Below are 144,179 nucleotides of genomic sequence, written 5' to 3'. Positions count from 1 at the left end.
GAATACTGGAGTGGGTTGCCATTTCCTTCTCCAGGGGAATCTTCCCTACACAAGAATCAAACCCACATCTCCTGTGACTCCTGCACTGGCAGGCAGGTTCTTTACCACTGAGCCACCTGGGAACCCATATGTAATATATAAATGAATATATATATATATATATTCATTAAATTGTACACTTAAAATTTAATGTAAAATTCATTAAACTGTATACTTAAAGTGGGTGAATTTTATGGCATATGTTATATCACAATAAAGCTGTTTTATAGATACATCAAAAAAATGACAACCTAGAGGGATGTGATGGGGAGGGAGAAGGTAGGGGGAAGTTCAAAAGGGATATATGTATACCTATGACTGATTCATGTTGAGGTTTGATAGAAATCAACAAAATTCTGTAAAGCAACCATCCTTTAATAAAAAAATAAATCAATTAAAAAAAGAATCAGACAAAAGATTAAAAGAAAAAAAATGAGAAATAAAAAATAAAAACAAATTAAAAAAACCCCTAAATACCTCCAGACAATTCTAATATGTATCCAGGTTGACAACCAATGGTCTATAATGCTCTCATCTTTCTTAAAACAGTCTAGTAGAGATCTTTGAGACTGTGTCGATATTAAAATGTTATCGAGATTTTCTTTATTATAAAGCACTCAGCTAGATCTATTCTTTATTTAAGATTTTTTGGATATGGACCATTTTTTATGACTTTATTGACTTTGTTACAATATTGCTTCTGTTTTACATTTTGATTTCTGGCTGTGAGACATGTGGGATCTTAGCACCCCACAACCAGTGATGGAACCCTCACCCCCTATATTATAGAAGGTGAAGTCTTAACCAGTGGATCACCAGGGAAGTCCCCTAGATCTGTTCTTAATCAAAAGTGCCACTAGTCAGCTGGAGATACATGCTGACTGCATAGAAAACCAAGAATTCTATGAAAGTTAAGAGCTGCCAACAGGCAGAGGTTTATTATTTCAATTACCCTGAATCCTGAAGCTTATCTTTCAAAGTATGAAAATACAACAATGTGCTATCTTCCATACAGTTTGCAGCACTATTACAATTATTTTATTACATGAGTGATCACAAAAAATTATCCTTCTCAAAAGATGACAGAAAACACTGAAACTTTTTTTTTAACCAACCAGCAGTGATTTTAAAAGAGAGCTCCTCTCCTAACCACTGTATTGGCTGTTAATAAGTACTGATGGTAGACAAAAGCCCACCTACAAGTCTGAATCACTAGCTCGAACTTCTGTTGTTTCCCTCATTTGAGGGACTTGCCTGATGAGCAGACCTTGCAAAAGCAAGAGCAAACATGACATCCATGCAGAAAAGACAGCTGATAAAAGAAGTATCTAATTAAGGAGAAGAAAGACATGGAAAATGGAAACTCACAAACCTTACAAAGAGAAAATAACATCCTAAATCCAAATGGCAAATAGAATACTGCTAAGAATAAGACGTCTGATAAAATAACACAAAAATTAATCAAAAAGCCATTTCCGGTCTAGGTTGTACTGATATGCTAACATATCTAAGACATGTTTTGCCTTTCCTCCTGTGTATTCTGAATCCATCCTAGTAAGAGTTAAAAATGAACCATTTTGCCATTTCCGTCTCTCTAGTAAGCAAAAAACATCAGAAGGAATAGGGCTTTTGTTTTAGTGGCTGAATATTTTAATTTCTACTTGAAGTAGAAAATATCAAAATTCTATCATATTTCCAAAAATCAGACATAGATAAAAAAAGTAAGGTCACTGTATATAAGAAGAGAGAAATGGCTGAATTGGAAAATGGATTTTATTGTTCATGTAGTGATTTCCAATGTTAGTTCTGACATGTCCTAAATGAAGATTGCTGTACTGAAGCATTTATTCTAATGATCCAAAGCAACCCTCTGGAAATCTTTATAAATAAGCCAAGATATAATTTTTGTCAGATGTTTATAGCAGCTTTATTTCATAATTGCCAAAACATGGAAGCAAACAAGATATCCCTCAGTCAGTAAATGGATAAACTGTGGTCCATATGATGTAAATTTGATAGTATATTTTTGGAATTATTACAGCAAAACCTTAACATTAGTAAATGCTTATATGTATGGACAATGTTCACAGTGTTCCAATCACTTTACGTATTAATCCAACTCGTATAAAAACCAAAAATTAATATATTTTCTAACCTCAAAATGACCGAGAATGATTGAGTAACTTGCCCAAAGAATCAAGACTAAGTAATATTCTGAATTCAAACTCGGGCATCTCAAATTATGATTACTGTAGAGTAAGTATGCAAATATTGTAAACCTCAAAATCCCTTTTCTGTTTTGTTTTTTGTTGATGTAAAATCGAATTTAGTAAAGACAAACTCTTTTTGACACTGTTAAACCCAGTTCTATATTCAGAGGCTGCATTGTAGAGATTTGAGAAGGCAGAGGAAGAAAACACTGTCATTTTGCTAGCTAGCTTGCCTCTACTAACTCCCAAAACTAATCGTTAGATATGTAGTCACTTTGCTTTAGACAGATCTCTAATTATCACAAGGAGTTTCACAGAATTCTAAAATAATTGTAATTTGAATTTTAAACACTTAAAATACTTATGTGTCATATAGCTTTTGGGGACAGAAAGGGGTTTTATGCTACCAACTCAAAACTTGGAGGTTCCAGCCCATTCAAAATGCCAGAAATAATCATTACAGAATTTCAGGCTGAAATTAACCAAGAGCAACATATCTTCTCATTGATTCAATAGAACACTTTGAGAGAATCAAATCCAGGTTTCCATTTAGTGTATAAATCTCTTTTAAAAAATTTAATACAGAAGTGTATATAGCTAAATCAAAGTCCCTTGACAAGAAGCTTAAATGGAGTGCACTGTTTAGTCAGTGTTCATTCACTCTGATGGGATCTTTATTTGATATGTATTTAGCCAACCACTTTAAAACTGCTAATATCAAAATGGTGAATTTACCATGCATGACAACAGTCAACCAGGGAATGTTTATTACTCTCTGCTAATAGCAACATCACTTGAAAGGATAGAAACAAACTTCATTCAAAATTTTTCAGGATAAAATGCTGTGTTAATCTGATACTAATTCTCTTACACTTAAGAGTATATTACACAGGCTGTGTACAGGTTCAAAATATTTAAATTTACAGTGACCTCTTTAGCCTTGTCTTTTTCTTGAATTATACGTCCATAAACTGCTGCACTCAATATGCCACCAAATATGGAAAACTCAGCAGTGGCCACAGGACTGGAAAAGGTCAGTTTTCATTCCAGTCCCAAAGAAAGGCAATGCCAAAGAATGCTCAAACTACTGCACAATTGCACTCATATCACACGCTAGGAAAGTAATGCTCAAAATTCTCCTAGCCAGGCTTCAGCAATATGTGAACCGTGAACTTCTTGATGTTCAAGCTGGTTTTAGAAAAGGCAGAGGAACCAGAGATCAAATTGCCAACATCCGCTGGGTCATGGAAAAAGCAAGAGAGTTCCAGAAAAACATCTATTTCTGCTTTATTGACTATGCCAAAGCCTTTGACTGTGTGGATCACAATCAACTGTGGAAAATTCTGAAAGAGATGGGAATACCAGACCACCTGACCTGCCTCTTGAGAAATTTGTATGCAGGTCAGGAAGCCACAGTTAGAACTGGACATGGAACAACAGACTGGTTCCAAATAGGAAAAGGAGTTCGTCAAGGCTGTATATTGTCACCCTGCTTATTTAACTTATATGCAAAGTACATCATGAGAAACGCTGGACTGAAAGAAACACAAGCTGGACTCAAGATTGTCAGGAGAAATATCAATAACCTCAGATGTGCAGATGACACCACCCTTATGGGAGAAAGTGAAGAGGAACTCAAAAGCCTCTTGATGAAAGTGAAAGTGGAGAGTGAAAAAGTTGGCTTAAAGCTCAACATTCAGAAAACGAAGATCATGGCATCCAGTCCCATCACCTCATGGGAAATAGATGGGAAAACAGTGGAAACAGTGTCAGACTTTTTCTGGGCTCCAAAATCACTGCAGATGGTGACTGCAGCCATGAAATTAAAAGACGCTTACTCCTTGGAAGGAAAGTTATGACCAACCTAGATAGCATATTCAAAAGCAGAGACATTACTTTGCCAACAAAGGTTCGTCTAGTCAAGGCTATGGTTTTTCCTGTGGTCATGTATGGATGTGAGAGTTGGACTGTGAAGAAGGCCGAGCACCGAAGAATTGATGCTTTTGAACTGTGGTGTTTGAGAAGGCTCTTGAGAGTCCCTTGGACTGCAAGGAGATCCAACCAGTCCATTCTGAAGGAGATCAGCCCTGGGATTTCTTTGGAAGGAATGATGCTAAAGCTGAAACTCCAGTACTTTGGCCACCTCATGCGAAGAATTGACTCATTGGAAAAGACTCTGATGCTGGGAGGGATTAGGGGCAGGAGGAGAAGGGGATGACAGAGGATGAGATGGCTGGATGGCATCCCTGACTCGATGGACATGAGTCTGGGTGAACTCCGGGAGTTGGTGATTGACAGGGAGGCCTGGCGTGCTGTGATTTATGGGGTTGCAAAGAGTCGGACACGACTGAGTGACTGAACTGAACTGAACTGATACCATCATAAAGAACATACTGTAGATTGAAATATATTTGTATATTGAAATATGTCAAAGTAAGTTGAAGACTGAAATAATCACATCACAGGACTTCTGGCTTCAGCAGTGACATGTAAACAACATGGAAGCTGTCACCCCTGCCCTCACAACAACAACAATGATGAAGAAACTGAAAAACTATCACTTTTCTTGGACACCTCAGCGAACTGAAAAATCTGGAGAGAGAGATGGATCCAGAGAGTCACAGCTGGGTTCTGTTCCCCTACACTAGAAATTGCTGAAGACATAAACTGGTAGGTATCTAACGATGAAGCAGCGTGCTGGAAGCTGACTATTGATTAGCATGACAATGAGAAAAATGGGGGGAAAAAATCTTAGAGAATGCCACATATTTTTGTGGGTTTCATCTCCAGAAACACCCATCCTCAAGTTCTCACCAGCAGCAAAGAGCAGAGAAATACACCCTCATGTCTCTGGCAAGGGGAGCAGGCATGCTAATTGCTTCAAGTGTGTTCAAGTTTTTGTGACCCCATGGACTGTAACCCGCCAGGCAGCTCTGTCCATGGGATTCTCCAGGTAAGAATACTGGACTGAGTTGCCATACCCTTCTCCAGGGGATCTTCCCAACCCAGGGATGAAACCCACTTCTTCTATGTCTTCTGCATTGGCAGGCAGGTTCTTTACAACTAGCCCATCTGGAAAGCCCAGCAAAGGGAGGGGTAGGGTAAACATTCTGGAATAATCCAAGTGTGTTCTCCATAACAAAGGTCTATACTCCAGATACTAGAGCTGTATCCTAAATAGGGGAAAGGCATTTCCCCAGTTCCAGACTCCTCTCAGCTTCCTGCCTCACCTATGGAGGGGACACGGAAATAAACACAGAAATAAGTGGATTAGAGAGCATTCCCCTCCCTCATCTTTCACTCCAGCACTAACAGGGCTTCAGTGTAATGACTGCAGATCAAAGCTAAAAGAGCTGTAGACACAAACTCTCTTGAAGTAACAATTATTAAGAAAGGACAACAGAAGACAAAAACAAGGACAGTAGGGGATTTGAAGCCCCCAGAATCTACAACTACAGAAAAAGTTAAAAAGAGCCCAACTTCTAGCCAGATTAACATAAACGTTCACCATGTCCAGACGTTTTTCACAATGAATACAACTAAATATTTAAAGATGAATGTTGCCACTGCTACGAAATCTCTTCTGGAACAGGGGAAGGAAAACTCCCAACTATTTTCATGAGAACTAACATTACCATAATACCAAAATCAGTTAAACATATTACAAGAAAGAAAAACTACAGACTGATAGCTCTCATGAACATAAGTGTAATATATGTACAATGAAATATTAAGATTGTTTATCCAACATTGTGCAAAAAGAATTATATACCACAAAGAAGTACGAATTATTTCTGCCAAGTAAGGCTATTTCACCTTCCAAAAATATATCAGTGTAAATTCTCACATCTACAAGCTAAGGAAGAAAAATTATATATTAATCAATACACTAAAAGGATTTAACCAAATCTAATATCCATTTAAGAAAAAAATATCTCCTTATGACCTCATTTATACATGGAATCTAAAAAAACAAAACAAAGAAGCAAATTAGAAATTATTTTTAATTGAATGGAAATAAAAATATAGCATATCAGAATGCAGAGAATGCCACTAAAGAAGTTAAGAGAAAATTTAAACTTAAATGCCTGTCTGAAAAGAAAAGAGTTTCCAAATGTCCTCAGCTTCTATCTTAAGAAATTACAAATACAAGAGGAAATTAAGTCCATAGTAAGCAGGAGAAATAATAAAGATCAAGAAATCAATGAAGAAGAAAACAACAAAAGAAACAGTAGAAAAAGTCAATGTAACTCAACTCTAGTTCTTTAATAAGATGAATAAAATCAATTTCTAGCCAAACTTATCAGGAAAAATGAGAGCAGACAAAAATGCTTATTGTCAGAATTGAAAGAGATAACATCACTATAGATTGTACACAGATTAAAAGAAAATATTAGCAACCATTGTGTGACATTTAATTCAACGACTTAAATTAAGTGAAAAAAATTCCTAAAAAGGGATATAACACCAAAGCTCATTCAAAAGGAAATAAATAGATGAACAGATATGTATTTATTAAACAAATTGAATTTGTAGTTTAAAATCTTCCCACACAGAAAAGCTCAGGACGGGGTGGCTTTAATGGAAAATTTTACCAAATATTTAAAAAGAAGTAAAACCAACATGTGTGGTACTCTTAAATCAGTTACAAAAATAAATCAATGGAATAGAATAGAGACCATAAATAGACCTGCATATATGGTCAACTGATTTTTTTTAATTGCAAAGACAATTCAAGAAAAAAAAAATTAGTATTTTCACCACATTTTACTAGAAAAACTTCACTTCATACCTAGTATCATACAAAAAATGAAATTAAAATAAATCTTATAGGTAAATATAAAACCTAAAACTCAAACTTCTAGAAGAAAACTTTGGAGAAAATATTTGTGAATCTGAGTTAGGACATTTCTTTAATATGACATCAAAATATCACAATTTGCACTTTATGAAAATTAAAAACTTTTGCTCTTCATACAACACTGGTAAGAGAATGAAAAGACAAACTACAATATGGAAAAAAACCTACTTGCAACTACTTTGAAAAGTTTGGCAGTTTCTCCAAGACAAAGGAAAGCATATGTTTGTACAAAAATTTGTACATGCATATTCATATCATGTATGTGACAGCCCCTATCAGGAAATGGTCCAAATGTACATCAACAGATGGACAAAAAACTGAATTGTCATATATCCACAAAATGATATACTACTCAGGAAAAAATACGGAATGAACTTATGACATACACAAACCAGAACTTTCAAGATAATCATGTGAAATGAAACAAGCCAGATAAACAATATAAATATACTGCATGCTTCCATGTAAATAAAATTTTAGAATATGAAAAATAATTATTATTGACAGAAAGCAGGTAAGCAGTTGCCTTAAGTTGTGGCAAAGAGTTGGGAAGGGCAGGAGGAAGGTACTTAAAAGGAAGAACAGGAAATTTGAGGGCTGTGATCCCATGGACCATAGTCCACCAAGTTCCTCTGTCCATGGGATTTCCCAGGCAAGAATATTGGAGTGGGTTGCCATGCCCCCCTCCAGGTGATCTTGCCAACCGAGGGATCGAACTCACCTCTCTTGCATCTCCTGCATTGCAGGTAGATTCTTTACCACTTGAGCCATCAGGGAAGCCCCCAATCACTATAATAAGTATAATTAACAAGAGCTCTCCCTTGAGGGTTTTGTATATATTAAATTAAATGATCAAAACAAAACTCCCAAAAGAGAGCCTGTAAAATTGCATGGCCAGTACGTTTTAAATATTATTATATGCTTCAATCGGAGAAGGCAATGGCACCCTACTCCAGTACTCTTGCCTGGAAAATCCCATGGATGGAGGAGCCTGGAAGGCTGCAGTCCATGGGGTCGCTGAGGGTCAGACACGACTGAACGACTTCACTTTCACTTTTCACTTTGATGCAGTGGAGAAGGAAATGGCAACCCACTCCAGTGTTCTTGCCTGGAGAATCCCAGGAATGGGGGAGCCTGGTGGGCTGCCTTCTATGGGGTCGCACAGAGTCAGACATGACTGAAGTGACTTAGCAGCAGCAGCATATGCTTCAATATATTTTAAAGGGAAGTTGCAGGCAATCAGTTCTTGCATAAATTTCTGAGAAGAATTAAATAAACAAAACTTGGTTCTGTCTCAACAGAAAAGACTTTCAAAGATAATATTTAGCTTAAGAATTCAAATACAGTAAACCCAGTTTAGAAAATTACCACTCCATGTTATGACAGCATGCTTGTCTAACATCCCATTTGATTGTTTTAAGCTCTACGTACAAGCATTTTCACTCTCCAAATACATTTTCAATAATACTTAGATCAAGGGCACGATTTCTTTCACACTGCTTATAGTTTGATAACTATATATTTAAATTTTTAATCACACTATTTGCTATCTAATAATTTCATTAGATCCGAGTTTTACTGGAATTCCTACAATGATTTAAGAGCACTGCTGCTAAGTCATGTCAGTTGTGTCTGACTCTGTGTGACCCCATAGACAGCAGCCCACCAGGCTCCCGTCCCTGGGATTCTCCAGGCAAGAATACTGGAGTGGGTTGCCACTTCCTTCTCCAGTGCATGAAAGTTAAAAGTCAAAGTGAAGTCACTCAGTCGTGTCCAACTCTTAGAGACACCATGGACTGCAGCCCACCAGACTCCTCAGTCCATCATGTAATAATAAACAATAAATAATAATACAAAATAATACTGTCATAAAGAAATATGTAAAGTCCTATCACTAATTGCATAATTACTAAACTATCCATAAACATTTGGAGCCATTAGTCACACTGTTCTGATGAATCAGACAGGTGTAAGAAACAAAATATGGTTCTTATTTTCCTTTTCATCAAAAAGTAATAGGACTATATTTCCTTAGCCTTAGGAAAAGAAGCTGTGAGAAATTCAAATGCCAAAGGACTCTAAAAATATAACATAAAAATAATTAATATGGAAAAAACTACAAAATAGTGGTTTAATATAAATAATATATTAGATTAGAAATCTACTGAAAGTGAAGAATATGATGACCAAAAAAATGGTTTTTAATATCTCTATTTTCCAACAACAAAAACATTCCATTTCATAGGCTAACAAAGCATCTCATTAAATACAGTCATAGAAAGCTTAGTTAATACGATAATGTTATATAGTTGCAGCATTTGTGATTCAAATAGTACATTAAAAAAACCACAAAGTAATCATTCAAAATATACCTATAAGAAAATTTTAACTCATTATATTAAAATATAAATACCAACTTAATTTTTATTGAAATCAACATGACCTATAAGTACAATAAATTAGTAGCATGGTAGATTAAAATAGCCACATATTTTTGGCCTCATCTTCCAAAAAGAGATGGAGTCTATTTCTCTTTTCCTTGATTCTGGGCTGGATCCACAACTTTTCTTTACCACTAGAACACAACAGATGTAACCATATACCTTATGAGGTTGGGCCTTAAGAGAGCTGCAGTTCTTGCTTTCATATGTTTAGAAAATCTCCTCTTGGAAGTCACCCACTAGAGAGAATTCCAACGGAGGCAGGGAGGCAATGTGGAGGATGGTCAGTGTATTCCCATTGACAATCTCAGGTAGATGTCCACTTAACAGTCAGCTCCCACTACTAGCCATGCTGAATAAGTTACAGATGTTCTAGTCTGGTTTGGTCTCCAGGTGATTATAGTCTCAGCTGGCTCCATGTGAAGCAGATGATCTGCCCAAATGAGTCCATTGTCTTAGTATGCTCAGGCTGCTACAGCAAAGTATCAGAGACTAGGTGGCTTAAAAACAACAGAATTTCTCACAGTTATGGAGGCAAGTCTATGACCTAAACACCTCCCAAAATCCCAGCTTTCTAATACCATCACCTTGGGATTAGGTTTCAACATATAAATTTGGGGGAAACATGAATATTCAGTCTACAGCACCAGTCAATTCATAATATTAAAAGAAATAATAAATCATACTGCTTTTAGAAACACTAAATTAAGGGATGGTTTGCTATGCTCATGAAGAGACTGAAATAGAGGATAAAAGTTCAACTGTGATTTAAAATGAGCAGTGACTCTGGAGTCAGACTTCCTGCTTTTGCTCCTTGGGCTGACAGTAGTATGACCTTGGTGAACTCACAATTCATTCCATTTCTGAGTCTCAGTTGCCACAGAAATTACTTTATGGATTTTGTTGAGAGGCAGGAAGAGAAGAGTTCATGTAAAGCACTTACACAGAGACTAGAACTTGGCAAAATATCAACATAGGTTGGGTGTTGCTGTGTTGCTGAAATTAATGTTGAAGTTAACCTGGTCTGTATGAAATATTATATATGAGCTTTCTCTCTGTTGACAGCTTGTGGTATTCAAGAGGGAATGGAGACATTAAGAAAGCATAAAATCAAAGCTACCTTATGTTTGATATACTATTTTAAAGGATACATAATTTTAATAAGCTATTATTTTAAATAATAGCATTGTTGGACAGCAAGGTAATTTTCACATCAAGTAAATAAAGCTATAATTTATTTTTCCTAAATTGTTCCAAAGTACATTAACCTTTGCCATTTTTTCAAATATATTCAAATTGAGGCTTTTATTATGAAACTTAAACACCCAAACTTAGCTGACTACCTATAGTTTTACACAATGATAGAATTGATGTCATTGCTTATCTAATAAAATATTTGATTTGACTCTTTTATATAAAACTGAAGTTATGCCAGAAACGTGCCATATATATGTCTCAATATTATTTCCTTACATGCTGCATTTGTTCTTTATCTTATTAAATTTTAGTTTCTGACAAGTACTCTCATTTATGCTGGGCATTCAGAAAATCCTTCTCCTCTTTATTTATATTTCTGAAATTTTCCAGTGGTATTCTCTACTTAGCTCTAAGTTTTGACTTCACATTTAGAATGGCTTCTATTTCTCCTTAAGAGAAAATTAACATTGGATTGATACTAATAGCTAGTATCTATTTGTGTTACCCAAACAACAAATATTTTTATCGTTATGTTTGACCAACTGCACATTGTAAACCACTAATTTCACTTGCAAGGAGTCAAACTCTTAATTTCCTCTGCATTTAGCCTTTTCAGCTCAGCAGGACATGTTTCTTCTCTCAAGCCTCCATTACAGACAATTTATCCAATAGAGAAAGGCAGTCAGTCATTCTGATATATAGCTATGAAAAGCTGCCACTGCTTCCTACTAATCTGTCTACCAAATCTCATGGGCACCTCCCTTAAATTTACCCTTTAGAGTTTTCTTATGCTTGAATAGTTTCTATATGTTCAAGATATTAACATAAATCCAGAGTGGTTCCAACAAATCTTAGGAGAAATGCAAAAGGGAAACAAATAAAGGGGAAATTATATTTCTTAACAAAATAAAATTTTGACCAACAAGAAAATATACATAAAAACCATCAAACAGTTCCTAAAGCCTCCATTTAGTGTAGATTTAAGGAAGCCAAGTCCACCCAGCTTGTTCATTTTGTTCTCTTACACAGAGTTGTCTTCCTCAGAAATGTCTTGATCAGTATGAAAGCCATGTTCAAAACTATTTCTCTAATTATCTTAGTCAACAGGAAAAAATGATAGTAAAAAATAGAATATTTTTCTATGATTAAACAGAAAATCCTGACAGAGCCAGAAATATAAGAACATTTACTTTAATGATAAAGTTACAGGGATGTTAACCAACCAACATCAGTTAGCAAATTAATAACAAATGACTAACAAAAAATCATGCTTTAGATTTTTTAACTAAAGTTTTGTTTTAGTCTTTTAAAAATCTTATTGACATAATATGGGTTACATTATTCAGAAAGTATTACTATTGTTTAGTTGTTGTGTCTGACTCTTCCTGCAATCTCATGGACTGTAGGCCGCCAGGCTCCTCTGTCCATGTAATTTCCCAGGCAAGAATACTGGAGTGGGTTACCATTTCCTTCTCCAGGGGATCTTCCCAAACCATGGATTGAACATGCATCTCTAGCACTGGCAGGCAGATTCCTTACCCCTGAGCCACCTGGGAAGGCCCTCAGAAAGTATTAGGAGGATCCTAAAGCAAGAGCTGGAGAAGGAAATGGCAACCCACTCCAGTGTTCTTGCCTGGAGAATCCCACGGACGGAGAAGCCTGGTAGGCTGCAGTCCATGGGGTCGCACAGAGTTGGACACCACTGAAGCGACTTAGCAGCAGCAAAGCAAGAGCAGCTTCTTCAGTCATCCAGGCTGTGATGGAAGCAGACCTCACTCTTAGTCCTTACTACTTATTGGTAATCTCTCAATGGATATCTGTATCTAAATACAAACCTGTATATGCAAGAAAAAATGATGACAAACACAACTTAGTTGTCAGATCAAAGCAACATCCCTATGACAAATCATTATTTAATTAGCAGTTATTGAGTTACCCCATAGAGATGCAACCAAGGGTTATATGACCAAAGCTATCTATCATCTTATAGGTGTCATCAGATTCACCTTCCATACAGATAAGCATGTCCAGCAATACTCCAACACCAAGTGAAGTAGTACAATATAGATTAGAACCCAAGCAGGTTCTCTAGGCACAGTTAAGCTGAATGAGGAACCCAGCTTAGAGATGGTACCACGTATTGGTATAATTCAGATGTAAAATTGCCATAACAGTTCCACCACACTCAGGTGGCTCTAAAAGACAGTGAAGGAAAATCCTCTCTGTAGGCATAACTGTAAGCAATTCACTTGGCTGGCATTTCTCCCAAAAGAGAGATGGCCAGAGCAGACATTCCTTCTCCCCTGTCCTAGGTAAACAGAGAATGGGGCATTGGCCCATGACTGATCACTCAGATAATACTGGCTTGAGTTCTGAAATATGAAATCTGATAAATTTATACAAAGACACAGTGTCAAATCGAAGAGCATGTCAACTGGTGGAGTTATGTGTCCAGGGGCAGCAGCAGCAGCAACAATAAAAGTCAAATGAAAATAGAACCAGTGTGACATTCTTATTGTCAGTGGCTTATTGTGCTGACACAGATCCTTGTCCAAACCTAGTTCTACAGCACTCCTTGAAATTCCATGATTTAGCAGATACTTTTCTAAAAATTTTACTGTTTTATTCAGGGTAACCAGAGTTATGTATTTTTGAAATCAAAAAATCTAACGAATATGTCATCTACATCTCTGATTCAAAAATTTTTATTCACTGAGAAATATGCCTTGAGTTTAATGCTGGGTCTATTTAAGAAAGAAAAATACCTTCACTTCCAACATATGAACATTTATCTATAGAGATTTATATTTCAGAGCAAGACTGACATTCTGGGATTATGTTTTATAGATATGACAGTCAGAGTTAATAATAAATCTCTATAAATTGCAATGCATTGAAATATTATTTGAATGATTTTTCTAACTTAATGTGGAAAATATCTGACTTGTGAATAGAAAATTCCTAAAGTGCTGAAGTTTTATAAACTAATTAATATTTGGTAGCTGTGATTAATGTTCTATTTTAAAGGGAAATATGAAGATTTTTCAGAACCTTAGTTCAGCTGAAATAGAACAGAAATTAAACTTTAATACATACATTTTAATTGGTTTTAATATGAGAACTAACATAAGTATATTAATGTGGCAGGACTGTGAAGTAATCAACAGGTAAGAAAATAAGTTTTAAAATGCAAAATTGGAAAGCACGAATAAATAATGTTTACTTTGTTTTGAATAATCTATGAACTATAATTACTGCTTCTATTTATTCAAGTCCGGTTCAAAATATAAATCAACTTAAGGCCAAGTAAGATGCTGTTTTCTTCTTTTGATCTTTTGTTTTTTGAAAAAAATATTTGCAGGGAGCAAGATTTCTATTTTACCCTTAAGTTGGAGGAAGATCCTATTGAATTCATAAATAGAAAACTCAATTTAAAACTTAATATTATCTACTATATAAATTATAATTAAGCATGTGAAGTGGACCAGGGCTCCAATGTCTGTGTTCATAATACTTGAATATGATTCCTGAAAATATTGTTCCTCATTGAGCCAAGAAAGAAAGAATCATGAAAGGAAGCAAGTGACTGAAAGGAATAGTGGTCACTACAAATGTCAGTGAAGCCAGAAATAGTCCTTTAAAAGTCAGCTATGCTGCCTGTGAATGCAGAAAGGGCAATGCTTATGACTCATTAATATAATCAAAGTAAAAGCTGAATGGGCTACTAATCAATTAATAATACAAACTAGACTATTCCAGCATTTAAATTCCTTTGGACATTTTCAATTTAAAAGATCATGCTCCATATATAAAGAGATATAACATTTATATTACAAAAAATGTTTGTTTTCCTACATTTTTTTAAGGAGAAAAATGCTCTAGAGCCATGGTCTGAATCTCACTCTCAACTTAAACATGAGGGAAAAACCATTAGAAATCATAAAGAACATTCTTCTTTTCCAATCTTCAGGTACACATTTAATCGAAATAATGTAACTGATGGATGTCCTCCACAGAAATATGTAGAGGTGATGGACCATGCCCAAGTTGTTCATAAGCCACTTAATAAATGAGAGCGACACAGGGACAGAGACAGAATAATCAAGCGTTTTCAGAAGGAGAAGCTATAGGTTTTTCCAGGTAGAGAGTCATAAAAGTGTCAGAATTATTTTAAACTGCTTGATACATAAATATGTAATAATGTCTTGGTATCTCAAGAGATAATGCAACTTGCAAATATTCTTAGGTCAGAATTTATGTACTAATTTTGTCTCATTCAGAATCTAAATTAAAACAAGCCTTGACTCTGATTACACACTGATGCAAATTAGCTTGCTGGGGCTATGATAAAATATATACTTTGATAAAGTTAATTCCTAGATCAGGATACACAAGGTGGAGTTGACCCCAGTGGCCAAGCCCAGGTCACAAATCTAAACCAAGGTCAGTGTGCACTCTTTGGAAATACCAGTAAAGAAATCCAACAAAGAGCAATCACAGTCCTCCAATTCAGCTTTAGGTAGCTTAACATACTCAAGAAAATAGGACCTGTCAGCCTTATAAGTGGGCTTCTCAGATGGCTCTGTGGATAAAGCACCAGCTTGCAACACAGGAGACACAGGCTCTACTCTTAAGTCGGGAAGATCCTCTGGAGGAAGGCATGGCAACCCACTCCAGTATTCTTGCTTGGAGAATCCCATGGACAGAGAAGCCTAGTGGGCTAGTCCATAAGGTCACAAAGAGTAGGACACAACTGAAGCTATTTAATGCAGGCACACACACACACACACACACACACACACACACACAGAGTCTTATAAGGAAATATCTGACCTCCTAGCCATCCGTGCTGTTCCCCTGTTGCTGCTTCTAAGCAAACTTTCTCTTGCTCCAAATTGCTTGTGAGGCACTGTACTGCCCCAATCTATGGATTGTTTCCCCTTGAATAAAAGAAATCAAACTCATATTAAACTGTTTTATCATTTTATAATTTATACCAATCAATAGGCACATGCTGAGGTCATCTGACAAGCTCTTTCAATGAGTGAAATATTCAATTCATAATTAAAATGGCAATAAGGAAACAGTTTTTGACAGTTTTTCCCAAACACCCACTAGAATATCTATGAAAGAAGAAAGAAAAAGACACAAAGATTTATTTTTTAAAAATAAGACTATTGTTGCTATGAGTAGTTCAGTTCACTCAGTTCAGTCGCTCAGTCATGTCCGACTCTTTGCGACCTCATGAATCGCAGCACGCCAGGCCTCTCTGTCCATCACCAACTTCCGGAGTTCCTCAGACTCACGTCCATCGAGTCAGTGATGCCATCCAGCCATCTCATCCTCTGTTGTCCCCTTCTCCTCCTGCCCTCAATCCCTCCCAGCATCAGAGTCTTTTCCAATGAGTCAACTCTTTGCATCACGTGGCCAAAGTAGTGGAGTTTCAGCTAGCATCAGTCCTTCCAAAGAATACCCAGGACTGATCTCCTGTATAATGAACTGGTTGGATCTCCTTGAAATGCAAGGGACTCTCAAGAGTCTTCTCCAACACCACAGTTCAAAAGCATCAATTCTTCGGTGCTCAGCTTTCTTCACAGTACAACTCTGACATCCATACATGACTACTGGAAAAACCATAGCCTTGACTAGACGGACCTTTGTTGGCAAAGTAATGTCTCTGCTTTTGAATATGCGATCTAGGTTCATCATAACTTTCCTTCCAAGGAGCAAGCGTCTTTTAATTTCATGGCTGCAATCACCATCTGCAGTGATTTTGGAGCCCAAAAAAATAAAGTCTGACACCTTATTATTATTATATGAATAGTTATTACTGACTTATTTTATTTTTGAGTTATTTTATGAGTATTTATTATTATTATTGAGATATTTTATATGAGTATTTATTATTATATGAGTAGTTACCCTTCATTAAAATGTCTAAGAATTTTATTTTAAAAATCTAATCCCTTTTTCACATCCAAAATGAATCAGGTTCTTAAAACACAAAATAAAATAGAAAGATACTTAACCATTCCCTCACTGCCTGCCTACCAGACTGAAATCCTTAAACTGTAGCAACCATACTCTAAAAGCTGGCAGTGTCCCATTACTGTAGATGGTCAGATCTGAGGAAGATACATTGTCATACTTACAAATTACCTTTAATTTTCCATCTCAAGATATATAACTTCTATGAAATTTCCAATATTTTAAGTAAAAACAGAATTTTCGAGTGGCAGTGTATTATTTTCGTATTGCTGCTATAACTACCATGATAATGTCTTAAAAGAGCCTACATTTAGTATCTTACACTTTCGGAGGTCAGAAGTCTGATATGGGTCTCGCTAGACTGAAATCAAGGTGTTAACGGGACAGTATTCCTTTATGGAGGCTCTAAGGGGAGAATTCACTTCTGGCCTTGTCCAACGTCTAGAGGTTGCCTATATTCCTTGGTTCATGGCCTTCTTCTACATGTAAAGTCCTGCTTCCACTCTTACACGCTTGACCCTTTTTCTAAAACACTGTGAAAAGAGTACATTTTTGAGACTTGATTTTTGGGTCTTCTAATGAAATTCTTCTTCAATATCTGACATATGCCCTTGTTGTTGTTCTTTAGTGGGTAAGTCGTGTCTTACTCTTTGCAACCCCATGGACTGCACCACATAGGCTTTCCCATCCTTTACTATCTCTCAGAGTTTGCTCAAACTCACGTTCATTGAGTGAGTGATGCTATACAACCATCTCAGCCCCTGCCGCCCCCTTCTCCTCTTGCCCTCAATCTTTCCAAGCCATCAGGGTCTTTTCCAGTGCATCGCCTCTGTGTATCAGGTGGCCAAAGGACTGGAGAGTCAGCTTCAGTCCTTCCAATGAATATTCAGGGTCGATTTCCTTTAAGATTGACTGGTTTGATCTCCTATCTGTCCAAGGGATTCTCAAGAGTCTTCTGCAACACCACAGTTCAAAAACATCAATTCTTTGGCGTAGCCTTCTTTATGGTCCAACTCTCACATCTGTACATGACTACTGGAAAGACCACAGCTTTGACTATATGGACATTTGTCAGCAAAGTGATGTCTCTGCTTTTTAATAGGCTGTCTAAGTTTGTCATAGCTTTCTTGCCAAGGAGCAAGCATATATCCTACTTAGTCTCTAATTCAGCACTTTGTTGGCTTTTTTTTTTCCAAAGAAGTTACATAATTTATAATTATTTCAGTTCTCTGTCTCTGTTTTACCCTATCTTTCTTTGTCTCCTTTTCTCTCTCTCCTCCCTCTCCTCTTCCCCATTCCCTACCTCCATCTCCCCTCCCAGGATTCAATTATACCAACTCCCTGCTGTAATATTTAGAATAGGAATATGACTGTATTACTTGTTTCTCTAAATTCAGTGCTTGGCATACCTTTGCAACAAATAACTTTATGTATTTATGAAATGACCTCTTTCACGTGTTTACCATGCCTGCCAGGAACAATTCCTAGTGTCTTACAAATAAAAAAAATAAAGATACATTCAGTGGTCCTTCATGACAACCTAGTGAGGTGGTATCATTTTTAGCCCCATTTTAAAGCTGAGGAAAGTGAAGCACACAGAAATAATCTGATCCAGGTCACTCGTGGCAGACAGGATGATAAACCCTGGGCATATGACTATATGGAACCTGCTCTTAACCACTATGCTATTGCTGAGTAAATTAATGAAATGTTGTTTACATTTCCCTGCAAATGGGTTTAACTTCCTAGAACTACTTTGACAGAATCTTTCATTTCAGAAGTGGCCTCATTTTACATTTGTTTAACGACTCACAATTTAAAGACTCCCCTCTTTATGAAAGAAAGAAAAAGAGAGAGAGAGAGAGACTGTCCTTTATGGTGCTTTCACATTATATTACAACCTTTCAAGAAAATAATTGCTAATTTAAAATATAAACACATAAAGGCAGCCATCTTCTTGATTTGAGTGTAATACAGCTGCTAAATTTAACTATATCCAAAGGAAGCTTCAATTAAATTAATAAGAACCTTACTGATTCTCATTAAATTTTCTGACTATAATAATACATCTTGAAAAATTCCACTAGCCAGTGAAATATTTTTCATTCAGAGTAGTCGAGTGATCTGTCTTTGGAATAATAGTAAATACAGCTCCCATTTATTTAAGAATGTCAGGAAGCCGTCCAGTTGACAATATTAATAGAGTAGAAAATCTATGTTCACAGAAGCTTTCATGTCAAATATGAAAACTTGCTAAACTGCTTATCAGTGCTGACCTGCACCCAAGCTTAGATGAACTGTTAGGCAAGTTAACAGTGAGTATGAAGGTAAATAAATCTCAGAATTTCAATGATATCAATACTAATCACTGTACAAATCTTGGACTGAGTAGAGAAAAAAAGGGAAAACTTACCTACTTCCTGTACTCATCTAAGAATGAAAAGTATATTTATACCAAATTCAAAGAAAGGAGACTTTTATCACATATTTATGTAACCATCAAACAAATAGGATGGGGATTTATTCTGATTTATCATCATATGAAAAGAATTGTTAATAAGGATGTCAAGTAAATGTGTATGGTAAAATCAAATGATAAAGATGGTATTTACAAGTAGGAATATTAACTTTTCTAAATTCAAATTTTAATTTCTGAAATCTAAGACTAGAAAGTAAGGAATATTTCTATGACCTAATTTATCATCCAAATGTATTATAATCATTCAGCGTATTTCTGGACGAAAGACAAAAGTAGTTCTTAAAATTTGAATAATATTTCATGCACTGTATATGGATATATTTTGAGGACAGATGTTAGAAGTTAATTTATTATTATGGTTAACATTTAATGAACACTTACAATGTGCTAGGCACTCATCATCCTATATAAATTATTCACTTATTAATCAAAATCAAACTATGACAAGGTCCCATTTCTAGCTCATTTGTTCAGATGTGAAAAATGTAAGAATTTTCTCACTGGCAAATGTAGAGGCAAGATTAAAACACAGATATTAGACCCCACCTTCTTAAGCATGAACACAAGGAGACTTTTACATTAAAGATTTTACAGTATTGGATTTTAGTGTTGGACAAAATTACCCAATACATTTCCAGTCTGAAAATCCATCAGTTGTCTACAGCAGTTTTATAATAAGTTGTACAATGAATTATAATTCATGAATCATGCTGTCTAAAATATTAAAAACTCAGTGCAATTCTCCTTTCATTATATAATAAAGACTAATTTTTATGCAGGAAGAGATCTTATGTTGTACATGTTAATATACCTCAAAAAGTTGAGCAGCATCTGTCAAAACATACTTTGACTTTATCATTGAACACAGCCCACAGTGACCATGGAATAAACCACACAAAAACAAAGAAGTCAGAAAAAATCTTAAAACTACTGGGACATTCAAATTTCTCCCCATCATTTCCTATAAGGTAAGTTCCTAAGACATTTGAGAATCATTCTGCCCCCACCTATTTTCTGCTACTGTATTAGTTATTTTATTAAGTACATTAAGCAAGAAAATTCTAGATTTCCTCTTGGTACAAAGAGAATTTATCGGCAGCAGAGGGAAGTGGTATTTCCCATTGTTGCATGTAGCTGTGCTACAGACCCTCACAATCTATAGTCAGAGGGAAATAAAAAAGCAAAGTAAATAGCTACCATTTAGTGAGCAACGTGCATGCTCAGTCACTCAGACATGTGCAACTCTTTGTGACCCCTATAGCCTCAGAGAAGGCATTGGCAACCGAATCCAGTGCTCTTGCCTGGAAAATCCCATGGGCGGAGGAGCCTGGTAGGCTGCAGTCCATGGGGTCATGAAGAGTCGGACACAACTGAGCGACTTCACTTTCACTTTTCACTTTCATGCATTGGAGAAGGAAATGCCAATGCACTCCAGTGTTCTTGCCTGGAGAATCCCAGAGACAGTGGAGCCTGTTGGGCTGCCATCTATGGGGTCACAAAGAGTCGGACACGACTGAAGCAACTTAGCAGCAGCAGCAGCAGCAGACTATAGCCTGCCAGGCTCCTCTGTCCTTGGAGACTTCCTGGCAAGAATACTGGAGTGGGTTGTCATGTCCTCCTGCAGAGGATTTTCCCAACCTAGGGATCAAACCTGCGTTTCCTGCATTGGCGGGTGGATTCTCTACTGCTGAACCACTGAGGAAATCATCATGTTTTATATTCCACAAATAGGTGATATTGTATGGTATTTGTCTTTCTCTGACTGCACTTACCTATCTCTGATTATCTTACTCTGATCATCTCTGTTATCACAGATAGTATAATATCAGAGTGATCTATGTTGCTACAAAACAGATCAGATCAGTCACTGAGTTGTGTCCGACTCTTTGCAACCCATTGAATCGCAGCACGCCAGGCCTCCCTGTCCATCACAAACTCCCGGAGTTCACTCAGACTCACGTCCATCGAGTCAGTGATGCCATCCAGCCATCTCATCCTCTGTCGTCCTCTTCTGCTCCTGCCCCCAATCCCTCCCAGCATCAGAGTCTTTTCCAATGAGTCAACTCTTCGCATGAGGTGGCCAAAGTACTGGAGTTTCAGCTTTAGCATCATTCCTTCCAAAGAAATGCCAGGGCTGATCTCCTTCAGAATGGACTCGTTGGATCTCCTTGCAGTCCAAGGGACTCTCAAGAGTCTTCTCCAATACCACAGTTCAAAAGCATCAATTCTTCAGTGCTCAGCCTTCTTCACAGTCCAACTCTCATATCCATACATGACCACAGGAAACCACAGCCTTGATTAGACGGACCTTTGTTGGCAAAGTAATGTCTCTGCTTTTGAATATGCTATCTAGGTTGGTCATAACTTTCCTTCCAAGGAGTAAGCGTCTTTTAATTTCATGGCTACAGTCACTATCTGTAGTGATTTTGGAGCCCCAAAAAATAAAGTCTGACACTGTTTCCACTGTTTCCCCATCTATTTCCCATGAAGTGATGGGACTGGATGCCATGATCTTCGTTTTCTGAATGTTGAGCTTTAAGCCAACTTCTTCACTCTCCACTTTCACTTTCATCAAGAGGCTTTTGAGTTCCTCTTCACTTTCTGCCATAAGGGTGGTGTCATCTGCATATCTGAGGTTATTGATATTTCTCCCAGCAATCTTAATTCCAGCTTGTGTTTCTTCCAGTCCAGCGTTTCTCATGATGTACTCTGCATATAAGTTAAATAAATAGGGTGACAATATACAGCCTTGACGAACTCCTTTTCCTATTTGGAACCAGTCTGTTGTTCCATGTCTAGTTCTAACTGTGGCTTCCTGACCTGCATACAAATTTCTCCAGAGGCAGATCAGGTGGTCTGGTATCCCCATCTCTTTCAGAATTTTCCACAGTTGATTGTGATCCACACAGTCAAAGGCTTTGGCATAGTCAATAAAGCAGAAATAGATGCTTTTCTGGAACTCTCTTGCTTTTTCCATGATCCAGTGGATGTTGGCAATTTGACCTCTGGTTCCTCTGCCTTTTCTAAAACCAGCTTGAACATCAGGAAGTTCACGGTTCACATACTGCTGAAGCCTGGCTTGGAGAATTTTGAGCATTACTTTCCTAGCGTGTGAGATGAGTGCATGTGCAGTAGTTTGAGCATTCTTTGGCATTGCCTTTCTTTGGGATTGGAATGAAAACGGACCTTTTCTAGTCCTGTGGCCACTGCTGAGTTTTCCAAATTTGCTGGCATATTGAGTGCTGCACTTTCACAGCATCATCTTTTAGGATTTGGAATAGCTCAACTGGAATTCCATCACCTCCACTAGCTTTGTTCTTAGTGATGCTTTCTAAGGCCCACTTGACTTCACATTCCAGCATGTCTGGCTCTAGGTCAGTGATCACACCATCGTGATTATCTGGGTCGTGAAGATCTTTTTTGTACAGTTCTTCTGTGTATTCTTGCCATCTCTTGAGGTTAATATCTTCTGCTTCTGTTAGGTCCATACAATTTCTGTCCTTTATCGAGCTCATCTTTGCATGAAATGTTCCTTTGGTATCTCTGATTTTCTTGAAGAGATCCCTAGTCTTTCCCATTCTGTTGTTTTCCTCTATTTCTTTGCATTGATCGCTGAAGAAGGCTTTCTTATCTCTTCTTGCTATTCTTTGGAACTCTGCATTCAGATGCTTATATCTTTCCTGTTCTCCTTTGCTTTCCGCTTCTCTTCTTTTCACAGCTATTTGGAAGGCCTCCCCAGACAGCCATTTTGCTTTTTTGCATTTCTTTTCCATGGGGATGGTCTTGATCCCTGTCTCCTGTACAATGTCACGAACCTCATTCCATAGTTCATCAGGCACTCTGCCTATCAGATCTAGGCCCTTAAATCTATTTCTCACTTCCACTGGATAATCATAAGGGATTTGATTTAGGTCATACCTGAATGGTCTAGTGGTTTTCCCTACTTTCTTCAATTTAAGTCTGAATTTGGCAATAAGGAGTTCATGGTCTGAGCCACAGTCAGCTCCTGGTCTTGTTTTTGCTGACTGTATAGAGCTTTTCCATCTTTGGCTACAAACAATATAATCAATCTGATTTCGGTGTTGACCATCTGGTGATGTCCATGTATAGAGTCTTCTCTTGTGTTGTTGGAAGACGGTGTTTGTTATGACCAGTGCATTTTCTTGGCAAAACTCTATTAGTCTTTGCCCTTCTTCATTCCGTATTCCAAGGCCAAATTTGCCTGTTACTCCAGGTATTTCTTGACTTCCTACTTTTGCATTCCAGTCCCCTGTAATGAAAAGGACATCTTTTTGGGGTGTTAGTTCTAAAAGGCCTTGTAGGTCTTCATAAAACCATTCAACTTCAGCTTCTTCAGCATTACTGGTTGGGGCATAGACTTGGATTACTGTGATATTGAATGGTTTGCCTTGGAAACGAACAGAGATCATTCTGTCGTTTTTGAGATTGCATCCAAGTACTGCATTTCGGACTCGTTTGTTGACCATGATGGCCACTCCATTTCTTCTGAGGGATTCCTGCCCACAGTAGTAGATATAATGGTCATCTGAGTTAAATTCACCCATTCCAGTCCATTTCAGTTTGCTGATTCCTAGAATGTCGACATTCACTCTTGCCATCTCTTGTTTGACCACTTCCAATTTGCCTTGATTCATGGACCTGACATTCCAGGTTCCTATGCAATATTGCTCTTTATAGCATCGGACCTTGCTTCTATCACCAGTCACATCCACAGCTGGGTATTCTTTTTGCTTTGGCTCCATCCCTTCATTCTTTCTGGAGTTATTTCTCCACTGATCTCCAGTAGCATATTGGACACCTACTGACCTGGGGAGTTTCTCTTTCAATATCCTATCATTTTGCCTTTTCATACTGTTGCTACAAATGGTATTATTTCACTCTTTTTTGCAGCTGAGTAATGGTTCGCCTTGTAATACATACTACATCTTCTTTATCCATTCATCTAGACAGACATTCATTCATGATAGACATTTCGGTTGATTCCATGTCTTGGCTATCTAGGTAGACATATCCATTCATCCATGATAGACATTTAGGTTGATTCCATGTCTTGGCTATTGTAAATAATGCTGCTATGAAAACTGAGGTGCACATATCTTTTTAAATGATCATCTTCTCCAGATATATGCCCAGGAATGGAATTGCCAGATCATATGGCAACACTATGTTTAGTTTTTTAAGGAACTTCCATCCTATTCTTCATAGTGGCTGTACCAATTTACATTCCCACTGACAGACTAGGAGAGTTCCCCTTTCTCCACACCCTCTCCAGAATTTATTATTTATAGACTTATCAAAGATAGCCATTCTGACTGGTGTGAGGTGATACCTAATTATAGTTTTGATTTGCATTTGTCTAATAGTTTCCAATGTTGAGCATCTTTTCATGTGCCCTTTGGCCATCTGTGGACTTTAAGGTGGCACAATGGTAAAGAACACGCCTCCAAGGCAGGAGATGCAGGGGACATGGATTCAATCTCTGGGTCAGGGAAGATCCTCTGGAGGAGGAAATGGCAACCCATTTCAGTATTCTTGCCTGGGGAATCCCATTGATAGAAGACCCTGCCAGCTGTAGTTCACAGTGTCACAAAGAGTTGGACATGACTGAGCAACTGAGCACACATTCACTGGCCATCTGTAAGTCTTCTTTGGAGAAATATGTATTCAGGTCATCGGTCATTTTTTGATTGCACTGTTTGTTTTTGATGTTGAGCTGCATGAGCTGTTTGTACACTTTAGAAATTAAGCTCTTGTTGGTCACAATATTGTCAGATATTTTCTCCCTCTCTGAAGGTTGTCTTTCTGTTTTGTGTGTGGTGTCCTTTGCCATGCAAAAGATTATAAGCTTGATTAGATCTCATTGGCTTAGTTTTGCTTTTTTCTATTGCCTGGCAGACTGACTGAAGAAAACATTGGTATAATTTATGTCAGAGAATGTTTTATCTATGTTCTCTTCTAGGAGTTTAAAATATCCTATCTTGTATATGTCTTTAACCATTTTGAATTTATTTTTGTGTATGGTGTGAGGATGTGTTCTAAGTTCATTAATTTATGTGGGACTGTCCAACGTTCCCAACACCATTGCTTAAGAGACCGTCTTTTCTCCATTGTATATTCTTGCCCCCTTTGCCACAGATTAATTGACCGTTGATGCATGGGTTTATTTCTGGGCTCTTATTCTGTTCCATTGATCTATATGTGTATTTCTGTGCCAATATCATGCCAAAGATCCACTCTGCTTTACTGGAGCACTGTAGTATTATCTTAAGTATAAGAGAGTTATGACTCCAGCTTTGTTCTTTCTCCTCAGTATTGCTTTGGCAATTCTGTGTCTTTATGGTTCCATATGAATTTTAGGATTATTTTTTCTAGTTCTGTGAGAAGTATAAAAAGGGTAATTTGATAGACAGCACATTAAATATGTGTAGACTGTGGGCAATGTGGTCATTTTAGCAGTATTAAGTCTTCCAATCCAATAGCATGGGACATTATTCCATTTCTTTGAATCATCTTCAATTTCCCCTAATTATATTTTTAGAATGCCTTAAACATTTACAGAAATTCAACTCTATGCTGGTCATTATTTTTGATTCTAAAAGCTATGACACAGATGTTCACACAGGTGTTCACACCAACATCATGAATTGTATGTGCATACATGCATGTGTTGGGGAGTGAGGTGCAAAGATAAAACCTAATAAATAAAATAACCATGCTTAATACATATATGGCTAGGTACTATATTGTTAGATTAATCAGTGATATCTTTCCCCTACTTCAGATTTTGTGTTTTTTACTGATTACCCTTCAAGAAAGCAGAAAGGTCCACCCTTCATGTATTCAAGATAGGTATGAAACTGGAAGTAAAGAAGAGCTTGCCAGAATTTTTAACATTTGATTTGTAGATCCTAGACCCAGTGTGCATCATAGTGTTAATTGTAAAGCAAAAAGGGTCTTGGAAAAGCAAGAGGCAAACTGGGGTTAAACTTAAATTACAGTTTTTCTCAAGTTGGTGGGTACCCAGAACTATGGGCACTAACAGTGATGGGACAGTGACCCAAGGCTTCCAAGAGGGGTGGCCATGAGCAATGCAAGAACGAGTGACCTTTGTCACTGGTCACCAGCCTCAGCGGAGATTTTGTGACTGCAAGTATAGAATAGTGATGGTTTAGTCGCTAAGTCATGTCCAACTCTTGCGACCCCACAGACTGTAGATCACCATGTTCCTCTGTCCATGAAATGTCCCAGGCAGGAAAACACTGGAGTGGGTTGCCACTTCTTTCTCCAGGGGATCTGCCTGACCCAGGAATCAAACCTGCATCTCCTGGTTGGCAGGCAGATTCTTTACCATTGCGCCACCAGGCTTCCCACAAATATGGTATGGGAACAGTTAAAAAGTGGCAAACAAGTAGATCACCACTGTTAAGCGTGGGTGATGGGAATATCAGCAGAGACAGTCATAATCACCAGAAGCATTCATTCATCCCCTGGGCACCAAGTAGGCCTCTCAGACTCTGGAGGGACACTAGGTTGGAAAGGAGAACCTACCACACAGAAGACAGGATTTTCTGTAAAGTTAGAAAGCTAAAGGGTGATGGCAAATAAGTTCTAAAAAGAAATTAAGTTTTCACTTTCACTTATACTTTACACATCTTGGCTTACAGACTGTAATTAATACCTGCCTGGTTGTAAAATAATAAAAGTATGTGTGAAGTACATAACATGAAAGACAAAGGTGTGATTAATATGTCACAGAAAAAGTGACATTTGAGAAACCTGAAAGATGACCAAAGGCTTCCTTAGTGGGAACAGCACATGCAAACGTAGATATAGCTCTAATATCATGCTTTGACCTTGGTACCATCAGCAATCGATTAGTGTACAAATGGAATACAAACATTTACAAGCAACTGATTTTAGGAGATGTGGAGTAGAGAGATCAACATAAAATTCACCCAATGAGTAGGATAATATTCTTCAATCACAGTGGTTCTCCAAGTGTGGTTAAAGGACTCCTAGTGACTCCAGAAAACAATTTTTCAGGTGGTCCACAAGGTCAAATATATTTTTCTAATAATAATAAGGCATCATTTGCCTTTTTCACACTCTTCCTCTCACAGGAATGCAGTGGCAGTTTCCAGGGCCTACAAAACAGATGAGATCATAAAAGACTGAATGTAAAAACTAAGATGAGAACCTATCTTCTATGAAAGCAGACGTTACAATTTGCAAGAATGTAAAGCAATGCCACCCCCTCACCTTTTTGTTTTAAAATTATTATTTTTCATAATAATATCATATTTACAATAACATGCAATTAAATAAACTTTAAAAGGGTCTGAAGATATGTTTTAATTTCGAAGATGGTAATAAATACTGTTACATAAGAGCCCTCCAAACAAAAAATTTTGTTGTTTGCCCCAATAATTTTCAATACTATGAAAATGTTTGAGACTAAAAGCTGTGAGGATCTGTTTTGAAATCTTACATGGGCTCAGTGTATAGGCTTCAAACTTCTCAATACTGAGATAACTATTATGATAAAATGGAAAATGTGAATAATCAACATAGTCATTAACCACAACTGCAGAGTTGGTATATGGAAAGGATGCCAAAGCATTAATAGTGAAGATGGGTATAGAAGTGGTTGCTATAGGTTTAAAATGGAACTAAAGGATACTATAAATAGATTATTTTTTTTTAAGGAATCATGTGGTAAGCAGATATGCCTTTTATTAAAAGAAGCCTCACCAACATTATTTTTGTTAAGAAGAAGGAAAGAAAAATTTACACAACTAAACATCTGCAGATTAACTAGTACTTTATGCAAAAACAAAAAGGGAAGAACATTGTGTTTTTAGTGTCCAAAATGAATACTTTCTGGGATAAATTAAGATGGTCAAAAATTTTAGACCCAGTGACAAAAGAAGATGGGATGTTTTGAGAGAATAGCACTGAAACATATATATTACCATATGTAAAATAGACAGCCATTGGGAGTCTGACACATGATGCAGGGCAACCAAAGCCAGTGCCCTGTGACAACCTAGAAGGATGGGATGTGGAGGGAGGTGGGAGGCAAGTACAGGATGAAGAAATGGGATAATTAGGTATCTACACAGAATAAATAAAGTGGACCATATCATCACACTAGGCAAAAAAAATAACACCAGGTGGATTATAGATTTACATGTTAAGACAAAACAACAAAAACCCTACAAAGCCTGCAGAGGATAACCTAGGAGATATAATCTTAGAAAATACCTAAAATACAACAGAAAAGCACTAACTACAAAGCAAAAATACAAAAAAAGAAAAAATCATCCACCTAAAACAGTCATCAAGGACAGCACAAAGAAAGTAAATAGACATCACAGAACAGAAAAGGGGTTTCAACATGTGAAATTGACGAAGGATTTATACTGAGGATCAACAAGAAAACACAGACAACACAATGAAGGAAGAAAACTGGGAAAAACACCTAAACAGACACTTCACAGCAAGAAATATCCAAATGGCCTATAAACATAAAAACAACCCAGAGGCCCAAAGTCAAATGGGTTTCAGTGTTAATATACTGTAACATAATGCATATAACGAGAACATTACACAGAAATGAAAGGTAAAAGCTAAACCTACATGCAATGGTCTGGACAAATTTCATAAACATGTTTTTTAATCATACTAATACCATGCAAAATAATTCATACTGAAAAATTCTGCCATGTAAATTTCAAAACCAGACAAAACCAGACCATATATATGGTTTAGAGTTGAAAACACAGATTTTAAAATTCTGAAAGTAGGAAAATTCTTCCCATTTTATGGGTGAATTTCAAGAACCAGAGACCAAGTAAAGGCAAAGAACTCCCTGGTATTAAAAAAGAAAAACAAACAAACAAACAAAAAACAAAAAGCAAACAGTGTACTGGCATCAATGCCTCTATGATCACAGCTACTTAATAATGTACACAGGATTATCTATGAGGGCAATAACTATTATAATTAATTTGTTTCTAGTTTCTACCATATTTTTACCATGCGCTGCAACCAAAAAATACTGATATTTACTGAAACAAGTACCAAAATACACACGGTTGCATGCTGTCTTTTTCCTCAAACTCACACAAAAATGACCACAAAGATTCCTACACTCATCTTTCACAAGCAAATAAAAATGACAACTGGTATTTGAAAAGAATTAACATGATGAGGTACTTTACAGATACAGTTACTATCATTCTAAAACTTTTTAAAGACTCCTACCAATGATGTAGATTCAATGGCTTTGTTAAAGCTGAAAGAAGATTCTCTGTGACTTTCATAGCAATATCATATAGAGTCGAACAGAAAAGAGCAACCACAAAGGAATAATATCTGTTGGTAACCTCAAAGAGATCCAAGGTACTGGAAGGCCTAATATTTAAAGTGTTTAAACCATTTCCTTTATTGACAGTATAGGCAAAGGTCAGGGCTATTTGAAACTCTTTCTTCTTCTTAGATCAAACATCTTAATTTGAGCATCATTAAAACACAGTCTTGTGTATTCATTAGGACACTTACTACCATTATTATGATCTGTTATGTCTATACTCATTATATTAACTACTCAAGTCTCTCCTTGGAGAAATAAAACCTGTGGTTTGTTGCTGTTAAGACAAAAATGATGAAAACATTACCACTTGGTAACACTTGTTCTGTGATGGTAATAAGATGGATTATATCAAGAGAGGCCTTGCTTTCTCTTGCCTTTTCCATAAATCTTGGGGCTACAAAAGTATCAGTAGACAGGTGAGCAGGGCAACGTGTGTGATGCTGACAGTAGAAAAACACCTGCCTTTCCTTCTAACACCCATCACCCCAAGCCATGGCCCACAAGCTTAGTTTTGGAATCTTCATATGAATCCTTCCTTAGGTTATGCTCACATTCATCACTCAATGTCTATAAGGGCAACAATGTGTCTCCTGCACCATTTGAAATGTTATATTTATGACACATGGACTAGATGTTGATTCTGAATCTCATAAAATTTACTACTTAGAAATAAAAGAAAAATTACCTTGGAAATAACCTGTAAATGCATTACAAACCTTTCTTTAGTTGAAAAAAATAAACTGTATTTTTCCTTCCTTGTCTAGTGTTAGTCAGATCATATACGGAATAAATACAGCAAAGAAAGAGAATTACTAGAAGTGATTTTTTTTTTGGTCAGCTAAGAAAATCAACTGTCTTGGGGTTTCTCTCCTCTCTCTCCTTGGTTGCTTCTGTCAAATTTTATATAAAATGTATCACTAAAGTGAAATATATATATATTCTGTAAGAAAAGAAATACCTAAACTTTATGTGGTACTCTAATAATTATTTAGCTTGTATAATTTCTTGACATTTAAGGAAAATAAATACACTGAAATCTTACTCTGAGATAAGATGATTCACAATTGCACATATTTTACCTTAATTCAATTTCAGAATTTGTTCAAGGGAATTTAGTAATGAAAAGGATTCCACCAACCACAAGGAATGAAGGCTTTAAGCCCAAGAATGCTAGGCTAAAGAGGCTGTTTGGAACAATTTTCTCTTCAATATTTTTAGATTATCTATTTGAACTCCCTCATTTTCTTATATTTTCATATAATCTATTTTCCTTTTAAGAACATTTTTGTTTCATCTTTGCCTTCATTTCACATAGTGTGCATTTAGAAAAGAATCTGAAAAACCATGGATTAGGGATCAAAAAAAGCTCATAATTTTTTATTAAAAAAAAAGAATGTGGTGCTTTAAAGCATGACATTGATATGTAATTGATTTTTCTGTCCTTATATAATATATGCTAGCTTATAAACTTCCATGAATGAGAGTTTATCTGAAAACTGACCTTTAAATTTCAGAATTCTGTTTCTAAGCCCATGCTTAAAAAAAAATGAACATTTGCCTGTTGGTTCAACTATATGTATTTTAGTACACTGCTTAGTCATATTTTTCTTTGGGAGCTTAAGAGTGTACTCAGGCCTGCCGAGAAGAGTGTCATTAGTCTGAGAATGGCAGAAATGATTCATGATACAAAATTTGGAACACTCCAAACACATTTCACCTGTGGGTAAAATTGTTGCAGAATATTTTTCATGATAGACACACGTTGTCTTTAATTAAAGACTATTTTAAACTGACAGTATATAATCATTCAAGTATGTACATTTTCCCAAAAAAACACTGAAAGAGTGATTTATTACACTGTATCTTCAACTGTAATAAATAGCCCATTAGATATTCAATTTGCTTTAGCACAATTACAATTAAGGCATAAAGATTAAACTAATCAGACCAGGCACAATTCACATCCAAAAGGGAACCAACCAGAATTTGGAACCACAGAATGCATTTTAAAGGCTTTGGCATGTTACTGGATGCTTGGGGCTGGTGCACTGGGACAACCCAGAGGGATGGTATGGGAAGGGTGGAGGGAGGGGGGTTCAGGATGGCAAACATGTGTATACCTGTGGCAGATTCATGTTGCTGTATGGCAAAACCAATACAATATTGTAAAGTAATTAACCTCCAATTAAAATAAATATATATTAAAAAATGAATAAAATAAAGGCTTTGGCAGGTTGCTTTCTATATTTTTAAAAAGAATTATATTGATTTAAGATAAGTAACTATGAACATATTAAAAAGAAATAATTATCTAGTATATTGAAAAGGTATCTGTAAATGAAAGCTTTATTGATATAACAAGAAAATAATTTCCTACCCAAAAATTATACACTGAAACATATAATTTTATACACATATACATTTAGAAATATACAATATTATATATAAATTATATATTTTATGTTTTATAAAAATATATATCTTATATGCTATAAAAATATAAACATGTTTATAAACATACAAATTTATTCTAAACAAATAGCTGGAGTTTAGTGTTCAAACTCATTGTTTTCAAAATTATTAAATAATTTTGTTTATTTACTGTACACTGTAAGCATTTACTATACATTGACAATATAGTAATAAGCATAATAAAATTTCACTACTAAGCTATTAACTTTGAAGAATGTGCCATGGACTGGCATTCCATAAAGGAGCAAAGTCTTAGCCCTTCTCTACCACAGATGAGTTTAAAGACTTCTAGTTCTTTAAAGATGTTCTAAAAACTTTATTATTATGCCACCTTCTATGAAAATTCTTAGAGAAATTCCTCAGGATTTCATTGGGAGAATAAAGCTATATTTCAGCTAAAATCCACCACTTTATGCTATTTAGGACTATACACAAGGAAATCTGAGCGTTCTGTGACTACACTCTGAACACAAAAGCAGCATAAGGAATTAATTACAAAGAGATGTGCATATATACACACTCTGTAGATGCACATAAAAATATATGTAAGTATCATGTTCATAATGCTAAAAATGTTTTACAGTATTGGGGCTCAAAATATATTTATAGGTGAAAATTGTTGCAAATATGTTACTGAATGATCGGGTAGACTCTGCAGTGTAAAGAGAAAAGGTCCATTTGGAACATCATTATCAACACACTTCTGAAGAAAGTCAAACTAAAGTGTGTATGTATATGTGTGTGTGTGTGTGTGTGTGTGTATCAGATCAGATCAGTCGCTCAGTCATGTGCGACTCTTTGCGACCCCATGAATCGCAGCACGCCAGGCCTCCCTGCCCATCACCAACTCCCGGAGTTCACTCAGACTCACGTCCATCGAGTCAGGGATGCCATCCAGCCATCTCATCCTCTGTCGTCCCCTTCTCCTCCTGCCCCCAATCCCTCCCAGCATCAGAGTCTTTTCCAATGAGTCAACTCTTTGCATGAGGTGGCCAAAGGACTGGAGTTTCAGCTTTAGCAGCATTCCTTCCAAAGAAATACCAGGGCTGATCTCCTTCAGAATGGACTGGTTGGACCTCCTTGCAGTCCAAGGGACTCTCAAGAGTCTTCTCCAACACCACAGTTCAAAAGCATCAATTCTTCAGTGCTCAGCCTTCTTCACAGACCAACTCTCACATCCATACATGACCACAGGAAAAACCGTAGACTTGACTAGACGAACCTTTGTTGGCAAAGTAATGTCTCTGCTTTTGAATATGCTATCTGGGTTGGTCATAACTTTCCTTCCAAGGAGTAAGCGTCTTTTAATTTCATGGCTGCAGTCACCATCTGTAGTGATTATGGAGCCCAAAAAAATAAAGTCTGACACTGTTTCCACTGTTTCCCCATCTATTTCCCATGAAGTGATGGGACCGGATGCCATAATCTTCGTTTTCTGAATGTTGAGCTTTAAGCCAACTTCTTCACTCTCCACTTTCACTTTCATCAAGACGCTTTTGAGTTCCTCTTCACTTTCTGCCATAAGGGTGGTGTCATCTGCATATCTGAGGTTATTGATATTTCTCCCGGCAATCTTGATTCCAGCTTGTGTTTCTTCCAGCCCAGTGTTTCTCATGATGTACTCTACATATAAGTTAAATAAGCAGGGTGACAATATACAGCCTTGATGAACTCCTTTTCCTATTTGGAACCAGTCTGTTGTTCCATGTCCAGTTCTAACTGTGGCTTCCTGACCTGCATACAAATTTCTCCAGAGGCAGATCAGGTGGTCTGGTATTCCCATCTCTTTCAGAATTTTCCACAGTTGATTGTGATCCACACAGTCAAAGGCTTTGGCATAGTCAATAAAGCAGAAATTGATGTTTTTCTGGAACTCTCTTGCTTTTTCCATGATCCAGTGGATGTTGGCAATTTGATCTCTGGTTCCTCTGCCTTTTCTAAAACCAGCTTGAACATCAGGAAGTTCACGGTTCACATATTGCTGAAGCCTGGCTTGGAGAATTTTGAGCATTACTTTCCTAGCGTGTGAGATGAGGGCAATTGTGCAGTAGTTTGAGCATTCTTTGGCATTGCCTTTCTTTGGGATTGGAATGAAAACGGACCTTTTCTAGTCCTGTGGCCACTGCTGAGTTTTCCAAATTTGCTGGCGTATTGAGTGCTGCACTTACACAGCATCATCTTTCAGGATTTGGAATAGCTCAACTGGAATTCTATCACCTCCACTAGCTTTGTTCATAGTGATGCTTTCTAAGGCCCACTTGACTTCACATTCCAGCATGTCTGGTTCTAGGTCAGTGATCACACCATCGTGATTATCTGGGTCGTGAAGATCTTTTTTGTACAGTTCTTCTGTGTATTCTTGTCCTCTCTTCTTAATATCTTCTGCTTCTGTTAGGTCCATACATCTTTATCGAGCTCATCTTTGCATGAAATGTTCCTTTGGTATCTCTGATTTTCTTGAAGAGATCCCTAGTCTTTCCCATTCTGTTGTTTTCCTCTATTTCTTTGCATTGATCGCTGAAGAAGGCTTTCTTATCTCTTCTTGCTATTCTTTGGAACTCTGCTTTCAGATGTTTATATCTTTCCTTTTCTCCTTTGCTTTTCGCTTCTCTTCTTTTCACAGCTATTTGGAAGGCCTCCCCAGACAGCCATTTTGCTTTTTCGCATTTCTTTTCCATGGGAATGGTCTTGATCCCTGTCTCCTGTACAATGTCATGAACCTCATTCCATAGTTCATCAGGCACTCTGCCTATCAGATCTAGGCCCTTAAATCTATTTCTCACTTCCACTGGATAATCATAAGGGATTTGATTTAGGTCATACCTGAATGGTCTAGTGGTTTTCCCTACTTTCTTCAATTTAAGTCTGAATTTGGCAATAAGGAGCTCATGGTCTGAGCCACAGTCAGCTCCTGGTCTTGTTTTTGCTGACTGTATAGAGCTTCTCCATCTTTGGCTGCAAATATGTATGTACATATACACATATGCATATAAATTCTTAAAAATGTTCTAGTTGCTCGCATGTGTAGTCATTCAATCATGTCCTACTCTTTGCAACTCCATGGACTGTAGCCCACCAGGCTCCTCTGTCCATGGAACTTTCCAAGCAAGAATACTGGAGTGGGCTGCTATATCCTTGTCTAGGTATCTAATCTCCTACATTGGCAGGCAGATTCTTTATCACTGTGCCACCTGGAAAGCTCCTCAAAGGTTTCAGAGGTCCTCCTTATTTGGATTTCATTACTCAGAAACTCTCATCTAAACAGGACAATGACAGGAGCCAAGAAACCAAGGTTCTAATTGCCATTTTACCATTATTTCACTCTGTCACTTGAAACAAATCAATTAAACCTGTCTGAATCTCAGCCACCTCCTTTTTAAAATTAGGAACTAGATTAGATGATTTCTATGGTTGCCTCATGCTTTAACAGTCTGTGATGCTGATTACATTCTGGCTTGAGACCAAAAATCTTTAGTATAAGATAAGAGATACCACTTAATGACGCTGTGACCTTTATAAATGATATTCCCACAAATGTAAGAGGGGCAAAAGCTTGAAGGCATAGGATGAAAGGCTTATACTTCTCCAGGGAGCTATATAGTTCATCTCCTCACTTTATTCAGGGCTCTGTTAAAATATCCTCTCATCATAAAGGCCTTTTTTTTGTTCCCTGAACATCCCATGTAACCAGTCACCTACTGTTCTCTGCACAGTACAATTTTTTATTTTTCTTTCTAACATCCCTGGCCACAAAGTATTTTACATTTTTAATATTTTGGATGTTTATAATCTTGTCCCCAATGTTAACTCCATGAAAGCAGTTTTGTTTTGTCTTGGTTTAATTCACAGCACTTCGAATAGAATAGTGCAAAGGTGCTCAGAGTTTGCTGACTGAATGATGCTTTCAACCATAGGTTCATGGACATAACTGGATCACAGAGGTGTGCTGACACTGAGTAGAAGAAAATGATGCTGGAAAAGTAACTTGCAACATGGCTATAGAAGCGTTGGTATAACATTCAAAAGCAGATCTAACAGAACTTTTTATGATGATGGAAATACTCTAGATTGGTGATGTCATGTCCTATTCAGTAATCACTATCAATTCAGTATTATGTCATCTGAGTGCTTAAAATGAGGCTGTGATTGAAGAACTCAATTTCTTTTATTACTTTTCAAATTAATTTTAAACTTAAATATAAATAGCCACATGGAACTAGTGGCTACTGTATTGACTTATGAAGTTTCTTAGGAATTTGAAATTTAAGACAACAGGAATCTATACAAGGTCTTCTAGAAGAAAAAATAATGGGAAAAGAACTATATTTTTGAAAAATGATAGTGAAAGTAACATTTAGAATGAATTGGAGTAGAGAGAAACTGGAAAGAAAAATGGCCACATAGAAACTTAAAAAAAATCTGAATGTTAGGAAGTGAGATCAGTTGAACAGAAGGAAAAGAGATGACTGGGAAACATCAAACAGGCAGAATCAATAGGACTTCAGTGTTTTTAACTATGACCTCCTCATGTTTGCTGCTATAGGTAATTAGATGGATAACAATATAACCAACAAAAGAATCCAGGTAGTGGAGAAAAACCATACTTGTGCTAAGTGACATTTACTCAGGAAAAAAAAAAGTCATGTCATTTTGAATATGTTTTAAATCCAGATACCTACATCTCAATTATGGCCCAGAAAACACTTGTAAATTTAAAAAAGAAAAATATTTGCTTGCTTTCCTAGTTTGTCAAAAACAGAAAACAAGTCCAAAAAAGTTTGTATTCAATTTAACATTGACATTAAGTTAACACTTACATTAAGTTAAAACTGTTTCTACTGAAACTCTAATACTTTGGCCACCTCATGAGAAGAGTTGACTCACTGGAAAAGATCCTGATGCCAGGAGGGATTGGGGGCAGGAGGAGAAGGGGACGACAGAGGATGAGATGGCTGGATGGCATCACCGACTCGATGAACATGTGTTTGTGTGAACTCCGGGAGTTTGTGATGGACAGGGAGGCCTGGCGAGCCACGATTCATGGGGTCGCAAAGAGTCGGACAGGATTGAGCAACTGAACTGAACTGAACTGAACTGAACATTGAATGTATATGTATGTGTGTTTGCATGTATGTGCATATACATATATACATGCACACACAAACATATTCAAGTTTTGTAAGTACATGTAGTTCGAAAAATAATTTAAGATCTAAGATGTCATCAAATAATCCATTTTGTTCCTCTTTCTTATAAAAAGCCACCTGGGACAAGCAGCCATGTTTTTTGTTCTTTGTCTTTTTAATGGAGGAATATATATTTATTTTAGGCTCACATCTCAACAGTGAAACCCTTTCTATCACAACACAAGAAAAATTTCTCCCATATTGGCAACTATTTTTATATGGTTGGCAGGTTTCAATGAATCTGAGCATGAATAAAACACAACGACTCCACCGGATGTAAAGCTCATGAACTTCCGCTTTTAAGGATGAAGTAGAAAACAACCGTCAGATGTAAGAAAACCAAAGAATGATTTAATATTTCAGCAACAAAGAATGCTTGACCCTTATGTGCACTATTAAAATCTTCATATAACAAACTCATATAATGGGCCAGTCAGAATTTAGAAGCAAATAAAGTTTCTTGGCAGACTGAGGATTTTTGCCATCTGTATCTCAAAGCAGAAGGAAACATACCCTGCGTTCAGGCTCTGTAATAAGCATATGAAAGTCAAAGGTGCGTCTGTATATCCCAAGTGAAGTAAAAATGAAAAGAAATGCCTGCAGGGCTCATGTTCTGAATAAAACTATCTATATTTTGAGAAATTTCACTCTCTATGGACTTCTAATGATTACAACAGCAGGAGATGGAGCCAAAGAGACTCAAAGCAAATTGAAAAGCATGATTTTAAGAGAAACCCCCCAACACCCAGTAGAATGATAATATAGATTTACCCAGATTTCAATCTATATCCAGTAGTAAGACATATATTGAGACAATAGCAGCATGATAGAATATAATTCATCTGAGAAACTGATACATAATGGCCACCTTTTCTATTTTTCTTCTTCTGAAAGAGATGTGATTATAATTATAAAGCACAAAAATTATTTTAAAGAAGCATATGTACACTAGGATTGTAAATCTGGAAGCTACTAAAAATCTTCAAAATGAGATATAATACTAAAATATGACCATAGGTAGGAGAAATGTGCAGAAGAGAGTTTACCACTTACTAGGTTAATACAGGTCTGACAGATTCAATCTTATTTTGAGTAACTAAATTTTCATTAAAATTCTGTTTTATATGGATATTAGAGTTCTTAAGAATTAATTAAGGCATAAATTGTTCATAGCCTTAGCTAGAAGGGAAATGGAAATTAGAAAATCTCACAACTGTGAGCATATTTATCTGAAGGTACTCTATTAGTACAGATCTTGTATTTTCTTCAGAATTTATCAGTTCATTACTGTATTTCATCTTTTTGTGATAAAAATATATCTTTAGTCAAAAGATCTATATTCTCACTTTTTCAACACTACCCTTTCCCATCCCATAAGCTGAGAGGTGAAGCTTTCCTCATTGGCTTGGGTTGAGTATGAAAATTTGAAATCTGAGACTGTTTTAAAAGAATTATAAATGCAATAAAACTATGAAACTATTTTCAATATTTTTGGTAATTCAGGATATTTAAGTGAATACTATCATGGAATATACATGCACACCTATGGAATTATCAGATAACTAAAATTTTATCCAGCACTATGAGCTATTAAATATGTGAAAGCAATGTGAACTCAACATGAACTGCTGATGAGAGCTATATTGCTACAATGGCTTTGAAAAACTGTCACCATCTAATAAGCACATATCTCACATAAACCTGCAGCTATACTAGAATATATAAAAATTACTAACACTATTTATGATAGTCAAATACATATATATAACACACATATGCAACAAAAGTAAAATGAATAGCTTACGTTGTAAAGAAAATTAATGATAACCAGTCAGTGATACATATGATTCTTGTTGCTGTTGTTTAGTCACTAAGCCATATTCAACTCTTTTAGACCCCATGGACAGTAGCCCACTCCTCTGTCCATGCCATTTCCGAGGCAAGACTGCGTGGGCTGCCAGTTTCCTCTCCAAGAGATCTTCCTGACCCAGGGATCGAACCCATGTCTCTTGCATTGACAGGCAGATTCTTTTCCACTCTGCACTGAGTCACTCTGCCTGCTAATGTGTATGATTCTTACAGGTATGATGTTAATTAAAGGAAGCATAACACAAAATAAGATATATAATTGTTTCATTTACATACAATTCACAAATATATAAAACTGTGTTATTTTACTACATGAGTAAAATTTTAAAGGAAAGTGAGGAAGTGATTCTCATAAAGTTCAGATAATCTTATGAATAGGGAGATGATTACTAAAGGAAACAGTGCATTTTCAGAGTGCTTAAAATGTTCTATGTCTCCATACCAGGGGTGGCTACTCAGCTTATCACTTTATTATTATTAATTATAGTGTATATCATGTATCACGTATTTCTCCATACTTTTGTTATATTTTACAATTTTAAAATGTTCTTAAAAATTCAGCCTTGATCACTGTCATTGGTTAAACAGTGGTTCCCCCAAAACATGTCCACCCAGAACCCCATAATGTGGTCTTATTTGGAAGATGGGAATTTGTAAATGTAACTAAGATAAGGATCTTGAAAGAAAATCGCCCTGGATGAGGATGGGTCCTAAGACCAATGAGAAATGTCTTTATAAGAAACAAAAAAAAAAGGAAAAGAGACACAAACACAGTGAAGAAGGCCATGCAAAGTGGAGTTGCCAACTCCAGTTCTGTTGGCAAAAGCCAAGGAAAACTGTGAGCCACTAGAAGCTAGAAAACGTCAGAAGGATTCTTCCCTGGAGCCTTCAGAAGGAGTCAACACCTTGACTTTGGACTTATGGCCTTCACAACTGTTGAGAAAACAAATTTTTGTTATTTTAAGCTACTAAATTTGTGGTCATTTGTTACAGCAGCCCTTGCAAATGAATGCAGGCATTCTGTAGACAGTATTATAGAGTGAGTCCTGTAGATCTGAGGCTGTGGAATTGGCCTTGGTTACAATTCTGAATCAAGCATTTACAAACCTTGGACAATTCATAGTACCTTCTACTTCTAGTTTTCCCATGTATAGAATGAGAATAACATTATCAACTGGAAAAAGTTGCAGTAAAGGGAAAATTAAGTAATTTAAAAACCTTGATACACTGCTGCATATGAAGGGCCCAGACAATTACACACACTTATACTCTCTCCTCACAATGAGCTACAAATAATGAACTGTTCTTGAGGTAAGACCGTCGTATGAGATGAATGTGTTAGATAACTGTTATGATACTATAAATTTAAATTAAATTAACTTGCCTTGGACTCATTTCAGGAACACCAAGCAGTTGGTCCCAGCAGAGGCTTAATTCCATGAAGTAAAGGTGCTTCTCTAGTCTAGTTTACACCTCTGCTCTCTGTTATTTATTTATATTTGGACTTATTCTGCTAGTATACATCAGGTTTCCCTGGTGGCTCAGTGGTAAAGAAACTGCCTGCCAATGCAGAAGACCCAGGAAGATTCCCTGGAGAAGGAAATGGCAACCCACTCCAGTATTCTTGGAGTGAATATTCTCCAGTATTCTGGAGAATCCCATGGACAGAGGAGTCTGGCAGGCTATAGTCCATAAGGTCACAAAAGTGTCAGACACGATTTGGTGACTAAACAACAAGAACAAAATATACATCCGTCTTTCACTATTAGTCAGTGAAAAATGATACCAGAGAAACAGAAATAATCTCAATACATTCGAAGAATCAGGCTTTTAAGCTAAACTTTATACCATGAAAAATCCACTTAAATGAAGATTTTAGGGAGAAACAAACTGTTGGTCCTTCCCTAAGAAGAAACCATCCTTTTTTTTTTTCTTTTTCTATTCTGTACACTTATTTGAACATCTAGTGTAATAACATGGCTCTAAAGAATAAAACCATCTGACAATATAGTCACCAACTACACAGACATCTAGGGCACCTTCTTCATACAGACAAAATTAACTGCAATAAAACATTACCATAGGGTTTCCCTGGTGGTTCAGACGGTAAAGAATCTGCCTACAATGAGGGAGACCTGGGTTCGATCCCTGGGTTGGGAAGATCCCCTGGAGGAGGGCATGGCAACCCACTCCATTATCCCTGCCTGGAGAATCCTCATAGACAGAGGAGCCTGGCGGGCTACAGTCCATGGGGTCAGAGAGTTGGACATGACTGAGCACACACAAAACATTACCATAGTCATTATAAGCGAACTTTTATTTAAAATTTTAAATGATCGTATACAAAATAAAGCTAAATATATTGAAATGTAAAGCCCTCCCCTTTTAAGCAGTGTTTAAAAAGTTTTTCTCCACTGAAACCTTACAAATATACTGTCCTTTCTGACTAAAACCATCTATTAACCTTCACTGAGCTCCTTAACTTCTGTTTTTTTAAAGAGAAAGTAGTAAGTTGGACGGCAGTTCAAAGTTGAGATGCTTCATAAATAAGAAGATAGTAAGGTGGGTTGGGGTTATAAGTTGACATAGAGGCTTAGAGTAAAATTCTCAGCTTTGGAATTTAGCAACTCTGTGTCTCAGTTTAAGTTATTTAATCTTCCAGGCCTAAGTTTATTCACTTAAAAAATTAAGATGGTAATAACACCTATAGCAAATAGTGCATATAAAAGCATTCAGTTCAGTATCAACAGCATCACTTAATAAATATTAATTGGTCATCAGTCTTACCATGTCCTTCTTTTTTTTTTTACTCACCTCTTTCTGAATTCACTTTAGTGTCCTCTCCCACAAAACCTAAACTTCTGGACTACGGTCCCTACCACTCTCACCTTTCAGGCAAGCTTCTTGAAGGATTGGTCTCTCTTTTTAGGGCCTCATCTGCCATTCATTGCCCAATCCACAAAAATCTGACTTAAAAATAAGGTTTTTAATATACATACTGTGATTCACACATATCTATATTTGCAAATGCAATCTATACGCCAGTGACTTAATTTAGGACTGTTAGATGCATACTCCATCCTCCATTCCCTCACTTTTATTTAAATATAGTAAGTTATTTTTACCTGCCATGATACCACACAGAATAAAGGACCACAAATATGATCAAATTGTGGTAAAAGAGATGAAAAAGGAATGGGTTGGAAGTTGACGAGGTCTTTTTCTAAGGGAGGAGGTATGCTATCCTCCTCTCTTCCTTTGTTTTACTACCAGAGACACCACTGTGATTAAGTGTCTACATCAGAAATTTTGGACCCTGTAGAGGAATGCACACCCTGGGATGGCAGAATAGAGATGCAGAAGGAGCCTCAATGACATTTTAGAACTCATTTCAGGCAATGTTGCCTTCCACCATGCTCTTCCACAAGATTGAAATAAATTTATTTAAGCACGTGTGGTAAGAGAATATTACTGTTCTGTGCAGTTGGGTGAATCCAATCAATTCTATATATTTAAACCAGAAAGTGAAAGAGGAGAGTGAAAAAGTTAGCTTAAAGCTCAACATTCAGAAAACTAAGATCATGACATCTGGTCCCATCACTTCACGGCAAATAGATGGGAAAAACAGTGAAAACAGTGGCAGACTTTATTTTGGGGGGCTCCAAAATCACTGCAGATGGTGACGGCAGCCATGAAATTAAAAGACACCTACTCCTTGGAAGAAAAGTTATGACCAACCTAGACAGCATATTAAAAAGCAGAGACATTACTTTGCCAACAAAGGTCTGTCTAGTCAAAGCTTTGGTTTTTCCAGTAGTCATGTATGGATGTGAGAACTGGACTATAAAGAAAACTGAGCACCGAAGAATTGATGCTTTTGAACTGTGCAGTTGGAGAAGACTCTTGAGGGTCCCTTGGACTGCAAGAAGATCCAACCAGTCCATCCTAAAGGAAATCAGTCCTTAATATTCATTGGAAGGTCTGATGTTGAAGCTGAAACTCCAATACTTTGGCCACCTGATGCAAAGAGCTGACTCATTTGAAAAGACCCTGATGCTGGGAAAGATTGAGGGTGGGAGGAGAAGGGGACAACAGAGGATGAGATGGTTGGATGGCATCATCGACTCAATAGGCATGAGTTTGAGTAAACTCCGGGAGTTGGTGATGGACAGGGAGGCCTGGTGTGCTGCAGTCCATGGGGTCGCAAAGAGTCAGACACGACTGAGTGACTGAACTGAACTCAAGCCAGATCTCTCTGAGGAGCTCCAGTCCTATATATAGGTTGCTATTTAGTATTTCAAAAGAACCTCAAGGTTAATACATTTGAACATGTGTTTTCTCCAAACTTCTTGCTTATATTTCCTTTCTCAATTAACCATGCAAAGACCTGCCCATTTATTCAAAGTGGGCATAGTCAAAAGAGAAATTCCCCTGGCCCATTTGACTGAAAGAGATTAGAGGATTCTGCTCTATGAAAATTAGCCCAAAATAAATGATCTCTAGACACTGATATTTAAGAATCCCCAATTAAATGACTCTCCCTAACATTAGGGATGTGCTGCATTCTCATGCTGACCTTGCACACACAGCATCCAATCAACCCTTTTATTTTGAGCATTAAATCAACATTTTAATTCTGCATTTAAACTGACTGGATGAGCACCACACATAAATAATTCTCGAATTAAAAAACAGTGAATAAAATCAATAAAGAGAAAAGCAAAGGGAATTGGGGGATGATGCGATGATGATGAAAGAAAGCTCTCCATTGATAGTCACTGCAGAATGCAATAAGATGCTAAAGTTGGAAGTAAAAAAGAAGAAAGCAAGAAAGAAACTAGATTACCTGATTTACATGATATATTTGTACTGAAAGAATTTTTGGCACTTCCGAGAATTTGGAGTGATAAGGATATACAAACTAAACACATAATAAAGCAAGTGATTAACTCCAGATAAAGTATCACATAAGAAAGCAATTATATTCATAATATACAGTATTTAGCTCAGATAGAAATACTTACAAACACATATTAATGTAATGACTGAATAACATTTTAACCAAAAGTTATGATAAACCTCTAATGAAAAAATGGAGGTAGAGAAAATGTGTTTTCATATGAATGAACAGACTGCTAAAAAAAAAAAAAAGCTTCTACTCTGGGACATTAATGGATACATAGAATGTAAAACTGAGAAATCCATAAATAGAAATAGAAACAAGCCATTTAGGTATATATGTACAAATACCAAAAGAAAAATCCTCTGAAGCTCAAATACTTGCCCCTGATGATTGGGTATCTTGAGTGAGGAGAATAGGAGCAGAAGAACTCAAATTTTTGCACAGTGTACTATTTGGTTAAGATGTATAGGTGGCTCAGACAGTAAAGAATCAACCTGCCGTGCAGGTGACCCAAGTTTGATCCTTGGGTTGGGAAGGGAATGGCAACCCAGTCCAGCATTTTTGCCTGGAGAATTCCATAGAAAGAGGAGCCTGGCAGGCTAAAGTCCATGGGGTCACAGAGAGCTGGACACAGCTGAGTCACTAACACATACATACACACACACGCTAATTCATTATAACTGAAAAAATTCAAAAATAGTTATTTTTAAGAAACTATAATAACTTTAAATATGTTATCTAAAAGACAACTATTTCTTAGGAAGATAAATGCTATAATTAACAAGTGAGTTGAAACTGTCATATCAAAGTGATTGAAAAATAATGCTTTGAACATTTTCAACTATTAAAACTTTGAAAACTGCTTGATCTTGAACTATTTATACTTTTCCTCTCTCATTTTTTATGCTATTTATTTGTTTGGCATGCTTTTTTCCACTGTGCCAAAATAGTTCAACGTTAGATTCACATTTTCAGAAATTCTAAATTAATCAAATGTGAATTACTACATAATACATGCTGAACAGCAAAATTCCAAATGCTGGCATAAATTCTGCCTTTGAACCAATCTCAACTGTAAAGGAGCAAAACTGAAAATAATCTCCATAAAAGTCCAATATTTTATGACAAAAACAAAAAAAATTCACTATAAGACCAAAAAATATCTTCAGTATCTATCTCCGCTGAGGTAAGAAGCGCAAAAAACATTAACAAAATGTTCCTTATGCATTATCAAGAGATTTCAAATCTGCAATTTATATCCCTCCTGTCATGTGTTAATTTTAAAAACAGTTACTCTGCTTTTTTACTAGAGTGAAAGGGAAATGAAAACCTTTTCGCAACTGGCCTAGTATAATGCATTTGCAAAGGTGAAATCTTAAAGAGAAATGGAATGGGGCACAGGAAATCAAAAGAATTTAAGGATGTAACTATAACCAGGGAATAAAAGGTCATTCAGTTTTGCAAAAAATCAAAGCAGTCTCTGACGCATCTAATTAATGAATAAAATTCTTATTTCTTTTACAATAGACCTTTAAACTATTTCCACTCAGCAGTCTCGAAATGATTTCACTAGGAGGTACTGGAGTTACTGAGCTGAAATGGCAGCTGCTATTTTTCTCGGTTTCCTTTATTTAGTAAAAGGACTGGTAACTTTACATTTGGTTTCCACACACTTCTCCACTGGCAACTCCCCTCTGTTTTGTCTCTCCCAAAAAAGTTTAATCTAATTTAGAGTATTCAAAGGGGAAAGAATTAACTTTTCTAAAAGTAATTAAAAGCATGATGCCTTTTATTCACTTGCTTCTAAATTAGGACTGCCCTTTCAAAGAAATATTAAGCTGAAACAGATAAAGTTCGTCTTAGTAAATACTACAATTATCTAGGGAAGGAAGGATCTATATGTGAGACAAGCTCTTATACCTGTGGTTTAGCAATATCCACATGAAAAGAAGATTAAGCAGCTCTCAAACTGCATTTGAACTGTTCAGTAGATGTCAGCATATTAAATTCCTTACTCTTAAAGATCAACGAGATATATTTTCATATTTGAATACCTTCTTATCATAAAAATACATTCAGTGTCTTCCTGGTAACAAAACAGGATTGATATTGATCCTAGATTTGACCACAGATTTACAGGCTTCAACAAAATATTACTTAGGAGAAAAAATATACTCTGGAATTTTTTTTAGTGAGTCATTGTGGAGAACACAACGAAATCAAATAAAGTGGAGAGACATGAAAAAAGTGAAAAATGCTCTGATTCAATTAACTAAGGGCAAGCTCCCTTAGACTTTTCACAACTAAAGATTCTTCTGAGGATACAACTACGCTAATTAAATAGGTACCTTTGTGCTTCTTAATTACTTTCATCTCTCCCAGAAAGGTATTATATGAAATTTCACATCCATTCTACAGAAGCTAAAATACAATACTGAAAAAAAACTAAAACACAGTTTTAACTCTATGGGATGAAATTAAGTTAGAAACTAGACATCCACAGGTAAGTATGTATAAGATAATTCTACATATGCCGTAATAAAATAGAACTCATTGTGTGTAGGTGGAAGAGTGATTTACACATCAATATTTGAATGTTTAGAAAGATTAGAAATGCATTCATTAATTGCATTGCAAATCTATAAAGTGTAAGAAATTCTTTTTTTTTTAATTTTATTTTATTTTTAAACTTTACAAAATTGTATTAGTTTTGCCAAATATTGAAATGAATCCGCCACAGGTATACATATGTTACAGAAAGAAAACAGGTTGTTGCAGCAAACCAGTAAGACAGAAATAGTACAACTAAAAAAATAGAGTGAATAAAATATATAATGGTATAACTGATGCATCCATGTTTAAAAATAAAGTCATCCCTACAAAGTAATTTTATTTACAAAAGAACCTTAAAAATTTCACAAACTACTTAAATACATCAATGTGAACAATTGTTATTAATAATGCAATTTGTTATTAACTCCACATAAAGGACTACTGTGCTGAAATAATTCTGAAATGTATTAAAATATCTGTCTTATTAAGAGGAATATAGGCAACAACATGTAACATTTTCTCTGTCATCATTATGACTATCACATATGTAGCACCTCACTGAATTAATCCAGTTTGTGTCTCTGCTTCGAAACCTAATGAGATTTGTACATCTGTCTTCACAATCATCCATTTCCCCTTTCCTATATACAGCTGTAATCCAGAAAGGACTAGTCATTCTCAAACTAGGTATTGAGACTAACCATATCACAGTTCCACTTTTCATACGAAAACATTTTTATCCAGGACTTTATAAGTATTTAGCACAATGTCCCAAACATAAAGGAGTTCATTTCATATTAATATTTTTTTAATATGTGAGTAAATGAATGTATGTAGTTAGTAAGCAAATAAATAAGCAAGCGTGGGAGACAGGCATACTGATAAAATCAAACAATGAAATTTTAGCAAGAAAAAACCATCCAGAGAACTACAAGAGTGAGCATTTTATACTTACAGATTTTGTATGGACAGAGGACATAATTTGTTCTACGACCACTGCTCGTCCAGTTACATACCTGAATGAATTGAGAGAAACCTTAGGAAACCTTATAGGCAACACACCCTATACTATTGGCAGACAGCACATTCTAGAAGAGTCTATCATATTGACATTTAGCTTGTTGATGCATTTTTCATTACAACTTGAAGGCAAGTCATATTTTTGTAAAGGTCAATGGAGGTAGGCACTTAAAGCACTCAAGTTTGACAAAGTTATTCATCATCAGTTTTTCTAGGAAATGTACTTGTTCAAATGACAGTCACTAGACATTGCTTTGCTTTTAATTTCCTTTGTTATTATTGTTTAACTATTCCCCATGGAAGATAAAGGTTTTGTTGAGGCAACCAAGAAATTCTTCTAAAGTCTCCTGCTGGGGACTTAATAACCTAAACCCAGTTTTCCCCTCCACCAACACATCTTTAAATACTACCTTTTGTTTCTGGTGGGGGGAAAAAAAAGCAACTATCAAAAAATTGAAACCTACTCTACGTCCCATGTAGACATCCCTTTATTTTTAAAACCTCCTTGTCATTAAATGACAGAGTTGTTTTAGTGGTTCTCCCCCTAATTTAGTGTTAGGGGCAAATTGCCTAGTGGGAAAACATTCAATTTAGTGGATAATGAGAAATCTACTTTAAAGCAACTCCTAAAGGAAACCTTAAAAAAGAACATCTCAAGTTGTGTTTGTTTTCTCTTGTCATGGCAAAACAACCATAGCCAGTTACTAAGAACTCAATCTATTTCATGTCTGAGTTCTATTACCCTCACAAATTTGAGAAGGAAAAATTGCTCTCCTTAATTTTAAATTAAGAGATATTCTTAACTTGTTCTTCTTTTCCTATTCTCCATGGTACTTTTCACTTTCCAACATACTGGTTTATTTATTACACACACACACACACACACACACACACAAAAGCAGTTGAGAACACCTATTTTATTCATAATGTATTCCAAACACCCTAGTATATCATGGTGGTGGTGAGTTGCCAAGTAGTGTTCGACTCTTTGCGACCCCATGGACTGTAGCTGCCAGGCTCCCCTGTCCATGGGGATTTCAAGCCAAGAATACTGGAGTGGATCAAAAACACATCTCCTGCACTGGCTGGCGATTCTTCACCACTGAGCCACCAGAGAAGCCCCGAGTACACGGTAGGTGCTCCATATGTATTTCCTGAATGAATAAATGAATTAATCAACCATCCAAAATGTCTTGCCATTTTTCATTTCAAATTCAAATCATATGGCACATTACATGTTATTAACTTTGGAAGGACCCTATAGCTGATAAATTTGAGTTCATAAAAGTAAAAGATCTAAAATCTAGATTATAATACAGCTCTATGTAAGCACTATATAAAGAAACAACCTAAAGAAATGATCTTTTTGTTTTCTCTTAGGCTTTAGCTAAATAAGCAAAATAAGTCAGCTGTAATTATATTGTAATATCTGCATCTTAAAGATATTTATTTATTTTTTATTAAACCTAAGCATCAATAGTGGGAAGGATTGAGATCTCAACCAAAACTTTCTTAGGGAGACATATCCAGTGGGACTAGGTTAGCACTAAGCGTATCTGTTTCAAGTGAAAAGATACTCATACTTAACTTGCTATTTCACTCAGAAGCTATCCAGGAAAGTAACTTATTCAAAAACAGCGAAGATAAAACCTGGGGCCCATTTCATTTCTCCAACCCAAAAAGGAGGCTATGGGTTCACCTCCTATTTTAGCAGATGTTCATGCCTTCTTTTTATTTTAAAAATGAACTTAATACATTTAGCTAATGTCTCCTTGGGTTTCTAGAGGTTTGTTTCTATTTCAAACTCCAAATGCCTAAGAGCACTCAGACTTCAGAATGCTAGAGAACTTACACCTCATCAAAAAACAATAAATTTCATTGGAAAGTACTTTGAAAATACTCAAGTTTAGAGAATTTATCTTACTGACCTTGGAAAAGGGCAAGGAAAAAAAATTTGAAGAAACAGTTTCTGAATTTCTTTGTCTGCTTATTTCATTTTGTAATTCATCATGCTTATACATCAGCTTGAGAGAACCACATGATCCTAAAACAACTGGCCAGCAGTAAAGTGAGCATTTGCAAGCAAGCACATCTTCTTGAAAATTATAAGCTACATATGGGCCAATAATTGCAGAGTAATTGAGTGCATTAAGATAAACAAATTATGTTGGCAGAGAGGACAAAGCCAACAAACAAATAGGAAATACTGGAGAAAATATAAATCCAAAGTTAGGATTGCTTACTTCTCCATGCAGTAGTGTGTAATGTCAACCCTACACTGCTAATTACTGTCTTGATCCTGGGTAAGTATCCCATCTACTCAGCTCTCAGTGTTCTTCTCTATACATGAACAATTTGAATTAGATAAAAAGATTTTAGTTTAAAAGGGAAAGGGGTGTGGTATTTCACAAAGTTCAGTAAGTAAATTAAAACAACAGGAAAACTGCAAGACACCAGGTCAGACCTGCTTACCTCTTAGGCTCTCACTTCCACTATTCCTGCCCTCCCCCTGCCACTCCTACCCCATCTGTCTGTGGGTAACTTTCAGGAAACCCTAGATGCACTTTGTCAAAATCTCTGGAAGAAATGGTTTCAATGGACAGCTAACTTTCTTATTCTCCATGAGGTGCCACAGTATGGCTATAGATCATCAATTTAAGCTTATTCTGTTTTGCTACATCATTCATAATTGTATTATTGTTCTCATGAATATAATGCATTTAGAGTGGATAGCAGGCATAAAGAATAGCAATTGTGTACTTAACATGCTCAAAGATAGCTATCCCACCTCAGGACAGTAAATCAAGAAAGTATTGCATTTTTACAACTTAGCAATCAAATCGTATTTGCCTATAACTTTTATTACAGAAAATGTAAAGAGACAATAAAAATTTCTCTGTCTTTGGTTTGATATATAATTCTGAAAAATCCTTTCAGCATTAAAATTCTGATTTTAATATTAAGTCAACTGCTAGGTGAATATTATACTCTTTCTAGTATATCTTTATTTGATAACATTAAAAATAAACTTCTTAAAAATGTTTCAGAATAAACCTGATACTTAAAACACTTTTTTTTTAATCTAATGGAGTTTATTTCATGCTCTTATAGTGACAAAAAAAAGGAAGGAGGGGTTTAAAATGGGGCTAAAGAGACAAAAAGCTAAAAAATAAATTTGATAACCAACTGAAATATCTTCTATATACCTGCAATAAAACATGGAATTTAGCTGTGTATACTGCCACCTATAATTCACCAAACTATAACACATTTCTCTCAAATAAAAGAAGGAAATGTACAAATGCTCTTGAACACAAGAAAAATTCTGCAGTGACTCTGTGACCATCAGCAATTTAAGACAGCACCATATTAAAATAATGTCCTTAAATGCCATAGCCTTTTTTCTCTATCCATTTTATTCTTAATTATTACAGTTGAAATAAAACTCTAACAATAATAACATTTCTGTCTTTACATCTAAAACTCATCTTCATATGTGGGTAAAATTTAAGAGCATAGAAATAAAAAGAGGAATTCCTATTACAATTTCCATCTACGAATCAGATATTATGTTCCCATGCATGTATATCCTTATTTTAAACACAAAAACATTGCATAGTTATGAGAATGCCAGCTAAATCCAAACTACTCACTTAAGGAGGAAGAAGAGCAGGTTTTTAGAGGGGGCTTTATTTTTAAATTGTAATTAAAATTTCCCATCTCAATAGAGCTTATTTCATAAGTGTTATTAAAAAGAATCATGGTAAAGAACAATAGATCTTTAAAATAAGTAAATCATATAAATCATATGTTCTAGGATGATATCTACTCATTCCTGCCTTTCCAAGATAAACACAGTCTTAAATTATTTCAGTTCTATTGACAGAAGAAATATAGTTAATCTGACAAGGAATAATACACTAAAATACAAATAAATGAAGAAACAGAAACTTTTAGAAAAATACTAATGTGAATTCAGTAAGAAATAACCATACAACAACCAGTAACTTAGTTTCTTCTATCAGAAGAAATTGTCAAAACGATCTATGCATGTTAGAAGCATTCCCAGCATTCCAAAAGGACTCTCCGTTAGGAATCTGAAAAACAGGTCATTATTTAAGGATTCTCCAACTGAAAGAGGGCTTCCCAGGTGGCCTAGTGTTTAAGTATCTGCCTGCCAATGCAGAAGACACAGGAGACACCAGTTAGATCCCTGGATTTCTGGATTGGGAAGATCCCCTGGAGAAGGAAATGGCAACCCACTGAAGTATTCCTGTCTGGAGAATCCCATGGACAGAGGAGCCTGGTGGGCTACAGTCCATGTTGTCGCAGAGTCAAACACGATTGAGCACACAACTGGAAGAAGCCTCTTCCTAGAGTTTCTAGAACCTCAGTATCAAAAACTGGGATTTTTTTTTTATCCAGCTAGTGAAGAATATATATAAAGTTTAACAGTCCTAATTCCTTCTCTTTCCAACGTCAAAAGGGACTCACCATGCTGTTAACAGACATGTCTGACCTGTGAATCCTTGAGTTCCCCTTCCAGAATCTGCCTGTGTTGTCACCATTAGCAGTTTCGGTGGAGACAGGCTACTGAGCAGCAGCTTCCAGGAAAGGATGACAGCTCTGCTCCAGAAGCGCTTCCTGCTTCTGCTGTCCCTTAGATATTGAGGTTTTCTTTTGTTTTGTTTTGTTTTTTTTCTCTTCTGCTTTCTGGAATAAATTTGAACAACAGGACATTAAACACTTTTAAGAAACTTAACTGGAGGGATGTAAATCCTCTATATGTGAACGGTGGTTTTCAATTCTAAATGAAAAAGCGGTATGAAAAGGATAACCTCACTAACTTCCCTCAAGAAAACAAAACTTGGGTACTGCGACACTGATTTCCTGTAAATGCGTGATTTACATAAGACAGAAACTGACCAATGAACAGCTGCCATCAATCCTGCTCAAGCCAATGAACTTACCGCTTGAACTGCGGCTGGGCTCCCGCTGCGGACCCTCTACAGACTTGAGCCTGGGTTGGTGCAGTTGGCATTTCCCAATTGTAATTCTTCTGCTGTTCTGGAATGAACTCAATTTCTGGTAATTCAAGCTTGACTCAGTTTACTTCATTATTCAGGCTGATAGATACTACTGTAGATCTAGTTATTCCGTGGTTTTATATTTGAATTAATGCTCAAATCCACCCGGAGTTCATTTTTGTATATTGCAAGATGAAAAAGTCAATCTTTCCGTTCATCACAGACATGGAACTTTTCCATTGTAAATCAAGCAAACATATAGTATCCTCCAACTCTGATCCATCCTGTTTCACTGATACATTTTTATATTTTCTTACATGGAAAAATACAGTTGTATCTACTCTGCCCTTTTTCTTTCCTATGTGTGTGTACTTTATATTTACACTTAAACCCTTTCATTCTGGTCAGCTAATCCTGGTTTTATTAGCCTGTGAAAAACCTCTCAGATTATTCTTAATCCTTCATGTATAAAATAATTATGACCTAATTACAGAATTGTTTCTAAAGTCCATCATATCTAAGCCACAAACAATACAGGTCTGTCAGTTATGAAAAAGGAAACTGGGGAATAAGAAAAGGAAAAAATACACATACTATGGTAATCAACAGTTCTTTTTGGAACTGACATCTCTTCATTTCAGGAGACTTGAAGAACAGAAGCTAAAAGCAAGACAGTGTCCCCTCTGACTTAAAATTCAGGATATTCATTGCTTTGAATCTAGCAAGTCAATCAACCTTTCTTTTAAACTTAACCCCGAAACATTTATAAATTATAATATCTCCTGATTCTACCTATGGCAGCAAATGTCCTCCTATCTCAGTCATATTTACTTTTAACATCTTAACATTCTAATCCTGGGGGACTGCTTCTTAGCTTGCCATTCTGACCTTATAAAAACAATAAAACAATTCAGAATACTAGCCATTGTACTTATTCTAGTCATAGTTATACAGTCAACATAGTATATACAAAATAAGATGAAAACCAGAAAACAAAGAACATTATAAGTTGATAATGTCACTTTTGAGTAGTAGCAGTTCTGAGAGAGAAGGAATGCATTTCATGAGCTGTAAATGAGAGATCAAGTGTTTTGAACACACTTGTACAGTGAATTTTCCATTTTAATTTGGGTTTCTTCTGAAATAACCCACTTCAAAGACCTTTCTCAAATACAGATGATTAAGAATATAGCCTGTGGAATTGAGTATAACATCTTAGATATATTTTAAAGATGAATAAAGTGGAAAGTTAAAAGGTCAAGCATTCATTCATTTAGTCAGCACATCTTTATTAAGCATTGGTAATGCAGCCAACAACACTATCAAAAGTGGGACCGTTCAGCTGAATGTTTGTTAGGTTCCTTGGGCTTATGCAACGCATTTCTCCCTTATTCGCTTAGCAGAATAAAAATACGTTTTTGTTAAATTAGATACTTGGTTAGGTAGTCTAACCAGACAAGGTTTTTACAGTATTTTGAGAAAAGCAGCCATCATCACGTCACTATTAAATTACAAGCAGCAGCCAGGATTCTCAAATATATATGCTAATGAATAAGCAATAATATTAGGTTTTATTATAATTCTAAGGCTGAGCACTGGCTATTAGCCCAATCCATACCAAAAGCATTACTCAGGTGTGAAAGCTAAATGAGACTCTCACCCAACTCTGCTGACCTTAAATTTGGCCAAATTCTTGTGGGTGGGGATAAAGAGGAATAAATCCAATGAAACAAAATTGAAGCTGCCTTGAGATTCATGGGGTCGCAAAGAGTCAGACATGACTGAGCGACTGAACTGAACTGGCATCATAGATGTAAGTAACTGGGTCCAAAGTCAGGATGTTGGCCTGTAATTAAAAAGCTCAATTTGCTGTTTTTATGATCTCCATAGAAAAGCTTTTTGCTATCACTATTTTCACTTCTTTACTGTGCAAGTCCTTCTCACCTGCTTTAGAAATGTTTTTTCTGCTTATCTGTATAGTACTGTTGCCTTTAAAATCATAACACAAACTGCCCTTTTCTAGAAATCTTTGCTTAATTGTTTTTATTCTAGTCTTTTCTATATTTCCCATGCACTCAGCATTCATAGTCATTAGATGTTTAAATGTATTTTTATGCCATTTAATGAATGTATCTAAACATTTTATATGCATTCTTTATAAAATTGATGATGAATCCTGGAGAAATATATCCATGATTTACATTTATTTTCTATTCTTTAAGTATTTGTATGGCTCTGCTCCTATCACACCAGCACCAATGTGTTTTTGTTTTCTAAAAGTATAATGAGTTACTAAGGAGAATACTAATAACAGCAATGCTAGACACAGATATAGCAAAAGAGGAGAATGATAAAGAGAAAGGCTTGAGGCTCAAAATTGGTCATTCTAATAAATTCATTCTATCTTAAGTGATTTTTAGCAATTTGTTTTTAATCTGGAGAATTTTTGTACCCATTGACATAATATCAGTTCAGTTCAGTCGCTCACATGACTATAGTAGTATATACTGTATTAAGGAATTAGAGGGAAAATAGTGACTATATCAAATAAGAGTTTTTTAATCCTAAAATGTGAACTTTCTGGTGGCTCAGACAGTAAAGAATCTGCCCACAATGCAGGAGACATGGGTTGGATCCCTCAGTCTGGCTGATTCCCTGCAGAAGGGTATAGCAACCCACTCCAGTATTCTTGCCTGGAAAATCCCATGGACAGAGGAGCCTGGCAGGCTACAGTCCATGGGGTCACAAAGAGTCAGACACGACTGAGCAACAAACACTTTCACACAATCCTAAAATGTTGATGATTATAGAATTAAAACAACAGTATTTTATAATGAAACACCATGTTTTCATTTAAATGATTTTCTGAATCTACACGTTTTATCATATAAACTAAAACATATCGAAAATTTAAACTTATCTAGAAGAAAATTAAAGTGTTAAAATAAAACAACATGATTATGAAGAGAAGCTCATTGACTTTTATATTTTGATGTTTAATTAACATTTAGCTAGTTTGATCTTCTTCACTTATGATTTGTGTTCTCTTTAAAATTATAATATCCTGAAAAACAAGGACAATGCAAAATTGTCCTCAAAGTAAATACTTTAGTATGGATTTCATGAAGAAAAAAAAACACCAAGAAAATCAATATTAATTATTCTCAATAAATATTTAAGGACTATCTCATTCAAAACATCTTGCTATAATATTATTTAACATTTATTAAAAGTCTACTATGGGCTAAGAGTTTTACATATATCATTTCAATTTAAGCCTCACAATGACTCAATAAGGTCAATTTTTGTCATATTTTAACAGATGTTTAAGATGTTTAACACACTTTGATAATGTTTCAAAGGAGTTAAGTAATTTGACCAAGTTCAGATATTTGCAGAAGCAGGGATTTAAGCCCAATTTGGTTTAATTCTTCATAATTTACTGTATCATCACCCACCACAGTTAGGTGCCTTCAGAAATAAGTAACATATAGAACCTTCCTTAGAGGGCCTACATTACACATACTCTGAGTTATTGGGCACACTTCTAAAAGAAATACAATATTTTTCTTCTATCAGTACTTATTACCAAAATAGTAATACATATTTTATACTTACAGTAAGTAAATAAGATTCCATCATCTTCTTCCCTTGGTGATTTCTTCCTATATTTAAAATTGTTTTTAAGTCATTTCCTTTCATTTCCTGCAGGCACAGATTATCAAATAAATTCCATTGTTTGATTTTCAGAAATTTCAAATTTAAAGAATCTTTTTGGAGTAACATTGAAGAAATTAGTATGAAAATGATGGTTGAAATTTTGCTTAACAAAACACTCTTTCCCTTTTAAAGATCAACGCAGAAATACATACAAAAAAAAAAGAATATTTGCGCTGTGTAAAATGGGTACATGTCTTAGTTCTTCCTAGCTTTTAACAATCTCTAATAAACTAAGTGAACAAGCCTTCTGGGACCATTGATCAACTTAGTATATGTTTCAGGAATGGATGAACTAGAAGTGCCTTCCTTTTGGACATGGTTGTATTATCAGTTTCTATTTTCAGTCACTAAAAACCATGATTCCCATGCCACACACTTCAAATGTGAGAAAGAGATGGATGCTTCATAACCTCACTTGTAAGAAAATGTATTCAAGTTTTGGTCTCCTAATAAATCTCAAAAAATAAAAAATAAAAGCCTCCTCAAATATGTTTATGAACTCCTCCTTGGCTCAACTCAGTGAGGTACTAGCCATTTTGACTGGTCTAAAATCAGTACTTCTATTTTACAAAATCTGGATTAAAGATGAACTTTAAAGATTGAACTCCATCTTTAATCTGTAAATTAATTCATTTTTTGTTTTACCTCCAAAGTAAATCCAATCAGATAGACCAGAGGAACATCATAGTGGAGCCTCAACCTGAGAGCATCAGAAGGCCTGGATTTAAATTTTGTACTAATTTGCTGAGTTACTTAAATGCTGAACATCCTGAGTATCATTTATCTATAATGTTGGGATGATATTACTTGTAGACATGGGTGAAAATACTACAACTTATCTAAGAATGCTTGACATATACTGGCTGTTTAAAAACCATTTTGACCTAAAAAAAAAAAAAAAAACAAGAAATTGCGATCAAATAAAGCATTTTACAGTATTGCATAGACAAGCCTATTTAAATAAGACATCATGGAAATCAGGTTTCTTATAGAACGAATTATAGTAACCAGCCAAACTGAGAAAGATATTTTTCTTAAACTGAAATATCTGTTCTACTATTTGGTCTGTTTACTATTATAATTCTAATTACCAATGTAATTCTCACTCTACATGTGATAGTGTCTCTGTGGTGCTGTCTCCAGTAACATTTTCAAATCCTTTAGAAAAGAATGCTATGACTTGTAACCCTAATCACAATTTGAGTAATCTCATTCTGTATTCATAAAAATCAAGGGGCTTCCCCTTGATGAAAACAATTTATACTTGCCAGGCAAACACTAGTATTTTGCTGACTGTATCAGTGTCAAAAAAGAAGCAAACTCACTGGGGAAGAAAACAGAATCCTAGACATCTTTTCTTCTACTCATATAAACTTAATCAGGGCTTGCAATTAAATTTTTGAAATTGTTCTATATCATCCTTAATGTTTAAAGCTTCATTTCTATCTCTGGGCCCCATCAGTAAGTAAAACCCACATATCATCCCTGTTAGCTGGTTTTTTAAAATGTGATGTCTTATAGTTTTATTTACAATCCTAATCACATCATTGATTTCAGTAATCTTCAGTAAGAGTAATTATTAATGCTGTCAAAAGCAGAGGCTGGGATTCAAGTTTTTTCTTTTCCTTTTAAAAAAATAAATAAACCTGGATAATTAAGATAAAGCTTAATAATGTGACTCTAGAGGAAACTCATTTCCTATGATTGACTACGTAATACAGCAAAGATAATGTCTTCACTTAAACTTCTACACATACCCCAAAATACTTATATGAGCCACAAATGGTTAAAAAAAATGCTAGGAGTAGTCACTCATCATAACACAGAAGTAACTAATTTTCTTTTTCATATAGGCATCCCACCAAATTCTATCTGATTGAGTATTTTTCTGTAATTTAAGACAACAATAAATCTATCTTGTCTACTTAATGCCCCCCAAACTAAGGCACATGACACTTATACTAACTCAGGTGTGTCTTAAGGACACTAAGAAAAATATAAAAATAAACAACAGGATAAACCAATATAAAGAGATGAGACATTTTGAAGAAATCAGATTTTTCAATATCTAAGGCAATTTTTTATAGAAGGATAAGATGAGGTAATGCATTTTGATTTTCAGAAAAAGAGGTCATGATGTAATAAAGATTGTCATTCCATATCAGATCTCTTTATTTACATTCTGAAAGAAGGTGTGGAGCAAAGCATAAGTTTCCAAAGGATTACCTATTTTTCACTAAAAGACACAGTATGTGAAGGAGCTGACAAGTATGTGAGTGTACTCAATGTTGATCACCCACCCCATACTCAGGAAATATATTTGGAAACAGTATCAAACACTATTGCCTGATTTTAAAATACTCCTGGACTTCTTACTGATCAATACCTCTTAGAGAAAGGATAAGAGTATAGCATCTGAACTGAAACAGTATTATTAGAAAATGATATTTTGAGCATTAGGATATATAATTCATGTTGCTTTCATTTGCTCAGACTATTGTAAAAAATCCATAAATCATTTTCTTGTTCATGTATTGCTTAAGTGCAATTTGTCATTTTGCATTAAAGGGCTGCTTCAGCTCATCAGTGCTTTTAATTCACTGTTTAGAGTTTAACAAAATGCTGGCCCTGTCTGATAACTGAAAAGACACTGAAATGTGAAGCCACATCAATATTAACAAGGTTAAACAAAATGGAGAAAACGTTTCTACATTGAATATCAAGTAACACTTAATAGCTAGTATTCTCAGCCCCCCAAACAGGTTGGTTTGGTCTCCATTGGGTTCAAAGCATTAGAACACAGTAACTAAAGAGTTACCTGAATGCTTATAACATATAGCACGTATATGCTATAAATCTTTTCCAGCCAACTCTCATCAACACTCACTCTCCTGGAATGAACCAAAACAAACAGTATGGCATTGGTTCCAAAGCCTTGCCTTCACACCTCTGAAATTAGGTTACACTGCTACAAATAAACCGATTTCATGGTTACCCATAAGAGCTCCATACAGTCCAGGTCCTTTGCGTTTGCTCTCTGCACTGTGCTTGCTGGGAGTAATAAGTGCAGTGAACCACCCAGCTCAACCCTGGCAGGGGTTTGGCATTTGAAAGACTCCTTATTGACAATTTAAATTTTATTTCTTCTATTTCTTTAAAAAAAAATTCTCTCAAAGCTCTGGGCACACTGCAATAATAAGAGGATTTAGAAACAAATTGCTTTCAAGTCAAGTTAAATCACTGCAAACACTCATTCATCCAAATGATAGTTAACAAACTTGTTTCCCTTCCGCCTTTCCCTGAAAAGGGCAGGGAGGAAAGCAGCCCGGTTAGTTAGTTTCAAAGTTTGTAACTACTGTGTACAGAAAACCTGACTGTGAGATTCTTAGCGCCCACCCTCGCCTGCAGCCCTTAGAGGACAATGAAATTAACGAGGATGGTTTATCATTCACACACCAACAAGGACTTCTATTAAGACTGATGTTGATAACCAACCCTCCAAATAATAGTAATAGCTGCTTTCCCCTATCTGTTTTAGGATACAGTTTGCGTTGGCCCGGAGAGTTGGCGCTCCTGGAGGGGACGTGGGGAGGGAGGAGGGTTATGTTAAAGATTGCTTCTCCCCGCCGGTTTCAGTTATGAGGGGGGAGGGGGTGAAGGACGCTGCATATAAGATATTCTGTACTTCAAACAGATTGTCAGCCCCACCACCCGGGCTGTTATTTATGTAATCACGGCCTCACTAAATTCTGGGGTCCGCCGAGTGAAAAAGCAAAGGGGGAAATCTGCTCCATTGACACAGCAAGGAAGAAAGTACACGGGTTTTAAGAAGGCAGTTTTTAAAGATAGATTTAAAGTGTTGTTTTGTTCCTTGGGTGATGGGGTGGGGCTGTTTAATGGTTCCAGGGTAACGAGGCAGATGTCTGAATCGTGGCCGGGGGCAACATGCTCTTGCAATTACCCTTGGCTGGAGCGACGTAGAAGGGACCGAGGGTTCGTGCTTGTTCTCACAAGAGGAAGACCCCGTCGTCACCCCGCCGATTCCAGGGCGTCTCGGAGACTAGAAGTCACAGAGGCGAGACCTCTAGAGGACCTCGGCCGGCTTTGCCGGCGCGGATCCTAGCCTCTGCGACCCAAGAAATCCTGCAGAGCCCCCAACAGGCCGGCCCAGCCGAACCAGAGCCCCAAAGCAAAATTCGCTGGCTTGTCCTGTGCCGCTTTCGCCGCTAGGAGACGCCTGTAACCCACGTTTGTGGAGAGAGTTTCCCTTTCAAACACAACTGCTATCAAAAAAAAAAAAAATGCAGCTCAAGTATTACAGTGGCTGTAGTGATTATTTACAGGCAAATCTGGCCATCTCTCCACGTTCTCATCTCCACCTCTGGAAGCTCTCTGGCTCTAAGCGAACGTCCAAAGTCTGCTCAAACTTCATCTACGTTTTGAGAACACAATCCCCCTCCCGCAAACAGTTTCTGGATCTGCATTGTCATTCAGCCGCATGCTTCTCACACGCAAACACGCGCGCACACACAAGTGTTTCCGTACGTACAAATGAAATATTAGAAAATTACCGTCATTTTAAAAATGTTCCAGGATTATTCTGATGAGTCAGCTTGAAGACCTCAAAACATTTCATTTCAATCCTGCAGATCTAAGGAAAAATCAGGAAGGGGAGGGGGAGAAAGTACAGATGCAATGCCATTATTAATATTCAGATACACTATAATCTCCTAATCTCCTTTTCATTGATCCACAGGTCCTTTTTAAAAACTGACGCTCCATTCTCAGCTGCAGACGTGACGCTAAAATCATTTTAACTGCGGCGGTTTTCTCTTGGCTTTGGCCAATCGTCAGTTTACTGCAGCTGGAAAAGGATTAGCCATTTTTGCTGGCATCCTTTCCTTCCAACCGCTCAAAGGCTGGACCTATCTCCATGAAAGAGCCAATGGGGGCGGGGGGCCTAGAGCCGCAAGACAGGCACTCACGGAACTCGCAGAGGCAAGCCTCAGTCTATATTCCCGGCCATGGCCACTCGCCCTTCTTAATTCCCTGCCAGGAGGGAATGACAACATACCTCAGGATCGGGTAAATGACTCTCCTTTTCCCCGCAGGTTGTGGCGGTGTTACTCCCAGGTCATTCATTACCAGGAAGCCCCAAGGGATCTTTCTATCTTGTAGCATAAGAAGGCAACTGAACAAGGGCTGCATTGGTTGAATAAACAACCCCCTACAGCCCATTAATTAATACACAATTACGCTTTTAAAAATCTTTTTTGGAGAATTAACATTGAATCCACTCTAGCATTGAAGAGTTCGCGCTGTATTTTAACTTCACAAGAACTGGGTGCGTTTACGCGCCGCTTTGCCCCGGCGCTTCTCCGAGAGTGAGCACTCGGAGCTCCTCAAGCGCATCCTTCGGGGCCCCGGAGGTGTTGGAGGGATGCTCCGTTGGGGCTTATACAGAGCGGTGAACGGAACCAGGCAGGATGGATGCGAGCGCCGTGGATGGATGTGCAAGCGCGTTCGCAGATACTCGCAGCCTCACACACACTGGGGCCCCGCGTGTGCACGGCCCCAGCCCACGCACCTACCCTCAACCCCGCCCCCACACGCGTTCACAGCCGTCCCTCTGCCCTCATCCTGCGGTCTTGCTCGAGGCTGGGCAAGAATCGGTGCTCGGGTCTAGTGTAGGGAGGAGGGGGAGATCGCCAATTGTCAGAAAAAGCAGAAAAAAGCCTGTGCGCGCCGCCGCTGCGTCGCACTTGGCAGGGGGAGGCGCAGGGATATTCGAGGCGCCTTGCAGCGAACGGCAGAGCTCCGTGCCCGAGGCCAGAGAGTCAGCGCTAGGCTGGCGGGCTGGAAAGCAGAGCTCAAATGAAACTCCTCAGTCGTTGATCAAAGGGCTCACAGCTCAAACCAGGTCCCTAAGCGAATTAATTTTTTGGTAAGATACTGTGGATGTACGTTTAGGAAGGGAAGAGGCGATTATAAAGCGTCTGCACGTCTATAGGAGCCGCCAGCGTTCATCCCTGGGCTTGCATCCCCTGGCTGTTTGGGACCCACCTCCCCTCCACACTCCAGCTGTCTAACCCCTTTTCCCCGCAGCCCCTTCAGACCTTCACACTTAGTTTGACACAGCCTACGCCATATCTGTTTTAAAATGTCCTGCTAATCTCCGCCAGGGTCCCTTAAATTGGTAACCCCAGCCAATTAGTGGCCCCTCTGCAACTTTTTCCTGTTTTTCTCGGTGACTTATTTTCACAATCAGCAGCAAGGAAAACACCTTAAAGGAAAAAGAATGTTAGCGTCATTGGAAACCCCGCTCCTGGGAGAGGATACCGCTGCTGCTATTATGTTTTCGCATTTGCTGATGCAAACAGGGAAACCTCTCTATTCCCTCTCCGTTACCTGCGGCTGGGGACTGGGAACTTTCCGCGGCAGAGTCCCCAGCTAGCACCTCGGGACCTGCCGGGCTGTTCTCGCTCTCACACTCACACTCACCCCGGCAGCTCAGACGCTGGTTCCATCGCGCCCGGCCCGGTTACTGCGTGACGCGCCTTCTTGACGGCCAGTTTGTCCAATTAGCTCTGACTCGGTGGGTGGTGCTCCTTGGCGATTGGTTGGCAGAATGAGGGCGCTGCGCAAAAACAGAGAAGCGGAGCGCTCGGAGCTCAGAAACTGCCAGCCGAGATCGCAGGCTTAGGGCTGAGGCAGGAGGAGGAGGGAAGAACTGAAAAGCAGAGAGACAGGTTAGAGGAAAGAAGAGGCTTGGGAAGAAACAGCAAAAAAGAAACTGCTCCTCACAGTTACTGAGAGGCAAACGACGGTGGAGATGAGGACAGAGAGAGGCAAGACTATGACAGCCAAAACAGACAAATAGAGCGAAAGAGGAAAAAATGCCAAGAACATCCATCCGGAGAAATGAAGAGAATGAAAGTTTTATGCTGCAGAGCCATTCTATGCTTTTCCGGCACAAAATTCCCTCGCTGTTTTTAAGCCCTTTTGCATTTGCCAGCCGTTGACAGTAAGAGGCATGTTCAGCGGTGCCAACAGCATCTCCTCTTCCTTCTCCTCTTCCTCTTCATCTTCCTCCTCCTCCTTCTCCTTTTCCTCCTCCTTCTTCTCCTCCCATCAGCGAGAAGACAAACCGAGGACAGTCTTGAAATACCGAAATTTCCTCCTTGGGATTTGCCAGCGCCGCGTTGCGCCAAGACTGTCGGAATAAAGGACGCTGACTATTGTATTATTATTTTATTAATTGGTCAGTGGGAAGATTACAGATGAGGAAAGGGGACGCCTGTCACCCTTCCTGATCTAAGATTAAAAAATGAGGTTGAATTGGGGGAAACCCTAAAATGAAGCAAAAGAAATAAGATTTGTAAGGACAGAAAGCCACAGGAGCCCCCCCACATAGCGCACTTTTATTTGTATTTTTTATTTGAGATTTTTTTTTTTTTTTCCCGTGGTGGTGGGGGAGGTGATTGGGTGGCTGACTGGCTGCGGGAAGCTGCTTCCTTTCCCTTTGGAGATGATTGTGCTATTATTCTTTGCCTTGCTCTGGATGGTGGAAGGAGTCTTTTCCCAGCTTCACTACACGGTGCAGGAGGAGCAGGAACATGGCACTTTCGTGGGGAATATCGCTGAAGATCTGGGCTTGGACATTACAAAACTTTCGGCTCGCGGCTTTCAAACGGCTCCCAACTCTCGGACCCCTTACTTGGACCTCAACCTGGAGACCGGGGTGTTGTACGTGAATGAGAAGATTGACCGCGAGCAAATCTGCAAGCAGAGCCCCTCCTGCGTCCTGCACCTGGAGGTCTTCCTGGAGAACCCCTTGGAGCTGTTCCGGGTGGAGATCGAGGTGCTGGACATCAACGACAATCCCCCCTCCTTCCCGGAGCCGGACCTGACCGTAGAGATCTCTGAGAGCGCCACGCCGGGCACCCGCTTCCCCTTGGAGAGCGCATTCGACCCAGACGTGGGTACCAACTCCTTGCGCGACTACGAGATCACCCCCAACAGCTACTTCTCCCTGGACGTGCAGACCCAGGGGGATGGCAACCGATTCGCCGAGCTGGTGCTGGAGAAGCCTCTGGACCGAGAGCAGCAAGCGGTGCACCGCTACGTGCTGACCGCGGTGGACGGGGGAGGAGGGGGAGGCGGAGAAGGAGGAGGAGGCGGCGGCGGGGGAGGGGGCCTGCTCCCCCAGCAGCAGCGCACCGGCACGGCCCTACTCACCATCCGAGTGCTGGACTCAAACGACAATGTGCCCGCCTTCGACCAACCCGTCTACACTGTGTCCCTACCAGAGAACTCGCCGCCTGGAACGCTCGTGATCCAGCTTAACGCCACAGACCCAGATGAGGGCCAGAATGGAGAGGTCGTGTACTCCTTCAGCAGCCACATTTCGCCCCGGGCACGCGAGCTCTTCGGACTCTCCCCTCGCACCGGGCGGTTGGAGGTGAGCGGCGAGCTGGACTACGAAGAGAGCCCGGTGTACCAAGTGTACGTTCAAGCCAAGGACCTGGGCCCCAACGCCGTGCCTGCGCACTGCAAGGTGATAGTGAGGGTGCTGGATGCTAACGACAACGCGCCGGAGATCAGCTTCAGCACCGTGAAGGAGGCGGTGAGCGAGGGCGCGGCGCCCGGCACGGTGGTGGCCTTGTTTAGTGTAACCGACCGCGACTCAGAGGAGAATGGGCAGGTGCAGTGCGAGCTGCTGGGGGATGTGCCGTTCCGCCTCAAGTCTTCCTTCAAGAACTACTATACCATCGTGACCGAGGCCCCTCTGGACCGAGAGGCGGGGGACTCCTACACCCTGACCGTGGTGGCTCGCGACCGGGGCGAGCCTGCACTCTCCACCAGTAAGTCCATCCAGGTGCAAGTGTCAGATGTGAACGACAACGCACCGCGCTTCAGCCAGCCGGTCTACGACGTGTATGTGACCGAAAACAACGTGCCAGGCGCCTACATCTACGCGGTGAGCGCCACAGACCGTGATGAGGGCGCCAACGCCCAGCTAGCCTACTCTATCCTGGAGTGCCAGATCCAGGGCATGAGCGTCTTCACTTACGTGTCCATCAACTCCGAGAACGGCTACCTGTATGCCCTGCGCTCCTTCGACTATGAACAGCTCAAGGACTTCAGCTTCCAAGTGGAAGCGCGGGACGCCGGTAGCCCCCAGGCACTGGCTGGCAACGCCACGGTCAACATCCTCATCGTGGATCAGAACGACAACGCTCCTGCTATCGTAGCCCCCCTTCCGGGGCGCAACGGGACTCCGGCGCGCGAGGTGCTGCCCCGCTCGGCTGAGCCCGGTTACCTGCTGACCCGCGTGGCCGCGGTGGACGCAGATGACGGCGAGAACGCCCGGCTCACCTACAGCATTGTGAGGGGTAACGAAATGAACCTCTTCCGCATGGATTGGCGCACCGGGGAGCTCCGTACAGCGCGCCGGGTGCCAGCCAAGCGCGACCCCCAGCGGCCTTACGAACTGGTGATCGAGGTGCGCGACCACGGGCAACCTCCCCTGTCCTCCACCGCCACCTTGGTGGTGCAGCTGGTGGATGGCGCTGTCGAGCCCCAGGGCGGGGGCGGGGGCGGGGGCGGGGGGTCAGGAGAGCACCAGCGCCCCAGCCGCTCCGGCGGCGGGGAGACGTCGCTGGACCTCACCCTTATCCTCATCATCGCGCTGGGCTCGGTATCCTTCATCTTCCTTCTGGCCATGATCGTGCTTGCCGTGCGTTGCCAGAAAGAGAAAAAGCTGAATATTTACACGTGTCTGGCCAGCGACTGCTGCCTCTGCTGCTGCTGTGGCAGCGGGGGGTCGACCTGCTGTGGCCGCCAAGCCCGGGCGCGCAAGAAGAAACTCAGCAAGTCGGACATCATGCTGGTTCAAAGCTCCAACGTACCCAGTAACCCGGCCCAGGTGCCGGTGGAGGAGTCCGGGGGCTTTGGCTCCCATCACCACAACCAGAATTACTGCTACCAGGTCTGCCTGACCCCCGAGTCCGCCAAAACCGACCTGATGTTCCTTAAGCCCTGCAGCCCATCGCGGAGTACGGACACTGAGCACAACCCCTGCGGGGCCATCGTCACCGGTTACACAGACCAGCAGCCCGACATCATCTCCAACGGAAGCATTTTGTCCAACGAGGTAAGGCTGAAGCGAAAGGACCACCATCTCTCATCTCCTCCATCCGAAAGCCTCCTCTAGCCCGGCCCTTGTATCTCTGGTGCACTGTGTATTTATTTTTAGGATATTAGCTTATTTGTATCTTTGTGGGGGCAGGAATGGAAAGCCGCCTCTCCCACCCCTTCCTGTGTAACTTAAACTTCGTGTCGTCCCTAATTTTCTGCGCTCCACCCTTCCACATTTATTTTCATTCCCCTCCTTTGGTGCTTTGCCACCTTGGACCCTCCTTCTTCCCTCTGGCATCTTTCCTTTAAAATCCTAGCCCCCTCACCCCACCCTACCCCACCCCAGTCCTTTCCCTTCTTAGAAAGCTGGGGGTAAAGGAGAAAGTGCCCGAGGGGAGAGGGAAATGCAGGGAGGGACCTTCTGGCACTGGCAAAGGTCTTTTTTTCTCTTTGCATTTGTCCCAAGCATAATAAAGTTAATTGTTTGGCTTTGTTTATCGATGCCTTCAGTCGCGTGTAAAAGTAAGCTATAGATTGTTTAACTTTGCACAGTTGTCTAAACTCGAATGCATGTTTTAGTGAATGAGTTATCAGATCCTTGTTCTCTGAACTCGGGTTGCAAAAAAAAGCCTTCAGTTCTACTCTGGACAGCATTTACAGACGTTCTTGAAGCCCAACGCCCACACAGTGTGAATTTGAATGAAGTTGCTTTGGCACAAACCCCTGTAAGCGTAAACTCACGGAAAGGCTTCAACAGTTCTTGTCTTACGTATTCCTTTTAGCTAATAATCACCTTGCCATCGTTTTTGATGAATCACTGCTGTTGGCTTTCTTTATCAAAGAATTTGGCTTGTCAATTCCGATTTCCTTTTTTAAGATGGAGAAGTGGCAAAGTTGAAAGGAGGGAGGGAGAGGGAGAACAGAGTTGATTTCTGTAAAAGAAAGTTTGGACCGGAAAAGGTGTGTGTGGGGTGGTGGAGGCGGGGAGGAGAATGCAGAGTGTGTTTGGAGGGGGAAGAATTGGGGCCAGGAGGGAAGCGGGTATTATGAACTCCTTTTTTTGGCAGGTTATTTTATTTATTTTGAGTCTTAGATATTATTCATTGACTTTCATGAATATTTGTACAGCTCATTTGTATCTTAAGCACATTTTGAAAATAAACAACAAAATAATTCCATAAAATATCCAACCTTTTTGCTTATTGAGCGTGCTGTTTTTCTTGTGTCAACCAGTATGCACCTAAACACTTTTTTAGGCCACTGAAAGAAAGACTGCAGCGTATATCTAGGTTGACTATTGGAGACAGTAGTTTATGAGGGCCAGCTATGAGGTTATTTGCATTCTCTCCTTAAAACACACACACACACACACACACACACACACACACACACTTAAAATTGGCCTTTTGTGTATTTTTTTTAACCTTTACTGTAAATCTAGATATGCAAAATCTGCATATCTTCTTGTCTTTACTAGCACTAGTCTTTATAAAAACTAGTCTGAGGTCTTAGAACAGCTTAGAAATTCCTTAAAAATGTACACAATTCCTTAAGCTAGAAATAGTTCCTAGCCTCAAAATCAGACTGTTAGTTAAACCCATAGCGTTCGAATGCTCTTGATTTATTTATTTTTTTTCTAGACTAAACACCAGCGAGCAGAGCTCAGCTATCTAGTTGACAGACCTCGCCGAGTTAACAGGTATGGACTCCTTTTTTTTTTCCTAGCTTGGTGTATAGACAAATTACGCCCTACTAAAAGTAGGAATTAGGCATATTATTCAATATCAAAATAGAAAATGATAAAATATTTCCAATTAGGACAGGACATAAATATTGATTGTATTAGGTTTTCTAGACAATAAATTAAAAAATATTGGTGTGTTTCTTTTATATACAACCACTAAGTATATTTGAATATTTTGTCAGTTTACACTCCTGCGCTGCTTCTGATAATCTTTCTAACTATTCCAGACATATACATATATATCTGTCCTATGAAAATGATATAAGCATATGCTTAGCTCCAATCATAGAATAATGATTGAACTTTACATGCCTTAAGGGCTCAAACTGACTGCTGATGCTCAGTGTTGGAGAGTTAGGCTTAAGGTTTTAAAAACTAGCTTTAAGCAGAAATCAAGAGCTATAAGCATCTGCAGCACCATAGGTGACCATGTGGTGGCAGAAGAATGTTTTCTGTGTTTCTTCAATCTTTTTTATTCTAATATTCACATTTTTGTACTTCTAGTTCTGCATTCCAGGAAGCCGACATAGTAAGCTCTAAGGACAGTGGTCATGGAGACAGTGAACAGGGAGATAGTGATCATGACGCCACCAACCGCGGCCAGTCAGCTGGTAAGTGTGATTAAAGGGCGATGCTGACTTTTATAGTGGTTTTTTAAAAAATAAATCCTGAGAGGATGATGTTATAGGTAGTTTTTAGTGTTAGTAAACCTACAGAAAACTGGTGTCATCCTATGTTGACAATTGTATACTCAAAGGGACTTGTAGTACAGTCTAACGTTCCTTTAGAGAATGAAAGTTAGAAATTCATTGTGGAATACGTGAGATCATGAAACTTTTCTTTTTTATGTCATGTTCTTTCGGGGAATTATATTGCATACAAAGGACATAGATTTCTCACCTGGTCCAGTCCCCAGTCTTCAGTCAATTAAGCTATTCTTAGACTTGCTTATGGATGAAATAACAGAAGATGAATGAAATTGGTTGACCTGCACAAGGTCACAAGAAGATAAGTGGATGACTGGGAACCAAAATCCAAATTTTCTCATTTCCAGAGCAATGCATTTTACATTCCACTGAATATTGAATGAGAGAAGGAATGGTGATTAAAAGTCATGAGTACATTGAAAGCCGGATTTCCAAATCTGGGTTCTTAGGCTTCAGGACATTAGTAAACATTTGATAATGTGCATTTTCTGAAGCATTCCTCATATTTTCAACAGGATCCATGTTCAAAAGTTGACTTCTGGGTGTATTTGCATGTAAGCTTGAAGGTATTCCCTGATGGGAGTTACAATGTGATACATATTTTTTACTTTGTTTTACTTTATTTTACTTTACTTTTCTCCTGTATACATGTCCCCTTTAAGTTTTATAGAATCCTGATAACTCTAGTTACTAATAATTAAAGAAGACACTGAAAAGAAATAAAATATGTACCTTAATGAAAACAGTTTCACAAGGTTTGGATTTTCTTTCTACTTTATTTGCATTTCAGTTATGAAGGATGCTTTTTGAATTTTTTTTTAAACTTTTTCTCTTTCAACTGAGTTTTGTGTTTATCTGACACATAAAGCAATGCAAAGGCAAGCTAGCTTGTGTCACTTCTAAAAAACGCCCATCATTGGACTGTTTGGAGGTTCAACTTCATTCACTTGAGCTTTTAAGGTTTATTTTGGTTAATGATTAAGCCATAGGGAGATAGGGTTCTCATTTTCAAGGTTAACATTGATCCTCGAGAGCACCCATTCCTTAACACACTCCATGGACCTCTGAAAGGTGTTGAGGCAGTGTGTCAAAGGGCAGTACCCGCCCCACCGTCGCCTGGCAGCAGTGGTGGCTGCAGGCCTCTCACTTGGCTCATGTGTGGTGTGTCTGAGGCTGCCTTGGCCTTGGGAAACGCAGGCAAGAGGAGGGGGCGAAAAGACTGCTCAAGGGTCTCTTTATATTGCTGCAAGTCATTAATATGCAGACCTAATGAGACTTGAGAACTGCCAAGAATCCCCGGAGGTCCCTGCCCCTTGCGGGCCTTCACGCTAAGTGAACAGAGCATCTATTTAGTGTCTGGGAACCCGACAACAAACCAGATCTTGCCAGAAGTTTATATTTGAGTACAAAGTCCCTTTCATTTTTGGCCTATATATGACATATGATTTATTGTTATCTTTTAAAAGGTGTATGTTTGGAATTGCTCATTCCTATTCTTTTTTCAGTTTCTGATTTCATAGTCAGCCTTTTAAAGCTTTTGAAACAAAATGTTTAACATTAAAAAAAAGAAAATCCCCCGCTGCATGTTTCCTTGTGGGTGTATTTTATTCCTTTCCCACTCCCCCTTACTTTTTTTTTTTTTCTGTAACACTCCAGTCTCAATGAACATTTCAATTAGTTTAGTTCCTCAGACATAATGAGCCATAATAACTTAACTGAAGAAAGAGAAAGGAATAAACATCTGTAAAAAGTGCTAAATTTGGAAGATGGATGGGAATATGTTCTTATCATTGTGCCTTCCCAGCGGCTCTTTTATTTCGCAAGCACTCAATGTTGCCATTTTGGTAACATTACTTACAAATTATTTGAGATGTCAAAACATTTGAAAATGTTAAATGCTAAATCGTGTTTGGAAAACATGTTTAAAAGCAGGGTAGTTTTCATTTTTCTTATTAAAATGGCAAATTCTTTTTTTCTGTCTTTAGATTTTTAACATGTAAAAGTATGACAGAATTAACAATCTGTGGATCTATTTCATTAGCATTTATAGGGTTGCCACAACCTACTGGGCATAATGATAGCTGTTTTTGAATTGTATTAACACACTTGTATTAAGAAATAATTACACATTTGTGTGCTGAATTGCAGTCAGATTTAATATATCTAGTTTTATTGTTAAAATGATTTTACATTGTTTACCTTTTAAAGTATAAAACCCTAAATGCAGAGAATTAAGATGCCTTTACTTAATGACTTTTTTCCAGTCCATTCTTTGTTGTGTACTATAAACTTCACACCAAGTAGCTAGAGCTAATTTCCTAAAAGTTAAGCCTATCTCAGGTAAACAGGTACATCTGCTTTATTTCCTTATACAACCAGGAAATAAAGGATGATCTTCCAACCAGGATGATCTTCCAATTTGGCAATATTTAGAGAATATTCTTTATAGCAAATCTGTTTCCAGTGTTAGGATATGAAAAACTTTTGAGCTAATAAGCAAATCCCACTCAGCTTTAGGTTTTAAAGGGGAAAGTTAGACTATCATGGGAAAACAACACTGAAAAGATATGAATTCTGAATTCTCTAGTTTATACCTCATTTCATGTTACATAGTATACACTGTTTAGCTTAGTTCTTCACCTGTTTAAGCTTCCTAAGTCTTTATTTATTCCCATTTTCATTTTCCGTGTTAAAATGAATTTGTATTTATTTATTTGGATATGCCTTCCATTTATTCTTCTATGAACAGTTTTCTTTTTTGTTCTTTCTCCCTCCTCCCCACTTGCTTTTCTCCTCTCTAAGCCATTTGCAGTCACCAATCTTGTTCATAGAAGGGCTTTAAACACGGAGGCAGCTGCACAGAGAATCACATAAGCTTTTTCAGTTTTCCACTGCACCTGGCTCCATGTGTGGAATTCTTCGACTTGACCACGGGTCTGTGGTACTTTCTTTCTATAGCCTTGTCAAGGTGCTTTCCGTTTTTTTCAGTACACTATTGATGTATTGGTTAGGTATGGCAGAAGTCCAAGGAGATGTGGTAAATGCTTGCATAAACCATCACAAGGGGAGAAACTGATTAATCACAGCTTAAATAGCAAAAAAAAAAAAAAAAAAAAGCCAAAGTGAACTTAAAACTAGTATATGTTCAATTTTATAATACCATTAGATTAAAAGACAGATTTTTTTGTCTGATTTAAATACTGATACAACATTTTTAGCTGGATAGTCTTAAACATTTTAGTATTATCCGAGGTAGATCTAAGGAGATCTATTTGGCTGTAAGTAGTTGTTTCCACCCCACCCCATTTATTAAATATACAATGTGCACACTAAGATTAAATTTGAATTTATTTTTAGTAATTGACCTTCTTAAAATGTATATTGAAGAAGAAAACCCTCATAAGTTAATGTTACTTGTTATAGTTTACCTGAAATTTTTCAAATTTCTCTTCTTCTAAATTTTTCGTTTATTTAAAAGACAGGTTAGCGTCTAAATGTGTTTATTTCTTAACTAATTATTAGGAGACTTGTACATGACACATGGTCAAAACTTGACTATAAATTTAAAAAGTGATTTATATTGTCAGTGTTTTCATACTAGTAGAAAAACATATATCATGAAATAAATTAAGCCATTGTACTACTACTGCAATATCAATAAGAATTTTCGGCCTATCATAAAGTTAAAAATTTCCCTTTCTCAACTCCAATAAGAATTTAGATATTGGCAATTAGCTTCTGGCTTTATAAATAAGGTGAATTTATACCATAGTCTGAATAAGCAAAAGCTTTTTTCTAAGGTTTCTGCTGAAAATATGAGCTACAACTAGGTAATGCCAAGACATTTACAATTGAAAAAGATATAAAACAAATATTAAGATAAAATGGAGAAAAATATAAACATATTGAAATGTGTTAGTAGTGAGAAAATTTTGATCTGCATGTTTTGATTTTTTCATAGATGAATTATGTTGTAAAATCTCTGCTCCCAAACCAAACCAAAAACTACAGAAATTTTGGTGATTATTGTTAATATCTCTAATTTCTCCAGTGTTAAATAATTAAAAGAAGACTTACAATTTCCTCAAAAATATGTGTGTTGATTTTTTTAACTAATTTATCATATTTGGGGAAAAATACATTTTTTGAAGAAAAAATGAGAAGGTTACATGAGAAAGGTCCATGTAATTTTGTTGTATTGAATTCATCAGAAAACAGAACAAATTGACTATAATTACATTTTTGAAATCACAGTTTGTTCTCAGTGGTAATATCACAGCCTCTGACTATAAGGGATCAAGTTACTTGCTAGTGTAAAAAGATGTATTTTAAAATTTGTCTAAATATATCTCTATATAACAGGCAGTCTATCACTTCAGCTGTCGTGCCATGTAGAACAGACCATTTCCAAGAAGTGGAAAAAAATAAATTACAAGAAATTGCAAATAAAATCTGTATGTTGAAATGTTTCTTAAGAATGACCAAAACTTCATAACTCAGGTGTGGCCTGTACTTTTCTGCTATACAAGTCTCACAGGTTCTAAAATAAGGGCATTTGAATGAGAAAAGAAATGACATGACGTTGAAGTTATTTTCTCTTGGGCCTTCAACCTGAGATGTTAAAAATTTCCAAAAGCAGTGTGAAAGACACGCATTTTTAAATGTCCCATGTACTGAAATACTTGGCATTCCAGTCCTTTGTGCAGTCACTGACCACCACAAAACTTAAACATGCCTCTGCTTGTCTGGTCATTAAAATAATATACTTAATGGGGACTAGTGATATATGAAAAAGGATAAAGTCATTTTCATCTTTCAGTGGCTCCCTAAGGTGAGGCCAGGTAATGGGCACAATTTATTTGGTTCTCAAACTATACATATGAAACGGAAAAAAAATTGTTTTGTCAATGAACATTTCAAAAACTTACTTGAAATTTATTGATATACTTTTTATGCGATTAAAAAAAATTGTTTCTACGTCTGATATTTTCCTCATGAGAAATTAGTACACTTGTTTTGTTGGTAAAACGTGTGAAACATACTCATGCACAAGGTGTGCCATCTTCCCTGTCCTTGTAGTTACATAAAGCTGTGTTATCACTATGGGGATCCCACTTTAAAAGGAGTAGCTCATAAATTTATGAGGAACATTATGTACAAGTGTTGTTCCCCTTCCAGGCAGGTAACACTATTTATCCAACAGAAAACTTTATCATATTTCTCACTTTTCTTGTTATGCACATGATAATTTTTTTGTGCAGGTTTTCAAGTCAGAGAACTTTATTTCATCATCTAAGGGAATTTTAACTAGCGTCTAATAAGTCAAAGAGGCAGAAAACCATATACTTTAAGAGAAGAAATTTAGCACAATTGAATATCAACTAGCCATGAAAACAAGTTCTAATAAAAGTACCTTCTAACATCTCATAAAAGTACCTTCAAATATCTTAAAGATAATGCAGAGACTAGATCATTAAAACTTTTCTGTGTGATTATCATATTCAGAATTATAAGAATCCTTGGATACAGTGCTCAAAAAGATGTGAAATACTATTAATGGTCTCATGAGGTGTATTTGAAAGGGTTTTATCAGTTATGTGATGAAAAATTGTATTAATTCCAAATTTTACATTAGTACCCATCTTTATCAGGATCTGGTAATATAATTCTATCTTAATATTTGAATTTTTCCATCAACTTCAAATTTAATATGATATAAATTTATTTTTAAATAATTGCCCATAATTGAATTTTAATGGTACCTCCATCTATCAAAAAGACCTTTTATTCCTTATCACACTATAAATAGGGAGTGTTTAGAGTACAGCACATCAACATACAGATCTCTCTGGTTCTATAGCTTCTAGTTACCTGCTGTGTCAGTGTGCATCAGGGATATTCTTCTTCCCTTCCTCTTTTTTTTTTTTTTTCCTAATACCTATCTCCTTATAGGAATAAGATAACTTCCCTGGTGTCTAGAAAATAGTTGACCTGTTTCACTGGCTGATCTTAGTCTGATTCCTTATCCCAGCTTCAGCTCATGTTTATGTTCCTCAATAATGCACTGATCAGTAATTTAGTTCTGGGTTTATGCATGACAATTATCAATAGATTATTATAATCTAAGTCAGATTTAGTCACACATGCTTGCTGCTGCTGTTGAGTCACTAACAGACTATCCTGTTACTATCCACTAACACTATCCTGTCAGACTCAGTGTGACCCCATGCACTGTGGGCTGCCAGGCTCCTCTGCCCATGGGATTTCCCAGGCAAGAAAGCTGGAGTGAGTTGCCATTTCCTTCTCCAGTAGATCTCAGTGCAAGGATCAAACTCCCCTCTCTTGCATCTCCTGCTTGGCAGGCAGATTCTTTACCAATAAGCCACCTGGAAAGCCCCAGCATTATACACAGTTTAATTTAAAATTTAAAAAGTCATTATAACGTGAAATTAATATATGATAAGAAGTTTGGTGTTATTTCTTTAAGCAATTTACATAATTAACTGTTTTAAACTCCAAAATACTTGAGGATAATCTGGGGGCTTAGTAATTATGACAAATTTATTTCTTTGTATTATATAAAGAGCTGTTAAAATATGCATATAAAAAGTAAATTATTGTGTGTCAGGATTTTACAAACTAAAACTTGCTCAAGAGCTCAAGTCACTCATAATATTTATAGAAGAAACAAACAAGTGTTTTCATTACACTCTCTTGATTAAAAAAATAATCCTTGGTTTTTTCACACCAGGCATTTCATGCATTTGAGTGTTTCTGATGTACAGAATAATCACTCTTTGGTTATTTCTAATTGATCCTATTTTTAAACATATTTAATAAATGCATTGCTCTGTCTAGAAACACATTAAAATGTGATTTTTGTTTGTGTGCTTACTTTTTTACATAATGCTAGTTATCAAATTGAATAACAGATAGTATTCTGTAGTGCCCCAAAATGATATTTTGCTTAAGAGACTGAGTGAGCTTTCTTGGGTCATAAATATCATGTTTAATATTCTTGTCAGTATACAGGAGACAATGAAACTTGAAGGTGTCATTTGAAATCTTGGTGTTCTAGGATCAGTAAGCAAACATTTCTGTGTTGTCTGGGACAAGTGTTTTCCAATATAGAACAAGTAATAAGGTATTCGCCAATAGCGTCTGCAGCTGACTCACCTTGCACTTGGTTACCTTGGTTTCACTAATTACAGCCATTTGTTCTGGGCTTGTCTAAGTGGTAAATGATAAGCAGTTTGTAGTAATATGGACTACAAGAGTGTCACTGAAAAATAACTTGTAGAAAGTCATTTTCTAAGATCCTAAAAAAGCATGCTCTTGGACACTCTTGTTTTATTCTTATTATTTATTGGTGTATCCATATGTATGCCATGTGTCTGTTGAATTTCACTTTTTATTTCATGTCTAGATCTTATTATCTAAATATCATCACTCACGCTTCCCATATTTCTTCCATTTTTGTCTCTTAGGAAAAAAATATGACTTATCATCATTAGAAATTACAGGTAATGAAGGCTTTCCACTTGGGTTTTATTTTTTCTGTTACAAATTTCACAGATTTTCTTTTTCTTAATATTGATTCTCACTATTTTCTAATTATTTAAATAATTTAGAGTCAATATTTTCCCTCAACATCCTGACAAGTTCAGCATCTATCTCAGAACCTTGTTTGCCAAGAGTCCTACACTTAACAAAATAATATAAAGCGATTTGGGGCTCCTGTCAGGAGCCTGTCAGATTTTTCTTAACATAAGAAAAATCTGTTAAGATACCTTTACCTATTACTCTTTACATTGCCTGTAATTTTTCACTTCTAAGCCAGGACGATTCCCTGGAGGAGGGTATGGCAGCCCACTCCAGTATTCTTGCCTGGAGAATCTCACGGACAGAGGAGCCTGGTGGGCTACAATTCATAGGGTCACAACGAGTCGGACAAGACTGAGCGACTGAGCACAGACACAAGCAGCTGGTCATGTTGATGAAGCCTCCATCCGTAGCTTCTCTGTTTTCTACTCACAGGTATGGATCTCTTCTCCAACTGCACTGAGGAATGTAAAGCACTTGGCCACTCAGATCGGTGCTGGATGCCCTCCTTTGTCCCTTCTGATGGACGCCAGGCTGCTGATTATCGTAGCAATCTGCATGTTCCTGGCATGGACTCTGTTCCAGACACTGAAGTGTTTGAAACTCCAGAAGCCCAGCCCGGGGCGGAGAGGTCCTTCTCCACCTTCGGCAAAGAGAAGGCCCTTCACAGCACCCTGGAGAGGAAGGAGCTGGATGGACTGCTGTCTAATACACGAGCGCCTTACAAACCACCATATTTGAGTAAGTATTACATAAAAGGCTGTATCAAAGTCTTCCCTTTCAGGAAATAAAGTTCAACGTGCCCTTCTTCTTAGTAAAAATAGAATTCACCTTGTTTTCAAAAACAAAGATAAAAGTGACTCTGGGATGCAGGCAGCACTATACAATACAGAAACGAATATACTTAACAGGAAGACAGGTTCCTGGGTTGGTATATTAAATCAAACATAACTTCTGATGTTGTTGAAAACATTTTTCGAATGATCTTCATATTTCCTTTGAATATTGCTCACCTGTTTACTTGATTTCCTTGTGTTTTGAAGGGCTTATGTAAGGCGGAAAAAACATCTCTTGACTCAATTCACAGAGAAATTTTGTTTTCTTATCGATACCAGCATTATTGCTTAGTCATCCTTTTCCCATAAAGACATTAAACATGTTAGGCTAAGTTCAGAATACATTGCAGCCATCAGTTTGATAATTTTGCATAGTTTAGTAATATGTTGGCATGGATTCAAGTCACTTATCAGAATCAGAGGAACTACATGATGAAAGCATATTACTGCAGCAATATTATTCATTTATTTACAACAACAGGTTCTTCTTCTAATATTGAGACTTTGATCATTGTACTCAGCTCTTTCGATGTGGGGACCCTAGTCTCTAAGTGGATTATTTTATACAATCAGCTGAAAAACAAATGCTTTAGGATTATTTAGTATATTTTATTTGAGGGTCTTGCTAAGGAAATTATTCCATTTATTCACTGCTATAAAGGAATCTTTACTTTTTAGTTAATGGTTAAATACCACTGATGATTCAATATTTTGATCAAACAACATCAACTAATATTTGATAAGAATGGAAATTATAAAAACTTAATCAAAAGATGATTTTCATCTTGTACAGCAAATCCAATGTATGTGTCATTTTCTTACTTTGATCTTCCAGTGCAAAAAATAAAAATAATGGAACTATAAATTAGAAACAAAAATGAGCCACTGCAGATATATTATTTCTTTTATGACTTATGAAATGGGATGAAAAAAATACTTAAATGGAAGAAAAAACTAGAATTTAGCCCTTTTATGTAAATATGAAAGTCATGGATTAAATATATGGAGGATAAGGATCTGACTACAACTTTGGATATTGATAATAAGAGTTAGTTATTATCTTACTATTAAAAATGTGAATCTGCCATTGAATACGTCCATTCTGATAGCAACAGTGATCAAATTGTGTATTTAGAAGGATTGCATTCAGTTTTTCAAATTACTTCGGAATAATATAGTATATTAGCATTTCAGAACCAAATAAATATAAATTATTGATATTTGTTTTGCTTCATTTTATAAAGTTATGAAATATGAGGGCACAAATACTTATTTTGTTGAATTATCTAACAAAATATCTTATAGATGTAATTTGGATGCTAAAGTCCTAATGTTTAACTTACACATCCGCATACACTATGATTTAAAGCAGCTTAAAATCAAATTTTAATAAATAAGGACTATAATTCACTCTTTGCCCCTCAAACTAAATTCTGGATTTAAAATTTTACTTACCAAAGTTTTCCAAATTTAAAACAACATATTCTCACTAGTGTTTCACTTAAAGTAAGAATATACACTACAGAAGTATATTATCAGTAATGTCAAGGCAAAAATTCAAAGTGTATATGGTTCAGACTAATTCAAATGTGTATTTCTAAATAAATACACAATATTTTCTGTTAGCATATATTACATGGTAATTCTACATTAAATATAGTGAGAAATCACTTCACCCTCTTTAACTCTTAGTGAATACCAACCTTGATGAAGTTTCATTTACATTATAGAACTGAAATTTTGAACATCTATAAAAATCTTTCTCTACTGACTAGTTTTTCTTTTTAATTTTAAAAAATCATGGTAACATTTTTTATTTGATAAAAATTTTAATGCTGCATATATTATAATGCCAGTGTCTCTACTTTAGAAGTCTAGTATTTTCACTTAGATCCTTGATTTCAGGGATTATGAAATATGTTATCAGTTATATGTACTGCTAGAAATCAAAGAATGCATGTATTATTTTACTAAGAAAATTAAGATTTTTTTGCATATTATCCAGATGTTTATTATAATCAATTAATTTTGAGTAGCAATTTATGTCTTCTGTTTTAGTCAGCTCAGCTCACATTGTTCACAATTTAGGGTTTGGAGTAAAGTGTAACCAGGATGAAAAAGAAGCAGAAAATTAGCTATTTTGATGTTTTTATTTATACTCTCCTTAGTTCTTCATATAATTTTAGTCATATCTGAACATTTTTTAACTTCCAGTGATTAATGTCATCTTAGACACACAGTTATCTTTAAATTACCTTGTGCCTCTGACTTAATAAGCATAGTCAATTTATGCTTAATTTAACTATACAAACTAAATCAGAACCATCCATTCCTGAGTATTTTGCCCCCAAATTCACATAGTGGTAGCTGTTAATATGTGTATCATGTATCATCAGAAATGAAAATATTCTCATCATCTAAATTGAAAAGCACGTCCCTTATGTTACTAAAGAAACTAAAAATCAGCACTAAATACCTTTTTAAAAATCAAGAGTGTTTAAATAATTCTTGAGAAAGCAGTTTTACTTTTGCTAAACATACATTTAGTTTTTAAATGAACATAATGTACATTTTGATGTTAAAAAAAGTAGCTGTATATTTAGTTACTTTTGTGAAGCCCTAAAAAAAAGCCTTATGAAGCTAGTACTATCATTTAGAAATGATCCCAGGGAAATGGTGATACGCTTAATAATACAAATGAGGTCATTGCACCCAAGAACTTTCCATTTCTACACCTCTGAATGCTAGAGTTAAAATTAAAAATTGGAGGAAAACAACTTTTACCCAGAAGTGTGTATATACATGTTTTAAAAACATACTTTGTGTTTCTAAAAAACCTGTGTTCGATTTTATTTCTTCATTTTTCTATGTATAAGAAAAGATCCATGAAGAGTATATATATAATGCACTTAATGAAATGGAACTTTTTAATCAGGAGTAATTTTTAACTTATCTGTTAATATTTAACATCATTAGTCATGAGCGCTTTACAGCCATGCCTTCTCTTATTTGTGTTATGTTGTAGATTTCTAATACTCTATTAAGGATCAAAGGAATACACTGAAAGATTGAGACAATAAATGTAAACATGTAGAGTATGGTCATGCAGTGTTTAGATTTTATTTTAAAATGTTAGTAAATTTTAGCTTAGCTTTACCTTTAATTTTTACTAGAATAATAAAACATAACTAACTTTTAATAAAAGTTAATAATTGTTTCAACACTTGCTAAAATGAAATAAAAATATTCTCTGGAGTTTAAAATTCCTTATATTCTTTCATATGGAATTCAATACTTTCTTTAAAACTGTAAACATGTGATTTAAAACTAACGTGTTTCAAGTGACACGGTAAGTTAAATATAAAGCAATCTAGATAGTCCAAGCAAATAAGGAACATAAAAGTAATTTAAGTTCAAGAATATAACTGGTAAAAGTTATATCATTAATGTAATTTAGAAAATCCCAATATTTAAAATAATATATTTAATATTGGGGACTTCCCTGGCAGCTCAGACGGTAGAGTCTGCCTGCAGTGCATGAGACCCAGGTTTGATCCCTGGGTTGGGAAAATCCCCTGGAGAAAGAAATGGCAACCCACTTCAGTATTTTTGACTGGAGAATCCCCGTGGACAGAGGAGCCTCAGTTCAGTTCAGTTCAGTCGCTTAGTCCTGTCGGACTCTTTGGAACCCCATGGACTGCAACACACCAGGCTTCCTTGCCTATCACTAACTCCTGGAGTTTACTCAAACTCATGTTCTTTGAGTCGGTGATGCCATCCAACCATCTGATCCTCTGTTGTCCGCTTCTCCTCCCACCTTCAATCTTTCCCAGCATCAGGGTCTTTTCAAATGAGTCAGAGGAGCCTGGCAGGCTACAAAGAGAAGTTGCAAAGAGTCGGACACAACTGAGCGACTTCACTTTCATTTAATATTATTTTTGTAATCTTTCTTGCTCATGATTTTGGCTTCACATTTTGAACATTATCTCCAGATTTTTTTTTGTCTGGAAGCAAGTATATCTTTCAGTTTAAATCAGCCTAAACAATACAGTACTAAAGATATAAGGATTTGTGTCTTGGAAACCTGTTGATTTCTTGCCAAAAACATAATCGTTCCCTAAGAATTGAAGACACTTATAAATGACTAATGAAGTTTCATCTAAACTGTATTTGTGAAATATTTCTTTTATTTGTTTAAGGAATCATACAAAATAAATTATATCGAATAGAGTGAAAAAGCCTACATTGATATGATTTTTTGAAAATCCTAAATCCATGAAATTTTCTATAATCCTAGGACTGTAGGAAACCATCTATTGAAAAGTGTTAAAAAAAAAAAAGTGTTGCAATTGATTCTGTTTTCATATCAAATAACATTTAGAGTGGTCCAGATGTGTCAAAAAATCACTCTAGCTGTCTCCTGACCTGTTTTTGCCTACTTTGGAGCCCTTTTGAAATTTCAACCCGAATCATACATAACATAGTGTTAAGAAAAGATGTCAGAATTTGGAAACACTGCATTTAAAATATTGCTGCCACTTTAACCTAGACTTTCCATTCGTGACCATCATTTTAGGAAAAATTCTTTTTGGTATCTATATTATTTCTACCTAGAACTTTTTAAAATTGTAGAGTATATTTTGTTGAGTCACACCTTTTCCAATCCTTTCATTATTTCAACCTGCCCTCTGAGTGTTAAAGTCAAGATTGTGTAGGAGCATATATAGAATTCAAAATAAAATGACTTTTCTTAGCAGTACAGATTACCCTTATATCCTTGTATAGTGTTCTCTTTGGGATTTGTATATTCCTCTAATGTCATAAACATAGCATCACTTTACCAAATATTAAATTCCACAAAAGGTATTTTTATATGTGGCCTTTTTAACATTTTTGTTTTTTAGGTCCTTACATTACTAAATGAATGGACATCTTTTTCAATATTTTTTTTCCTTTTTTTAAAATGGATATGTTTGTTTCTGTTCACTTTTTCTTCAAGTTGTACTGCTTTAAAAAAAATATCCTATTTCTGAGATTTTTGTTCTCTCACTAATCTTCATAAAAATACATCTAGATTTGTGAGCCTAACTAATTTATTACTTTTTTTGGTTTATCTCTTTGTGACAAACCTCTGGTCTTTGAATCACACCAGTCTTTCTATTTTTCCATTAAATTCTTTTATTTTGTAATTATAAATTAATCTCTCATAGTCAAAAAAGTTTACTCACCTCAACTCTGTGAGCAGGAAACATATGACAACTCAAGATCAGAAGAAACCTGATCTAGTTCATATTCTCTATATATCTACTGTTAGAATTCAATGTTCACTGAATTTTACAATATTGCACTGTTTTGAAAAATGGTAATCTATTCACAATTCATATCATTATTCCAGTTAACTGATGCATCAGCTGACTGGAACCTTCTTATACTCTAGATAAGTGAGATGTTATAAGATTATATTGTTTCTTCTCCTTTAGTTGTTGAGTAATGATCTTCTGTAACTAATATGATTTAAAGTGAAAGATATAAAAATCTTCTGAGGTGCAGATATGAAACAGAGCAGTTCATTTTAAATCTATATATCTGACAGTTTCTGTGGACAATTTGCATTTTACTTATTTAGACAGCAGTGCTTCTCTTACAACATGTCATTTAAAAATTTGTGCCTTTGGGTGAAACTAGTTAGTAACCGATACTCTCTTGGCATATTTAGACTCATTATGCAACTATGCATATTATAAGTGCAAAGTAATTATGTGATGGGAAATGAATTAATGGATGAATAAGTGTTATTAAAGTAACCAAATTTTCTTTAATGCTGTCATCGTATTTTAATTTACACACACATCTACACATAGTTTTGATATCTCTTGGAGAAGGAAATGGCAACCCATTCCAGTAATCTTGCCTAGAAAATCCCATGGACAGAGGAGCCTGGCAGGCTACAGTCCGTGAGGTTACAAAAGAATCAGACACGACTGAACAACTAAACAACAACTACACATAGTTTTGATATCTCTAGGCAAATTATCTGGTAGCTCGGCGGTAAAGAATCTGCCTGCCAATGCACAAGATGGGGGTTAGACCCTGGGTTGGGAAGATCCCCTGGAGAAGGAAATGGTAACCCACTCCAGTATTCTTGCCTGGGAAATCCCATGGACAGAGAAGCTTGGTGGGTCACAGTTCATGGGGTCACAAAGGATTTGGATACAATTTAGTGACTGAACAACAGGCAAACTCTCTTTTTTCAATTAATAAAACATGTTTTAAATTGCTTAAATTTATCTCTAAATAGTGTCTATAAGCTTTTATGAGGGAAGACAGAGTTTGAACTCATTCAAAATACTGAAATACACCTAACCAAGCTGTTTTGTGAAATATGATGTTTTTTTTAATACCTTAAGATTTTAAATTTCTTTTGATTTATTCAAAGAATTGAATTCATATCCTAAGGAAGAAATATATTTGTTTTTATTTCTTAACTCTCTTAGAATTTTAATTGCTCCCCTTTCTTGCCAGATCTGTAAAACAATACTTTACATGTTTTACTTACTAGCAACTTTCATACATAAGCTCTCATCTTTCACATTTTTTAAAGCTAGTATATCTTCCATTCTTTGCTCTGTTACAGTCACTTATTCTTCTTATTTAGTTCCCAGGTAGGAGGTATTTATTTGTGTGTTATTAATTACATTTTTCAGTTCATTGATACATGGTTAAATAAAATATTGAAGGACATACAGAAGAGAAAATTAATAAAACTAATTTATATATTTATTCAATGTTTACACTGCTTAGTAAGTGATTCTTTATTTACATAAAACCGTTCTTTTTGTGCACACTTTGCATTTTATTGAATTAACATTTAGCATATTAATATTATTTATATACCTCATTTTATATTACAGATCATTTTCATCCTTTTTCTTATTTTGTACATTGGAAGTAAATCCATATAAGCATTTGTCCATCATGTGAGCCTAACAAAGGAAGATTATCAATTAAAATATAAATAGAATTATCAATCAAAAGGAATATCTACTTGGGAATTTTTCCTGCCTCATCATTCTGAAGATCATGGGTCAAAATTTAAATGCATTAATTTATAAAGATATTGTATATAAGTCTGGAATTTACAACTTCAATTGCTTATAAATATCATTAAACATTGTTCAATACTCAATGTGCCAGACTTTTTTTGAGTGAGTCTGCGTCTTCTGATATCCTTTTAATAGAAATTAGATAGCATCATTTAGACAGTTTAGAAAGTGTTTTGGACCATAGCGTTCATTGTTCAAGATTAGATAATACTACTGAGTCAAGACTAAACTCAGCATAACGTGGATCCACTTAATGCTTCCCAAATAACATTAATAATAATAATCTTGGAAGTTTTATATTAAAGTCCAATAAGACTCCCTAATTACTGCATTAATGATTTCTAATAACCTACATCAGTTTAGGTGGGGACAGTATAGAAGATTTGAAAGATTTAACCCAAAAATGTAATCACGTACAAAATGACATGAATAAAAACAAGTTGTAAGGTATAAAATTTACAGGAAAAAAATCCAGTCTTATTTCTTTGATACAATATACAACTTTATGTTTATACATTATATCTAGGCACTTAACTCCTAGGTACTTCTTTCTCCTAGAGATAGATTATTTTTAACTAAGGATTAAAAGATTATATGTGAACTTTATTTGAATAAAAGTTGTATAACCTGTACTTTAAAGTGCTATCTAAATCATCAAGCATAGCTTTTAAGTCATTGAGTTCAACAAGTGATTATAAATATATTTTCTGTGTCCTATTTTCACAATTCTGTTGTATGGATACAGTTATGCATTTATGTATCCCATAGAGAAGCATTATATTTTTAATTTAAGTTTAATTTTTAATTGTATCTATTTCCAGAGAAAGAATAAACAAGGATTATGCTTAAAATAAGAGTAAACTTATTTAACTAATTGCTACTTCATTATCAGAAGCTGTTTAACATGATAGTGTAGTGCTTTTGGAGGAAAAGATGAGTGAGACAATCAGAGGAACAAGTTTGGTTGTTCCTTTATTTTTTTAAACTACTAGTTGTACTTTTGAGGACCAGTTCATATTACATCATGTAGCGAAATTAACCATGACTCTGTAGAGAAAATAGATGTCTATATTATAAGGAAGACATTATTTTTACTGCTTGTAAAAATGTTGTAATCAGTAGGGCTTTTTTTCTTCTTTAATGTTGATGTCGACTAGAATCCCACACCAGATTCTAATACCACTTGTGTTGGATGTTTACCTGTATATTTTACACAAAGTAGAAAATTGACATTAGTTTGTCATCAAATATTCCAAGATTTATATATATGCCAGTAACTATGTTTCAGCTGAAATTTGGATAATTACTGTATTATTCCATAAAAAGCATATTTGTAAATGTTTTTGTCAGAAATTTCCAAAATAAGTGTTTTGAAAGATAAGGAAAACTTAAGCCTAGAAGTAATACATAAAATAAACTCAATATCAAAGGTATATTTGCTGGGTTATATTGTTAATCATCCTGGGTAAAGAAATAGGGTAGGACGCTTCTCTCATACCTAACTAAACACTGTTGGGCTTTGTCTCAAAGGGCAACATATGGTAGGACGTTTTTGAGTCAAAAATGGCAACAGTAGATAAAGTATACGTAGCAAGATGTCTTGATGATGTACACTTGATGGTGTATTTAAGATAAAATATTTCCCACGTAGGTTTAATTGAAATGGTGGTAGGTCCTCAGATAAGAAAGTTAATGTTATAGTTTGACAGTTGCTATGAGTTTATTTTTAGAAATATCTAGAAAACCTGGAGATTGACCTATAGAATTATTGTACTTTTCATCTTTAATAAATCTGATGCCAGAACTAATCCCCCTGCTAGTGACTAGTAATGTGGCTTTAAGTTTTATTTACCATAGAATTGTTCATCAGACGGTTGCATTGGAGGTCATGAATCTAGATCTGTCCTGGGGGAGTATATATTGGTTCTTGATTTATCTCAGTCTTTTTGATAAGAACAGTGGTAACAGAGAACAATATTATGTAGAACCCATACATTCTACTAAGTTATGTTTTTAAACATTTGAAATGATGGATAATTTCAAGCTTATTCAAAAAAGAGAATAGTTTACTAAACTCTCCACATTCTCCAGCTTAAACAATTACCAGTTCTCGGCCAAATTTGTTTCATGCAAAAGCTAATATACTTCCTCTTCATTCAGATTTTGTAAAGCAAATCCAGAAACCCTACTGTTTAACCCATAACTATTTCAGCAGGTTTATTAAAGTTTAGCATAACCACAAGAATACTCTCTCTCCTTAAAAATTTGCTTGCTATTTTTCACTGTCTGGTCATTGTTCAAACTTCCATAATTTTCTCATAACTCTTATTTGCATTTATAATTAATTTTATTCATGATTAAAATCAAGTTTGTTGATGGAAACCCATCTTTACTTTAAAACTTTGATTAATATATGATATGTATATTGGACAGACACGGCATAAATAGTGCAGTATACTTGAGTTAACTAGAATATAATAGCTGGTTATTCTCTCTGATAACATAGGGAAAGCAAATATAGCTAAAATATATCAGTGTGTAAGCTAAAAAGACAATTTACTTAGGATATTTTCTCTTTGAATATGATTTCTCTTACTATCTTCGGAGTTCTTACCACATCTAATATTTTTAAAGTGCTTGATATATCTCATTATATCTTCTTATTGAAACATAATCTTCTGTTAATTTTGCAGTGTTTTACAGAAACAAATATTTAAATATGTTGACTTGAATACCAGATTATGACAACAGAGTAGAAAAATTGAAATGTCTCTGTTTCACATTTCTTTGAGTCTCGATTAGAAGATCGTGGCAAATTGGAGATCAAGATGCTTAAAGGAGATACTTAATAAAGTAAAGAGATTAACATTTTGGAAAATAGCATATCTGAAGAGAGTCTAAAAGGTTTGAAGGACTGCAAATTGAGAAGAAAAGGGGATCGGTAACAAAGCAAATGTTAAGTGTTTAAACAAATATGACACAGATAAGATAGCGATCAGTTAATCTGTCTTTATTGAGAGCAGAAAAGAAAAAAAAAAAGGATCTATATTGATCCTGAGAGATTTAAATGACATGCTATGGTAAATATCCTGACGCTGACATTGGTATTTGCTCCTGAGAGATATGAAAACACATTACCTAGAAAGCTTTACAAACTACAAACGTATGCATATGCCAACTGTGATTTGGTGGAATAGCACTTTCTAGTCCTGTGATGTATTCCCGAAGAATGCGTTTCTAACACTGGGCCTGGTTGAAAGGAGTGAAGGCATGAGGCTCAATTTTACTAGGGGAGAAAAGAAAGGCAGTTGAGAAAGCCTTGTGCTTTTATATATTTCCTTCCCTTCCTGTTTCTACATAGATGACTTCTTATCTCTTCTACTTTGGAATTTTGGAAAGGAAATATTTGGTTTCTTAAATCCTTTTTTTGCCCTCTCACACCTGGAATTGCAATGAATGATTAAATGTCTAGGAACAGAAATTAAGAAATCATAGTTTTAGAAGGAAACTTGGGAAAATAATGCAAAATCTGAGTATGAAAATGTCTAGTATATTTTATGTATGTGCAATAAATACCATTGGGTTTGTCTATTAAATGTATGTATTATGACTTAAAGATTTAAGACTTCTTATTATATAATAATAATTTTTAGAAAGAACCCATAGCTATAGATTTCAAATATCTATATGAAGATATTTTAAATATTTTAAATCTCTTAGTTCATCAAATATTGATCTTTTCTTCATTGAGTTGGCTTGTTTCTCTTATAATAAGAATTTTCTACTTTAGGTATTATATTTTCCTCTATTGAGCAATTTTAAGGAAAACCCTTGGTGTTAGTTACTATGACGTGCCTCACAAATAAAATGAAACATCCAGCATTAGTGATTCAAGATCAAGTTACCTACTCTCCTTAAACCTAGTAGTGATATAGGCTTTCTTAATTATTTTGGAAGATATAGCAAACAGGCTATATAAGATCATTATATCTTGGGTTGATTACTTTGGAGAGTAAATTAAGATGTAGCATTAGCATGGTAATGTGGAGGCATAAATTCATTACACACTTAAGAAAGGAAAAATAAAGGGGAATTGTGTTAGCTAAACATTAATGCTAGATTTAATAATAGTAGCAGCTACTACTGAATGCCTATTTAATATAGGCATGAGAAGATGAAATAAGGTGATAGTTATTCTCATCAGTCAAGGGTGATAAAATAAGCTCTATGAATTTCAGGTTATAGTACATAATTTTATAATTATTTTAAAGTATTTTATGATTATATAAATCCACTCAGTTTTATATAGGTAAAGGGGGTTTAGTATTAGACAATGTAGCAATAACTTTTTTCGGTAAAATGGAATGAATTTTAACTCCTTTGAACTTGAATTAAGCTGAAGATTTGAGAAATCTACATTTAAAAATTATATTATGAAATGATGGGAAGATAACTATTTCTCAGTTATAACAAAATATTGACTATTTAAATGTTACTGAGAAAAGTATACATTTTTAAGTGCAGGTTTACTTTAGAATTGATTTTAGGAAAATACTTGACGTTGAATAATTTCATTTTCATTTCATGCTTAAAACTGAGCCCAAAATCTAGAAACACCATCCTGGAGAACTTAAATTATTTTGAGTTTGGAGGGATTTTGTAGGAATGTTTGTAGGAATTCTTCATAGAAATTGTGATTTCAAATGCTCATAAAAAGTGTGCTAAGGTATCTAGTATGAGGGAATATTGCCTTCACTTTAAACAAAAACATTTAATGTAGTTCACAAAGGGCATATTCTATTGCTTTGAAATTAATTTTAAATCTATGTCTTTTAAAAAACCTTTTAAAGTTTTTCATATTTCCACTACTTTCTAATTCTGAGGGGTAGACATCCATAGGTCCTATTGTTTGTAATACTGTTCTTTAATGCCACGGCCATTTAAAACTGTAAAAAGGTTTTTAACCAGCTGTTTTAAACAAGTCTTCCCAAACAGTGTGACCCACATTCAAGAAAACTTATTATTGAAGACCTGCTATATTGTGGGCATGGTGGTCTTCAGTTTTGTTTGCCCTAGATCTAGATTATATGAATGTTCTGAAGACTGGCCAAATATGAAAATGATTTTGGCTCGTGAACTCATCAAAGTGATGTGAAAATAGGATCGATATCAAAAATTAAAATACAAATGTAATAACTGAATCAACTGAAGTACTCCTGGAAGATATCCAGGGGAAAATACTATAAGAACTCTGGTTGAAAATGTATAAAGGGCATCCGATCAGCTTTATTACTGGTGATCACAACTTCGGGCATCCTCACTCTGTAAGGACACTATGCTTCATGCACAGATCAAATAACTGAGTTTTGGTCATCTCAGTGACATCTACTCTGGGCCGTGTTAGAACCATGCAAAAGCATTTTTAGTTATTGATATCCCTCCACTCCATACCTCATAATACCTCATACAAGCCTTCTTTGAAATAATTTTGAAAAAATGAATGAACCAATCTCAGGCATACTATAATGCCAATGAAAAGTTTTCTTCTTTCTTTATGAAGCTGTTCACCTGGTTGAACTGTGGTGTCGTTGTTGTTGTTTAGTTCCTAAGTTGTAGCCAACTCTTTTGTGACCCCACGGACTCTAGCCCACCAAACTCCTCTGTCCATGGGATTTCCCAGGCAAGGATGCTGGAGTGGGTTACCATTTCTTTCTCCAGGGGATCTTCCCGACCCAGGGATAGAACCTGTGTCTTCTGCATTGGCAGGTGGATTATTTACCCCCAAGCCTCCAGGAAGGTCTGTGGTGTCCTTAGTAAGTACTTATAAAATACTATAGTCTTATTCTTTTCAGGACAGGTTTTTCTAAGCATCACTAATTTTATTCATTTTGACTTTATGATAGTTTGGAAAGGTTAATTTCACAAGACATCATTTTCTGATTTTGTTCTCAAAGTACGCAGGTATTTCCTTTGGACCCTTAGCTTTCTACAAAATTACAAGAGTGGATCTTTATTCTGATCCTCATATTAAAGAAGTGAGGTGTACTTAATAGCTCCAGTTAGAGAGCCAGTCTGCCAAGGTTCACATACTGACCCAACCTGTTACTAGCTGTGTGACCTCTGTAATTTCTTTAACCTTCCTGGAACTCATTTTCCTCATCTGTGACATAGATCCTCAAAAGCTCATTGTGGAGATTAAATTATTTAACATACTTAAAGCAGTGAGTGCCTGGCCCAAAGGAAGCACTCATTAAGTGTTCAAGGCAACCATATATTCAGTTAAAATTGGAACAATGACATCAGCCTGAGTATGGAGAAAATTTAAATTCTGGGTTTAAATAGAACTAATTATGCTTTCTTTTACTCCCAGAGAAAAATCAGACTCCAAATGTTCTTTTCATGATATATCACTATTTTACATCTGCAGTATATATTCTTTCACATAATACATATGCTTTAAAAGTACAGTATGACTATTTTTCTTTTTCATCTGTAAAACCAATGAAACGCATAGAAGAGAACCAAAAGCATAATGCACAGCAAATACTAAAGTTTATTTGTTTCATAATGATGTTAGTCACAAAGCATGGTTATAACTTTTAACATTTCATATTCTCATTATTTTACTTCTGCATTTCCAGTGAGTGAAGATATTGATTATGTACAATAAACAGTAAAAATAATCTGACAAAGAATACTCTTTTTTGGAACAACAGATTTGTATTTCATACAGAAAGCAGCAGAATATATTTGATGATTGTAGAAAAATAACATTTTTTCAAGTCAAAAAAATTTAAAAATGATACAAACAGATGGCCATATCCAATTTGACTTTATCTGAATTTTGACAATTGTACTAACCCTTTAGAGTAAATTCTGGCCTTGGGCAAGATATTGTTATTCCAAAGAGTTCTGAGAGCCCTGGGTGAGAGACACAAATGCCCTAAAATTATCACACAAAGTAAGTGTAGAGTCTATTAGTGTGGAAAATTGGGTCTTTCTATAAGATATACTAGGTATCTATGTCTGCCATAAATCAGTCTTTACACACAGAAGCTCTAAGTTTTTCCTGCCTCCTTTTTCTTCTTTAAAATCCTGTTATCTGGTAAACCTGATTCTCTCAGTCAGCCTTATATTTATATTTTTATACTTTTGTCTTTCAAAGTCAGAAAGAACTAGAAAATGATGTCATAAGCGCTTTTGACTAATGCCTGAAAAAGCTGCTCAAATTTTACTTTTTGTTTATGGCTTACTCACTGGACTCTCTGCAGTATAATTCTCATGATTTTATGATTCTCTATGTTTTTTGTCTTCTGCCTTCCACTTCAGTTCTGCATGAAAGTGAAAGTATTAGTTGCTCATTGGTGTTTGACTCTTTATGACCCCATGTTCTGTAGCCCACCGGGCTCCTCTCTCCAGGCAAGGATACTGGAGTGGGTAGCTATTCCCTTTTCTAAGGGATCTGCCTGACTCAGGATTTGAACCTGGGTCTCCCGCATTGCAGGAAGATTCTTTATCATCTGAACCACCAGGGAGGCTCATAGATATGATTATTTTCCTAGAAAGCAAGAGGCCTAACAACTAAGTTGTTAGATGCCCAGTTGCATGCATCATATGTGCTTATTTCTTTTTATGTTTGGCTCCTATGAAAATAAAATTTTCTTATTTTTTATAAAATAGTGAAATTTTCCTGCATTTATAGTGCTGTTTCCCAGCTATGAAAGAAATGATATCTTAAAATAGATTTAGCTTTTTTTCACCTAATATATTCGTGATTGATATTAAACTCTCAACTGTATTAAGCATTGTCTCTCAAAATGCAATGGTTCTCAATGATTCTATGTTCTAAGCTTACTTTGCTAGAATAAAATGGCTTTGGTTATCTTTGGGAAAGATCCCTAAGAGCAGGGGTCCCCAACCTCCAGGATTTAATGGCTGGTGATTTGAGGTGGAGATGTAATAATAATAGAAATAAAGTGCACAATAAATGTAAAACATCCTCCTCTACCCTAGTCCATGGAAAGTTTGTCTTCCACAAAACCAATGCTTGATGCCAAAAATGTTGGGGACTGCTATCTTAGAGTGTAATCTAAGAAGAATTTATAGAATTCTCTTTTGGGGCCAATATTGGAGCACTATGTGATTTTTAACTGATAGACAAAAAGTACAGACTTTCATGAAGAAAAGTATGGGATTAGAGAGCAAAAAATTATGAACTGAATATTCTAGGTTTCTAAATCTTTAAACGAAATCCAGGATGAATATTGGAAGTTAGTTTGAAAGTCATGTTTTGGATAGATTCAGACATGATTTAATGATAATACTGATAGTAATAGTAGCTAACAATTATTAAGAACTTAATATGTTCCTGGCATTATTCTAAGAACTTTTCAGACATTAATGCATTTAAATCCTACAATGGCCAACTAAAATAGATATTTTTACTGTCCCCATTTTATAGATTATAACATTGAGAAACAAGAGATAGTGGGGAGCCAGCCCATGGTGTATGTTGGCATCTGATTCTAGTGTAAACATCTCTAACCAATTCACTGTTAAATCCCTGGCTTAAGAAATTGGACACTAGAATGAAGTCAGCATGGATTTGTTGCATGAGGTTTAATTTTTGGTGTTGTACTAACAGAGAGTTACTGCAGTTTCAAACTTTGTGGTAATATGGGCCCAATGGAGAATGAAAATGAAAGGATTAGAGAAATTTTGGGGAAAAAAAAGTTTAGCATTAGAATTCTAAATGTAACAATAAAAGGTAAAGGAAGTATTAATAGTTATCGGGGATAGTTCTCAGGGCTTCCCTAGTGGCTCAGACAGTAAAGAAGATAAAGAATCTGACTGCAATGTGGGAGACCTGGGCTTCTATCCCTGAGTTGGGAAGCTCCCCTGGAGGAGAGGGTGGCAAGCCACTCCAGTATCCTTGCCTGGAGAATCCCCATGGACAAAGGAGCCTGGTGGGCTACAGTCCATGGAGTCACAAAGAGTCTGACATGACTGAGCGACTAAGCTAAAGGGTAGCTCTCAAGTCTTGAGGCTGGATGATTGGAAAAAGATTGCATCTGCAATCTCACAGTTGTGAGATGGTGTGAAAAACAAATGTGCTTTCTTTTTTAAATTAAGATACTTAGACATGAAAAGTAGACACTGTGAAAGATGATAACTGAAAATACTAGTAGGTTGAGATATAATAGAACTTGTTTTTGCATAGGAAATATTTGATCTAATGTATGTGTCCTTTAAGATGGCTCAGTGGTAAAGAATGCCTACCAATGCAGGAGACCTGGGTTTGATCCCTGTGTCCGGAATATCCCCTGGAGAAGGAAATGGCAACCCGCTCCAGCATTCTTACCTGGGAAATCCCATGGACAGAGGAGTCTAGTGGACTATAGTCCATAGAGTCCCAAAGAGTTGGACACAACTTCACCAGTAAACAACAGCAGCAACAATGAGAACTTTAATCACTTTAAATATGTTATTTTAAACCCCATGATTAAAACTGTCCCTGTGTCATCACGATTTCTGTGAGTTGCAGACCAGATGCTTCTAGGGAGTGATTTACTTTACTTGTGAATGTCTCTCTGTGAAAAAAGAAACCCTGAAGCAGTATTTTATTTTAAAAAATATTCACCAAAATCTTTACATAAATCATATATAAATCTTATATATGATTCATATCAGTCAGTGATCCTTATAAGCCTAATTTGTCTTTGTCAAAATTTATGAGAAAAAAAACGTCCGATGCTTTTCTGGAGGTTCCTGGTTTTTATTGCTGTTGATGGAACCAGAGGCTTGAGGTTGTTGGGATGGAATGACTTCTTTTAGCAGCTCACAAAACTGCTTTTTTTCTGTCACAATTATGCTTAGAATTGAGTTATCAGCCACGAAACATCCAGGCAGTCATTTTGGCTGCAAAACATTTTGTCACTCTTGGAAGATTTAGGGTGATGGAATGCAAACTATTTCCAGATGTGTGAAGTATAAACTCTGGATCCTTGCTTTTTCTCTGTGAGAAGACAAATATGCTTTCCTTTGCATTCCCTGAACCCAGGCATTTCTTTCTAATTCATCAAAATTAATGAAAACCCCTCTACTTTTCTGTTTGACTTCCATTGTCAAATAATTAGAGAATACATTTACATCCATAAACATTTGACTGTAATATTCCCCACTTTAAGAATGTTGAGAGGCTTTCTGTTTTGGCTGCAGCAATTCACATTTTTATTAGCTTTAAGGGCTTTTTTGTTTAAACCCTGCCTGCATGTTTTCTTTCCTGCCATTCAATGATTGCTGGCTCCTTTATACACCACTTTTCCCAGGCCCTTGTACTTTGGCATTCCTTTCTCCTTCTGGAATGCTCTCTCATCTACAAATCCACTCCCCACCGTGTCTGCTTGGACATCTACTCATCAATCAAGATTCAGATCATTTTACTTAAATGGGACGCCTTCTCAGACAACGATGTACATGTATGTTCTCCTTGTAACTTCTTATAGGTTTTATATGTAATTGCTGTTTTTAAAATATCCTATAAAACTAGTTAAGCTATTAAAAGGGTAGATCTCTTAGATAAGAATCCATGTGTACCTATTTTCAGTTCAGTTCAATTCAGTTCAGTTCAGTCACTCAGTCGTGTCCAACTCTTTGCGACCCCATGAATCGCAGCACGCCAGGCCTCCCTGTCCATCACCAACTCCCGGAGTTCACTCAGACTCACGTCCATCGAGTCAGTGATGCCATCTACCCATCTCATCCTCTGTCGTCCCCTTCTCCTCCTGCCCCCAATCCCTCCGAGCATCAGAGTCTTTCCCAGTGAGTCAACTCTTCGCATCAGGAGGCCAAAGTACTGGAGTTTCAGCTTCAACATCAGTCCTTCCAAAGAAATCCCAGGGCTGATCGCCTTCAGAATGGACTGGTTGGATCTCCTTGCAGTCCAAGGGACTCTCAAGAGTCTTCTCCAACACCACAGTTCAAAAGCATTAAGGTCTCAAAACCCAGAACTTTGTCTGGAGTGAAGTAAATACCGAGAAAGGCTTATTAGACTACATCAATGAATCAATAGATGAAACATCCTGAAACCAAAAAAGCAAGTGCATTTTTTCTCCTTAGTTATTTAGATATCTCCCCAGTTAACATAAATTAATATAATTACAGTAATCTCTGGGTGGGAAAACAAACAACTCCCCCCAACATAACCATTTCTGTTCCTAACATACACTGTCCTGGATTTCATCATCTTTCAACCTTCCATGATTTTCATGTTCTTTTATTCTGGCCTTACATATTTATTCTTTTCTGATTGGATTAATAACCTCTTAATCCTCATAGTTCAGTATCACCAACTGCTAATGTCACTAGTCTATATCTTTTTAATTGTCTGTCACATATAATTCACAAACATATATATAAACATTAAATAAAATTAAGGTAATCTTATACATGAACATAAAACACAATCCACTACAGAGAAACAAGTATGAGCAAGAAATTGTTGATAATTCAGGATAACTATGGCTAGAGAAAATTTTTCTGGCTTTCCTGTAGGTTTTTGGGGTTTTTGTGTGAATTTTTAAATCTTTGGTATTTTTGCTTTTCATCATTATCACATAAGTTATTTTCAAATTTTTTCTTTATGGCATTGTGGCAACTAAAGAATATCTCAGATGCTTTTTTTTAAACAAAGATGCAAAATTTTTATTTTGCTCTATGAGAACTTTAGTATCAGACATGTAGGTACATTCATACTCTAGTCATATTTTGTTAATGATATAGATATGTTATATATAAATATACATTATTAATACTATTTAACCAGAATCTCTTACTGCCTTAACAAAGGTTAGTTATTTAAAATTTGAACTTGTTCCTAGATTTACTGTGATACTTTCCATAGATAGTAAATGTAATACCTGACTTTTCCTTTTATTTTTTACTTTTATTGGGTGGTTAAATATTTGCAGTAATTAGGATAAACCTTAATCAAACACAAAGTTTACAGTTACGGAATGTAATATAACTGTTTAAGGATTTAAACCTTGTCATTTAATTAGAACATAACTAAAATGATTTTTAATGTTTAACAGGCATGATAATAATCTTATTTTAGCAATTTAGCATTTTTGTGATGTTTTAAAGCTGAGTTTGATTCACTGCTTATCAGTTTTCAAATCTCTAATTATCCTATTCTAGATTAATTTGAAAGGCCAAGAGGGAGGGAGGTTAATGAGTTTCCAGAATAGAACTGAAATGAGAATGTATATTTAGGTTTAATTTTTTAGAATAAATAATTAAAAATTATACTTCTTATGGAAAGAAGAAAGAACATTTAATCAAATATGCTATAGCTACCTCACAGAACAAGTATCTGACTCAAAATCAGAGTTAAAATTTAATTATAAAACAAAAAAATTTAAATGACAAGATTGTATTCATGTATGATCATAGATAACTTGTTTTTATATTTTATTTTTAATCTCCTTTTGAATTCTGCCATTTTAACTTTAAAATCATTTTAGATGGAAATATGTACAAAATTTATTATATGACAGAGTGCTATGGAATAATTAGAGACTATAGTGTAATATTTTTCTAGGAAACACAGCATACCATTTTCCTAAGTTATAACTAGTATCATATGTGGGATCTTGTAACTGATGTTTTGAGACTAGGGTTGCCAGATTTAGCAAGTAAAAATACATGATACCCAAATATTGCATGGGGTATATAAACAATTATTCATTGTTTTTTTTCTGAAATTTAAATATAACTAGACCGTCTGTATTTATTTGGCAACCCCACTCAAGAAGTTATTGATGCTGATGTCTATATTCTTAGATTCCTAACCTGTTTAGTGTTTTGTTGTTTTTTTTTCCCTAGATACAGAACACTACTGGTTAGCTTTCCAGTGTGTTAGCATTTCAATCCTCTTCTGACCATGTAATTCCTGTTATTAATTTGTTGTTTGTTTTTACATAGAAGCAACTGAATGATGTTAGGGGAATTCAAGTATATTAAATAAATAGTCATACTTTTACACACAGTTTCTAAGTCATGTGTGCTGTCTCTATCTTTTTGATAATAACCCTGTAAAAATCATGCTATTAGTATAATATTTTATTTACCAGCCCAAAGATTTTCCACTTATTTTCATAGCTTAGCTATCTAAAATGTTAAATTATTTAGAAATCTTATCCTTGTTTAAGTAGGCTATTAGTGGTTAATAAATTAGACACATGGCTATATATTTCTAAAATGAAGATCTTATGCATTTATTCTTAAATTTTTCCCATCTTTCATTGCTGGAATTTTTGCTTGGTTTTCACATAAAAGATGAAGTTGTGCGTGTCACTAATGGTTGGTTTAATATTGTGGTACAGTGATGCTGGTTGTTGTAAATAAGCCTATACAGGTATAACATCCCTATTCTTAGAGGAGTGACTAATGCTATGCATGAATTTTCCAAAGTTTTGCTTGGAAAATTAATGTTATTTCAGCCTCACAGGGAAGTAACTAATTTTATCTCCCTATAATGTTGTTTTAAAGTAAATTACTTGAAATGTCAGTAAATATTATCAACTCCATAATTTTCAAAGAAAAAAAAAAAAACCTGAACCATTTATTCTTTAAAGAAGCATATGGATATCTTGCTAGAAATTAGGTTCACAGGATAATGGTATTTGTCTAAGTTAAATGAAAGATCCTTTGTCATTTTTAAAAAGATAATTGAGTGGATTGCCTTCACAAAAAATTTCACAGATATTTCTTTATTGCCGTGTAAAGAATATAATTTTCAAATAGTCGTAGAACAAATCATAGTTTCTATATCTTAGTACATTGTGGTAAAGTTTTCCAGAAATTTTTTCAATGACATTATGAACATGGAAACATTAGAGTTTCATTTCCTAAATATGTGCCTATATAGCTTCAGAGATTTAAAAAATAATTCTGTCTTCAGACTTGATTGTGAGATACCATTGAGGCAAGGGGGTTTTGTTTGTCAAAGAGATGATGGCCAAAGATTTCTGGGTAGGGTCATGTCCTATTACTTTTTCCTCCTCAGGGAATATTTGTTAAGCTTACAAGGCAAAATTTCTGACATTTCTAGATAAGTTTGTAACACATCCATTGAATCTATAATATTTTATGCAAGTACATCATTATGATAAAAATTTTAAGCATATATTTTAATGTCAAAGTTTAATTCTTTAGTGTTTAAAAATGATATTTAAAATATTGATAATTTTTGTGTCTAGATGACTACCATGTGTTTTTAAATATCTTGCTTAAATCAATTCAAATAATGATAAAGTATATTGTCTAATTAAAGGAGTTAATTACTATCAATATTGTTTCTTGTAGATTTAAAAGCATTATTTAATATAATTAGAGACAAAGATTTTTAAACAAAACAAAATTGAGTTACTATAATTACCCCTACCCTGTTAAAAGTATTAATGATAGTTGACTAAGTTGCAGTAACCCATAGAAGAGATATTTCTTGATGAAATATCTTATTGCCTTAGTAGGCTTCCCAGGTGATTCAGTGGTAGAAAAATCCACCTGCCAAACAGAAGACTCAGGTTTGATCTCTGGGTCAGGAAGATCCCTTGGAGAAGGAAATGGCAACTCACTCCTATATTCTTGCCTGGGAAATACCGTGGACAGAGCCGTCTGGCAGGCTACAGCCCATGGGGTCTCAAAGAGTAGGATACGACTTAGCAACAGCATCTGCATCGCCTTTAATAAGAATATAGTTTTAAAGTATATATACACATACACATCACATATATATCACATACACACAAATACACACAAGTATGTAGAAACTTCTAGAAGCCTTCTGCTGCTGCTAAGTCACTTCAATCATATCTGACTCTGTGCGACCCCATAGACGGCAGCCCACCGGGCTCCCCCATCCCTGGGATTCTCCAGGCAAGAACACTGGAGTGGGTTGCCATTTCCTTCTCCAAGGCATGAAAGTGAAAAGTGAAAGTGAAGTTGCTCAGTCGTGTCCGACTCTTAGCAACCCCATGGACTTCGGCCCACCAAGCTCCTCCATCCATGGGATTTTCCAGGCAACAGTACTGGAGTGGGGTGCCATTACCTTCTCCTTCTAGAAGCCTATGGATCCTCTATTGAGAAGAATTTCATGGTGTTTCTGGAGACTCTCTTCCTCAAAGCTATGTGAAGGTAATGATATTCTGTCATACTTTTGGACTGTGCTTGTAGACAAATAGAAGCCCGTATTTTCAAGGCTATTAAATCTAACAACAAAACAGGCTTTAAAAATAAGTTCCAAGCAATACTAAATTCTGAAATTTTCACAGGTAATAAATTCAGGACTTTGCATAGTGCATGAACTCTGCTTCACCTCAAGGGTAACTTCCAGCTTATGAAATTAAGTTCATCTTTGCACAAACCATTCTTAATAAGCAAATGATGTCCAAAATTGATATACAGTTTACATCATAACTAAAAAATAAATGTATTGGTAGCTAGATTCTTAGGTAAGATGGTGACTATTTAGGGGTGTCAGAGTTGCTAGACCTAAAGTGTCAATGTTTATCTCTTATTTTAGAAATGGTTCATTTTACTCATTTATTGATGTACATTTGTAATCCACAAAACTACACTTGCCGATTTCTTATCTCTTAAAATACCCTTGGGTTTATCTTTTAATTTAATAGATATTTAATAACTACAAAGCATATTGTAAGCATTGCATGCCTATATAGATTAAACTAAAAATAAAACACTTGGTTGTATGACATATTTCTTATATGAATGTTCTGAAGGCTTTTTTGAGTCATTTATTTCAGTTTCCTTTCTAAAAGATTAATCAAGTTTACAGGTGGAAATCTCCTTCTCCAAATTAACTCTTTCTAGATATATTCTATAATCTCTTAACTCTGTCAAAGTAGAATAAAAAGGTATATTGTTTGATGAAAGGAAAAAAAAATAAATTTAACATGAGGGTGGTGTGAAGAATATGCAATAAATATAAGAACTCAAGATTACATTGCTCTGAGCTAATGTAGTTAGAAAGACAATCTATATTATACTAACAGAAGGCTTTTGGTCTTTATAATTCATAATAAAGCATAGCATGTAATGGTTTTAATTATATACATATCTAATTTTAAATATTTTTGTAATTTTTGAGAGGGGGAAACATAATATGAACAATATGCAACTATATTGAAAAAGAAAAGCAAATATGGGGAAGTGGGAAGATAAAAAAAAACAAAACAGCAACTTTTAATAGTTAATGCAACTATGCTCATTTCAAAACTTCAGGGTTAAAGAGAAAAAAAAATTCTTTAGAGACATTTTTGAAGAGAATCTTCAAAAATGGTTTGAGAATGAGACAGAGGAAAGTTAAAAGAACTGATTATTCAGCTGGAAAGATCTCTAATGGGGGCTTGCTTTTAAATGCTCTTTAAGTTTATCATAGGCGTTCACACAGGGAACAGAGAGCAGGTGTTTCAGACTCCTACAAGGGGGAACGGGCTTAAACTCTTGTGTGCTAGGTTGACTTTATACATAAAGAAGTGTCCTGACCGTGAGACTCATGAAACATTTGAATGACCTCCCAAGTCGCTTACTGATCTCAGCTTCTAGAGGTTTTTCACTGTAGTGGAGAGTCTCAATCATGTGGGATATTTGAAGGCTGTTCTTTCTTTCAGTGGCAGAAATAGATTAGATCACTTCGGAAGCTTTATTTATTGCTTTAGCTTCTGTGATCTACACTGTCATAAAGTATAAAGGGTATTATGCTTCTTGTTATGAAAGCAGAGGAATGTGACTATCCAAATGATTAAATTATCATTTTAATATATCATAAAAAATTATTTTTCACCAGACTATTATTAAACGATATTATGCTGAATAAACAGAATACCACTAGTGATTTTTTCAAAATCACTATTTTTATTTTTGAAATATACATATTTACAGTCATTCTTCTTAAGTCATTAGAATTTTTAACTGTCCAACAGTTTAATATCATACTTTACAAATTACTAAAGGCAACAACATGATTCTCCAATATAAGAAAAAATTTGTATCATGGAACTTTCATTGAAATTGGACATATATGCTGAAAATATACATATATATATGGTAAATATACACATACATATATGCTAAATTATGAGAAGATGGGTATTTGAATCTCTTCTACATTAATAATAATTTTTCATATGTAGTTAAGACTGTAAAATAGCTGTCTTAAATGTAACATTCTTATGACTCATTAGGAAGAATAAATGCAGTGAATGAATCAAGGTGAAAAGGAATGGCAATCATCCTTTTCCTATTACTTTTGATTTGACTGAAAGTAAAATATTTCATTCATATCAAGTAATTAAATCCCCACATATGCTAATGAACAGCTAAGGAAAAATACATTTGTGAAATGAAAAGAAAAAGGAGAAATTCTTCAACTATGCTTTGATAATTCCAAAATATATATAGAATACATCAGAAAGCATAGAGATTCAATGTATTTGACCCATAGTCTCTAGCCTGAAAAGTAACAGATGCATTGACATAATAGTTAATACTGTGGAACAACTGTCCTTGGTACAGAGCCTAAAACGTAAAAAGATTGATTTTTTTTTTTTTATTGTGTGCTGCTTGTTCAACCTTAATCCATACAACACCTAAAGAATAATCATTGTTCAGTATTCAAACTTCTTAAAAGTTTTGAAACAAGATGTATATAACTGTAACTTTAGTAAATAAAACTTTTTATTTTCTCTAGCTTGTCTAGCAATCCTTAACATTTAGGAAATTAACTTTTGAAGTAAAAGAAATCTTCCCTCTCCATTCTAATTTCTTCTGACCATCCACCTCAGTCCTTACACTTGTCTTATTCACATTTGCATTCCTGAATTAACACATAGGTGGGAAAAGGTAAATTTAATGAAAGGTGGTTTATATTCTTCAGAGCACTAGTGGAATAGGTGCACTTTAAATAAAAGCAGCACACATGTAACCCTAAGCAACAATAAGGTAAACCTTTTAAGCTTTTGTTTATATTTCAGATATTAATTATAACTGTGAACTATTTTCATAATACTATTTCTTTTGGTACTCTAAATCAAATAAACATATAATATCTATGCTAATAGCTTTTTTCATAAGTGATCTTTTAACCTAATTAGAAATACTTTACTGATTTAAACCTGTGTTAGGTTCACTAATTTCTGTATTTATACTAAGATGCAGATTTTCAGTATAATTCATTTTTTTCACATAGTGTTGGCTTATAGGTTGAAATTGGAGAAGGAAATGGCAACCCACTCCAGTGTTCTTGCCTGGAGAATCCCAGGGACAGGGGAGCCTGGTGGGCTGCCGTCTATGGGGTCGCACAGAGTTGGACATGACTGAAGTGATTTGGCAGCAGCATAGGTTGAAATAGGTTATTCCTGACTTTCTTCTGGTTTTGAACTTTGTAGAATGATGGTTCTTATAAATCAATAGTTTCTGATTTATACTGTTTAAGAAAAAACTTCAACCTGTAAGTAATATCTCCAACTTATTTTGAAAACAAAAATTATATCATTTGTAAGATGATGGTATATTCTGGGTTCTCGGAAAAGTGCAAGAGTATGTCTTCTGTAGTTATTAATAGTGTTCTCTTTCAGCCACACAGTTGTTCAGTTTAGACAATAAGTTATTTGATCACAGGAACTATATGTTCTAATTCATTTTATAAGCCCAAGTTTCTATGATGGCTAAATATTTTAATTTCCTGGAGAATTTTAAATCTTGATTGATATATACAAAATAAAGCATTCATTCATATTTATCAAGTTTATCATGAAGCAGAGAATTTGAACGCAAAGGCATATGGAAAAGTAGGATTTGATTTTTTGAAAAAAGCAAAGTTTCTATTTGCTCTAGAGTACTATGTGTAGCATTATGACCAGGTAAGTTATAATAGCTACCATGTGGACTCCTGTTACAGCTAACTCATTTTATAATTCATAATGTTATATATTATAAAATACATTTTGATTATTTTCAATACCAGTTAGTACACAGAATAAGTATATGCTTGTTTTCACTTTCATTTCTGTCAGTGGTGGTACCTGATTTTTATAATTTTATTTGATGTCTTTTCTAATAGGTGAACAAATGAAGAAATGCTTGATGATCTGGTCAGGAACTGAGTTTCTGAGGAGAAATAAGTAAGATAGTCAGCAAAAATAAATTAAGAATAACATATAATTTGAAAATCTACTTGAAATGAGTAGAAATACTGTACAAGAGAAATTGAACTCATCAGCATGTTCTTACCCTCGTAAGAAACAGTAAAAATATAACTATTCACCGGATTGAAACAGTTCAGTTATGCTATTTAGCATAGCTCTTAATTTCTAATGAGATAGACATACATGTATTTTTTAATTACGATTGAACTATCTTGATTTTTAGCACATTTTTATTATATATCTTATGTGCCAGATACTGAGCTAAAAGACAGTTTCTCTTCTCATTGTGCTCGAGGTCAAATATTACAAAGATAATGAATAACTGGGAAGAAATAGCCTTTATTTTTTATAAATAAATAAAAACAAGATCATAAATCTACATGATTGAATCTGGATATTATGCTTCAAAACTCAATAGCACATTCAATAATATCTTTTACTCCCCTCCGCCTCTTCCCACTTTAGGAGAAAACTGATTCCTTTGAGGAGATAACATTTACCTTAAAAAATTATAGGCCATAAAAAGATTTGATCTTCATATGATTCTAAAAAATTAAATAAAACAAAACTTAAAAATGTGAATCATCCTTTAATTTTTAACTACATAAACACTTCCTGATATAGTTTTCTCTTATTATATGTAGATTAAGAGTATGAAATATAGAGCTTATTAAATTAAATATATATCTAGTATTCATAGATATACTGAAGACTTATTCTGCAAATGTAAGGACTACAAATTTTTCCTCTATTCTGTGTATAGACAGTGAAGTGGGGATTGTTTTGTACATAACCTTAAAAAGTTAATAACATAATTGAAGATTGGTATTTAAAGCTCACATTTCACTTGCAAAACCGATTTGTATAAATGTCAAAATTGTCATTTTCAGAAAGTCAAACAGCAGAATGACTATGACTATTAGAAGCCAAAGGGACACGGAAATATTTTGCCATCACAGGGGTCTTTTACGGGGATACAACTTATTTCTTACTGTATTTGCTTCTTTTACAATAATGTACAATTCTAACCATCAAAAGTCAGGCTGTTTTTCTTAGAGTATTTTTCTTTTCTTTTTCACAGCACGGAAAAGGATATGCTAGTCAATTCTACAGGACTTACCTGAAGCAGCATGATTTGCACAAAGTCGACCAACAAAAGCATCAACTTTTCAACTTCATTTATCTTGGCCATCCAGTTAGTTGTGTGTAACTGAGTATTAGATTGCCGGCAGAGTATCATGGCCAATTATAGGACCTAATTGCTCTCAGCAGGCCTGAGAAATGAGTTGAAATGTGCAGAACTGTAGAAACTTTAGGCAACTGATTTTGCCTCTCCGATCAGTGTGTGCCTGTTTACAGCACTATATATCTTTCTCTCTCCAAATGTCACTGAGCCCTTTAGATGTTTATATTCACCACGAGAAGCCAGTCATAAAGATAAAGGAAATTTGTGCATTATAAATGCAATATCACTGTTTTAAACTTGACTGTTTTATATTATTTTTGTGTGATCAAGTGTTCCCCAAACTATTCCAACTTTACAAAAGAGATTGTGATTATGTTCTTTTCACTTGTGGGTTATAAAAAATGTTGTATTCTGAAGACCCACAAAATATCAAAGACATTCTGTAGTTTATACACCGTGTTGCAAAGTGTTTACTGTACTATTTCAAAGCTTCTAAATAAATATAAAATATATATATTATATTATATAATTTTCCTAAAATGTGGTACAACTCAGTTGGTTTTTAAATGGATTCATACAATCCGCATCATATAATAAAATAAAAGGTAATTCAGGGTCCCAAAGATAAACATACGAAGGAAAAGAAAATCATTAATAGTTTCCTCCCAGTTTTCATATCTTTTTCAACCCTGTTTTTCCTTGTTTAAAAAAAAATGAAGCTCCAAGCTACAAAATTTTGTCAAGAACTTGTACTGAATTTTCAATGCCAAAGATATAGCTGTGGATGTTATCAAAAGAGCACTGAACATGTACTCTCAAAATATCTAACAATCTAGATAATTTCAATTCTACTTCTATGGCTTTGAATTTAGAATCATTTAAAGCTTTTATAAAGAATCTATACATTTACCTGTATTTGTTGTTAGCAAAAAAAAAAAAAAAAGCACTGGTGTCTGTACATTTTGTGGTGTAAAATATGTAGCTGAAAATTACTATTTTAAATGAAGTCTTCAATCATACAACTCACATAGAATTTTATTTTACATAGTTTTGCATAGCTTCATGACTTCTAATACACGCTACACATATAAAATCTATAACTCTATATGAATATATAGAGATACATAAATATCTAAACTGGTAAAGAATAACTATAAGATATAAAGGATCTCTAAATTTAAAACAGATAAATTTGGGATAGAAACATGGTACATTACTGTTTCAGCATTATCTTATGTGTGAGAATTATAGTTTAAATGTAGTCATTATTTTATTAAAGAGAAAATTCTTCATGAGTCAGCCTTGAAAAGTGAAGTTTTCCTTTTATGTTTATGTCAACAAGTTGATTATTAAATTTAGTAATCTGCATTTTCCTCTTTTACATATATTCCTTTTATTATACTGCTGTTTATTGCTTGTTAAAGTATGAATAAGAAAGGGAAAATCAGAAGATGTGATAACCTTCTAAGCAAAAACCAGCTTTTTCACAGTTCCTCTCTAAAAAACTCCTTCAACATTATATCTAAATACTTTCCCAACCCAAATTGCGGACTGATTCTGAAATATTTTCCTTAATTTTAACTGATCACATGTTCAATGATAGTTTGAGCCAGACTGTTATTAAAGAACAGACAAAACTTGACACATAACAAATGTCTTCCACTTAATTTTATGTCATTTGAATGGGGATATTTTCCTAGATTTAACAATAAAATGCATATAAATATGCATATATATTCCTAGGTCATTGCTGTGCATATTTGAGTGATATCTTGGTATCACTTATTTGTCTTATCAAAATAGATATTAGTATTCACAATCCCAATCAATTTATGTAACAAAATAATCTGTGTAATGTTCCAGGCTTTGGGGGACCTTTTAAAAATATTTGAAGCTAATCCATCACATATGACACAAAAAGCACACACATTCACTAGAGGCAGCAGTGAAATTTTCTCAAAACTTTTGCATTACTACGTTAATATTTTGGGTGATAGACTATTTTAGTAAGAAACTATGTGTTTTTAAATAATTTAACTGGACAAAAAGTCTGTTCATTGTAATTGTGTTTTAAACAAGAAAATTATTTTCTTGTTGAATCACTCTGCTTTAATTAAAACATTTCACTCACAATTTTACAAATATGGGGGGAAGCCCACATCCATCAGACTTATTACATGTGTTGAAAATATGTTATACTCTAAGAGTTACACTAATTCGTCTGACCAAGACTTTATTTAATCATTTAGTCTTTCATATCATTGAATATAATCCCCCTTGAATCAACTTCTCATATCATATGTTTGTCTGTTTTTTTAATATATTGTAGTAAACACATACTAATTTGCATTTTAGTTTTTAAATTTTATGATCTTCTAAAACAACAAATTTTTTGCCTAATCTGTGATACAACTAGAATGATTTAAACATGAAATATTAAGTGATTAGTTATTAATCTGTTCATTGCAACCAGCATAAATCAGAAGTTACAACACAGTAAGCTTATGACTTTATTAAATTGGCCAAAATGTTAGCTACCAGTGAGGGGGATTTTAAGATGGAAAGATTCAACCAACCAATAATGAAGTTTTCCAAATGAACATTTACTAGGTTTGTATGAAAAGAAAATTTAGAATAAGTTTTCTATTTAATCTAGCCATCCTTATATCCAATCTTCCATAATTTTGTACATATCAATGCAAAACAATAGCCAAACTATTAGACAATATTCCATCAATGAATTATTTCAGAAAAGAATAATCATGACATTTACTCCTTGTTAACATGGTTAGTTTTAGAGTAGTAAAAAGTCGATATTTTCCTGTGGAAACAGTGTCTTGATGTTTCAAAGGTATGTCAAATGACAATTTTTAGAAATATTTCATCCATATATAAAATTCTAATTTTTAACTTGTGAACATAATTTTGTGAAATCATTTTAAATAAGATATTTAAATATTGCATCAGAATTACTTTACAGATATAAGACGTCTGTATCATTACAAGAGTATCATCTATCTTAGTAAATACTAAGGAGATATGAATATTTATTTTATGAAGATATTAAATGCAATGCCTTTATCAAACATTGCAAATTAAGTGCTACAGTAGAAGGTTTAAATATTTTAATTATTTTTTCTTAATAGTGTTATAATTTGCTGTCAGATCTTTTGTAATGTAGAAACCCTCCTGCATCTCCAGTAAGAGGAAGAAAGAAAATCCTTACAGTTTTTGACATAAATTTCAATAGCTGTGCATTAATTGTACCATTTAACTTCCAAAAGTTATTTACTGGAGTAAAGTTCATCTTTAATATAATTATTCAGTCAAAATGTTGCAAGTGTTCAGCAAGATAAAATAATTCATGTCACTGACTGATACTAGTACTGTTATTTGTCATTGCATGTGGTTTTTTTTCCTCCCCTTTACATTTCTGTGTGTGTTTAATATCCAAGGAATTCAAAAATACTGAAAACATTGATATACTTAATAATTTTTCTGAAAATCTTATATTTTTCATATTGCAATTTCTTAGGTTATCTTTTTCAACTCAAATTTTGTAGTGGTAAAGGCTTTGCACTTAACATCCTTTTTATGTTCCTTTTTAACAAGGAAAAACAGAAAATTACAAAATTCCATATTTTTTATGCCATGGAGTAGTAAAATTACTTTATATATTGTTAGCATTTCAAGGAATATCCCTCAAACAAAACAACAAAACCCTAAGACAGTAATTTGTGAAACTACTGTTAGGTATTTTTATTTTCTTCTAAAACTTGGCATAGGTTTTAGATTACAGCGTTCTATGAGAATGGGTGGTGGTGGTTGTTTGTTGTTTAGTCACTAAGTTGCATCCAACTCTTTGCGACCCCAGGGACTGTAGCCTGCTAGGCTCCTCTGTCCGTGGGATTTCCCAGGCAAGAATACTGGTGTGGGTTGCCGTTTCCTTCTCCAGGGGATCTTCCTGACCCAGGGACTGAACCTAAGTCTCCTGCATTTTCAGGCGGGTTCTTTACCACTGAGCTACCAGGGAAGTCTGTGGGTTGCTGGGTGCCGCCAGAGTATTGCAGGCAATAATATGACTAAAATTCTAATACCTTTAGTGTGCATGCATGTATTTCTAACCACCGCTATTTTTAAGTATTTGTAAAATTAGAAAAATGGCTTTTATTTCTTGAAAACTTGTCACATGCTTAGTTTGAAGTTTTACACTCGAGATGTTTTTGAGTTGCATGAGAATAATGCATTAATAATGCAAAAAAAATTAAATTTTCACATGAGACTCAAAAATTTCTGAGTGACAGAACTCAGACTTCCAATACATTCATACATGCTTAAGCTGAAAGTAAGCAGGGAATTTCAGCTCTAAACACATTTTTGAGACAGTTATCTGTGAGTGAAAACAGGGTATTATAACAAAAGATGAGTTTAAATCTTAACTATAGTGTTTGTTACTGTGAATGCTATAATAATACATAAGTAAAATGAGTGTAAATGTAATATATTATTTTATACTGCTGTATACATATGAAATAAATAAAACTAGGATACATATTATGCCATTTTTCCATGCATGGGTCTTCCACTTACGCCTGTGGGAGCTTTCAATAAAAATCAGTGGCAAAATGTGGCCCTAAGTTTAAAAACAACTAATGTTAATTTAGTAATTTTAGTCTTAATATAACAGGTCTAAGGGGACATCTGTTCAAAACCAAGTCTTATTTGAAGCAACATATGCTAGGTTTAAAGGATTTCACTATATTTATAGTTTTGAAAGTAGGCATTTAGTTCCATATGAGTCTCATGATAGCCTCAATGAATATTTTATACATGTATTTTTCCACCTGTTATATTTTCTTTTTAATTTTTTTAAGTTGTAGTAATACAAAAGTCCACAAGGATTAAAACAACATTATATTTAGGATATGAGTGCCTTCAAGCAATAAAAGAAAAAAATTTTATCTGAAATTTTAGAAGCAAACTGTTTCATATTTAAAGTCAATGGAAACATTAAAAAGAAATCATTTGGGTATCATTGCCCAAGCTGAAAACATGAATTAAGGTATAGAATTTTTTATAATGTAAAATAATCTGAATGAATCTTATAGAAATTTATGTTTTTTAATAGCTAAAAAGTAATAGAAAAAATGTGTGCTTCTTAATCCCATGTGTGGTTTGCATAAGTTATTTTCTTGAGTTCAAACTACACACATCTGGACAGAGGTTCATGTTATGAAACAAAAAGAGAAGACCAAGTATATGAACATGTAGTAAAGCCAACCTGATAATGGAAAAGAACTAATAAAAGATGCAGGAATGATGGTTCTCAGTTAAATGTTAACAGCTATAACTACAAGTAGCTTTGGTTCCCCTGTGCACCTGGATCTCCTACCCCTTACTGTTATCTGCTCTGTGAATCATATCATGTACTCGTCTATTTAATCCAGATTATGAATTTTCAGAGGTAAAGTTAAATTTTATTAGATTCTCAACATATATTAAGGTTTGACAATGAGGGGATGTAACATGGTAATATCTGTCTTCAAGAAAATTCTATTAATAATTTGCTTTGGGAACCAAAGATATAAGAGGAGACTATTAAATAATAAAATGATCAAATAAGTCAGTGATCACATTTGTGGTCAAAGCCAACATTGAGTTGTGAGAGCAATTCAATATATTAAGGCGGTAGCATAAGATCAAAAATAAGTACTTAGGACACGAAAAACGTCAGTTCAGTTCAGTCGCTCAGTAGTGTCTGACTCTGCGACCCCATGGACTGTAGCACACCAGGCCTCCCTGTCCATCACCAACTCCCGGAGTTTATTCAAACTAATGTCCATTGAGTCAGTGATGCCAAACAACCATCTCATCCTCTGTTGGCCCCTTCTCCTCTCACCTCTCACCTAACCCTAACCCAGCATCAGGGTCTTTCCCAATGAGTCAGTTGGCCACACATTAGGTGGCCAAAGTATTGGAGCTTCAGCTTTACCATCAGTCCTTCCAATTAATATTCAGGACTGACTTCCTTTAGGATTGACTGGTTTGATCTCCCTGCAGTCCGAGGGACTCTCAAGAGTCTTCTCCAACAATTCAAAAGCATCAATTCTTCGGCGCTCAGCTTTCTTTATAGTCCAGCTCTCACATCCACACATGACTACTGGAAAAACCATAGCTTTGACTAGATGGACCTTTGTTGGCAAAGTAATGTCTATGCTTTTTAATATGCTGTTTATGTTGGTCATAGCTTTTCTTCCAAGGAGCAAGCATCTTTTAATTTCATGGCTACAGTCATCATCTGCAATGATCTTGGAGCCCCCAACAATAAAATCTGCCACTGTTTCCATTGTTATCCCCATCTATTTGCTATAAAGTGATGGGACCAGATACTATGGTCTTAGTTTTTTGAATGCTGAATTTTAAGCTAGCTTTTTCACTCTCCTCTTTCACTTTCATCAAGAGGCTCTTTAGTTCTTCTTCACTTTCTGTCATAAGGGTGGTGTCATCTGCATATATGAGGTTACTAATATTTCTCCCAGCAATCTTGATTCCAGCTTGTGCTTCATCCAGCCCGGCATTTCACATGATGTACTTTGTATATAAGTTAAATCAGTAGGGTGACAATATACAGCCTTGACATACTCCTTTCCCTATTTGGAACCAGTCCATTGTTCCATATCTGGTTCTAACTGTTGCTTCTTGACCTGGATACCGAATTCTCAAGAGGCAGGTAAGTGATAGGGCCTACATGGGGTCTCATTGATAAGATGGCTCCTTACATTGACCTTGCAAACAAAGATTAAAATCACAGTGATCTGTGAGACTGACCAAATTGTCCAAATGGCATGCTGTTATCTCACTGGAGCCTATCTTCTCAAAGCTGTGAGACCACTAGATTCCAGACCTCTGGCTATGTGACCATCCCTTCAGAAAATTTTTCATTGATGGGATATAAGAAGGACTCCATCAGAAAGGGAGGATGCCTGTTCTCCTTAAGAGCTAGTCACCCTCTCTTTTCCCTCTAATAAATTTCCCTTTTCTTGCCTGACTGCCTGGCTTGCTTTCTTTTTCTCTGCACTTGCCTTACATTCTCGGAGAAGGCAATGGCAACCCACTCCAGTACTCTTGCCTGGAAAATCCCATGGATGGAGGAGCCTGGTGGGCTGCAGTCCAAGGGGTCGCTGAGAGTCGGACACGACCAGTGACTTCCTACTTTCACTTTCCACTTTCATGCATTGGAGAAGGAAATGGCAACCCACTCCAGTGTTCTTGCCTGGAGAATCCCAGGGACGGGGGAGCCTGGTAGGCTGCCGTCTATAGGGTCGCACAGAGTCGGACATGACTGAAGCGACTTAGCAGCAGCAGCCTTACATTCTTGTGCTGAAACCTGGGAGGGAAGATCCACCGCAACTGTGTGGGCTCCTCTCATAAGCCCAGCTCCAGTGGTCCCCTAGCTCAGACCTTGCTGAGAAACTGAGTGAGCTCTGGGACGTGACTCTCCACTTGCCTTGTGACTGACATCCACTCACCGGCCCACATTTCATCCATCAGTTGCAAGAGTGAGTGAAATCCCATTCCCTCGGATCCTCTCTCTGTCACCTCTTTTCCAAGTCCTAGCACTAGGCGGGAGGATCCCCATGGCCCTCAGGCCCTCTGCCTTGTGCCCCATCTGACTTTGGAATAGGGGGCACCCATTTCAAAGCAGAGTATTATTACTCTCTGAAAACGTCCTGAGAACGGGGACGCCTTTTTTCTAGGACTTTTCTCCTCACTTTCTCTCACCCTTGTCTAACCTTCCTATTTGGCCACAATGGGAAATTCTCAATCCCAGCCCTCAAAATCTAATCCTCTAAGATGCTTTCTCCAAAACCTAAAAACCTTGGGCTTCCAAGAGGAGATAAGACCAAAAAGACTTATTTACTATTCTGGCCTAAATAGAGACTTGATAACAGGTCCCAATGGCCAGAAAACAGAACTCTTGATTGTAATACTCTATGGAACCTTGATAACTTCAGCCACTGCTGCAAGGGAAAGTGCTTAGAAATCCCTTATGTTCAGGTTTTCTTCGCTCTCTGCTCTCTCTGTGAATCCTGTTCTGCTTGTCAAATACTCTTGGCCCACTCTGAGCCACATCCTCCTAATAAAATGTCTCCCGATCACTGTTTAGAATTTTCTTCTTCCTTCCACCCTTTGGACCACAGCCCACACCCTATAGCTCCCAATCCCCTTGCAGCAGCTCCAGATCCACCTTTTGGATTCCACCTTTCTGGAATCCTCCAGTTCCACAACCCCCACCTTAAGTCCCCTCCTCCCTCCCTCCTTCTCAGCAGGCCTCCTCCAAAGCTGCAGCTCCCAATACCCCTCCCCAGCCTGTGCCTGAGATAAGCAGAGACCTCAGCCCCACCCTCTACCTTGAGGGTCCCAAGGCTTTACCCTGACCTCCCTAGATCTCTTCCCCATACTGGTCTAAAGTACTTTAAATCAGGAAACTTCACCGCAGGATTCCGCTCCTTCCCTGCCCCAGTTATCCCTTTACAGGAAGTAGCTGGAGCAAAAGGCATTGTTTGGGTTCATGTCCCATTCTCCCTCATCAACCTATCTCAGATTGAAAAGCATCTTGGCTCCTTCTTCTCAGACCCAGTTAATTATCTAAAAGAATTCAAGTATCTTATCCAGTCTTATGACTTAACCCAACATGATATTTACATCATACTTTCCTCCACTCTTCTCCCGGAAGAGAAGGAATGAGTATGGCAAGCCTCTCAGGCGCATGCTGATGAGATACACACTAAGCCTGTAGGGGCAATGGCTGTCCCCCGAGATGATACCAACTGGGATTATCAGGCAGGGAGACCTGGATGAGCATATGATTGCTTGCCTAATTGTGGGCCTTCAAAAGGCAGGGCATAAAGCCCATAAAACATCAACTTTGATAAGCTCAGAGAAATAACTCAAAGACTATATGAAAATGTGGCACAATTTCTAGCCAGGTTAATCGAAGCGCTACAAAAATATACAAAATTAGACCTCACTTCAGCAGAGGGCACCATTGTCCTTAACACCCGTTTTATCTCCCAGTCATCCCCAGATATCCAAAAGAAACTAAAAAAGGCAGAAGGCCTCAAACCCCTCAATGAGACCTTTTAAATTTAGCCTTTAAGATTTTCAATAACCAGGAAGAACAGGCAAATCTAGAGAAGGCCCAGTGAGATCAGGCCAAATACCACCTTTTAGCCACTGCCCTAAATGGCTCCAAGCCTCCATCAACCAACAAAGAAAGGAGGCCCCTGGGCCCTGCTTCAAATGCAGAAAAGAAGGCCACTGGGCCCGCTTATGCCTAAAGCCAAGACCCCCTCCAGGTCCATGTCCCAGCTGTGGCATAAAGGGACATTGGAGGGTCCACTACCCAAATTCCCCTCCAGGGATCCAGACATCCCCTCCTGGTCTTGAGCAGCTCTGCCCAGCTCTGCCTAGCCTCCTTGGGCTTGCCACTGAAGACTGAAGGTGCCCAGGGCCTGAGGCCCTAACTCTCATCACCTCTAAGGAGCCCAGGGTAACTCTTAGAGTGGCAGGTAAGCCAGTCTCCTTTCTCATTGACATGGGGGCCACTTACTTTGCTATGCTTGCCTACTCTGAAAAAACTAAGGTCTCTCAAGTCTCTATTTGGGGGTTTAATATCTATGCCATGAATAACTGAGCCTCTATCTTGCACACTTTAAAATACCCCCTTTTCCCATTCTTTTCTTATACTCTCCAAAATGCCCCACTCCTATTCTTGGGAGAGACCTTCTCTCAAAATTCAAAGCCTCTATTACTATCCCAAGCCCACCCTCTGATCTAGCCTGGTTACTGCTCCTTAACACCCACCACTTCTGACGTGTGTCTACAATAGGTTCCTTTCTGTTTTTCCAGACAAAACTCTATGTGCAATTCTTACCCCCAACTAGGAACTATACCGCCACACCTCTGGAATCACACTTCACATCTCTCCTTCCCTTCAGGCTGATCTATCATGTCTCAGGAACTGCAGGACATTCTCTTACTTTCTTGGAGAGACTCCCTTCTGCATATGGTGTAAATACTCCTCTCGTAGAAGCTACACTAGAGAGTTCACTGTCAGTTTCAGAGACTACTAACAAGTTCCCAGAAAGACACCTATTTGCTATCAACTTCAGGTGTTGTCTTCTTACTCATGGAATATTTTTCTTATGTGGAACCACTACTTATTTATGTCTTCCCACTAACTGGAGAGGAACATGCACCCTGGTATATCTAGCCCCAGAAATTTCTATCGCTCCTAACAATCAGACCCTTCCTATCCCACTAACTCATAACAGACCCAGACAGGCAATTCAATTCTATCCTCTATTAATTAGTTTAGGAATGTCTGCTAGGATTGGGACAGGGACCGCAGGACTCACAACCTCTTTAAATTACTATCAAAGCCTTTCTGAAGACCTCACTGACAGCCTAGAAGAAATAGCTAACAGCCTTATCACTATCCAAAACCAGCTAGATTCCCTGGCAACCATGGTCCTCCAAAACAGAAGAGGATTAGACCTCACAGCAGAAAAAGGAGGCCTATGCCTATTTTTGGAGGAAGCCTGTTGGTTCTACACCAATAAATCAGGCATTGTGAAGGAAGCAGCAAGAAATCTGACAAACGGCCTCGAGAATACGCCAACACATCAGCAGTACATGGGAAAACTGGGTAAGCAATTGGAATTGGATGTCCTGGGTCCTACCTTTTCTAGTTCCTCTCCTTTTATTTACCCTAATTCTAACTTTCTGCTCATGTTTAATGTGTCTTTTTTCAAAATTTCTTCAGGATCGCTTACAAGCCTTCACCAACCAAACTATCCACAAGCTACTTCGAACTCAATCTGATTATCAAAAACTTCTCAAAGCTGTGAGGCCACCAGATTCCAGATCTCCAGCTATGTGGAGAACATCCCTTCAGAGAATTTTTCATTGGTGGGTATAAGAAGGACTCCATCAGAAAGGGAGGATGCTACTTCTCCTTAAGAGCCAATCACCCTCTCTTTTCCCTCTAATAAATTTCCCTTTTCTTGCCTGATTGCTTGGCTCACTCGCTTTTTCTTTTGCATTCACCTTACAGTAAAGTGATTTGGTATTCCTATCTCTTGAAGAATTTTCCATAGTTTGTTGTGATCTACACAGTCAAAGGCTTTCGTGTAGTCAGTAAAGCAGAAGATGTCTTTCTGGAATCTCTTGCTTTTTCTATGATCCAATGGATGTTGACAATTTGATCTCTGGTTTCTCAGCCTTTTCTAAATCCAACTTCAACATCTGGAAGTTCTCAGTTCACATACTATTGAAGCCTTACTTGGAGAATTTTGAGCATTATGTTGCTAGTATGTGAGATGAGTGAAATTATGCAGTAGTTTGAACATTCCTTGGCATTGCCTTTCTTTGGGATTGGAATGAAAACTGACCTTTTCCAGTCCTGGGGCCGCTGCTGAGTTTTCCAAATTTGCTTGCATATTGAGTGCAGCACTTTCATAGCATCACGTTTTAGGATTTGAAATAGCTCAACTGACATTCTATCACCTCCCCTAGCTTTATTGGTTGTGATGCTTCCTAAGGCCCACTTGACTTTGCACTCCAGGATGCCTGGCTCTAGGGGACTGATCACACTGTCATGGTTATCTAGGTTATGAAGATCTTTTTTGTATAGTTCTTCCGTGTATTCTTGCCACCTTGTCTTAATATCTTCTGCTTCTGCTAGGTCCATGACATTTCCGTCCTTCACTGTGCCCATCTTTGCACGAAATGTTCCCTTGGTATCTCTTGGTATACTAGAGATCTCTTCAAAAGAATTAGAGATACCAAAGGAACATTTCGTGCAAAGATGACATCAGATCAGATCAGTTGCTCAGTCGTGTCCGACTCTTTGAGACCCCATGAATCACAGCATGCCAGGCCTCCCTGTCCATCACCAATTCCTGGAGTTCGCTCAGACTCACGTCCATCGAGTCAGTGATGCCATCCAGCCATCTCATCCTCTGTCGTCCCCTTCTCCTCTTGCCCCCAATCCCTCCCAGCATCAGAGTCTTTTCCAATGAGTCAACTCTTCGCATGAGGTGGACAAAGTACTGGAGTTTCAGCTTTAGCATCATTCCTTCCAAAGAAATCCCAGGGCTGATCTCCTTCAGAATGGACTGGTTGGATCTCCTTGCAGTCCAAGGGACTCTCAAGAGTCTTCTCCAACCATAATAAAGGACAAAAATGAAAAATGTAGCATAGAAAAATATCAAAACATCATTTGTGATAAAAGCCAATAGTTCTTTGTGAAATATTTTTTTCAGATACATGTGTGAACTAGGTCACACTGTGAAATGTATTTCTTACTGTGAACATTGCCCTAAATGTTAGAAAAGCACTGCACCATATGATCTATATTTCAAATTTAAACTTATTTAATGGCTGTGAAAAGACAAGCAAGATCTTTTTGAAAAGTTACTTCACATCTGAATTTTTACCTTTTAAAATATGGGGAAGTACACTAACTAAGCTGTAGAAGAGAATTGGGTGAATTGATGTATGCTAACACACAATAAGTGGCATATTTTATCATTAATATTTTTTCTATTACTTTATTCTTGGTTACCTAAAGTATGGAATACAGTCTGAGAATGGAAATAATTCCTTTCTGGAAATTCCAGACTGCTTCAGAGTTTTATTTAAGCAATACTAATTTCAAAACTTCAAGATGAAAATATACCTAAGTTTGGTACCCACTCATCAGCTCAGTCCATAGGTGCCTCTTTATTTCTTGGTGATATGGTGTCCAGGAAATCAAAAATCACAGCCACTGACTTTGAGTCGTCTCTCTCGACCCCTTTTTGACAATCTCAAGTTGCTGTCTGTCCATACTAATGAAAAGTGTATAAGTATGATTGCCCTGATCTTGGGTGGCCGCAGCTTGCAGTGGCTTAGAGCAGGGCCCGGGTTCCCAGCTGGAGATTGAGGTTGGGTCGCAGTGGTAAAAGCACCAATGTTTAGCCACTAGACCAGCGGTCAGTGGTAAAGGCCCTGGCTCTTGGGCTTTGAAGAAAAGAATTTCCATAAAGACATAAAGTAGTGAAGAAAGTAAAGTATTTATTAAGAGGAAAAGAGTACAGTAAATGTGGATAGACATGGGGGAGACTCAGAGGGAGAATCCCTGAGCCATACCCTCCTGACAGTTTGAATTATTTCTGTGGGGCATTTCTCCCAGGTTTCCTTTGGTTAATCATTTTGATTCGCCTTGTTCATAGACCATATTTGGTATATCTTAGGATAGTCCCAAGAGATGTGCATATGTCTTAGCCAAGATGGATTTTACTGAAAAGGCCTGTGGGTAGATCATCCCTTGGCATCACTCCCCTTTGGCCTCAAAGAAACCTTTCTGTGAATGTGTGGTCAGGGAGGTCTCCTGACTTCAAGAATGAGAAATGTATGGTCTAAGCAGGACCAATGGCACCCCACTCCAGTACTCTTGCCTGGAAAATCCCATGGACAGAGGAGCCTAGTGGGCTGCAGTCCATGGGGTCGCTAAGAGTCAGAAGTGACTGAGCGACTTCGTTTTCACTTTTCACTTTCGTGCATTGGAGAAGGAAGTGGCAACCCACTCCAGTGTTCTTGCCTGATGAATCCCAGGGACGGAGGAGCCTGGTGGGCTGCCCTCTATGGGGTCGCACAGAGTCGGACACAACTGAAGCGACTTACAGCAGCAGCAGCAGTTTTGATCTACAGGAAATGAATCTCCAATTACTTTTCTCTGGGGGCTGGGGAGTCACCTTATCTCCTGCCTCAGCACTAGGCCATATATACTTGATTTTTTAACCTGACCCCAATGTGCTTTCTGAATATCTTTATATTTCCATACAAATAAATGAGTTGGAATTAACTGCCTGACAGAATCACATTTTTTGTATCTGACTTATGTTATAAAAGTGAATGTGGGCAGTATTCACTATCTGCTCAGTGGAAATTGGATTTCTTTGTAATCGTTCTAATTGTAGACTTCTTGAAGTTGTCCTTTCTTAGCTAGGCAGACTGTGTTCTCCAGAGTTGTCCTTCGGCTCTGCAAAAAGTTTAAACATTTTTCTCTCTTTAATCAGTTGGAAGGTTTATGTTCTTGTGAAAAATAGGATTCAAATTTATCAGCTAAAATAAGGCAATTCTTATTCATCTTTGACTAAGTTAATGTTTCTAAGGGAGCATTTATAGTTTAAAGAAAATTTATTAGTCCATGTAAAAATTTCTTTTGAGAATATTGTGTAGATTAAGATACTTTTGTCTTATTTCCTCTTAACTTATGCTCTTCTGAGAGCAGTTGATAATCATTGGGCGACTCCTCAAGGAATCCATTTAGGACTAAGGTACATTTAATTAACACTGCCCTCAGGTAGTCTGGAGCAAATTCCCATTCTCTCCCATCCCCTAATCAGCGCGAATGACTCCTCTTAATCATGACAAAAGGAAGAATACAACTGTTGACAGGGTGAATTGCATAAACCTGAAATTTTGAATTTTATTCTGAAAGTGTGAGACTTTTGTCACTGAGTGTTTCCTAATTAACAATGGGTTGAATGGCCATTTTCAAAGTTTTCTGGCAATTATTTCTCTTAAAATTGATATGCGCGCGCGCGCGTGTGTGTGTGTGTGTGTGTGTGTGTATGTGTGTGTGTGATGGGTAGAGGTATTAATTGACACCAAAGAAAGAAAAATGTTTGCAGGGAAGATAAGCTTATTTGTAGAAGAGTCTGATAATTTTATCATTCAAGCTTTATTAAGCTTGTTATCCAAATGGGACCCAATCAGTCTTATGTATTAAAATTCCCAGAGAATTTTAGACTTTTACCCTTATGTCAAATAAAAGTCACTCTACTGTATTCTACTTTATTCTTTGTGTGAAAATTGATGATTATTATTACTTTTTAAATGATATTTCCTCAGTTAATGTTTTCAGTAATTATGTTTATTTGGAAATCATTCTATAAATATGTAATATGTAAATTATAAATATTTTTAAAGTCTACTCTTCTTTTCACATGGAACTTTGGCTAGTGTATTGCCAAAAATGCACTTGATCAATTTAAAAAGGATACAGATTAAATCAAATCCTCTGGCTCTTCCTTTTTTTGTGTGTGACATACACACATGCCATTACCCAATGAAGAGAAAGAAATGCAAATAAAAATAAATAAAGGAAACAATAAATGTAAAAAACTTATTTTGTAACCTACCTTTGCACCTGCATTCAAATAATGTTTTTAGCACTATTTTTTAAAAAGTCGGGCTTCCCGGGTGGCTCAGTGGTAAAGAATCTGCCTACCAATGCAGAAGCTGCAGAAGCTGGTTCAATCCCTGGGTTGGTAAGATCCCCTGGAGAAGGGAATGGCAAACCACTCCAATATTCTTGCCTGGAAAATCCCATGGACAGAGGAAATTGGTGGGCTAGAGTCCATGGGGTAGCAAAGAGCTGGACACAACTGAGTGACTGAGCACGCATGTACACATCCTACCTATGAAGATGAGACAAATGCAGACCAATTGATGAGAGAACATAACCACTATCCTAACTCTTCTCACCTGGACCCTTTCTCTTGACTCAGAGTCCTCAGCCTGGGCTAACATATGCTTCTAGTCCCTGTGTCTTATTTTAAGTTGAAATCCTAGGAGCAACTATACTTAAAAATACACAAATAAGTTAAAGCATCTAGAACTTCATTTTATATTTTAAAATTTCAGTGCTTTCCTTGCCACATGCTCATCTGTAAGTATGATTCTCATGTATAAGACACCATGAAATTGGAACTAAGAAACTAAAGACAGTTCTGACTGTCCTTTTAGGATTTATATTTAGAATGTTGCTTTAATATATGCATTTCTATTCGCCTTAGCATGCTAGTTGGCAGTGAATAAGCAAAACTAGAGTCACACAAATATGAAAACATCTCCCAGAGAAATCATATTCAACAAACTGCTGCTTTACCAAGAATAGGTCTGAATAACCTGGTTTTGTAAAATCATCATCATCCCACCTAACAAGTTCACCCAGGGGAGCTCAACTTACTTCAACTAATTTAGTTAAATACTGAAATATAAATAAGGTAGAAAAAGGGTAGTTTAATCATCAGCTATCCACCCTATTAAGGAAATCAACCCTGAATATTCCTTGGAAGGACTGATGCTGAAGCTGAAGCACCAATCCTTTGGCCACCTGATGCAAAGAGCTGACTCACTGGAAAGGAATCCTCATGCTGGGAAAGATTGAGGTAGGTGGGGAAGGGGTCAACAGAGGATGAGATGGTTGGATGGCATCACCAACTGTCTGGACAGGAGTTTGAGCAAGTTCCTGGAGATGGTGAAGGACGTCATCCTTCCCTAACTGCATGGACTGCAGCATGGACCATGCTGTAGTCTACGGGGTCACGAATAGGCATGACTTAGCAACTGAACAACAACAATCCACCTTATTGACGAGGGAGAGACTTCCACCCTAGGGTTATAGAATGAAGAACACATGACACCTGAAGCTGGACAGACAGAGGAAATTGACAACAATCTATTACTTATATATTCTCACAGTTTGGGAGAGAAGGACACCACGCAAAACACAGGACCTCAGTGTTTTTACACTCAGGGATAGAAGGAACACCAGAAGCTATGAGAAATTGACTTTTTTTTTATATTAAAAGGAATGGTTTCTCCTTTGTTCCTATGGGAGAATGTGATTGGCTTGTTTGAATTCTCTGAGGCTGGCAAGGAAATGAAACTTACTGATAAGGAGAACACTTTGCCTAAGGGATCTTGTCTTTGAGTGGAAAATGAGGAAGGTGAGTTTCTGCCATTAATGGCACTCCTGGTTATGCCAGCTGTCAAAGCAGCACATAACACTGGGCCTTAATTTTAGTTCTTATACTATAATTAACTACTTGATGCTTTGCCATCAATTTTTATATTGGTGATTAGCTGAGACTTCCAGGGAGTAAAAGTGCCTCTTTAGGATGTGAAGTAGCCACTTGAGGAGGAAGAAAACCACACAGTGAGGTGATTTTCAAAAACATGAATTTTAGAGGTCTTCCTTTTATGAACAATAAGGGAAACTGAGGAACTTCTGTGACATTGTATGGAGAGTGCTTGTCCCCAGCGGACACGGCTTCAGCGTGATCCATGCCTGTGGCAATAGCAGGAGGTCCTTGTGCTCTCTTTGGTGGGGGGGAGGGGGGGGCGGGGGGCAGGGGGGAGGGGGGAAAGTAGTGCGGGGGTCGGATATTTTATCTCTCAGTTTAACTGGCTGCCTGGGGTTTAGAGGGGACATGGCAGTGCATTGAATGACTTCTTCAAAAACTCAACATCATCTATTTTGAGAAGTGAAAAGAATGCCTTGACCACTATCTAAGATCATTGGAATTCTGAAGGTAATAAAGAGTGTTCTGGTGAGGCCTTGAATTGGGGGCTTAGTGCAGATAGTGACATCTTTACCTTTATTTAAAGTTTAGGTCTCTGTGAGGCAAGAGATTTTCAGAGTCCTTTACCTCTTTTTTTTTTTTTTTTAATTAATTTATTTTTGGTTGTGCTAGATCTTTGTTGCTGCACGCAGAGTGGAGGACGGGCTCGAGAGTTGTGGCACACAGACTTAGTTGTTCCATGGTTATGTGGGACCTTCCCAGACCAGGGATCAAACCGGTGTTCCCTGCATTGGCAGGTGGATTCCTATCCAGTGTACCACCTACGAAGTCCCAAAAGAAACAACTCTCATGTAGCACATATGTGTGTGTGTACTAATTTGCTTCAGTCACGTCTGACTCAGTGCAACCCTATGGACTGTAATCCCCCAGGCTCCTCTGTCCATGGGGATTCTCCAGGCAAGAATACTGGAGTGGGTTGCCTTGCACTCCTCCAGGGGAACTTCCCGACCCAGGGATCAAACCCTGGTCTCCTGCACTGCAGGCAGATCATTTACTATCTGAGCTACCAGGGAAGCCTGTGGCACATATTAGTTTATTTTTTAAATGTACAGTAAATGGGTATTTACTGGCCCGGGTCTCTGGTCCTAAGGTGACTTCTGGTGTGTAGTCAACTGTGCTGACCCTCAGGTCCCTATCTTATTAAGAACATAATGGATTAGGAATGGGAAGCAGCAACATTCCACTGAGCTCCAGCACATATAATGGTGACAATATGGTACATAAACTGTATAAAGTCCCATTAATGTTCACTCAGTTGCTCCCAAGAGACTCTCTGGGTTGCCAAGGGGGCTGGGAGTACGCTGACCTCCTCTAGCACTGTGACATCTGACAAGGGATTGAGGAGAAGTGAAGCCCTTCCTCCTACAGGGTGATGTGTTAGAGGGTCCGAGTTTGGTTCCAGGCTGTAGAAAGGAGCCATGATCACTGTGCAGAGCTGGTACAGAGCTGGCTGCTTCCATAATGTGAGGAACAAGGGCCAGCTTGGAGTAGGGGCATAGATGTCCAGGGTCTGTGAGAGACTGTTTTCTGAACAGCTTAGCATGTGGCCAACAGTCATCACTCCAAAGGCAAATAGCACAAGGCCAAGGGGGCAGTTTCCTGTATGAGAAGATCATAGGCAACTTGTGGCCTCTGTACATGGCCCAGAGACTCCAGGAGTCGTGAGCAGAGGTTGCTAAAGTCTCTATAGTGAAGGAATCTCTGAGGACACTTAAGGGAGTACCTGCAGATTTCAATCTGAACAGGTTCTAGACGTTTTGTTTTAAGGTTCTTGATGGACAGGGATGCCTGGCATGCTGCGATTCATGGGGTCGCAAAGAGTCAGACATGACTGAGCGACTGATCTGATCTGATTAAAGTTGGGCTGATTAGTAAGCAACTGCATAAATGGGCTTAAGTAAAATTGTAGATAAGTAATACGTGGCCTCCCAAACTCCTGAAGACCTGAAAGATGTTGGGTTGTATAAACATTGTAGGTACTGAGAAGGATCAATTTCTGTTTGTTTGTTTTTTTTTTTTTTTCAGTCGGGATGGGGCAGCCCTCAGTTTGCCAAAGAATTTTCAGGAATTTAACAGAAGTTCCAGGGCCTACCACTCTGGAGCCAGCAATGGCACATTCCCTTTTTGTGAGCTCCTTTGTCAGAATTTGTATGTCCTAAACATATGTGTGAAATGAATCTCCTCAGATGTCAACAGTGTAATACAATACCTGTGCTCCTGGAGAAGGCTGCATGCAGAAGCAAAGACTGTGTGTGATAGCAAGACTGCTGGGGTCCCATGGGTAGCCTGATAAAGGTATATTACTTTGGAGGTGAAGGCAGCATGTGGCTTAGAGTTTGTTGAAATAGCCATTAAATAAAACATAATAGCCAAATCCCTAATTTTTGTCCATGGGGTTGCAAAGAGTCAGACACCATTGAACAACTGAACTGAACTGAATAGCAAAATCTGTAGCAGTTAAATAGGTACGGATTGTCAATTGGATTAAATCAATAATTTAAAAAACTAAGTACTGAGAACTTCCCTGTGGCTCAGACGGTAAAGGATCCAGCTGCAGTGCAGGGGACCCGTGTTCCATCCCTGTGTCGGGAAGTTTCCATGGAGACGGGAATGGCAACCCACTCCAGTATTTTTGCCTAGAGAATCCCAGTAACAGAGGAGTATGGCAGGCTACAGTCCATGGGTTCACAGAGAGTTGAACACAACTGAGTGACTAAGCACACACACACACACACATATTAGCTTTTGAGCATGGGGGTCTTATTGGATTGAACCACAGCATTAAGGTTGTTGTAATCTACCATGTGTGTGTGTTAGTCACTCAGTCGTGTCCGACTCTTTGCGACCCCATGGACTGTTGCCCACCAGACTCTTTTGTCCATGGGATTCTCCAGGCAAGACTACTGGAGCGGGTTGCCATTTCCTTCTCCAAATCTGCCATGAGGTGCTATTTATTTTAAATTGGAGTACAGTTGCTTTACAATGTTGTGTCAGTTTCCACAGCACAACCAAGCAAATCAGCCGTATGTACACATATATCCCTTCCTTCTTGGAATTCCCTCCCACCCACTCCCCTGTCCCATCCACCTAGGTCATCACAGAGCACTGAGCTGAGCTCCCTGCATAGCACAGCAGGTTGTCACTGGCTATCTATTTTTACACGTGGTAGAATATATATATATATCAGTTTCAGTCTTCCAATTCATCCCTCCTCCCTTTCCCTCCACTTGTCCATTCTCTATAGCTTCATCTCTATCCCTGCCCTGCCAATAGATTCATTTGTACCATTTTTCTAGATTCCGCAGATGAATGGATAAAGATGTGGTAGGTGTACACAATGGGATGCTATTAATTCTTGCCAGGTTTAAGAACAGGCCCAAATTCAACTTGGGAATGGGGTCCATGGGGTTCCAGTTTTTAGGCCAATTTTAATGCCAAAGACTTATTTTAATTACAGTATACTACTCATTGTGTCATACCATCCATGCCCACTTTAGGACTGTGCTAAAATTAGGGCAGCAAGTGCCACAACCATGGGAAATTTAGGAAAGTTAATGGTTGGATGATTAAAGTGGAGTTCACCAATTTGTCCTCTATTTTCTATGCAGTCATTCCTCTAAAATTATAAATGCTATTATATTTAAATTTGGTGGGATTTCCAGGATAACTGCCATTTAAGTCCCAGTTTTGATTAAAGTCATAAAGTTTTGCCATTTGGTACATTTCAACAGATGTTAGTTAATTCAGAACTTACATTATAGACACACAAAGCCAATCAGTGGAATCCTCACCTTTTTGTTGTGTATATTCTTTTCATAAAATTTTAATTTCCAAGGCCAAATTGTGTACATTTGTTTAATTTTTTTTTGTTTCTTCCCTTACCTATTCCTTCTTTTCTTCCTTACTTCTTTTTTCCTTCCTTCCTTTCCTGTTTGATTTTTCTTTGCCACTGGATTCATTTTGCTGGTGGTGGAGGTGGAGAGTTCTTTCTATCCTGCTCTTATTTATGTTTTTTTCTTTTACTCCAGAAAGCCTCAAATTACTATCATCAGTATTGTAGCCTCCCCCAAGGCATTACAGAATGCAAGGATCCTCTTAGCTTTGCCATGGATGTTCTTCTCCTATCATCCCGAGAATCAGGATCTTTGTTGCAATGGAGAAAGAGAAAACAGAGTGGCATAGTAGAAGAATTCTAGGCCCAAAATCCAGAGGTCAATTATTTAAAATCTGCCTTTGCTATATTCCTCTGCGCTTCCTTCTGTTTTGTTTTTCCTTTTCCCTCTGTATAATTTTTTTCAATGTATTTTTGATTTATAGACATGTTAAATAGTCATGACTTTCAATGTTTTCCTCTATCTGATCACCCTTGGGGCAGACCTTCTGGGCTGTTGAGGGGAAAGAGCTTGCAAGCTGCCCCCCTGTAGGTATCTATCTCCTCCTCCAGAGAGCATCAAGCAATGTCCCCGGGGTCAGGGACCGCTTCCAGTAAGGCCATTTTGTCTACAGTGTTGATTAGGCAAACAAGCCCTGTGATCGTATTACCCCTTTGGCCTACTGGTAAGGAGCAGCACTAAGAAAAGCCCGGGCACATTGCCTAGGGGCTGTTTATCAGTAAACAGTTGTGTCATTGCCTCCATTTTCTTGGGAAGAGCTGGTACCCAATGCGTCTTCCACTTAATCTCATTATTATTATTGTTTTTTCATCAGTCCCTGGGCTGTGAGTTACCACAGATATGTACACTTTGGGCTCAGGAGAATACATGGGACAGCAATAAGGGAAACAGTAGCACAGGTTACCTTACCTCAATGATTCTTGGCAGATGATCTGAGTGCCAAGCTTAAGTCTCCATAGATGGTGATCTCCTTCCTTTCCACAAAATTCACAATGAATCATACCTAGGTCTCTCCTGAGGGTATACAATCACAAATAATATCCATAGTGGCTGTCCCAAGCAGCTAGTGATGGTTACTAAGTTAGATGCAGCGACCAGCAAGCTCTAGCTTATCCTTGGTAAGGGGGACTCAGGCACCACCTGACCAGTTAAGGTGCTGTATTGCCTTTTTAGCTATGTGAGAGCCAAAAACAGACTGAATCTGAAAGAGCCCCATGCCAAGCTACAATTAACAATTCTGCTCTTGAGGATAAGATCATTTTAATGTGGGAAGAGAGGGTAACACAAGAAAAAGGCAACACGACACCAAACAGGCCAAAACACAAGTCCACTCTGCCAGCATTTGGCTGTTGGGTCCCAGGTAGACTGCCCTGTGCCATTAAACCACTCATCTACCTAACAGCAGTTAGTTCAAGTTGAGTGTGTGTCCTTGGTCATGGTTGGACCATTCTGTCAAAGGTTGTCATAGCTGCCTCCTGTTCATCCTGTTGGTGAGGGAAGGAGTCCCAGCATAGTGCCAGAGGGATGGAGAAGACCAAAATCTTCAAGAACCCTCAAAGAATTTAGCTTTTGGTCAGGCTTGATTCAAGCCAAATTTGTCAGACGTGACGCTTAGATTCCTTGAAAAGTTTTCCATATTGTCTTCCAAAGCAGAATATTTTCATAAATACACTTTTCATAAATTCATGTGATTTGATGTATAATCATTTCCAACCACATTGCAGGTACTTAGGAACTCTTTCAGTGGGTACTTAGTAACTCTTTCAGTCTTTAAATGCAAGTCTTTCAGTTTTAGGGGAATTTTTCTGAATTATTTGTTTCATCATTTTTTCACCCTATTTTCTTCATCTTTTTTTGATTCCTTATTTGTAAGTTGAAACTCTTTCACTGACCTGTACATTTTCTTCACTTTTTCTTCCCTATTTGCTATATTTTAAAAATCTACTTTCTAGGAGATTTTTCTCACATTTGTCATCCAAGTTTCTATTGAGCTTGTTATTTAGTTACTTCATTATTATTTTAAATCTAAGAGATCTTTTTGTTTTCTGAATATTTCTTTTTAAAGCTATTTTGAACTCTTTCATGCAGGCAATGTGCTGTCTTGGTGATCCCACGTTAGACTCGTCCTTCTGCCTTCCAACCTAAGAATCTCTATTTTTACCTCCTTAAAGAATATATCTCCTATCTTCTAACCAGAGGGGATAGTTGATCACTTGCATGTGTGGTGTTGATGAGGGCAACTTGGAAGTCTAATGCTTCTTAATGACACTTTTGATCCTTCTTTTTATTTGTATATTCACTCCCACTTCAGAACTAATTTGTTCTATCAATTCCTGAGCCTTTGGAATTTTCTATGGGATAAATCAGATTTCTTCTTCACACTCTAAAGTTCCAGTTAAAGATTAAATATTTTCAAAACCACTGAGTCAATTATAGTTTATTGATCTACTTCTAAACTTCCAAAATATTGTTGGGATTTCCCTATAGCTCAGATGGTAAGGAATCTGTCTGCAATGCAGGATACCTGGGTTCCATCCCTGGGTCAGGAAGATCCCCTGGAGAAGGGAATGGTAACTCACTCCAGTATGCTTCCCTGGAGAATTCCATGGAAAGAGGAGCCTGGTGGGCTACAGTCCATGGGGTTGCAAAGAATCGGACATGACTAAGTGACTAACACACACACAAAATGTTGACACTGTTGCTTTTCTTCCTTATTTGTCTTTTATTTGTTCTTTTAGGTTTTACCTCTGATTTTTTTATTTTAGTGGAGTTTTAGGAAGAGTGAAGGTTAGTGCATGAATTCATTGTTTCTCTCTCTTTAAATGGAACCTTGAAATGAACTTTGGGTTCATGAGTGAAATCTTATGAGTATGACAGAGAATGTCATGAAGATTCACTAGATTAGTGAGAGTTTGTGGGATTCTTGATGGTATATTTTTTGTTGTTACTAAGTCTGTATGGAGGGCACTGATACGTTTGACATTTGGTCACATTTGGAAATTGATAATCTAAATACAAAATATAAATAATTTATTTCTTTCATTACAAATCAATAAATGAGATCACAAAATATAATATATGATCCAATTTTCCCCCAAAGCGGCTATTATAATAAATTACTTTTCACTTTGATTAAAAACCATTTTATCCTTATCTTGAGATTGAGTGGAATTTTAGTTCAATAATGATAATTTCAAATGTGATATGCATTTGTTATATTTGATATAGATTAGAATGGTGATTATTTATACAATTGTCTTTAAGGCTATAATTACACACAAAAATTCAATTTAAAGCCCAATAGAGCTTTTCTCTCATTACTTTGGTTTACTCAGCATATTACTCTAGTTTGAAGAGCATCTGAAATTAGTGTCCAAATAGTATCAGGCAACTTGCAAGCTTCAGTACTTGAGGTCAATTTAATTACACTGTGCATGACAGAAACTAGGCCATTTGGGTATTGCCTTTGCCACCAGCAATTGACACCTGAGTGTTAATGAGCTGGTAATTAAGAGCTGGCACATACAGACACATTTTACTGTTTGGGACTAGGATAACCATATGCTACATAACTTCAGTGCTAAGTATTTTGTTAGCTCCAGTATTTACACAATTATGTTTGTGAGGGATTTATTTTTTATCTCAACTTTTTCGTAGTAAAAAAGGACAGTTATTTTAAAGATTTAAGGAACTGTACTCACCATTTCCAAGTTGTGAAACTTCCTGTAACTAGCGGGATTATAATTGGAGAGCAAATATTCAAAACAAAATAAACTTGCAAAATTTGTGTAATAGCAATTAAAGTTTAAAACCACATTTTCAGGACTTGTATTTTGGAAATTCTTTGGTGATATTAAAAAAAGATACCAAAAGTGACTTAATATGAGTATATCTAAGTGGGGAAGGCATCCTCTAGGATGGCCCATAATGATTTCTACCACCCTGTAATCACAGACTTGTGTTTAGAGGTTCACAAGTGTGTGATTATCCCTTCCCTGAAGGTAGATGGGAGGGAGCAATCCACTTTGAAGAGGGCTTCCCAGGTGGCGCTAGTGGTAAAGAACTCACCTGCCAGTGCAGGAGACAGAAGAAATAGAATGCGGTAGAGTGAGGGGATGTCACTTCTGACATTAGTTATAAGAGGTGATGGTTTCCATCTTGCGGACCTTCCTGTATCCTCTCTCACTCTCTGTTGGATTGCTTGTGGAGATGTCATAGAGGCAGCTCTGTGAGACCCAGATGGCAAGAGATTGAGGCCTAACAACCACCATGTGAGTGAGCCTGGCAGTGAACCCTCTCCCTCGGGTGAGTTCATCTTCAAAGGACACCATGGCTCCTGCCAAGAGCTTGACTGTGGATCTCAAGAGAAACCATAGTTAGGCGCATCCAACTTAGCTGCACCAAGAATTTTTAAACCCCAAAAATTGCAGGCTAAGACCCTGGACACAACTGAATACATGGTACATACAGACACACACACACACACACACACACACACATGATTATGAGATAATAATATGCTTGGGGGTATATTTTTACGCAGCAATAGATAACTAATACAATATATAAGTTAGAATGCTAATGCCTGCTACACAGTGCTAAGTATTGATTTTTCTGTTGTGATGTGGCCATTTTCAATAAGTAATTTGTATAATATATTCATACCACCTCATTGGTTTCCTCCTCAGTTTTCAGGTATCCATCCCTCTTCTCCTCCCTACGTCACAAAAAGTCCCCATCAGTTTCTGTATTCATCTTCTAGAGGCTTAGGAAAAAAAACAAACTTCTTATCAGATAAAAAAATGTATTAACGTTAGTGAATTTTGGTTGTGGGAATTACTTCTAATTTTCTTCTTTGAAAGAGTTTGCATTTCCATCCAACCCTCTGTAGGACATATAGCCTTTTATATGCAGATTGGTATAATTATGCTTTGAAATAGCTTTGAATTCCCTGTAGCTGAAACTGAGAACATGAAAGGCCAAATGTTATATCGAACTGAAGGATATAAAAGTGCACGTACATCAGTCCAAAATGAGATATAGAAATGAACAGCTCTTTACACAGTGATGTCAGTTTTTGACAGATTATTGAAGGATCTTTATAACTGCCGCGACTTCCTTGGGTAGGATGAAAACTCCGCCTGGGGATAGGCTTATCGTTTTGTATTTTTTATTCTTTCAGTACCAAGAGGTGAGTAGATGTTAAGAGAAACAAGAGAAATACTCTGTGACAAAAGCTTTAGCTCTTTTCTCCGAAGATGACACCTGGCCCCAAATGGTAAAACACAGTGTGATCCGATGATGGAATCATCTACCCAATCTGTCACGCTAGAGATGGCAGCCTAGATGAGGAGGTTACATTTTAGGAAGTCGATAGAAAACCCACATGGCAATCTTCACCTTCGAAGAGATCCCAGTGACAGACAAGGGCCTCCTCTGCACAGGAGGAGAGTTTATTGTGCTAGTGACAGATGCATCCAGAGGATTTAAAGCACCCGCATTCTTTCTTATCACCAGCAGGAAGATAAACACAGTGAATTTTTGTATGTTTAAAACCTTGAAACCAACACCATGTTTATTAAAAACAGATTCTTAAAAAAACCTGAGTTTATACTGAAAGAGTATGTCCTGTGAACATTTAATATCCTGACTGCTACAAGTTAAGTGAAAGTACCTCTTAGAATTTTCTTTTGTATCAACTATGAATAAAGATTTTTTTCCCTACTTAAAGGGCATATCTTCTCCTGAAATTATAATGCAAACAAAAGAATGGAATATCCACCTCATCTCAGTTTGTAAAGTAGAAACGAATATGTCTTAAAATTGAAGATAAAAATGCTCTAAAATTCTGGTGTTTCTAGAATGTACAGATATTATGTACAATTGAAATTATAACAAGAGGGGTTAAAACATTGTTTCACGAAATATATAGTTCAGACGATAAAGAATCTTCCTTCAAAGCAGGAGAGCCAGGTCTGACTTCTGGGTTGGGAAGATCCCCTGGAGAAGAGAGTGGCTACCCACTCCAGTATTCTTGCTTGGAGAATTCCATGGACAGACAGAGGAGCCTGGTGGGCTACAGTCCATAAGGTCGCAAAGAGTCAGATATAAATGAGCGACTAACACTTCCACTTTCAGACACTTTGAAACTATACTGATTCCATCAGAACTGAGTAGGTTATGCATGTAATACTTGTGTATTCAACCTAGTCCAGGAAATTTTACTGTGTTTGGCACTTTGCAAAGCAAACCACTTACTAATTTGCAAAGTAGTTGTTGAGAAAAACGTAATTGTTAATTAGCTCTGACACTGCAATTAAAATAATCTAAAATGCCTCTTTTCTGAAATAATCAGCATGAATTTGAAAACAATTAAAGGCTTTAAACATATAACTCAATGTAGACATTAGGTTAGTACCACTCTCCATTAACTTCAATAGTGTAGATAATATTATATACAGACAGTGTGTAAAGGACAGTATGCTGTCTCTGAAATTATTTAAAGCTGGTGTTTTATTCTAGTTCTACCGCTTAAAATGATGTGACCTTGGTAAAGTTTTGTAGTTAATTTGGAGACTGAAATCAGTTCTCATATCTAAATTAGGGTCATGAATTGAATTTAGTTGGAAATGATGTTAGACAAAACAATCTCCATTTTGTAGGAAGAATCTTCTATGTTCTGGGAAGGGGGAACATACTCATCCAATAAATTCACATGCATTTCTCTGTTCAGTGGAAGTTTTGGGTAGAAATAAAAACCACAACAGCCTCCCCCCAACTACATTCTGAACAGTCTACTAAAATGTTTCTAGTTATTAGTGATAGGGAATAGCAACTTCTACATTACACTGGCAGGTGTTACAGGAAAACTTTTCCTGACAAAGATGATAAAAATGCATCTCTATCACAAATTTTTATGCAAATCCAAACTGTAGCACAAACCAAGATAAGCATAGAGGACTTGCCTTAAAATCAAAACTAAGTTGCGGTGAAAGCTAATGTTTACTGGGTGTTCCATGTGACAAGAATTGTGCCTGTTATTACAACAGTTATGTGAAAAAGATGATCGTTTTAACCCATTTACAGATGATGAAACTCTGAGAAGCTTATATACTTGTCTATTAATTATAAGGGTAGTGAGTGTTGGAGCTGGGAGCTAACTTCTGCCTTAAGGAACCCTGCTGTTAGCTACCTTAAATAGTATGGAATAAGATAAAATAAAATGAAGCAATTAAGCAAATAATATTTCATTAGAAATGTACAAAATAGATTTATCATATACTGAGTTTTAAAGAGAAACTATTTTTAGATACATAAATTCCTCTCACATTTAAACCTCAAAGCCTTGTGATTTAAACAAAGCTTATGCTCCAAGTATCAGAAATGATAAAAAGACTTTAAGATATAAATGGTAGGTTGTATTACTTTTTCTCACATTTTCAAGCTATAATAGTATGTCTCACACTACACTGAGTGTGTGTGTGTGTGTGTGTGTGTGTGTGTGTGTGCATGCACGCTCCTGTGTAAAATGAGATTGGGATTGGATGGTCACAATATTGAAAATAAAATATTATAGACTAGCATATGATGGAGTATACCAGAGTAAAATAGGATTTAGAGATTTCCTTGTCTAAAATTCCTAAATCAACATTCAATGAACCCTTACCTAGATTGAAGGTGGGAGAAAAAGGAGTATAAAAATGTTCATTTTCAACAAATGGATGTTCAGCCTAATATTCCTTACAATTGACCACAAAAATCTTTTTTTTTTCCTACAAAATGAGCATATCAAAAGGAGAGTTTTGAGGTACAAACGTCAGGAAATGTTAATTTATCATTTCACATATTTTGTGGAAGAGGAAAAGCAAGCCCTGCGGAGTGTGAATTAAAGTCTTGTAGCAACCTAGTTGCAGAAATGAACTATCCACAGGCAGTGCATTTTATACACATGTCAAACAGGTTATAAAATTAGATGGTCTGGGTTAAAATCCATTTTATAATACTTTAAATCTGTGTGGCTTTTGCAAAATCACTTAGGCAATGTTTTTTTTTTTTTTTTGTCTTTGTAATTTGCAGCTGTTGATTTAACTTTTAACACATTCTATGTTTTGATTCTTATGAAATTTATATTATTGAACATATGTATAATAAGTGTAACATCCATATTACTTTTTTATTGTAGTACGCTATATGTATTTATATTATAGAAGTGAGAAGAAACATTACAAGGCACTTTGTGCTACATATTCTATATACCTCTTTTTCCTAAATCTTACAGACAGAGGTCTAAGATTTAATTTTGTTTTATGAAGAATATAGAGACTGTCCTATTGAATTTTTACCTTAAAAAAGCAAAACTTTGGGCACTACCTTAAAAGAATTTCATGTCTGACACACTAGTAGTAATCTGGCGGTAATTAAAATGGTGACATGGGCTTTGAAATCCATGTATGTGGATTCTAATTTTGGCCAAATGACTCATTGTAATGGACAAACACTGACTGTTGGAGGATTAAATAAATCCCTCTGTAAATAGCATTTTTAAACAATATTTGAAAAACATATCCGTTGGTTCTGATTATCATACTTGTAGCAATGATTTTTCTTCTAGAAGTCAAAATGAATCAGACCACTTATCATGGACTTAATAATGTCAGTGGTGTTTGAATTTCTTATTGTGTTTGAAAGTCTTATTGGAGAAGAATATTGAAAAGAAGGAGACGGATTGTTAAGTCTACATGAAGATAGTAGAAACGGTTTATTAGTTTAAGAATATTTAAGAGTAAAAGAGAATCCAAAATGACTATAATTATGACAATGGTGAAACACTTTAGAATCTGTTTTTCACAAGTTTTACTTTTTCAGGAAAATAGTGCTTATCTTCAACTGACTACCTATTTCCTCCTCAATAGTACAGATTTGATAGGAGTAAGACTCTGATGCTGGGAGGGATTGGGGGCAGGAGGAGAAGGGGACGACAGAGGATGAGATGGCTGGATGGCATCACTGACTCGATGGACGTGAGTCTCAGTGAACTCCGGGAGTTGGTGATGGACAGGGAGGCCTGGCGTGCTGCGATTCATGGGGTCGCAGAGTCGGACACGACTGAGCGACTGATCTGATCTGATCTGATGTCAATAGGTGAATGTTATGTTTGAATTTTATCTAACTAGACCTTAAATAGGCTTCCCTGCTGGCTCAGACCACAAGGAATCTGCCTGCAGTGTGGGAGACCTGGCTTCGATCTCTGGATAGAGACCTTAAATGGGTTTTCCAGGTGGCACTAGTGGTAAAGAACCCACCTGCCAAGGTAGGAAATGTAGGAGACGTGGGTTCAATCCGTTTGTCAGGACGATCCCCTTGAGGAGGGCATGGCACCCCACTCCAGTATTCTTGCCTGGAGAATCCCATGGACAGTGGAGACTGGTGGGCAGCAGTCCATAGGGTCACAAAGAATTGTCCATGGGAGTTGGTGATGGACAGGGAGGCCTGGCGTGCTGCGATTCACGGGGTCGCAAAGAGTCGGACACAACTGAGCGACTGAACTGAACTTAACTGAAGTGACTTAGCACGCACGCACACCCTAAGTATTCATATAGAAGAGCTTTAGCTGAGTGTTTGGTTTGCAACAATGTTGACTTTCATAAAATTATTTTGTATTATTAACATACACAATTTCAACCACTTGAATGCATTGTTTTTATATGGTGTACAGGGAACCTGGCAATGCATCTATAAGATTATGTCTATAAAAGAAGTGCCATGTTTTAAAAGTTCATCTTAAGTAAAGGAATTATTTGGAAGTTGGGGACTGTTGAACAGCAAAGTTTTTAAAATATTTTGAATAGTACCAATGAAAGCAAAATTAAATGATTTTTACTTCCCTTTCTGCATATGTAGATAAAAAACTTTTATTGATATGATTTTTAGAAAATTGCTTAGTGGTGTAATTTCTTTAACATAGAAATACAACAAATACAGGCATGGGATTTATTTTTATTTTCACTTACTGATATGTTTGAACTCTCATAATTTCTAAAATCAGAAAATTTAAAAAAAAACGTTTTTACAAAGTTATGTGTAGAATATATACACCCATATTCCATATTTTAGGTGTTGCTGCTTCTGCTGCTAAGTTGCTTCAATCATGTCTGACTCTGTGACCCCGTAGACGGCAGCCCACCAGGCTCCACTGTCCCTGGGATTCTCCAGGCAAGAACACTGGAGTGGGTTGCCATTTCCTTCTCTAAATATTTTACGTGTATGTGTGTATAAATACATACACAAACATAAATATAGAGACTCCTGTGTTATATTTATGTATCTTTACACACATATATAATTTATAGATGCTTCATCAAATGATATAAAAGTATATCTATCATCCTTCAGAAACCATGTGAAAAAACAATGCTCTTTGTTTAAAAACAGATTATTAGTAATCAATGTGCATGTAATCAAGGCCAATAAGGATCTCTTTAAGACACTGATAAATTGTATTCATTATTTATTCTTAATTTAAAAAGGATTGAAAACACACCTTGAGGGAGAGGGGGGAATTAACATAAGCATTTGAAGGAATCATTTTTCCCCTTTCTAATAAGGAGCTTTTCTAACATGATTTACCTGATTAATATTTGATGTGAACAATTATCAGTGATAGCACATCATGTAACTATTTTTTTTCAAGTTTGAATAGTTCATGCAAAGGAAGAATGCACACATTCCCAATTCAAAAAACAAGAAATATGAAAACAAACATAAAACTAGATTTAAGAAATTTGTTCTGAGAAATATTTTTCACTAAATTTGGTTTATCTTACATAGTTTGTTAAATTTTATCAAATCATTTAACACATAGTGTAAATATTGCTCTGCAACCTCATTGTGGTCTATTTTCAGTTCCTTTCCTTTTCGAATGTTATAACTACTTTTCTCAAACCTGAAATCCAAGCCTGCCTCACTCACACCTTTCAGTGGACGATCTTACTTCTGAGTTCAGAGAAATAGTTTAGGCATCATAAAAAAAACCTTGCAACTTCTTCTAAGAGTCTCATAATCTCAACATTATCAGTCCTCATCCTTACATCTTAAAAGGAAAATTTATTTCACCATTTGTATTCATCATGACTGCTGGGATTACAAGCCACAGAGTGTCAACCCATGTTGCCTTAACAGAAAAGGACCACTTTGGCTCAGGTAACTGAAAGAGCTATACATGGGTTCAAAGATTCAGATAAGAAAACAAATTATCTAATTCCAAGGCTGATGCAAACACCAGTGTGTTTAAGGTCATTTCTTCCTTCCTGTCTGCTTTCTTTGAAGTCATTCTCCATCAATCCTCTCTTTAACTTCCTCTCCAATGTTTTCTACCCTCCATATAGGGTATTCAAACTTTCCTAACTTAAAACTATATCCTTCCATATCTAGATTCATTTCCATGTGTATCAATACACTCACTTTGTTTCAATATACCCCAGCTGAAGTACCAGGTGTACCTTTACCTCAAACCCTCAAGTTCAATATATCTGAAAACTAATGTCTCTCCTTGGACCCTACAGAACTTTTCCTGGGTGCTACTAACTTACTTCTGCCACAGAAGTGATTAAGGTATTTTTTAAAACCAACACGACTCATAATTTAATGTCTGAGTACCCTTGGCTTCTAACTCCTCGGGCTCACTGTTTAAGAATCTTTCAGACTTCACTTCTAACTCATACAAGCCAAGGCCTCCTCTTCAGTTCAGTTCAGGCACTCAGTCATGTTTGACTCTTTTTGACCCCATGGACCACAGCACGCCAGGCTTCCCTGTTGGGGGCCGGTGTGAGGCACTCCGCCCACGACAAAGGTCATGAGGAAGGAGGCTCGACATATGCAAAGGCGGGATCAAGCCTCAGGAGTCCCCCTGGAAATTCTTGAACATCTACCCCCATAACTAGAGCCTGCCTACTTTACTACTTTGTGCTCTCCCCTACACCTCTGACTTTACGGGGGGCTGTCCCCCACCACCTCTTTTGGAGAAGGAGTTAACTTAGAGCTCCAGTTAATAATAATTCCTGGGCGTGACAGGAGTGTTTCAACCTACAAACTCCTCTGAAGGTTCTCTAGCCTGCCTGACAGGCTTGTCTGGCCATGTGTGATTGCTCACAGCCTCCCAACCGTGAGAGGCACGAGATGCTTTAAACCTTCTAAAAACAGGTTCCTTAGAAAAGTTAGAAAACTATTAGTATAAGTATAATGGGCTGATTAGAAATTGTATTGGTGAAGGGTTTTTGATTTGTTGAGCCAATGTTTGTTGCTAAGACTCCACATCCCCTGCCCTTACACACATTAATGAATATATAGAAGAAATAAGTATTAACCTTTGATATAAATCACATTAGACCTTAGGCTAAGTAAATTCTTTCCTTAACTAAAACCCACTACACCCTCACCCTATAGGAATGTAACTTTATTTGGGTGGCGTCTGTTTTAAGAATAATCACCCTTGGAGAAAAAAGTGTTCTGGTTGACTGACCACTGTCACAAGGAGAGGGTCATAAATTGTCAGCAGGACCCCCTGGCCAGAAGATGATGTAACACCCCTAAGACCTCTGTATACATTTGTGTGAAGCACGTGACTTTAATAAAAGTCAGGACTGCTGTCCCCACGTGACTTTTGTATAACATCTCAGTGTATAAAAACAGACTCTGGAAAATAAAGAATGGGGATCAGTTCCTCGAAATACTGGTCTCCCCATGTCTTTTTCCCTCTCAAACTCTGGCTGAGTCTCCATCTGTAGCGCAGAACCCACCAAGCTTACTAATTTTGCCTGGGCTTCTAAGATCCGACTGGGGAGGCCTCAGTGTCTCCTCTCCTTTGGAAGAGCGGAAGGATGCCTGCGGCCTACGTAAGTGGTGCAAACTTCTTGTCTTGAAGTTTTATTGGTCTCCCGCGTAAACTAAGCTACTCAGCCTCTTTTCTCCACTGAATTTTCCTGCTGAGCTATCCTCATTCTATTACTCTTTATATCTTTGACGAATATTTAAATAGTCGCCGAAGCCATCTCCCCTTCGAATTCCCTGGATCAGCCGGGGCTGGACCCCGGCACTTCCCTGTCTATCATCAACTCCCTGAGCTTACTAAAACTTATGTCCATTGAGTCAGTGATGCCATCCAACCATCACATCCTCTGTTGTCCCCTTCTCCCACCTTCAATCATTCCCAGCATCAAGGTCTTTTCAAATGAGTCAGGTCTTCGCATCAGGGGGCCAAAGTATTGGAGTTTCAGCTTCACCATCAGTCCTTCCAATGAATATTCAGGACTGATTTCCTTTAGGATTGACTGGTTTGACCTCCTTGCAGTCCAAGGGACTCTCAAGAGTCTTCTCCAACAGTTCAAAAGCATCAATTCTTCAGTGCTCCACTTTCTTTAAGTCCAACTCTCACATCCATCCATGACTACTGGAAAAACCAAAGCTTTGACTAGATGAACCTTTGTTGGCAAAGTAATGTCTCTGCTTTTTAATATGCTGTCTAGGTTGGTCAAAACTTTTCTTCCAAGGAACCAGTGTCTTTTAATTTCATGTCTGCCATCACCATCTGCAGTGATCTTGGAGCCCCCCAAAATAAACTCTGTCTCTGTTTCCACTGTGTCCACATCTATTTGCCATGAAGTGATGGCCCAGATGCCATTATCTTAGTTTTCTGACTGTTGAGTTTAAGCCAACATTTTCACTCTCCTCTTTCATTTTTATCAAGATGCTCTTTAGTTCTTCTTCATTTTCTGTTGTAAGGGTGGTGTCATCTGCCTATTTGAGGTTATTGATATTTCTACCAGAAATCTAGAGTACAGCTTGTGCTTAATCCAGTCCAGCATTTCTCATGATGTACTTTGCATATAAGTTAAATAAGCAGGGTGACAATATACAGACTTGACATACTCCTTTCCCTATCTGAAACCAGTCCAGTTCTAGCTGTTGCTTCTTGACCTGCATACAGATTTCTCAGCAGGCAGGTAAGGTGGTCTGGTGTTCCTATCTGTTTAAGAATTTTCCACAGTTTGTTGTGATCCACACAGTCAAAGGCTTTGGCATAGTCAACAAAGCAAAAATATATGTTTTTCTGGAACTCTCTCTTTTTCAATGATCCAGTGGATATTGGCATTTGATCTCTGGTTCATCTGCCTTTTCTAAATCCTGCTTGAACATATGGAATTTCACAGTTCACGTACTGCTGATGCCTGGCTTGGAGAGTTTTGAGCATTACTTTGCTAGTTTGTGAGATGAGTGCAATTGTGCAGTAGTTTAAGCATTCTTTGGCATTGCCTCTGTTGGGACTAGAATGCAAACTGACCTTTTCCAGTCCTGTGCCCACTGTTGAGTTTTCCAAATTTGCTGGCATATTGAGTGCAGCACTTTCATAGCATCATCTTTAAGGATTTGAAATAGCTCAAATGGGATTCCATCTCCTCCACTAGCTTTGTTTGTAGTGATGCTTCCTAAGACCCACTTGACTTCGTATTCCAGGATGTCTGGCTCTAGATGAGTGATCACAACATCCTGATTATCTGGGTCATGAAAATCTTTTTTGTATAGTTTTTCTGTGTACTCTTGCTACCTCTTCTTAACATTTTCTGCATTTGTTAGGTCCATAATATTTCTGTCTTTTATTGTGCCCATCTTTGCATGAAATGTACCCTTGATATCTCTAATTTTCTTGAAGAAATCTCTAGACTTTCCCATTCTGTTGTTTTCCTCTCTTTGTTTGCATGGATCACTGAGGAAGGCTTTCTTATCTCTCTCTGCTATTCTTTGGAACTCTGCATTCAAATGGGTATATCTTTCCTTTTCTCCTTTGCCTTTAGCTTCTCTTCTATTCACAGTTATTTGTAAGGACTCAGACAACCAATTTGCTTTTGGCATTTATTTTCCTTGGGGTTAGTCTTGATCACTGCTTCCTGTATAATGTAAAGAACTTCCATCCATAGTTCTTCAGGTACTCTGTTTATCAGATCTAATTCCTTGAATCTATTTGTCACTTCCACTGTATAATTATAAGGAATTTGATTTAGGTCATACCTGAATGATCAAGTGGTTTTCCCTACTTTCTTCAATTTAAGTCTGAATTTGGCAATAAAGAGTTCATGATCTGAGCCACAGTCAACTCCTGGTCTTGTTTTTGCTGACTGTATAGAACTTCTCCACCTTTGGCTGAAAAGAATATAATGAATCTGACATCAGTGTTGACCATCTTGTGATGTCCATGTGTAGAGTCTTCTCTTGTGTTGTTTCAAGAGAGTGTTTGCTATTAACAATGTGTTCTCTTGGTGAAACTGTACTAGCTTTTGCCCTGCTTTGTTCTGTACTCCAAGTCCAAATTTGCCTGTTACTCCAGGTATTTCTTGACTTCCTAGTTCCCTATAATGAAAAGGACATCTTTTTTGGGTGTTAGTTCTAGAATATCTTGTTGATCTTCTTATTGGTCAGGGCATAGACTTGGATTACTGTGGTATTGAATGGTTTGCCTTGGAAACGAACAGAAATCATTCTGTCATTTTTGAGATTTCATCCAAGTACTGCACTTCAGACTCTTTTGTTGACTATGATGGCTAATCTCTTTCTTCTAAGGGATTCTTGCCCATAGTAGTAGATATAATGGTTATCTGAGTTAAATTCACCCATTCAAGTCCATTTTAGTTCGCTGATTCCTAAAATGTTGACGTTCCTTCTTGCCATCTCCTGTTTGATCACTTCCGGTTTGCCTTGATTCATAGACCTAACATTCCTATGCAATATTGCTCTTTACATCTCAGACTTTGCTTCTATCACCAGTCACATCCACAACTAGGTGTTTTTGCTTTGGCTCTGTCTCTTCATTATTTCTGGAGTTATTTCTCCACTGATTTAAAGTAGCATATTGGGCACCTATTTACCTGGGGACTTCATCTTTCAATGTCCTATCTTTTTGCCTTTTCATACTTTCATGGGTTTCTCAAGGCAAGAATACTGAAGTTGACTGCCATTCCTTTCTCCTGCTGGTAAGTCGCTTCAGTCGTGTCCGACTCTAAGCGACCCCATGGACAGCAACCTACCAGGCTCCTCCATCCATGGGATTTTCCAGGCAAGAGTACTGGAGTGGGGTGCCATTGCCTTCTCCAATTCCTTTCTCCAGTGGACCGCATTTTGTCAGAACTCTCCACCATGACCCATCTATCTTGGGTGGCCCTACATGGGCATGGCTCATGGTTTCATTGAGTCAGACAAAGCTGTGGTCCATGTGATCAGATTGGTTAGTTTTCTGTGATTGTGGTTTTCATTCTGACTGCCCTCTGTTGGAGAAGGTTAAGAGGCTTATGGAAGCTTCCTGATGGGAGATACTGACTGAGGGGCTAATTAGGTCTTGTTTTGATAGAGTTATCTCCTCTCCTCCTCTTACTGAAGGCCATTTGCAAGAATGTGAAGCCACTATCTCAACATAATATCATTTCCTTAAACTTAGAGGATAGAGCTGCTTGTGTTAAGAGAGGCTACTGTGATAGGAGGATAGACAACAAAATCTTTGGATATTTAGGTCACCATTTCAACTACTGGTATTCCCCATGTATCTGTTTTATATCTAAGGTACTAAATTATATTTTAAATACTTTTACTGTGAAAGACTATTTAAACACCATTGCTTTAAAAAATTTTTTTATTTGTTTATTTTTGACTGTGCTGGTTTTTCACTGCTTCTGGGTTTCCTCTAGTTGCAGCGAGCAGGGGCTTACTCTCTAGTTGTGGTGCACAGCCTTCTCATTGCGGTGGCTTCTCTTGTTGCAGATCATGGGCTCTAGGCATGTGGGCTTCAGTAGTTGCTGCACGTGGGCTCATCGTTGTGACCTGTGGTCTCTAGGGTGTGGGCTCAGTTGCTGCACTGCATGTGGAATCTTCCTGGACGAGGAATGGAACCCATGTCCCCTACATTGGCAGGCAAATTCTTATCTACTGTGCACCATCAGGGGAGCCCTGAATATCAGTGTTTTACTGGGTAAAATATAAACAACATCAGTGCATACTCTGTCCAATGAATTTAACCTTCCTTTTTATATTTTTGCCTTGTATTTTTCAGTCTAGGAACGCTGTATTTCCCATGGAACAACCCTCCCACAACCACTTTGCCCCTTACACTTTATGTTCTTTTTCTGTGGAACATGCTCAGTCACATTTTTGTTTGGCGAACACCTCTTCATCCTTTACTCCTTTATGATGCAAGTGTTAATTTCTCTGACATCTTTGTCAGAGACATCTATAGATAGGTGTCTACACTTCTTTTACTTAATTCCCCTCTACTTCTTCTGGAAGTAACATGAAAGTGAATCCCAGCATGATTTTTGCCTTTATGGTGTCTATAATCTGGAGATATCTGAGAATCTTAAACAAAACCGCTTAGGAATGAGTAGGACTATGTACAAGCATTGTCTAAGATATGCTCGTGATGTAAGAGCTTACTGAGTGAAGTCTTTGTAAAGTTTATTGGAGACTTTTTTTCATAGAGTTAGTTCAAGTAGAGATCAGAGAAGACAAATAAAACTATATTAAGCATGAGTTGATTATCTTTATTATTCTGTAATTTGTCAGTAATAATCTGTATGTTCTTTATAAATGTGGTGGTGGACACCACTTCACTTTATTTTGTTGATTCAATAATGCCTACATATTAAAGCAATATGTTGACAAATGAACAATTTAATATAACAACCATAGAGGAATTTTAAATTATTTTATAAATAGTCATTTGTTGTTAAATATGTCAGTTACAGTCTTATCTACATACTGCCATCAAGTCAAAGCCTAAACTTTTCAGAATATTTAAATAGAAGGTATGTTGGGTTTCTCCCTCAAGTTCATCTAAATTACTTGGGAAGTATTTTTCTATTTTTAGGATTTAGTTTGATGATTGTGTTATCAATATTATTAGCTATGAAGAATTCACTGTTTTTTCATCTCAAATGTTTAGCAACATGCCCAGCATTTAGTGTACTTAGTTTAATAAATTAGTATACTTAGTATAGATAAATATAGATTGAAAGGCTTTATTAATGAAACTACTCAATTCAGATTGATGTTCTCCATTAATCAGAGAAGTATTGTACTTTTTTTTCATGGAATGCAGAGACCAATTGATTTGGGAACAGAAGGGATATCTGGAAAACTTTTCAAGTTAAGTCTTCATAGTGTGACTTAACTGCTTTTAATGAAATGTAAATTCTTCAAATAATTTACATATCTTATAGAGAAAATTGCACATGTTTGAAAACAGCTATCAAAAAATGTTCACTATTTTTTATTTTTCATGGTATATTTAACATAAAAATACACAAAATATTTGTGGTTGGGTTTTTTGTTTTTCTGTGGAGTCTGCATTTTTCAGTTTAG

The 144,179-nt window shown here is 36.8% G+C and overlaps 1 protein-coding gene and 1 long non-coding RNA gene across 4 annotated transcripts; one reads left to right on the top strand and one right to left on the bottom strand.

Annotated features, from left to right (window-relative positions):
* Positions 1–56,157: 56,157 nt before the first annotated feature.
* Positions 56,158–61,925, bottom strand: LOC139176697 (uncharacterized). Its single transcript, XR_011561102.1, has 3 exons — positions 61,436–61,925; positions 60,933–61,012; positions 56,158–56,346 (listed from the first exon to the last, which is right to left on the bottom strand). It is a non-coding gene; the product is annotated as an uncharacterized lncRNA (long non-coding RNA).
* A 1,100-nt stretch (positions 61,926–63,025) lies between these two features.
* Positions 63,026–109,557, top strand: PCDH10 (protocadherin 10). 3 transcript variants are annotated; one of them, XM_019978061.2, is made up of 6 exons: positions 63,026–66,517; positions 68,142–68,200; positions 68,750–68,856; positions 76,440–76,475; positions 76,990–77,295; positions 104,804–109,557. In XM_019978061.2, the coding sequence occupies exons 1-6, from the start codon at positions 63,890–63,892 to the stop codon at positions 104,821–104,823; spliced, it is 3,156 nt and encodes a 1,051-aa protein (XP_019833620.2). In that variant the 5' UTR covers positions 63,026–63,889; the 3' UTR covers positions 104,824–109,557. The 3 variants fall into 3 exon arrangements, with proteins under 3 accessions (XP_019833620.2, XP_019833618.2, XP_019833619.2); XM_019978059.2 differs by lacking the exon at positions 104,804–109,557 and adding an exon at positions 84,302–84,576; XM_019978060.2 differs by lacking the exons at positions 76,440–76,475; positions 104,804–109,557 and adding an exon at positions 84,302–84,576.
* The last annotated feature ends 34,622 nt before the right edge of the window (positions 109,558–144,179 follow it).

Source organism: Bos indicus, chromosome 17 (assembly GCF_029378745.1).
Source record: "Bos indicus isolate NIAB-ARS_2022 breed Sahiwal x Tharparkar chromosome 17, NIAB-ARS_B.indTharparkar_mat_pri_1.0, whole genome shotgun sequence".
NCBI classification, from domain to species: Eukaryota; Metazoa; Chordata; class Mammalia; order Artiodactyla; family Bovidae; genus Bos; species Bos indicus.
Note: the sequence above shows the minus strand (reverse complement) of the source record. Positions and strands in the feature narration are given on the sequence as shown.

What these genes read in the sequence shown, in the direction of transcription:
- PCDH10 (XM_019978059.2), top strand. Translation starts at nt 63,890, where the DNA reads ATGATTGTGCTATTATTCTTTGCCTTGCTCTGGATGGTGGAAGGAGTC. An exon ending in GAAGCATTTTGTCCAACGAG is followed by an intron (nt 66,518 to 68,141) that starts GTAAGGCTGAAG and finishes TTTTTTTTCTAG; the next exon opens with ACTAAACACCAGCGAGCAGA. An exon ending in AGACCTCGCCGAGTTAACAG is followed by an intron (nt 68,201 to 68,749) that starts GTATGGACTCCT and finishes TTGTACTTCTAG; the next exon opens with TTCTGCATTCCAGGAAGCCG.